The sequence below is a fragment of the Mytilus galloprovincialis genome, chromosome 6, assembly GCF_965363235.1.
Source record: "Mytilus galloprovincialis chromosome 6, xbMytGall1.hap1.1, whole genome shotgun sequence".
Lineage (NCBI taxonomy): Eukaryota > Metazoa > Mollusca > Bivalvia > Mytilida > Mytilidae > Mytilus > Mytilus galloprovincialis.
In genome coordinates this window covers 65,080,324-65,224,502 of record NC_134843.1, presented here as the reverse complement: position 1 = coordinate 65,224,502, position 144,179 = coordinate 65,080,324, and the positions used below count along the sequence as shown (strand labels likewise).

At 31.6% G+C, this 144,179-nt stretch overlaps 3 protein-coding genes and 2 long non-coding RNA genes across 8 annotated transcripts in view; 4 read left to right on the top strand and 1 right to left on the bottom strand.

The window, feature by feature from the left end:
• LOC143078263 (uncharacterized) overlaps window positions 1-1,695 on the top strand; it is an 8,125-nt gene extending 6,430 nt beyond the window's left edge. Inside the window, exon 4 of one of the 2 annotated variants that reach the window (XM_076253178.1) lies at window positions 158-1,695. In XM_076253178.1, coding sequence (XP_076109293.1) covers window positions 158-924 — 767 coding nt within the window. In that variant the 3' untranslated portion in view covers window positions 925-1,695. Of the gene's footprint in view, window positions 1-151 lie in introns of both variants that reach the window. The other variant, XM_076253177.1, reaches the window with a different exon arrangement.
• A 39,040-nt stretch (window positions 1,696-40,735) lies between these two features.
• On the bottom strand, window positions 40,736-57,308 carry LOC143080118 (uncharacterized). Of its 2 annotated transcripts, XR_012979628.1 has the most exons (6): window positions 57,164-57,308; window positions 49,752-49,875; window positions 45,864-46,788; window positions 44,575-44,754; window positions 43,450-43,721; window positions 40,736-41,399 (listed from the first exon to the last, which is right to left on the bottom strand). It is a non-coding gene; the product is annotated as an uncharacterized LOC143080118 (long non-coding RNA). The 2 variants fall into 2 exon arrangements; XR_012979629.1 differs by lacking the exon at window positions 49,752-49,875.
• Window positions 57,309-63,005: 5,697 nt separating this feature from the next.
• On the top strand, window positions 63,006-101,618 carry LOC143080117 (lysine--tRNA ligase-like). 2 transcript variants are annotated; one of them, XM_076255804.1, is made up of 16 exons: window positions 63,014-63,104; window positions 71,927-72,059; window positions 73,750-73,882; window positions 77,280-77,442; window positions 79,077-79,170; window positions 81,852-81,934; window positions 87,159-87,262; window positions 88,167-88,292; window positions 88,998-89,117; window positions 89,670-89,832; window positions 90,522-90,695; window positions 90,978-91,063; window positions 92,219-92,304; window positions 93,517-93,643; window positions 99,864-100,007; window positions 101,363-101,618. In XM_076255804.1, the coding sequence occupies exons 2-16, from the start codon at window positions 71,935-71,937 to the stop codon at window positions 101,441-101,443; spliced, it is 1,809 nt and encodes a 602-aa protein (XP_076111919.1). In that variant the 5' UTR covers window positions 63,014-63,104; window positions 71,927-71,934; the 3' UTR covers window positions 101,444-101,618. The 2 variants fall into 2 exon arrangements, with proteins under 2 accessions (XP_076111920.1, XP_076111919.1); XM_076255805.1 differs by lacking the exon at window positions 71,927-72,059 and having other exon boundaries at window positions 63,006-63,104.
• LOC143080116 (uncharacterized) lies at window positions 96,219-97,540 on the top strand. Its single transcript, XR_012979627.1, has 2 exons — window positions 96,219-96,745; window positions 97,212-97,540. It is a non-coding gene; the product is annotated as an uncharacterized LOC143080116 (long non-coding RNA).
• A 23,499-nt stretch (window positions 101,619-125,117) lies between the features above and the next one.
• On the top strand, window positions 125,118-139,394 carry LOC143080115 (beta-1,4-galactosyltransferase galt-1-like). Its single transcript, XM_076255803.1, has 2 exons — window positions 125,118-125,528; window positions 138,336-139,394. Exons 1-2 carry the CDS (start codon window positions 125,377-125,379, stop codon window positions 139,279-139,281), a joined length of 1,098 nt encoding a protein of 365 aa, XP_076111918.1. The 5' UTR covers window positions 125,118-125,376; the 3' UTR covers window positions 139,282-139,394.
• The last annotated feature ends 4,785 nt before the right edge of the window (window positions 139,395-144,179 follow it).

Here is a 144,179-nt window from a genome sequence, read left to right as displayed (position 1 = left end):
GGTTATACCCTTTTAAATATGTTGTTAAGCAATTCGTTTTATCTTAACCATAAATTCATTGTCCGATTTTAATTCTTTTCGACATATGACTGATCTATGCTTTCAAAAGCATTAATATAAAAGACAATATAATAACATATATTTCCTTTAGTTTTAGTCGATATCACCTCTGCTGCAAATACTGTAACAACAACGTTACCTGATTTGACAAGTCGATATACTGACTCAACGGTTACAACGTTACCTGATTTGAAAAGTCCAAATACTGACTCAACAGTTACAACGTTACCTGATTCGACAAGTCCAAATACTGACTCAACAGTTATAACGTTAACTGATTTGACAAGTTCAAATACTGACTCAACAGTTACAACGTTACCTGATTTGACGAGGTCGAATACTCACTCAACAGTTATAACGTTACCTGATTTGACAAGTTCAAATACTGACTCAGCAATTACAACGTTACTTGATTCGACAAGTCCAAATACTGACATAACAGTCACAACTTTATCTGATTCGACAAGTCCAAAAACGGACTCAACAACTACAACGTTACCTGATTCGACAAATCAACATGCTGACTCGACAATTAATTCGTGCAAATGCACATGCTCGAATGTTGGACAAAACAAATGGTGGTTTTTACAAAATTTCAACTTAACAATGCAAGAAATAAAGGTGATTATGCAGCCGGAATTAGAAGCGCTTGAAAAGGAACTCCGGGTAAAAAAGACAAATACGAACCGGTTGCTTCGTTCTAAAACTTCAGCTACAGATGACCGTATCAGCTCCACTACTATAGGTTACGCCGGAGCTATTTCCGTATGTGTGGTTCTTTTTGTCCCAGTTCTTCAAGATATTCTGAGATGTGGATATTGGATTTATTTCAAAACTAAAGTGAAGTGTTTAAAAAAGTCTTAGCAAATTACTTATTTGTAAAACTCTGGATAATACAGAATATAAGTTCCTCTAACTCTGTTCTCACTTAAAAGATGTACATGTACTTAGGCTTGTACAATAATTTCATCATAGATATCAAGATTGATAGTGTATATGCGAGACGCGTGTTTTGCCTGCAAAAGACTAATTAGTGACGTTAGAATAAAAAAATAAAAAAAAGTCAAAAGAAGTAAGAAGTTGAAGAGCACTTTGGATCCACTATTTTCTCACAGATAAGAACAGGATATATCACCCTAAATCACTATAAAACATCCCACCGGGCAAAAATAAATCAAATGCTTCGGCAGTGGAACCCCTAAAACATCACAATACTATCCCACGAGGTACCCCAACCATGAAGATCAAAGAGAAGTTATGTACCAAGTATCAAAAGAATTACAGATACGTAACATCAACACAGGTACCCTACTTTCAAGACTAGATCACGAAAGTTCAGACAAATTTAAATTGAAATTAGAAATAGTTGCAACTTCATAATGCAAACAATCGATCATACCGTGATTATCACGACGGCTGTCATATATTGAGTAGAATATGCTTGCTCTTCCAGAGCATTTGATATCAGAGGGTAACTATGGAATAGAAACCTGGTCACTAAAGGTCTTCTGCCGGACTTGCCAAAGATGGGCGTCCGTTTGGTTGTGCGGGATGTATCAAGTACGCAACCACGTCCTGTCAGAATGGGGATGTTAAATTTGATTCCCCATGTCGAGAGAGTGTCGCGCTCTCTTCACGTTAAGAACAATTGCAATAAGATTTGTAATGAAAAAGATATGAATCTGTTATAGGAAGACATTAACAGATCGATTCAATATAAACCTTTCGGACAAAATATAAACGAATGTCCCTCTGCAAACAAATGGCAAGCCAAAAAAAAAAAAAATAATTAACACAACATGCGTGCTCCACCTGCAATGCAGATTCTAAATAATCAACATAACCAAAAGTAGTTTATATACAGGACAGTACTATATAGACAATAACTGTTTAGTAACTTTAAATATCAGCTGTATTTGTACGAGGCTAGGAAACAAGGTGTTTGCGAACTTTTAGCGAGCTATTACACCTGTTTTGAGCCGAGTACAAATACAGCTGATATTTAAAGACACTAAACAGTTATTGTCTTTATCCTGCAATTAATTCTGTATATTATTTGTGTTTCAAAAGACACAAAAACACATGTTTTGCATTTATTTTTGATTTGAAATCCCTTGAGGCCGGTGTAGTAATACGATACAGTAATCACACATTCAGCTGAAGACGGGTTTGCAAAAAAAAGAATCTCGAAGGGTTAACAATAATACATCGCTAAAGGTGAATAATTTTCTATTTTAACATAACAACTAATTTCAACAGTAAAAACAAATAACAAAACATTGCCCAATTTGAAACAGGAGTGTACGAGTTGTCCTACGTTTCAGAGTTGACATTTACTGAAAAAGCATGCTGAAATTGACATGGTTGTTTTTGTTACACAATCATACACATTCAAGTCGATAGTTGTCATCGTAGAAAAGACTGCTGTTCATGTGTGTATGTTATCAGAACATTGGTGTGATTCTAATTGCTCTAAAGAAATGTTGAAAAACAAACAGAACGTATAAAAGAAATCGTTAATTCGCAATTGATACGTCATTGGAATGTGACGGTAACACACATTCTAAGGTCACGCAGGTTCATACAATACTCAGTCCGGCAGTAGGCGGAGCTTTTTAGCGATATCTGTATAGTATACAGATACAGCATAGCGATATCTTTAGGGCTGTATCTGCATAGTAGAGCACCCAATTGCAGGATAAATATATATATATCTAATGAATACTTAACCACAGTAAAATTTATGTATGCGAAAGTTTAAAAAATCTACTGAAAAAAAAACTTCTTCAGTTTCCTAGCTCATAATTAATTTGTTTACACATTAATGTTATCAAGTCATTAAACATTATTTGCCTCTTATAGTATGAGACAAATACCGACTGTTTGCTTGTATCAACTTACACAAATACAATTTTGATTTAAGCCTGAACATTGTGACATTGTTTTAATTACAGGTGTCGATCTTTTATTTTGTCACAACTTTCTTTTGAGATGAAGATAACCATTATGTTACATGCTTCTGATTTTTTTTTTTACATGTACCTGTACTTAAGGAGTATGGTGGAGTCAAGCATTATATAAAGCCAAAATATAAATTTATATATTGTCGACATAATGTTGGGGTAGAAGTCATTCAAACTAGAAGGCAAAAAAAATTCGTCTAGTTAAAAAAAAAACCATACCAATTTTATTACAGATACAAACACTATTCATAAATTTTATTAAATGGTAACGATTGTTTGAACCAATAATTTTGTATAAATAATAAGTTTGGATGAATAATAAATTTGGATGAATAATAAGTTTTGATGAATAATAAATTTGGAGGAATAATAAGTTTCGATGAATAATAAGTTTCGATGAATAATAAGTTTCGATGAATAATAAATTTGGATGAATTATAAGTTTGGATGAATATTAAGTTTGTATGAATAATAAGTTTGTATGCATGATAAGTTTGTATGAATCGTAACTAACAACAGCTACGTTAAAATTTGGATGTGATGTTCCTTTTCGAAAGAATATTTTCAGGTAAAACTTCAAACCTTGTATCTATAAAATAGATTGGTGAATGTTTTAAGTCATTCTTCTTTGTTTTATGTTTGTTTTTTCCTGGACCAAAAGGAGCAAGTGAACTTTTCTCATCACTTGGTGTCCGTCGTCGCCGTTCGTTAACTTGTACAAAAATCTTCTCTGAAACAACTAAACCAAGTTCATTATAGATAGAAATAACTGTATACAGCAAGAATTTTCAGTAAAGTAAGAATTTCAGTAAAGATCTATTAACAAGTCACCTGCACCGAAAGAGAGAATTTTGTCATGAATTCGATTTTTGTCTTTAATGTTGAAGTGTGTCCTTTGTTAAATATGGACTGCAGCAAATAAATCAAGGTAAGCGACATAAGCTATTTAGAGCCTCTCGTTTGTTAAAATTAAATCCAATAACTCGGAAAATGTAAAATGTAAAATTTTATAAAATTCGAAAGGGAAGATACATTTTTTTGGTGTTTTTTACATATATACATATAGACAATTCACCGAAGTTTCATGTAAATTGGTAACAGCGTTTTTGAGTTATTTTCCGACATGCTGAGGACGGACGGACAACGGTAAACCATAATACGTCCCGTATAAAACATCCATGGTTCACCACGAACATATGTATTTACAGTGACAACAAAAGTACAATAAAATGAACTTGATAATATTATAATTCTCCTCACTATGTTCTAAAGACCTTTTTTAATAAGGATCCAACGATTTCTTATTTAATATTAGAAAGTTGTTGTAGAACGTTTCCCGAACAATTTTTTTTTTTTGCATTAAATTATAAAAGGTGAATTTTGATAAATGCAGTAATATGGTGTTTTGTTTTATTGAGAATATATATTTTCATTCTTTAAATTGCATTTATAAACTAGAAAACACATTTTTTAAAGTCAAGAATATATGATTTCTTATTAAAATTTTAGTTAAAAAACCAGGACAATTTGTTAAAAAAACCCGGACTGTTTTGACAGTTGCTCTAAAAAAAAGCCTTGATAATATTCAAAACTGATTTGTTTGGTTAGTTGCAGGTAAATTGTGCTTCTTTGTTGCTCAAAATAGGTAAAATAACCGGACACCATACCTACCTTGAAATAGGACAAATACGGTAATTTAAAAAAAGCGAGGGTTTGTATACCATGTGTGTGGCTGTTCTATTATACCCATTGCTAGATGAAGGAATAATACATCTACTAAATATTAAGCTCACATGAAGCATATTAGAATAACCGCTAGAAAAAATGTGATTGATTCTTTCAACATTTGCCATTTTAATTTTCCTTTTTTCTCGTAAGCTTTCTTCAAATTCACTGTTGACATTTTGTAACCAATGAGCCGCCATGTTGGCTTGTTGAAATCAGTAAATGTGCGAATAATGCAATGTACAGATATAATAGAAAAAGGTGAACACCTACCTTCAAACTTTATTTTGATGCAACATTTAGTCGAGTTTAGAAGGTAACCACAAAAGAAAACATTCAGTTTCGGCGTTTTCATTCGTATGACGGAAAAATGTACAAATTCAAAAGAAATTAAGATCCACGAAAAACCATTCATTTTTTGACGTCAAATTGAATTTCGCGTGATTTTATTTTTTTCATTTTGTACATTTTTTCCGATCTCTAATGCATTACTTATTTTGGTTATGCATTAGAATAAGAACAAATGTTCTGTACAGGTTTTTCAATTGTAATTTTTAAAACAGCGAAATCGACATAGCTTTTGTACATAGGTCACGATACATGTGGATTTACGTTTGAGGTATATTTTAACAGCCATTATTATGTACATCTCTTAGTCTGTGCTTATAGAAAAGAAGATGTGGTATGATTGCCAATGAGACAACTATCCACAAAAGACCAAATTGACACAGACATTAACAACTATAGGTCACCGTAAGGCCTTCAACAATGAGCATGGATATTTCGAGAATTTTATAACGGTGTTGTTTAAAAAGAGAAAAAAACACCTCATACTACAGTATTACATAAAATCTGTTCTAAAAAAAAAGTGTGGATGTGTTTCTGATGGATTCGTAGGAGACAGGAATCATTTAGAAGTTGTTGCATTATTGTTATCGAATAAATTCGGGGTTAAGTCTTAAAGATAACCGAGGTACAATGGTTTTTTTTTTAAATATGACTGAAGTAATTCGATAGATTTAAAAAATAAAAAAATCGAAATTCAAATGGTCAAATATAAACCTTCTCCTTTCATTCGAAAATAAGGGGCTATTTCATGAAGGAGTTGGTAGGCCTCTCTGTTCCTATTGTTCCAAAAGATCGTATGATTAAAATATTAATTATCTGATTATGTAAGTTTAAGAATCATTTACAAGGCCAGTTTCAATATAAAATAAGATTCAAACTTACAAATTTCTGCTGATTGAATTGAATGTAAAGTATTGTGTTCTAGTGCACTCGAATACACATTTATTGATCTATGATTTTTTAAACCATGTATTGTCAAATTCATAACATTTCGTTGTTTAATTGTCCGTTGAAAATCTCATTACCTATATTTTCTTTTTATCGTTAATTCGGTTATTTCTATTCATGCTGCGAACACATATTGATTCTTTTAAAACGGATGTACTGATATTGATATACAACACAGCCTTTTGTTTATACATGTTATATTGACATAGGTTGTACAAAACATACAACCTTATATACAAGTAAAAGGTTTGGAAGTGATCCTAATTGGTATTTTAAGATAATACTTGAAATTAAAAGGCAGGACATCCGATAATAGATATAAACATCTTTTTAGCGAATGACTTTAGAATAAATCAATAAATCTAAATTCTATAAGCAGCCACTGAAATAGATGTTTGGAATCAAGATAGTAGCAAATAACATTGGCAAAGTAGGTGTCGTGAAAATCCTGAAACAATATACTATTTTACATTTCCAGGGAAGAGATTATGATTTCAACATTAAATAACTAATTTTGAAGTAAAAATGAACATCAGGATACTATGTGTTTTGATAACGTGGATACATATACGTAGTGGATCAAGTTATATCAGTATGTATTCTTTATAATTAAAACCAAAAGATAAGCTTGGCATGAAAACAATTTACTAAATAAAGGAGTATAATATTTTCATGCATTAATAGGGGTGATTTTGTTGAGATTTACTAACCAAACACATATTTTACTGACATGGTTTAATTTATAACAATTCTAATCGAGAAAAAAAAACACAACCAAGAAAGTAGGAAATGTTTTCAGAGTTTCAACTTTTTCGGGAAAAAGTATTTCGTTATTGTTTTTAATTCTCGGTTGATCATAACATAATTTATTTCTGCAGATAGATGTTCATCTTAATTTTTTGACGGTATAATTGTTGCCGATAAAGATAAATCCAGGAAATGTATTCTTGTATGTTCTTTCCCCAATCTACAATGTATTCGCCATTTTTCTGCGGTGCTTTTTTTTTATGAACACTGCATTTGCATGTCTCTTATGTAGTATTGTCATTTTGCTTAGTTTCTTTTGTTACCTATTCTGACAGCAGACCCGGACTTCTTTTATACTTATCGTTATTGTGCGTATTGCTATGTGTCAAATTATTCTACATTGGCTAGTGGTATTGGGGGAGGATTGAAATATCAAAAAACAAGTTTTATCCCGCCATATGTTTACGCCTGTCATGAGCCTCTAGTCTTTGTTTGTCTTGTATATTTTTTTATAAAGTTCATTTTTATGGTTTGGATTAAAGAGTGATGTCCATTTTCACTGAACTAGTACACAATTTTGTTTAGGGTCCATCTGAGGACCTCTTGAGGGTGCTGGATTTTCTCACTGCTTTGAAGACCCATTAGTGGCCTTCAAATTGTGTCTGCTCTTTGATCGGGTTGTTGTCTCTTTCCCATATTCCCCATTTCTATTCTCAATTTTATTTGACGACTTCCAGCATATAATTATTTTGAACTTTTATTGAAAATAACAATAAAAAACATCTTATGTTTTGACAACATTATCACTGGAAAGAAAATCAACACAGTATTTTTTTATGATATTTACCCCACATCTCGTACTATTCTTACATACAAAATGAAAACATCAAGGAGACAGACGCTGTTTTCTAAAATGATTTATAAAACAGCAAAATTGGATAACATAGCCGTATTTGCATGCCTGTACTGAATAAAGGGCTATTGGTACGTTGGAGAACAAAGCACCAACCAGCAGAGGCATTGCGCTATGAACTAACTGAATTTAGTTTTGTTTTACACATAATTTTGGACAGTAATATTGTATGACAAATTTACAGTTCTACCTCATATTCAAAAACTGAAAACGGGTTGAATCCATTTTTTCCTTTCTTAATCTATTATCTTTGTTAAAGTTATATAATACCTTATATATGCATATAGATATTTATATAAACAACTAACATTAAATACATTTATCATTACCGTCAATGAAAAAAAACACAAATACTCGAACCCCAATTAAAGTCCTTGAACAAATGGCACATCAAAAGTGCATAAAAACCAATTGAATAAAAAACAAATTGTATATTCCTTCATTAAAAATTGTGGAATTAACCTCGTTGTATAGCAAGATAAACCTCTGACTTGTATAAAAGATGGACGAAAGATACCAGAGGGACAGTCAAACAGTCGTATTAATTTCCTTTATAACAATGTGTGAGCGAAACAAAAAGATGAAATAGGTAGAAATGTCAAATAATTGGGTACAGCAGTCAATATTGAATTATTTTCATTATCATTATAAAAACCCTCGACTATTTCAATATTAAAAAAATGGCATGTAAACACTCTATAGATAAAGCAAATATACACAAATGAAAGACAAGAATGCAAACGTTCTCTGAGATCACACTGGTTCATTAACTTTTTGCTCAGACAATAGTGACGTTCTACATGTTCTATGAAGTCTCTTTTGACCACAAAGCTTCAAACGTTTCTTCGTATTTATACATCAGTGACTTTCAATCGTAAGGGTTGGGTGTTCCTGTTAAAACGAAAACAACAACTTATAAATTGTATGCATCCGAAGCACTTTTCGGGATTTGCCTGCAGCAGAACCGCTCAAAGCCGAATATTTGAAAGCCAACGATGTATGAGAACCTAAGTTGTTGAAAAGCAATATAACCAAAAAGCTCAAAACAAAACAGCCAAATCAATATAAGATCAATTTCGCCTTATGGATATGAGAAAATAAGTTTTAAAACGTTTCGAAATTAATTAACGTTTTTCAATAAAACGTTTGATGTTTAGTATTAATTTCATATCGAATTATCTTTTCGGATATTTTCAAATTCAAATCTAGTTGTGTTCCAATTTTTCGCTTACATGTACATGAATTCAACTCCACGCTGTCACTTTTTATACACACTATTTGGTTTTTATTTGTTATGAAATATCTATGTCAAACATGACCAAATATTTGAACGGTTGCCTTTATTTTGTATTTTTTATTACATATGGTGTATTCACAATCCCGTCGTATAGTTTTCAATGATGACTTCAACATATTCGAGGAAAACAACTTATCCCCAGATATTTGCCTGTCATAAGATACAACTATTCACCCATAAAAAACACATAAATCAAGTATAGATTTTTTATATGGTTCGGATTGCTCAAATGTATATTTTTTGTGCAGAGTTGTTTATCACCAGCACAGTAGTCAGCACTTCTGTGTTGACATGAATTATTATCAATTTGGTCCTAATCTTAAAAAAGCTGTTTACAACACTTTGAATTTTTTAATACTAATGCTTTTCTACCTAAGGAATATATATCCTTAGTTGGCAAAAATTTTCGAAATTGTTGGTTCTCAAGGCTCTTAAAATGCGTACTTTATTTGGCCTATTTAACATTTGTTTATTCAATCGCGTCATTGGTGAGTTTTCTGTAGACGAAACACGCGTCTGGCGCAAAAATAAAATTTCAATCCTGGTATCTATGATGAGTTTATTGGACTGTTAATATGCCATTTATATGTTTTTTTTTTACTTGGAAAGAATATTCTGGCTTCCTTTGACTTATAGTTTTTGATTACCTCCTCCCCTGATTTCTGCTTTAACTATACTAGTCAACAAAAGAAACGATACACGACTTTGAAATAACATTTATCAAAAAGTATTTCATATAAAACAAAATGAGATATACTATTTTAAAAAGCTTTCATTTGCAATGTATGCACATGTGATAATGAAAATCAAAACTTGTCGGAAAGTATCTAAATTCCGTGTAAATGATCAAAGGGTGCAAATTAGTTTTGCGGAAAGTTAAAAAAAAAAATCGACACATAATTTTCTAAGCACTAAATTAAATTTCTAATTTGTTTTAAAATATTCAATATGCTAATCAAGTTATGTTCATGATGTAACTAATGGGTTGAAATATTGATTTTTCAAAGTTTTGGTAAAAAACGTGTTTTTTGAAATCTCAAAAAATGCAAATTGTTTTTTTTTAATTTTCTTCTCAAATCAATGCTTTAGATATGAAACAGTAAATTTGGAACCTTTCGGGTTAGTTTTAAGATTGCTACCGCTTTTTGAATATCACTTTACACATACTGTCTATGGTAAATCAGTTGATATTGTATACATTTAAACGATTTCTCGTGAGACAGAAATTTGCTTTACAAATAAACGAAGAAACTGTATGATTTTTAAAAACAAATTGATGGCAAACACTGTCTTTACTTTTAAATGAGAGGTTGGCATCATTAGTTGGAACTTCTGTTTTTAAAATTGTCGTTTTTTTGTAAATTTTGTAAAAAAAAAAAAATCGCGAAAAAACTTAACAAAAGCAAAATTTTTTTTTTTAACGGATTTATATTTCCATAATGATTAAGTATTTCTACCTTCAATATTGGTCCAATGAACGGAAAACTTTATCTTTAATTTGAAAAAAAAGTCTTGTATCGTTTCTTTTGTTGACTAGTATATTTGAATTACTTATACCAAAATTTAGCATTGTACGATCACAAAAAATCGAATGTTGAAAATCTAAATGATTAGTACGGTGAAGAAATATGGGCGATCTCTTCAATAAAACCATATTGTAAGTTTACCTTTATGGTCATGCAACAAATGCAAGCGAAAACATCAATAACTCAAAAACTCGTAAACCTATTAACAACAATTAACTAAAGTAAAAAGTATATGAAAATATTGATTTTTTTAACAGACTATGTATATCTTGGTTGCTACACAGATGACGAAGACAGAATGTTAGATGTGAAGATAGACGATGGAAGTATGACTTTTGAGTTTTGCTACAAAAAATGTACAAAATATTCCCACTTTGGAATGCAGGTCAGTTACATTGAATAGCTTGATTGTGTCAAAATAGTTCACCTAATTAAATGTATATAATTCATAAAATCAGTGGTACGAACAAATAAACCATTTATATATATTCATAGACTTTAAGAAACACAGAGTACTGTCAGACTGTCAGAGATTACAAAAAATGTTCAAATTATCTCCACTTTGGACTTCACTTTAGTTTTTGCTTGATAATGTTCAAGCAGTTCACCTCAATAAATGTATATCACTCAGAAAAAAATCAGTGGTACTGTTCTATAAACTATTTATTTATATTCTTAGACACTAAGTAACACAGATTAATTTGGATTCTTTTTTTTTTAATGTGTCTGATTGATTAAATAACGATATGAATAACATATGAATAATAATATTCAAGTAAGAATGTATCTCAAACTGTTCGTAAAAAAATTAAAATCCTAGGAAAAAACCCAACATTATTTAGTAAACTTATAAATATTAGTAACATAACAGATTTCAGAATAAGAACTTCCTTTTAGAAATTTGCTTTATTGATGATTTCGATGTTAAAACATTTAAGAATAGAAGAGAGTGTTTCTGTGGACACTCAACGGAGGATGCAACTATTTACCCACGAAGACCAGAAAATGAGTGTAACATGGCGTGTGCCGGGAATACAAGCCAGACTTGTGGAGGGTTTTGGAGGATTTCCGTCTATAGAAAGGGTATTTTTTTGTACTAGTATCTATTATTAAGTAACCTTACAAGGATAATGCAGTTCAAATATTGAGGGTTCTTATACATTTGGACTAATTCTAGTATAGTCATTTAAGGAAAAGGAAAATGGCCGAATTCAGAGCGAAAAATATATGTACACTTGTAAAAATTGTATCCTCTAAGATAAAGTTAAATATGTTAACTATTGCTGTTAAGTAGATGCATCAACCAATACAATGCAAAAACTGAATATACTTACAGAAATTTATCGAATACGACATTTACAATATGACATATGCAAATATATAGATGTAAGAAACTTCGGTATGAGCGCCAATAAGACAACTCTCCATTCAAGTCCTAATTTGTAAAAGTAAGTCATTATGCGTTTGTTCATGCACGAAAAACACAAATAATACATTGTTGCATTAAAGGCAACAAATGTTTATATAACAATGCAACATACTATTATGAAAGAGCTTGTTCGTGTATTGTTATGAATAACAGTTTTTGACCAAACTCGGTAAAAACCTATCTCAATTCAATTTAATTGATAAATTCAACAACTCTTATAGGCATCTTGGTGATATATTCGTTAAAATATCAAGAATTTTCTAAATATACTGCCGAAATTTGCACAAAGAAACCTACTGTCCTAATATTAACATAAAAAACTGTCCTTTCGTACACCATATAAATATTTCAATTTTACACCAGAAGCTACACACAGAGCAAAATGATGAGTTTTCTTTTCCTACATGTATTGTATATTTTTCTTCTTGGACACTGGTGTACCTTTTGCACTGTCAAACAGTGTATATACATCCTAATTCGCATATAATTGTTTACATCCACTCCATTTGAAATATGGTTGTTGTCTCATTGGCAATCATACCCAACTTCCTTATTTATATATTAACAAGATGGTGTATCCAAGTTTAGTTTGTCTTCTTTTGACAGAAAAAAAACTGCTAGAATATCTACACGTGAAATAAGAAAAATGTAGTATGATTGCCAAAAAGACAACGCTCCACAAAAGACTGAATGATACAGACGTCTACAACTATTGGTCAATATACAACCTTGAACCTCCACCATTTTGAAAGGAACCTTTCATATGTTATGATATAGTTTGTTGACTTGCATAGTTTGGATGTTTACTGTCATGGCTAATAGCCACTCCGATTTGAAAATTTTACAAAGCGTTATATGATCTGCATCATAATTAACCCACTGTATCATATTGGTGCTAGTATTTATTTGTATTATGTAAAACTGACCACACTGCATGATCTTATTGTAACTTGGCTATAAAAGAGTGGCGAAAGATACCAAAAGGACATTCAAACTCGGCAGTCGAAAATTAAAAAGGAACGCCATGGCAAAAAAAGAAAAAAAGACCCTGCAAAATATTAAACAACAGTTTTCAAATTACAGAGCAACACGAACCCCCAAAATCTTTGGGGTTGATTAAGTTTAACCATAAAAAGAGCGTGGTGCATTTTTGCACTTATCTGTCTTAATCAACCCCTGCATTTGGAATGCCAAACATAATAAGCTGAAACAAAATTTATGTACGCATTAAAAATATAAAATGGGATAGGAAATACTTTGGTTTTTCAGGGAGATGCACAGTTGTAACATAGGTAGTAAATCGCATCAATTTTCGAATAAATTAACTGTAATGATACTTACAAACCTCAACATTGTTCAGATGTATGTAATCATAGAGCATGGGAAATCGTCTTTTATATATTTCAAATATTGTAAGACAATTAGCACAACAAGAACTTATCGCTATTGTATCAACACAACTGCAATAGTTAGAACAACAAGTACTGTAACATCTGACGATTGTTTAGCACGTGACCACAAATCAATCAGTCAAGGAAACTGAAGCTAAAACATCCCTATTTGTGGACTTGCATTGGAGTTTGGTATTTTGTTATACTTTTAAAAAATGTAGTTTTACAAATCTATTTTTATCGAAGATATAACCTCAAGACCAGACTTCAAATATTCTCAACTCATTACAGAGATTTGGATTCAAAAACATAAATATATAATTAAAGGTATACTAACATATGTTTCCTTTTAGTTTTAGCAATGACCACCTCTGCTTCAAATACAGTTACAACATCGTTACCTGATTTTACAAGTTCAAATTCTGACCGAACAGTTACAGTGTTACCTGATTTGAAAAGTTCAAATACTTACTCAACCGTTAGAACGTTACCTGATTTGACAAGGTCAAATACTGATTCAACATTTACAACGTTACATGATTTGACAAGTTCAAATACTGACTCAACAAATAATTCGTGCAAATGCCAATGCTCAAATATTGGACAAAATAAATGGTTGTTTTTAAAAAATTTAAACCTAACAATGCAAGAAATAAAGGTGGTCATGCAGCCGGAATTAGAAGCGCTTGAAAAGGAACTCCGGGTAAAAAAGACAAATACTAGCCGGTTGCTACGTTCTAAAACTTCAGCTTCAGATGAGCGTATCAGCTCCACTACTATGGGTTACGCCGGAGTCATTTCCGTATGTGTGGTTCTTTTTGTCCCAGTTCTTCAAGATATTCTAAGATGTGTATATTGGATTTATTTTAAAACTAAAGCGAAATGTTTAAAAACGTTTTAGCAAATGTCTCATTTGTAAAACTCAGGATAACACAGAATATTAGTTCTTCTAACTCTGTTTTCATTTAAAAAGGATATACGTACGTAAGCCCGTATGATAAACTCATCATATATACCAGGATTGATATTGTGTATGCGAGACGCGCATTTCGCATGCAAAAGACTAATCAGTTACGTTCGAATAAAAAAGTAATAAAAAGCCAAATGAATTACAAAGTGAAAGAGTATTTTGGACCTACTATCTTCTCACAGATAAGCACAGGATATATTTCCCTAAGATACTATAAACGACGCATCGGGCAAAACTTTGAAGATCAAAGAGACGTTATGTACCACCAAGTAACATAAGAATTAGAGATACGCAACATCAACACAGGTACCCTACTTGCAAGACTTAATCACGAAAGTACAGACAAGTTTAAAAGGAAGTTAGAAATCGTTGTAACTTCATAATGCAAACAGTTGATGGGGAAAATTACACGAAGGAAGATTACATGATGCACCATTTACAACATTTGTGCCTTATGGGCTTAAGATTGAAAATTGAGTATCGTTGTCGTTTGTCATCTTTCATTTCCTACAATTTCCTTTATGAATTTAATCACATACCGTTAGAAATCTGGTAATTTGCATATTCACTAACACCAAAAAGGTTCAAACAGTCCAATTTTATATTATAATCTTTATGTTAATCAAGACTAAGGCAGCAACCATTTGATTTTCGGGGGGGGGGGGGGGGGGGCTATGGTTTTTTTTGGTAAAAAAAGTTTGTTTCCAGTTTTTGGAGAAAAAAATAATTTTGTTTTTGAAAAAAAATTCGTTTGTTTTACCCTCAGCTGCCACTATATGTAATGCTAAAATTGAAAGAAAAAAATTGTTTTCGACTTGTCGCGAAAAAATTTGTCCAGAAAAAAAAACCATGAGTTCATTCAAAGAATCAATAAGTTTCGATGAATAATAAGTTTGTATGAAGCGTAACTAACAACAGATACGTTAACATTTGGATGTGATGTTCCTTTTCAAAAGAATATTTTCAGGTAAAACTTCCAACCTTAATCTTGAAGGTCTTTCAAATATTTTATTGATGCTATTTGCATATTTAGTTGACACTTACAACTTACTCAATGAAGCCGATTGAACAGCTCGTAAAATATTGTCTTACGTGTTTGATAAAGTTAAACATTCACTGTGTCTAAACCACACCGGCAAAATTTGATCGGACTCGATGGTATCTAACATTCGGCACAATGACGGAATATTAATAGACAGAAGAAAGTTAGGTTTCTCCTTATTTTCTTAATTTTTTTTATGATATCAAAGAATATATATACATATACAACTATTTTCTATTGAGATATGCAATGTTTTCTACAACCGTTCTATATTAACGGAGAAATAAGTCAAAATGCATGTCAAAATGAAGAATTGGGTGAACCTTGCCTCGAAATTGTTTATTTTCTCGTTAAATTGTTCACATTGTACGGAAAGAAAGGAACCGGAAGATAGATACTGACATGGAGATTGCAAAACTAGTCATTATGAGCATCTCAATACTTCTATTTCTGTGTATGGAACGAAAGAAATGGGTCATGTCAAAATGGAAATGGCCGGTTTGTTACTTTATACAAATATAAGGACTTTGTTAGCTAAATCTACAAATTTTATTAGATATTATGATTTTTTATTGCAATAGATTAATATGCTACAGTTTATAGTATAGTTAAAAAACCGGATTACAAGAAGATAGTTGAAAATGTATAATGAACTCAATATAGCCCATCCATATAAGTTTGTTTCAAACCGGGTACTTTACTTCGTACAATCAAAACATTATGGTATTTAAAAATGGGGCGTGAAAAAAAAATGAATTCAACGTAAAATCCTTTTCACATGTCTTACAAATTAGCCGTAAAAGAGCCTGTCATCCTGATATCTATGATGAGTTTATTTCAACTTATCAATTGATAAAAGAAAACTTGTATTTTGACATCTAAATGTCTTTTTTGATTGAGTGCTGTTCTGTTACTGCCTCATTTACGCTTAAAGTTTTACTCAATTATTTTTATCAGAAGCATTAAAAAATTATCATTAAAGGTTTTTTTATAGTGATGGCAGTGTAACATGTTCTCTGTGTTATCTATGTTAAAACATCAAACAATGAATCTTGTATGAAAAGCACGAATAGCTCTATATACAAGATAAGGTTATAATAAAATATGTTCTGCTAATATCTTTTCACTCTTTCGGTTTTTTATATTGTGTTTTTTTTTGTCTTTTATTTGTCTTTTCATCGATTTTCATTTTTTAACAAGATGTTTATTGGATTGCTTTTAAACTTGTTAAATTTTATTGTCCTTTTGTAATTTGTTTTTTTAACATTCGGAAAAAAGAATGAACTGGGATTTTATGCGATGTCAATGGTACGAGTAATGCTTAATTGGGCCTTATAGTTGATCAAAACAAAAGTTTGAATGAATTTAGTTGACGCTCAGAAGCACACCAAAAGAATACATTACACATATTATGAATTTCGTATTAACAAATTTCTAATGACATAATGTTGTCATAGCGGAACTGTTTTGATATAGACACATCGAAATGATCGGTAAAGTAAAAATTCTAGGAATAGTTATAAGAAACAAAGTGGTTTAGGAGTTAGGTTTAAGATACCAAGTGATCCAGGAGTTAAATACAAGACAGGACATGGAAAATCGATAGTTAGTATTTTTTTTTAACTCAAATACCATTAATTAAAGTATAATTATCCAACAAACACCATAATAACAGTGACTGGGCAGAGATAACGACATTTTGTGTTAACGGTTCCTGCAAAGAAATTTCTACGCTTATGGTATATTGGTTTACCAATGGTCAAATTTTATTAGGAACAAATCAAGTAAAAATAAACCTACTGAATACAATAAAACTCAAAAGGTCAGAAACCGAATGTGTCTTAATAGTCAAGTGTTATGCATGCAACATCCGTCATGCGCATTCACACTCGATGAAAATGTCACATGTCACTATCGGGAATACGGCACCTTCAGTAAACGGCAACAGTTCATACAACAATTCTGGTATTTACCGGCATTTTAACAAAATATGTGTGAAAAGGGATGATGTCTATTGAAGCCATTGGCAAGCCCTATAAATAAAAACAAATGTCTCAGTCTTCAACGATTTCATTATTTTTTTTAGTTCTATTGATAAAACTAATATGGCGATGTTGTATTTACGTTTAAGATCAGATATATAGGTTGTGATATCGCCATGAGAAAATGTCTGAACCAAGTCAGGAATATGACAGTTGTTATCCATTCGTTTGATGTGTTTGATTTTTTGATTTTGCAATTTGATTAAGGACTTTCTATTTTGAATTTTAATTGGAGCTAGGTATTGTTGTGAATTTACCTTTTTCTTGACATAATCCATTTTGAAAATACTTTATAAAAAGATTTTATAGGAGCCAATAAATTGTCCAAGCAAATATGTAGCGAAATTAACCTATTTGAAAAATTGGAAAAATGCACTATATAATGTATATTTTGGTAACCAATCGCTTTTCTTGATTTACCTCTATCACTTGTTTTAAATCTGATGATGAATACATACTTAAGTTCTTAAGTAAATGACCAAAAGGGAATTATATATATTGTCAAAACCAATGATGTCATTGCTTGAGCGAGTCGGAATTTTATTTTCCTGATAATTTCTAAATTGTTGAACGAATGTAAAAGTGTGTTGAGATCATGTCAAAATCAATGCACTGCTAGCTAATGTGATGATACTTTCGATATAATAATCTATAGCATGTGGCAAAATACCTTTTTTTGGTAGGCATTGATTGGCATTTAAATTTAATTACAAAATCTCACCAAAGGCTATTTTTGTCAGTGTTAAAAAATTTTCAATTAAATTCTGTTGATGAATTTTCTTCTGGTTTTCTACCAGTTAATATTCCTCCAGCATTTGTCTAGTTGTTTCCAATTAAGAAATTTTCGTTCGCACTATGCTTTAACTGTGGAGGTCTTGTTTGGTGGTAAAAAAAAAGTGCCATAAAAGAGGCTTATTGTTTAAATTAAAATTGATAACAATTTGTTTCAAACTTACAGAATAATATACATTTGATTTAAAGTGTGGGCGTGATTGGTAAATTTCAGAGATATACTTGAAAACAGATAGCAAAAAAATACTGTTCATGAATATTTATATATTCATCACCGATTATTTGTATGAAATACCAATAAATCTGAAATCAAGTATTAGAGGCTACTTAAAATGTGTATAGTATTACTATTTTAGTATATATGGAAAAATTCTAACTAGGCACAGTGAAACATTATTATTGTACTTTTCAAATAGTGAGGAAATATATCAATTTAACGTCGAATCCCAAATAATTCATTTCAAAGTGAAAATGACAATCAGGATGATTTATTTGTGGATATATTGGCAACAGATAAGTTATTTATCAAGTGATCTCAGTATGTATTCTTTTCACATATACCATACAAAAACATTATTTATGACAAAAAACTAAAAACTTATTAAGTGATGTTGTTTACCATACATTTAAACAGTAAACTGTTAAAAGGTTCTCCGCAACATTGAAAAGCACTTTTATATGCCACATATATATATATATATATATATATATATATATCACATTGTTTTTACTGTATAATATGTCATTTTCATTCTGGTCAGTTTCTGAAACATCAGCAGTTGTTTCAACATATTCCTCGTTCACAATATCAATCTAACAAAAAAACGTTTGCTATAATGAAGTCCTTAGTGCTAGTGGTTCTGAAGGTGAACACGTGAAAAACAATTTTTTTCCTGCATCTCCTTTAGATCACATAAACCTTAAAAATAGAACTCTGCTTTTTGTAAGGCTTAAAGTGCGTCGTCGTGTAATAGTCAAATATGTGTTACTGACATTCAAACAAGGACTGTTGTAATTATAAAAAAAATCACTCAACAATTTTCTAAATTGGCTGAAAAAACTAAATAATATTGCGTTCTTATCGAATGTCCTTGGAAAGAATAGTGCTTATCAAACAAATTTTATTTCATTGTATTTCTATTTTAAGTTCAAAGGCTACTTACATCTAAATAAACAAACATCTATTTTCCGCATGGTTTGTTACTCGTGCTGTGTGGATGCAGTAGAATGTGTCCCCGTGCTTGTAGTGTATGCTCTTATATTTTTCAGTTATTGGTTGTTTGCCTGTGAGAGAGCTTTCACATGTTAATTACACTAGTAATTTTGGGGCCCTTTATAGCTTGTTGTTCGGTGTGAGCCAAGGCTCCGTGTTGAATGCCGTACATTGACTTATAATGGTTTACTTTTTTAAAATTGTATTTTGGATGGAGAGTTGTCTCATTGGCACTCACACCACATCTACCTATATCTATATAATTTCTTATTTCCACGTTTTGACATCACAATTATGTTATAAAATTGTATCGTTAAGACACCCTTAAAAATACATTTTTAGCTCACCTGCCCCAAAGGGCCAAGTGAGCTTTTCTCATCACTTGGCGTCCATCGTCCGTCGTCCGTCGTCGTCGTCGTCGTCGTCGTCGTCCGTCGTTAGCTTTTACAAAAATCTTCTCCTCTGAAACTACTGGGCCAAATTTTACCAAACTTGGCCACAATCATCATTGGGGTATCTAGTTTAACCCGGTCAACCAACCAAGATGGCCACCAGGGCTAAAAATAGAACATAGGGGTAAAATGCGGTTTTTGGCTTTAAACTCAAATACCAGAGCAAATCTGACGGGGTTAAATCGTTCATCAGGTCAAGATCTATCTGCCCTGAAATTTTCAGATGAATCGGACAACACGTTGTTGGGTTGCTGCCCCTGAATTGGTAATTTTATGGAAATTTTACTGTTTTTGGTTATTATCTTGAATATTATTATGGATAGAGAAAAACTGTAATCAGCAATAATGTTCAGCTAAATAAGATTTACAAATAAGTCAACATGACCGAAATGGTCAGTTGACCCCTTTAGGAGTTATTGCCCTTTATAGTCAATTTTTAACCATTTTTCTTAAATCTTAGTAATCTTTTACAAAAATCTTCTCCTCTGAAACTACTGGGCCAAATTAATCCAAACTTGTCCATAATCATCATGGGGGTATCTAGTTTGAAAAATGTGTCCGATGACCTGGCCATTTAACCAAGATGACCGCCATGGCTAAAAATAGAACATAGGGGTAAAATGCAGTTTTTGGCTTATAACTCAAAAACCAAAGCATTTAGAGCAAATCTGACGAGGGTAAAGTTGTTTGTTAGGTCAAGATCTATCTGCCCTTAAATTTTCAGTTGAATCGGATAACCCGTTGTTGGGTTGCTGCCCCTATATTGGTAATTTTAAGGAAATTTTGCTGTTTTTGGTTATTTTCTTGAATACTTTTATAGATCAGTAGATAGAGATAACCTGTAAAAAGTAATAATGTTCAGCAAAGTAAGATTTACAAATAAGTCAACATGACTGAAATGGTCAATTGACCCCCTAAGGTGTTAATGTCCTTTATAGTCAATTTTTAACAATTTTCATTGGGCCACGTTCATTATAGATAGAGATAATTGAAAGCAGCAAGAATGTTCAGTAAAGTAAGATGTACAAACACATCACCATCACCACAACACAATTTTGTCATGAATCCATCTGTTTCTTTTGTTTAATATTCACATATACCAAGGTGAGCGACACTGGCTCTTTAGAGCCTTTAGTTTTTTCATCCGGGGCTATTGAGATCACCCCAAATATTTTTTTGTATTTTCCTATTCTTTTTCTTGACCACGCAAGGCTTTTACGATGAGTTGTTTCTATGTGATAAGATTTGCGCTTTAAGATCTAGAAGAAATTTGAATTTATTCTGCGGAACTTTTAGATATATTGCGATCAAAAGACCATTGTCAGTACCAAGGCAGGTATTTGACAGTAGTTTTCATTCGAATTCGTTTGATTAAGGTTTTGAGATCTCTGCGTCTTTTCGTTTGTCCGCCTATCCCGCTTCAGGTTAAAAATGTTTGTCAAGGTGGTTTTTGATAATCTTGAAACTTGATTTGATCTCTCTCATTTTTATGATCCACTGCACATGGAAAATGATAGTGCGATTGGGGCATCCGTGTACTATGGATATATTATTGTTCATTTTGTTCTAGTGCATGTAGTGTGAGTCACAAGAAAAGTATTTAAATTAGCCATATTGTGTATTTATTTAATTTATTTATTAAACACGGGGTGCATTACAACAATAAGTTCTGTATTACGTATATATCAAATTGAAATTGGTAGGCAACAATCGTCAAATTTACTATTTTTTGTTTGTACATGAAAGTTATTTATTATTTTAATGAAGCCGACGTATCATGTGCAGTACTAGTAACATAGCAATGAAGAAAAAATGTCTATAATTACTCTACTTTGAAAAGTACAATATGAACAAATAACATTTATATGCACAGGTTAAGGAAATTGGAAATGTATCATTCAATTTTTCCAAATGTTATCTGCTGTGCTCGAGTCTTGGTCTGTTATTATTTTGTAAAGGTCAACGGATCGTCTCGGCTTGGTATTTTAAATCGTTCCGTGATTCTCTCGGGTAAAACGTCTTCCACAAACTTAATTTTCTGCTTTGTCAAACCACACAGGTATTTACAAATATGTCATTGTGATTGCTATAAACAAACTGATTGACTTAGAATTATTTAAAGAAAATCAATTTGATGCACAAGCGATGAAGGCGAAAAAATGTTACCGCTGTTCGAATCTTCTATATCGATTGAGATTAGACAACGCAAAGTGACAAAGAAAAACTGAGGGATTGAAATGAACTTCTAAAGGAGCCAAATCGAGTGCGTCAACAAAGTAGGCGTCTTCTGTCATGTGTATCCACACTCAGACGAAGTTTTACCATCTGGAATAGGTTACAATATGTATTATTAAGGATCAGATTTGAGCCGTTCTTCCTCGTAATTCTGTTTCAGCAGTCTTTGTGTTAGGAGCATATCCCGATAATGAAGTCTGCATAGTGAACACGTGCACTTGCTCAGCGTATTACATGACACATTTAAAGGATATATAACTTACAAGAGTATATGCTTATCAAAAACAATGCGATGTTGTATGATCACATGAAGTGGATATAAGTATTTATGAGCAACCGTATGCTTTTTTCACGCATGTAAATTTATCAAATGTACCAGGCTTATAATTTGATTCGCCGACGCGCGTTTCATCTACATTAAACCCAAGACTCATCAGTGACGCTATAAGCTTACTTCGTTGTATACCTCAGTCGTATAAAAAATTCGGATAATTCGTGGTTTTTCGAGAGTAAAGTTCTAATTTGCTCAAAGTAGTTTTAATTTTGATGAGTCGACCTCGGTTGAATCATATAAACTGCGAAGTTTTCTCGAAAAATTCTAAACTTAACATAACCTAACTCTGTTTCGAGAAGCAAGGAACAAGAAAATTTTGAAGGAAAACAAAACATTTGAAGTTTGAAATTATGACTAAAAATATTTCAAAATTTCAATAAGACAAGTACACACCCGTGATATCGCGGGTCCGTGACTGACTTAAAGTGTATAACTATGCCTAAGCCTTATTTTAGTAATTGGTATTGTCATCTGATAAAGTCATGTCGATTATGAGATACACAGGTTTTTTAGCTTTCAAATCTTTCTGTTTGAACCCATCGACCTGGAACTTATCAATTATTGGCAATATTAATTACGTGGAAAACAAAAGGGCCTGGAGCGGTGTAATTTTTAATCTACACCTTTGTACTATATTAGTTATATATAAAGTTGAATTCTTTAATTCGTGGTTTTTACGTGATGACGGCTGACAAATTGGACCTCGTAATTTTAGTATTATAGATGTGGATTCTAAAAATTCTAAGATCTACTTCAAAATCTTAAATAAAAATCGTGACACTTTGAAAATGAAGTTATGTTTTAATTTTGCATTAATATCCCATTTATTTTTACTCGGTGATCTACACTACTGTTGACTTTACTCAATTAAACGGTATTCCCCTTTTTTTTATTTAATTTTTTTTCTATTAAAATGGAAAACGTAAACACAATGTCCTTCTTTGGTCATGATCAATCTTACTTTAAAAAGTATCCCACTGATTCCCACAATAAATACACCAAAGAAAAAAACTTATTCCTTGAGTTAATAAGAGCAAAAGTTGCATATTCGTGGAAATTTCATTTCGTGTTTTTGGCAAAGTCTACATACATTCCTTCAGAAAATGTGTAATTAGTTGAATATCAAAATTCGTGGTTCCTCTGTACCCACGAAATCCATGAAAGTTGATATCCATTGAATATCAATGCATCCACAGTATATAAAACAGAATTCATACAGAACCTTATCACAGACAATGAAGAAACTCATCTGGCAAAGTTCTTTGATTTCACTTTCAGATATATTTATGATATCCTGACATTCAATTACGCACATTTCAATGAATGCTTACTTCTCATATATCCAAGTGAACTTTACGTAAGGATACTACTACAAGTAGAAGGTAGGCTTTTCTACCTCAGGCATAGATTACCTTAGCTGAATTTGGCAAAACTTTTCGGAAGTTTGGTCCTAAATGCTCTTCATACTTTATTTGGCCTTTTTAACTTTTTTGGATTCGAGCGTCACTGATGAGTCTTTTGTAGAAGAAACGCGCGTCTGGCGTATATATAAAATTTAGTCCTGGTATCTATGATGAGAATATTTATTCTAGATTTTTTCTATGCTATGTATTGATACATATGGACTATACGACAAACGTAAAACGTAAGCCATCCAAACAAACTCCGTAAAAAATGCTATACCATATGGACTCGGTATTTGTGTCAAAAGAATTTGCTCAACAGAAAAAATTACAAAACAAGAAGAGAAGAAATAAAAACGCACCTAAGAAAACGTGGATACAATAACTCGTCCACTGAAGTTCAATTGAAAAAAGTCGACAATTTAAACCGAGAAGATCTATTACAGTACAAACCGAAGAAAGAAAACAACAGGGTACCTTTAATAATTACTTTTTCCAAAGCGCTTCCAAATGTACATTTAATTCTACGAAAAAATCTTAAAATTCTCCATCAATCTGAAAGACTAAAGAAAATATTCCCCGATCCGCCTATCGTGGCATGTAAACGTGATAACAACATAAAAGACATCTTAGTGCACAAAAAGCATAATTTACTATTTTATAAACAAACTAATGGATGTGGACCATGTGGTAAACATTGTGCATTATGCTCACATATAAATGAAACCAAGGTATTTTGTGACAACACCGGCAAAGAATATACCATTCAGGGACAAATAAATTGCAAAACCGTAGGCGTGGTATATGCAATTAATTGTACAAAATGTGAAAAAGTTATATATGTAGGACAAACGGGTGATACACTATATCAACGAATGCTATTGAACTTTTCAAAAAAACGAACAAAGAAAACAGAAAATCCAGTAGCCAACCATTTCATTCAGAACAATCATTCAATGACAAATTTAAAAGTTACCGCCATAGAAAGAGTATTTGGGACAGAAACTTACAGAAAAACTAAAGAAGCCTTTTGGATAAAAAAAAATTAAAAATTTTAGAACCTGAAGGACTTAACACAATGTATGAACGATAATAAAAATATCTATTTCAAAAAAGCGAAAAACGCGGCAAATGAACGTCATATAAGTTATTATAACGTAATGTATCCAAGCAATGTAATTGTTGTTTCAATGTTGTAATTTATTCCAATGAAGAAGGCCGTAATGGCCGAAACGTATGGGAATTTGTGTTATAGTTTTTATTATATATATATATGTATATATATATATATATATATATATATATAAGTACGTCTGAGTCAGTGACAACCCTACAACAGATGTATCCATCGGATCGCCATCAATGATGGTGATACATGGCTGTGTACATAATGTATATACAACTCGTCTAAACATCAACCCAACAATGTTAGATCTGTAAATTTGCTTTCGCAAATTTTTGGTTCTTCCCTCGCCGGGATTCGAACCCATGCTACTGAGATATCGTGACACCAAATCGCCTGCACTGCAGCCGTCCCGCTAGACCACACGACCACCTGGGCTCTCAAAAAAAGAGCTTTCGCTGGCCGTGTGTTACCTTTCCACGTCAGTTTTAATCTAGCGGCGTACTGCAGTACATGATATATAAGGCATGAAGATGTTATTGTTACAGATCAGCTAAATTATCTATAGTAAAGGATCCTACAAATTAATGTAAGATACAGTCACAGAAAATAATTATATTTATAAGTACGTCTGAGTCAGTGACAACCCTACAACAGATCTATCCATCGGATCGCCATCAATGATGGTGATACATGGCTGTGTACATAATGTATATACAACTCGTCTAAACATCTAACATTGTTGGGTTGATGTTTAGACGAGTTGTATATACATTATGTACACAGCCATGTATCACCATCATTGATGGCGATCCGATGGATACATCTGTTGTAGGGTTGTCACTGACTCAGACGTACTTATAAATATAATTATTTTCTGTGACTGTATCTTACATTAATTTGTAGGATCCTTTACTATAGATAATTTAGCTGATCTGTAACAATAACATCTTCATGCCTTATATATCATATACTGCAGTACGCTGCTAGATTAAAACTGACGTGGAAAGGTAACACACGGCCAGCGAAAGCTCTTTTTTTGAGAGCCCAGGTGGGCGTGTGGTCTAGCGGGACGGCTGCAGTGCAGGCGATTTGGTGTCACGATATCTCAGTAGCATGGGTTCGAATCCCGGCGAGGGAAGAACCAAAAATTTGCGAAAGCAAATTTACAGATCTAACATTGTTGGGTTGATGTTTAGACGAGTTGTATATATATATATATATATATATATATATATATATAAAGCATGTGTACGAAATTTCTAGCAAGAAGCCTTATTCTAGGCACATCACGATTTTCTACCATAAGAATTTGCAGATAAACAGATGAAATCATACTATATTAATCTATAAAACAAAAATGGACACCTAGAATGTAAACATTTTTGTTTTAAACATGTGGAATAGCCAACAATGATCCGATAATAAACGATCAAACTCGCTTTTATTAAACAAAATATCCACAATAACTTACAAAACTAGAAACAAAAACAGGAAAACTAGAGAATAGGGACAACAAAAACAAGACAAGGATTCGAACCTGAACCGACAAGTTCTAACTCATTGTGCTTAACTATGAAACCTCGAGGCTACCAACTCATACCATATCATTGCCTATTATTGTATATATAAACGTACAATCCCTGTGTGTCCGTTGTACCGATGTTTATCATTATTCAGTTATATATATGAATCAGACATTTAAATCGTAACCTATTGGTAGCCGAGAGGTTTCGTCGATATGTTGATGTTCGAAACACGTAACGGTTTCGATTCCCAATAAAGGCATATAGAAATTACCAAAAAACAAAGGTAAGTTTTTAAAATAATTCCATTAGTGAACAGAAATCAGGAAATTGGCCAATTCAAACTTAATGAAATTAGACACACAAAGAAAACAATTGAATATAATTTGGTGAGTCCATTTCAGCGACGGATTTTGGAAGCGTTGATTCTAGAAAAAGAATCTATGGTAAATGAATAGGTTGACGTCACCACAATGGTTTAAATATTTATTATACTAGTAGTCCAAACGATTAATAAGATCGAACAAACGATTTCTCTTAATATACAAATGCTATAATTTTAATCTTACAAATATTTTTACAAACCACTTTAATTATCAAATCGTACAAATGTTTTTAAATTGTACCTTTTTTTTAATCAAATGATTTAATAAAAAAAGACAAACGATTACAAAACAAATTACATAACGAAATGAAACGAATATTCATCTTACCACAAAAACAAATGTGAACAAGGCAAAACTAGTAATTTCATTTTTTTCAAGAGCTGCCCATTTTGATTGCTATAATAACTGCAATCAGGTGAACAGTCTAAAGTTAGAATTTAAATAAAACTATATTAATTGCATAGTAACATGTTAGTTTATTGATTATTTTTGTAAAATAACAGGTTATGAATACATGGGTTGCTATAAAGATGACCCACAGCGAATGCTAGATGACATGATAGTAGATAGCCGTATGACTTTTGAGCTATGCTACGATAAATGTGTAAACTATTCCCACTTTGGACTTCAGGTAAGATTCTAACAGAAAAAAAAATCAACTTTTTAATTGAAGTTTAAACAGCAGACTGTCCATACCTGTATATTCAAACCAGGCTTCATTATTTGACATAAGTTTGAATAGTGATAAATGATCTGATCATACAAAAACACAGACTGTCACAACCTGTTGTTTTCGTAAAATGCAGTCTTAAGTATTTGAGACCTTGTAAATCGTTACAATTGGTATGGTCATACAGAAAAAAGACCAACGCTAAACAAATAGATGAATGTTCATTGGTACATAAGTTGTAAACAAAGGATACGTTTAAGTTTAAATTTACGCTTAGGGAAACTCCGCAAAAAAATTAAAAATTGATATTATGTCCCTTCTGTATAAAATGCTCAAATTCATAGATATTAAAGTTTTATTTTGCTAGATAAGAGAAAACGATCGATTTTAAACTTAGAGTATCAATTCAATGCGTGCCGTCATTTTGCCATCTTCTCCGATTAGAAAACCACGATATGTCTATGAACCACAAAGGACCAAAACGATAGTAACCTAATGTAGTCGTAATTGCGTGCCGATATCTTGTTAATCGTACGGTTGTTTTATCCGACTAACTAACTTGATCCGGAAAATGTAATTTTTTTTTTTAGATAACCATGGTCAGTCGGTTTTCAACTGTTTATATGGGAATTAGTTAAAAAGTCAAAGGTCAAAGTCATAAATGATCATAGATAAGTGTTCCGTGAAATCTATTTTCGAAAATCTAATTTGTTCATAATTCTTTTAATTTATGTGATAAACTTATTCAAATAAATTCGAACCTTCCCTTATCTGATCACCAGCATGGCTAAAGGTATTACTTCCAAAGGTATTGTGAGGTGACACGTTCAGGTATTCAAGTGATTTCCTGTCGGACTTGCAAGTTCATGCATCGTTTCAGTTCTGATGGTATTGATCCGTGTACACGACCGATAACTTGTAACTTTCCATTTTGAACTATCAGGTGTATATTATATACATTTCTGTCTTTCGTGTCCGATAGTGATATACTAGTCATTATACTAAACTCATACGCTTGTCTGATGTAAAGAATATTATTTATAAAAATCGAAGTAGTTCCCCAAAAATATTTGGTAAAATAAAGATCTATTTACACATTTTTTCCAAGGGTAAATTTGGGGAAATGTAAGTATAATTATACTCGTTGTCAATAGTGAAGGACAGTTTGAAACATACAAGAAATATTGATTTAACAAAAATGTACGCACTTGTCGACCACTCGTTTATACGTATGGATAGGAAGTGATCACTCGTTTATACGCCTGGATAGAAAGTTATGGAACTATAGATAGTCGCAATTTAGAATATATACATGTATACATTGAACTTATGAAAAAAAACATACATTTTCTTTAATTTGGGGTAAAAGTTTTGTAAATAGATTAGTCTATACGTATGCCAATAGTATGCTATCATCGGATGTCGATGGACTATTGTATACCAAAAGAAGAAGAGAACCAATTTGAATAAAATACAGGTCGATATCCAACTTGTTTTGGTTTATCGAAGTTGTGGACATAAAAAAAATCACAGATTTATATTTCAATAAGATTGTTCTCGAACAAAGGAAGAAATTCGTCATCGTCACAATTGTTGGGTATAATGTATATAATAATGTGAACATGGTTCTGAAAATACTTTATGTCAAATTTCCTTTTCCGACAAGCATGTAATATATATGCCACTGGGCGTACACTAATTACCCCTAAGGGATGTGAATATTTTCCAGGAAAACAATTGAGTATATATATATCAAAGTTTCAAATTAATTTCGGGATTTATTTTCTTTCTTGGTATTCAATAACAGAAAGAATAAACTGCTTGTACGCATTAGGGGTGTTCTTGCCAGGTAAAATTAACAGACTTATAGTTATTCAAAAATAGAGTAAGATGACATTAAATTGGTTCTGTCTTTTTTTTTAAAACATCGTTTGTAAAAAGATGTGTGTCTGAGTTAAACGACACAAGATCCCTGTCATACTAGTACGAGCTAGAGTATAGCATGTAAACATTCCTTCTCAATATAGTTGTATTGGAAATATTTTCATACAGATTGACAACACATGGTCAAATATGCATGTAATATTTGCCACATGACGCTCATAGTTCTTTCTACCATAATCATCTTATTATTTAATATTGCTTAAAACATCGATGGTGCACACCCAAACAAAATGAGAGTAATGTACCATCGGAGCTTCCCCGCGGTATATACTTGTGAAATATATAGACGAATAGACGAAATTCGGTATTGAAGTGAATCTACATCTCACAAACAGGATTTTTAAATAACGATTTTGAGTGATCACCTAACAAACCAATATAAACGTATGGCAAGATATAACCATGCAGGCATTTAGTTTTCGTCACACACAAATAATTATCACTCTCATAAACGTATATATGTATGCAGTTTCAAATATCAAGAACAGGCGGTCAATGTCCATAGATCGTTGTTAAGTCCGTTTACTGACTGTTTAGAGGCAGACATGTCATTTGTTCATTCTTGGAAGCCTTCATATTCCCTATCCGACGATGGGAACTCTTTCTGATAGTGTTGACTATAAAAGTTTGTATGGTGATTCTGTCGTTTATCTGTACAAGTGGTTGCACGTCCTCTTCTTTCCCCCAAAAAAAACAAACTAACGAAACGCTTCTAGTCTGCTTTCTATGGAGCTCATCCTCAATGGCGTTTAAACGCCAGGAAGCTTACATGTATACTAGTAAAGATTGATTCAGGCAAGAACAACGAAGTAGGGACTAACTATTCTAAAATCGTCAATAGAAGTTATACATACCTAAGCCGGATATGCCTTTTATTACAACTACTTTATTACTAATTTGGATTAATGATGGCTATCCTGTTCATTATTGAAAACATATTATCATAGAATTTAAAAACATTTTTTTTTTTAAATCCTCAAACAAAATAATGTATTGGCTTAGATTTATATTGTATGTATATCCGTTAATGAAATAAACGATAATTTGTATTCTTTTCAGAAATAGTTCGTGTATTAAATGATTGTCAAATGAATTCAATTATGTAAGAATGAAATGTTAAAAAGAAACTTTAAAAAATCATGCGTGTTTCATGTTGTATTTTTTTTAAATCAAAAACTTTAAAATTACTATTGTTAGCATTTAAACATCGCCAGATTTAAACACAAGTTAAGGAATTCCGGTAAAGTATATTAAATAGATGTACAATGGTATCTCCCTATCAAATTGGGAAATAAAACATTTATTTTTAATTAAAGTACTATTTTTTACTTCATATTTGAATCTTTACTTTAATTCACTGGGGTAAAGCTGATGACCGTAACTGCATTCACGGTCATCCCAAGATGTCGGATGAAAAATTAGGTCAGTTTCTGTATTGTCTGTTTAAGTGTTTCTATATCATTTTCTTTACAAATCATACATTGAAACGATGTAAATTTATACAGGAATCACTCGAAAATCACTAATTACTTCCGAGAAATGTGCATGAAACGGGAAATTCGATTTGAAAAAATCGTTAAGATGACCGTAAATCATAATCAAAATATTTTCAAGATGACCGTTACATAAAACAAGGATGACCGTGATTGGTAAAGACTGACTGTAATTTATATAGGACGACCGTAACTTTTATAGGATGACCATCAATTCTGAGAAATATCCGTATTGTATTCAAAGCTTTTTTGTTGAGTTTGTCGATCTCAATAGGGGCACGGTTAGCGGATATAAATATGTTTCATAAATTTCTTTTTTTAAACTATAATATAATTGGCCATATTTAGGATTTATAACAATGATAGTAAATTGCCTATTTCTCGTAAACAATGAAATATTTATTGATATCGACGTTAAATTTTTTTAACACAAATTGACAGCGATACGACGAAAATTTGAAGAAACATGAATGTGTCCCTAGTACACGGATGCCTCATCTACACTATCATTTTCGATGTTTAGTGGACTATGAAAATGGGATAAAACTGTAATTTGGCATTAGAATTAAAAAGATCATACTATAGGGAAAATGTGTACTAAGTTTCAATTTTATTTAACTTGAAGCTGGACAAACAAACAGACGAACGGACGAACGTACGCACAGACCAGAAAAACATAATGCCAATAAATGGAGCATTAAAAACATTAATAATACATACGAATATTTGGTAATCGAGCCCATGTGTATGGTTCCAGAGGAAGCAGATTAAAATCTTAAAATTTGTCTTGGTATATGCAGGCGGAAACACTTTTGAAATAGAACAAAAGAATCGAAGCTCTGTGTGTATCGAGAAAGCGATAAATGTTAACTGTAATGTTTGATATAGTTACAAAATTCTAAAAAGTTAATAGAAACAAATAAAACGACAATTTTCTTATTTTAAAAACACCATTTGCATAAGTTTTCAATGTTTCTATTACATAGTAATGCAAAACAATAAGATATCAAGTCGACGACATGGTTCTTATCGGGGCCTTTTATAGCTGACTATGCGGTATGGGCTTTGCTCATTGTTGAAGGCCTTACGGTTACCTATAATTGTTAATGTTTGTGTCATTTTGGTCTTTTCTGGATAGTTGTCTCATTGGCAATAATACCACATCTTCTTTTTTATATATAGTATCTATAAGTGGCATGTAGAAAATGCATAACCTCCGATTTTTTTTTATCACGGACGGAGAACATATCAATCTTATAGTTCAGAAATTTTCGTGTCTGCCCTTCCATTATGTGAATCAAGGAAAAATTCCCCAAAACAGGTAACGATTGTATCGAAAAGAGAAAAATCGAGTGCACCTTTTATGTTAGGGCATGTTTGGGTGTATATTTTGTCTTTAAAACGTACAAAGCAAGAGTATTTTATATAGCATCTCGCTTCAGATTCTATCGTTATTATATATCAAAGCTACAGGTTGACTTTATAACGTAAAAAAATGACAGTACGAAAAGATGAAATATATGGGTCAAGTGAGATACCTATCTAAAGAATCACAAAAACAGAGTAGGTGTGTTCGAATAGCTATTTTTTTTCTAAAAGTACTTGACGACAGTCTTTTAATTTGGATGATGAAAATGGATATCTTCGAAAAAAATATGATTTTCTTGTGTGTGATAACTAGGGTTTATAATCTTCAACCACTAAAATTGTTTAGTCTGCCCTTCCACGAAATATTTAATTAGAATTGTTTTAAATGCTTAAGAATTTTCAAAAATTCCATCTGACATCCGAACAGACAATATTTTTAAGTTGAATCAATGCAGACAAGATCATTAACTAATGCTCATTAGCTAGTAGATACATTTGTCTTTTAAAATATAACTGACATATAACGATCGATCGTAATGGTGCTATGTGGATAAATTTATCAGTTTTCAAGAGCAAAATTGGCAGAGCGTCATCCCTATAATGGCTTCCATTTCTACGATTGTGAGCATGAACTGGCGTAATGGGGAGATAATTTTGAAGAAGTAGAATCCTGACTGTATGAATAACATTTCTGTATACATTGTATATACAAATTGACAACGTTCCGCCTTGCGATACGCTTTTCGTACAATACTATTTTAAGGATCTACTTTGCTGGAGCTCACCTTCACTAGTTTATTCGAATGATATTTTCAAAATATTTCTGTTATTTTATTTGCACGACAAAATGAAAGACGATATAATATCAATGGGTGTACATGCATTTTTTTGGCATTTTTAAAAATGTGTATTTATTATATGTCATTAAAAGGAATCCCATAAACAAACAAAAATCTTATGTCGAGCAGTTGAACTGTGCACCGCATTTTTTTCATTATGCTTGTAAGGTGTCATTTCATCGCGCTTTTGTAGCATGTTTTCCATTCCTGTTCATTTGCATGTCTTTTGGCAAATTCATTTTAAAAATTAAACACTCTACTGTAAAAAAGATACATATGGTAATCTTTGCATTTGAAACACGTCTTATTTTCTTCTACCTATAGGATAAAACTCTCATATTAATATGTGTATACCAACACGAATAATCATTTGATACAAAAGCATAGTTATATAAATACGGATATTTCTTAGAATTGAGGGTCATCCTTTAAAAGTTACGGTCATTATTTACACATTACTATCATCTTAAAAGCAGTTACGGTCAGCCTTGTTATGAATCGCTGATTCTGTTACGGTCATCTCGATTGTGATTTACGGTCATCTTGGCGATTTTTTCAAATCGAATTTCCCGTTTCATGCACATTTCTCAAAAGTAATTAGTGATTTCCGAGTGATTCTATTATAAATTTACATCGTTTCAATGTATGATTTGTAAAGAAAATGATATAGAAACACTTTAACAGACAATACAGAAACTGACCTAATTTTCCATCCGACATCTTGGGATGACCGTGAATGCAGTTACGGTCATCAGCTTTACCCCAGTGTTAATTGCCTCAAAGAAAGTAATCAAAAATTTGTGTCAATTTGATTTTATACACTTTCGGAATCACGAATCTTAATTTTATTTCCAATTAATTTACTTAATTTAATCGTTGCATATTTATTCTCGTTGTGTATCAAATCTTAGTATATTAAATACGACGTACTCCTTCTACTTATCTTTTCCAAATAACAACACTCATACCTGTGTATGCTTGAATTCACACATGTGGCTAAAATTGCTCCAAGGTAGACGAATTGACCTCAAATCGAGAAATATACAACAACTTTAAAAAATAATAGACACACTCTGCTCACACATAATTTGCATTATAATTGTTATCAAAATAAAAACGGTAAATAAAACAAATAATTTCAGTTCAATATCAGTAACAATGTTCAACAGATATTTATGAAGAAATCTCAACAAAAATTTATGAAATTAATTCGAAAATATTTACATTTAGATAATTTCATATATGAAGCTTTACTCAATCAATACAACGGAATTTCGTCACCGCCTGCCATTTTTCGAAAATGCAAGTTAAGTGTTATATTAAGGTATATAGGAAATTCTTTCCGAGACAAGTACCTGTGCTCGGTTGAGAAAAAAAAAACAAATCCGGGTTACAAACTAAAACTGATGGAAACACATCAAATATAAGAGGAAAACTACATTCAGAATAGCCATAAAAAATAACAAATAACAAAAATACCGAACTCTGAGGAAATTCAAAACGAAAAGTCCCTCATCAAATGGCAAAATCAAATGCTCAAACACACCAAACGAATGGAAAACAATTGTAATGTTCCTGTAACTTGGTACAGGTATTTTATGTAGAAAATGGTGGGTTATACCTAGTTTTATAGCTAGATTAACTTCTCACATGTATGACAGTCGTATAAAATTCTATTATATTGACAACAATGTGTGAAAAAAAAACCAGACATAATAAGTTGAAATGTCAACAAATAGGGATACAATAGTCATCGTTCTGTTACCATCGTAATCACTATTAAAAAAACAGATATATAAACAAACAATTACCATGACACAATAACACGATGACGGGATGTATAAGTACAAAGCCACGTAACATCCAAGAAAGAAACACAAAAGGGCTCACAGACAAATCACATTAGCAAAAAACGAAAGACAAAAATACAGAAATTATCAAATAACAATATTTAGGAAGTGGTTTAAGTTGATAGGGTAAGGTATTTTGATATTTTGGTTTTTAGATTGTTAGGTCGTTATCAAGTTAATGTTTCGTGTACTTGAATATCAGAGCTACTTCTATTGATAAACAGTATTTTAAATAAACGGTCGAATAAAGGCACCAGTAGTATACCGCTGTTCAAACTCATAAATCCATGGACAAAAAACAAAATCGGGTAGCAAACTAAAACTGAGGAAAACTCATTAAATATAAGAGGAGAACAACGACACAACACTACAATGTAACACACACAGAAACGGACCAAGCATCAGACAAAATCCCACGAGAATAACAAATATAACATCAAACCCAAATACATGAATTTGGGATAGACAAGTATCGTGACACGTCTTATCGCAATGTGAATTTACACTAAAAAATAAGAGAAAACAAACGACGCAACGTTAAAATGTAACACACACAGAAACGAACTATAATATAACAATGGCCATATTCCTAACTTGGTACAGGACATTATTAAAGGAAAAAATGGTTGGTTGAACCTGGTTTTGTGGCATGCCAAACCTCACACTTTAATGGCTATATTAAATATAACATTGAAATGACAACATAATATTACAGGACTACAATACAAATAAATAGGAGAACGTTTTAGACAAAGAAACACATGATTAATGGATAACAAAAAACATCAGGTTTAAAATTCAATACGCCAAAAACGCGCCTTGTCCACACAAGACTCACCAGTGACGCCCAGATATAAAAGATCGAAAGTGAAGGAAAAAAAGGGTACAAAGTTGTACAGCACTGAAGATCAAAAGGTTGTGTCAAATACGGCTATGTTTTTATGCTTGGGATAAGAACATCCTTATTATTTAGAACAATTAATGCTATTGCAAACAGTAAATTTTATCAAATGAATATAACAGATATACATAATGAAACTGAAGTATTAACTCATTACAGAAAACAAACACGAATACAAAATGAAAATATCTATTTCAAACAGATACATATAATAAGATATAATGCACAATTAAATAAATGCGCAGTGTGAATGTTTACAAAAAGTAAAGGCAGACGCTATCATGAAATAGGTATAGTACATCATCTTATATATATATGTTAGCGGCAATAAGTGAAATTAGGCATTAAGCTTAAATCCTAGGCAATAAGCTTACGCCAAGGCATTAAGTTATCGCCTGATATTTTCAGGCATAAAGCTTATTTCCTGAAATCTGATGATGATTATTCATCCTATAATCGAACATAATTTTAGGCAATAAGTAAAATCTGGAATTTATGCATATTTGGTGATTTATTCTTGATATAAAGTCGTTTCTTAAATATATTTCTAATATTACATGTATAGTTGTACATTCATTTGACAGATCTTCAAATTTATAGTAAGTTTATTTAGTAATTTTAGCAGTTACAAAACAGAATTAACTCATACTTTTTCATGTTTGTGTGGTATCAAAAAATATTAAAAATATTTAAAAAAAAAATTGATTGTATCCAGCTCCTTCAAAACATATATTGATGTTACCGATTACATATTTAACATGTTTTATTCTAACTCTTTACAATTATTTTGTCAATTCTAATATAAAACGTAGTTATATATTTTTACTTAGGTGTGTTTTGTTTCAAAGAGTTTAAATGTAGTACTACAATTAAAATATCATAATTATTTATTACCTTAAATTTAAAACTAATAATTATTTTCTAATAATTAATCGTTTTTTAAATTAAAGTTGTTGATTAAATTTGAGACACTATTTCATTTTTTTAATTTGCTATTTTCTTTTACGACAATACGTATGACAGCGGTTATAACATCATAGCTAAGATAATCCTTAGACAGCTTCAATGTGCATGCTGAGACATGTCGTAAGCTGGACCTAACCTTATCATTATTTCTGTCCCTAAGAATATTTAAAAAGGAGCGATCTTAGAACAGTTTTGATAAACAGGCCCCAGTTCTCATAATGTTATTATGTAACAAATATATTTTTATTAATATGAATAAATGTCTTTTATTTACTCGCATTTATATTTTAGGTATTAAGCTTAATGCCTGCACACTTTTTTCAGGATTTAAGACTAATGCCTACAATCATTTAGGCAATAGGCTTACTGCCTAGGCGTTAGCTTATTGCCTAGGATTTAAGCTTAATGCCTAATTTCACTTATTGCCGCTAACATATATACCGTTATTGAAACTGAATAAATTTTAATAAAACGTACAAAATTAATAAATGTTTGTAAGCATCTCCAGATATGAAATGATTTCTATCCCTACTGAATAAGAATTAAAAGAATAAAAAACCTCTTTGAAAATAATTTTGAACGCATATTTTAGGCAACAGATGAGTGTTTCTGTGGAAACTCGAGTGAAGATCCAACTATTTACCCACGACGACCAGAAGCTGAGTGTAACATGGCGTGTAAGGGGAATACACGTCAGACTTGTGGAGGTTATTGGAGAATGTCTGTATATAGAAGGGGTAATTATATGTGTCTGTTTTGAACTTTCCCGATTCATAGAGTAAATGTTATCACTGTTATCTAGCAACTGGACTATTCTAGTTATTGTATACAATAACTCCTTAAAGGTACTATTTAAAACAATCAAAAGGCATTAAATCAGTACCAAGAAGAACGTTTGTATTAGTTTAACGTATAAAAAATGATGCGTTTAGCAAAAAACATGTAAGTTAGACGTCAAAAACAGCAGATTATAGAGTTAAATTCTCACAAAGCAACATCTAATGTAATTGCATGACTTTAATAAGGTTAGAAACCGTATACATCAATAGGGTAGGTTTCTCCTGATATATATGAATAATCCGCCATTCGAATCCACACTCAAATGTCAATCTAGAGTAAGACACAATAGTTAAAATTATATGTTCTGATATTTAAAACTTTGAAATTCAGTCGGTAGTGAGTCGAGACATAGACATATCGTGTCGGTCAATCAAATTGAGATGTCAACCGTAAACCTCAGTTAAGTATTGATGTAATTTGAAGTCGTTCTTCTTCGTTACTCTGTCTTTGTGGTTTTTGAGGAAGGAACATTCCTGCAAATGAAGTGTATATAGTTACATCATGCACTAGTTTGAAGTTTCATTTAATATTTCATGGTACACTAACATATTTTTTTTTCACTTTGTAGTGTTAGCAGACATCACGTCAACTGCAAATAAAGATACCACAACGTTACCTGATTCGACAAGTGTATATACTGGCTTATCAATTAATTCGTGCCAATGCCCATGCGTGGAAGTTGGACATAACAAATGGTTGTATTTAAAAAATGCTAACCTCAGCACGTTTGAAATCATGGAGCTCATGCAACCGGAATTAGAAGCGCTTCAAATGAAAATCCGAGTACGAAAGACAAACACTAACCGGTTTATACGTTCTAAAAGTTCGGCAGCAGATGACCGAACTAGTGCCGTTTATATTGGTTACATAGGAATAATCGTATCATGTGTGATTATTTTTGTCCCGGTTCCTGGATGTTCTAAGATGTGTACATTGGTTTTCTAAAAGACTGTTATTGTGTTTTGAATAAGTGTTGAAGGTAGGTGTATTTGATAGGCTCAGAATAAACCACTAACAATTAATTAATAAAGTTATCATATGAAACAGCAGATCACAGCAAGGCCTACAATTTGTAAAATTGGAACTTTCATATTTCTAGCTGTCATACTACCAGTATAGATGCTTAGCAAGACAAACTGTAATCATGGTCTTTGTGGTTTTGTATCTTTAATAAACTTAGAAGCGAAAATTCTAACTAACTCAGATGGACTTTATATGTAAATAAAGGCAACCATAGTATACCGCTGTTCGAAAGTCATTAATCCATTGAGAGAAAACATATTTGGGTTAAAAACTAAAACAACAAAATAACAGATACACAGAAGTGCAGATAGTTGTTTATATAGCTCTTCAACTATTTCGCCTCTTTTACATACTTTTTAAGTGGCAAATCAAGACGAGAACGTCGGAAGTATGACATTTGCAACGTATTGTTTCCATTTTTTACTTGAAACATCGCAACTAATTAATCTCTGGATTTTAAAGACATGGGTTAACGCATTCCGGGTGTATGAATATTTAGAATAGCATCTGTGGGGCACACACTTATTCTAAATGCTTTTATAGTTGCACATGTCGATATCGCTATTGGTTGACTATATTTTAACTAATTTCACTGTTTTGTTGCTGATATTATAACATTTATTACATAATCGATTAGAATTTTTTTAAGTTTTAATAAAAGCTCTGATGAAAAGTTGATCATAACACATTTGTATTTTTTCTTCTCTTATATCCCTTCTGATAATATTTCGTTTTGGTTTTTTTCAGACTTGTATTCAATCAAAAACGCCTTTCGAATGTTTGAGAATTACTATTTTTATAATAACGAGTATTTCATAATAAAGTCTAAAGTGAACAAAATGAAGTTATGTTGAAATATGCAAAATAAATGAACTTACCCCGCCGTATTTTTGCGCATGTCCAAATCAGGAGCCTCTAGTCTTTGTAAGTCTTGTGTGTGTTTTTTTTAAATTTCAATTCATGTATATGTTTTAAAGTTAAGTGTGACGTCCATTATCAGTGAACTAGAACACATTTTTTTGGGGGGCAGGTAAACCCCGCATCTTGGTGCGGGATTTTCTAGATTTTTTTTTATAACACTTCGTTCTACTTTCTGTTCTGTTCTCGAATTTGACATAAGCGGTCATTTCAGTATCAAAATCTATGAAAAAAAACGATTTTAATTTTGAAATTATAAACTTCCCTCATCTTAATCAGTTAAAATCGTTCATATAAATTAATTGAATCAATTGAAATAGACACTTTTAAGTTTAAAAAGTGTCCAAAATATTTCGTTAGATGAACTTGAAATTTGAGGCCGAAATCGGCCCTTACCGGACCTACTCCTTTTATGTATTGTTGTCTTTAAGTTTGCTGACAAGCTATGTCTATAAAAAGTCTCTTTGCCGTTTTGTTTTCGTTGTTGAAATAGTTGTTTTGTTTTTATAGACACAATGGGTAAAATGTCAAAAACCCGTGTACAGCAGTCAACATTGTGGTATATTCTAAATCACTATAATCACAGACAAATATTTAACAAAGAAACACAAAAAATAATATAGACAAGGCACATGAGCAAACATGAAAGACAAAAATACGAAAATCTACCATAGCACATTAACAAGATGTATAACTAAAGAGCCACGTCATATGTAACAAAGAGTCTGAAACACAAAAAGACATATAGACAAATTTCACTATAAAAAATGAAAGACAAGAATAAAAAATCTTTAGAAAAAAAAACAAAGAACTAAACGCATAATATGGTAAGTATATATATATATGCCTTTTATTATTCTAACATCCGAAAAATAGAACTACAGTGCTGTCATACACTTGCAATGAGAATGATTACTCTTACACCCGAATCATCACAGATGTTCAATTTTTTCTGTCGTTTTGTCGTTTGTTTTCTTTTTTGCCATGTTATATATTTTAGTTTTTCGTTTTTATCCTTCAATTTTCTTTCAGTTAAAATAATTTCAGTAAACACTATCTGAACTATTTTAATATTTTTTTATTTATCGTTTGTGGTATATATAACAAAGGCGGGGTTCCCAACCAACACAAAATAACCAAGACAAAGCGTTTGCGTTTTTTTCTCAACAAACATCTGTTAAATATCACATGCTGTATTCTGCATACAAACTTGTCTTTTTATAAAAAGATTTAAAAGGCATATATGGTTCAAAATGAATTTCTGATACTTTCCCACGTGACATATTATCCATCAAAAACTTCACAATGGCGTAAGGAATCCCGCTTTTTATCAAGTTGACTGGAAACTCGATTTCGTTTTCCTTAGATCCACATAAAAATGTCAAGAAATGGTTTTGAACTGGAATTCCATCCCCGTTTAGACACAAAATGCCACCAGATACTTGAATGCGAATTCTCTGTAGAGGTTTCACAAATAAGGTGTCAGTAACATAGATACATCTGTAACGTCTGTTTAAAATTGAATCTTCAAGTGTTTTGTTAAGTTCTGCTCTAACCACACATTGTGCAAACAATTGACCAAGGTCTCTTGAACCTTCCTTCGTACTTTTTGCAAACAATATAATTTTGCAGGGAATGCGACTTCCATAAAAAATGTCGAGTTCTGTCTTTAAAATATTAATATCTAAATGCTTGACAACTCGTACAACAGCTAAGGCAGCCCTGAAAGAATCGTGAAAAAATAGTGTGTAATATAATGCGGTAAACATGTCCTTTCCTTTAGTATTTTTTTTTAATATTGTGTCATTCTTACAAATATCTATATAGACTTAAAATCATGCCATTCAAAACAATATTGATCCATCATACTTATTTGAATAAAAAGTCAGAATTCTTTTTATCATTGTCTAGGGGACGATTTAGATAATCTGAATCAGCTCACAATTTCAGGATCTAGAGAAGTTTTGTTTGGGTGCTTTTAAAGTTTGTATAGATCGGCTCAGCAAGAGAGAATACTTTTAAGCTATGGTTATACTGTAACATACCAATCATAACATTTCGTATTCACTTTTTAAAATGTTTGCCAGACTGCTATCCATCAGAAAATAGCCAATTGAATATCAATGTAATAGTTGTTGAGGATATGAATAAACAACAATAATAAACAAAGTTATAAAAACATTGGACTATTTTATATCAACAGGAAACAGGATTTGAAATATTTCAACCAAAAAGGTATAATTATCAAGGACTATTGATAATCAATGAATCGGAAAAAGAAATACAAACGTTCATTTTAAAGTCAAATTATTTGATACACAACCTTAATAACCTTTAAAACACTTTTCGTTGAAATAAAAATAATAAGATTATAAATATTATATAGACGGGTGTAAACATTACTTTTGCGTAATGTCCCATTTTTTTCATGAGTTTTCAATACATGTTAATACAGAAGAGCAATCGCCGTTAAGCAGTAAATTAGTACATAATAGTTAGAAAAGGTACCAGGATTTTAATTTAGTACACCAGATGCGCGTTTCGTCTACATAAGACTCATCAGTGACGCTCATATCAAAATATTTATAAATCCAAACAAGTACAAAGTTGAAGAGCATTGAGGATCAAAATTTCCAATAAAATATACACAGTTGACCTACTTCAAAAGGCCTGCATTATGGGAGTGTCATACACCATTTTATAGATAATGAAACGCAGATGTACGAAATAACTTGTTTCATTTGGAAAATGAACGCAAAATTGGAATGTTTTTCAGGGACGAGTGTCTGTGACATATCCATATATACACATGTTACTGTATACAAGTCCGCTCAGAGCGGTGCAAAGGATTGATATATTATAATTTCTAACGAATAATGAGGACATATACCTCTTTCAAAACATATTTGCGATGCACACTGTTTCTGGTATAATTTGTAATAAGCAAGGAAAACATTAGACATGTACACCTCTGAGTGATTAAAAATTTATAGAATTTTATTTTTTTTATCTTACCTGAATTTTGAATTTAAATGAATATGATAAAGGCAATGGTGAAGAAAATGATATGGTTGTGTTCTTCTTTGTTTTGCTACGGGTATTTCAAATGAACTTTTTTTTTATCATTTTCGAATTTTTCATTCAAATTTTTTCGGGTATAAGTATGGAAAAAAAACACCGGTACACAATTAAACATTGTCCATACTTTCATTAATGATGAATACTAGTAACAACCAATCAGAATACATTTAACTTTAAAAACTAAAGGTTGCTGTTTATATTAGAAACATTTATAAAATGTTGTTGTTTTTTTTCATGCTAAATTGACCATGCTGTCAAATCTTTAAATTTGGGATTTTTCTCCGTTTTTTTTCTAGAATAAAAAGCATATTATTTCGACTTATTTGTTATACATGATTGAAAAAATACATTAAGAATTGTGAAAAAGAGGAATAGATTTGGAAAAAAAACCAATTAATGTGTACCCCTTACCCATTTCCTCAAAATTTTGGCTGGTGGCACTGACCGGAGTAGTTAAAGAATATTAAAACAATACTTAAAATTACTTATTCTAAATAAACAATTTCAACATAGTCTAGTTTGATTGTAATGTATTTCCAATTCATTGATATCTCCATGTGTATCACAAATTTTGGGAAATAATTCCCGAACGAGATTTCAACGATACTGAAACATCAGAAGAATTAAAAAAAAGTTTTAAACTCTTGTAACAATGTAACAATATAATAATCTACCATACAAAACAACTTACCCATCACATCCTTTTACCTCATACAATAGCTCGTCGTTAACTTTTTTGACAACCATTCTCATTAGAAATGGACGTTTATCTCTGAAGCCAATCAGGCGAGGCTCCACACCTGCTGTTCTCGAACTTTCTGGTAAATGGAAAGATATGTATATGGGTGTATTCAAAGAAGTCCTGGTAAATTTCATGAATATCTTGTCGCTGACTGCTATCAACAACTTTGGATCCCACTCAGGTAGAGATATTTTCACACTAGTAATTGCTGGTCGGAAAATCTGGAAAAAATAGTTTTTACTATTACCAGTGTTGGGTTTTTTTTACCAATAGAGAGCATTTAAAATCATAAACTCCAAATCGCAAAAAGCAATTATTGTGGGAGTTTCACATGTTTCATGAAAAATAAAATAATTACAAAAAAAATTTATTGTGAGAGTGACGCGGGATGACAGGATATTCAATCTGTGTAATGTGGAATGAATTTGGGACGAATTTCATTACATTTTTGATTTTTTTTTAATCTGAGTAAAAATATACCTTCTTTATATTTAATACATTGTTTTACAGTGATGTTCGCTCTGTCATCCAAATATTGAAACAGTTCTATCAGTTATATGATAATTTAGTGTCTCTTATTACTTACTTAATTATGCATATAGCATGTATAGTACATGTAAATTCACATGTTATTGTATATTTTTTCATATTTTCTTACTGTACAATTAATAAGTACTTGTTTGATTTGATGAATGCATTTGTTTTTCGCATACACAGGAGACATGTGCTTAATTTATGAAAAAAAGTGAAAACTGAAAACTTTGAGCTCGATATTGCTTTCATTGGATCGTTTCAGTTTAGCCAACAAATGTCAAAAAGTAGGTCAAACTTAATATTGTCTGTTTTCGCATTAGCTTATTTGAACTGTGATAATTAATTTATTGGAAATTAGCACAAAATATGACCGGTAAAATAAAAGTGAGAGCACCAGACACAAGAATGCATAAATGTCATTTGAACTTGCTGCCCTTTTAACAATGGTTTTACTTAAGAACAACAAATAACCCGAGAAGACACACATTAATTGCCATTTTCAGAATTAAATTATACAATGTAGCTTGATAAAAATGTTACCTGATAAGTTATATCCCTGTTCTGATTAACGTTGGTTGGGGGACACTGTATTACTAATTTATCATCAGTGCCTGTTTTTATAGTTGAACCGCATTGCTGTATCTTCTGAGATACTTGTTTTGGTTCTGATAGAATACAGAAACTGCTCATTTGGTAGCATGGAAATATGACAAAGTTGTCCTGCAATAAAACTGATCATAGTAAAGTTGTTAGATATGTGGTGTATTACATCGCAAAGTTATACACCTTTGAAAATGACCATGCTTAACTGGATACTTTTCGTTTGAAGCGTTATCTCGCCGAACACTGTTTTGTTCAATTTTAACAAAAGCGATATGGAGACTCCATATGAGAGTTATTGACCCTTTTATTTCACATGGAAAGTGATATAGACCTAGATTAGTTTGAGGTCCATATGCTATAAAAAAAAAAGGTATTTGAATACGATGTCAAACTTTAAGGTCATATTCTTAATTTTGACTGTTTCTCTTCTAACACTTTTAAAGAACAAGTTATAAATGTTTGTTTAATGTGATAAAAGTATGACACCTTTCCTGTGAAAACATCCAATGTAATGGGAGTTATTGTTCCTGGAATGTTTCAATTTAATGAAAATTGAGATTATCACATCAACAGGGTACTTGATAAAGACATAAGTCAAACTTTTAGACATATTACCGTGCAAAATAAGAAACGGAAGTGACCTTGAATTAACCGAAATAAGCTATTGTTGTACTTTTTTTCATGATGACAGTTCATTGTCACCAACCAAACATTCAAATAAAAAATTTGAAGACATTTGAGTGTATATCAATTCAATCTATGTATCGGTCCGAGTCATACAAGTTGTGAATAATTTTGAGTTGTAGGTTGATAGAGACTCCTGAAACCTAAAATGTGAATGAATATTTGAGATACATTAGCCCACACCGACCACCAACACCCGACAACTCCAAGAAAACCCAAATAAATATCAACAAACAACACTTTATTTATCTGGACATGGTACCATAAAAAAAATGTAGTTGGGATTAATTTAGTTTTACGATCACACAAACCTCTCTCTCTGTGATACTTCTAAACTGACACTTTTAGTGGTAAAAAGAAATAGTTCCCAAAGTTGGAAGAAATTTTACAAAACACGCCCTCCACCTCCCCACAAAAAATATTAAAAGGGAAAAGGACTTATAATCATCAGAATTCCTTCTAACTTAATTTGTCGCGTATTCTTTTCGGTATCTGTTGATATAGCTATCGAATGACAATTTTCAATAACTTATCGGAAATACCTTAAATTGTGCTTCTGCTTCTTTCCAAATGCTTTCATTGCCACTTCCCATACTGTAAGCTACATAGAAATTGGTTGACAAATTGGCAAGCACGTTATTTCCATAGACGCGTACTTTAAATATACTACTCTCTGTCATGGCTTGGCTGACAATAAAGATGTTGGATGTATTGTGTTCTCTTCCTTCTAGATTTTCCCTCGATATTATTTTGAAGATATCAGATGAAAACTTTTTATCATTATTGAAAAGATTTTTAAATGAATTCATATTTCTATCCTGCATATTCCACTTGATTGTTGTAAAACGACTTAACGCTTCGCCATATTGCAATAGCGTCGACAATTTGATATCATTACCCATATCCAATTCTGCTTTATGCATTATGTTATGGTTGTTGTTGCTAAAAGGAACAATACATTGCCTATCACGTTTATCTTGACAACTGGAATGTGAATTGTTCTCATTGCCCCAAGCGAATCTCCTGTTGTTCTTTTTATTGAAATATGTTGTTCGTTTCACTGGTCGAATACTTCCATATGATGAAGCAAAGTCTTGCAAGTTATCTTCTTCATTGGATGTGACTGATCCGGAGTCATTATGTTTGTTATAAACTGTAACAGTTGTTCTTTTCACCGGTATAGGTCTAATACTACCAAATGATGAGACAAAGTCTTGCAAGTTATTATCTACATCGGATTTGACTGATCCGGAGTCATTATGTTTGTTATAACCTGTAACAGTTGTTCTTTTTACCGGTCTAGGTCTAGTACTACCAAATGATGAGGCAAAGTCTTGCAAGTTATCATCTACATCGGATTTGACTGATTCGAAGTCATTCAGTTTATCATCATCTGAATCTGTACTTTCTGCACCGCTCTCCTCATTACTTGAAGCTATACTTTCATTAAGACTTATCGGAGAGACCCTAAAAAACATGATTATTCTAATACTCGTCAATAAAGGACCATAAAAAGCACAAGGATTTATTTCCCCAACCTTTTTGAAACATCTAATTAAATTCACTAGATTATATTAAGGCGGTACCTAACACAACCGGGAGATAACTCTGTAAAAATCAGCTAAACGTTTTATTACGATGTATTGTTAATGGAACTATTAAGCTTCTCAATGATCAAAATTAGTGTTTGTCAAACTGCTATATACCCAATGAATTTTTTGTGAAAAAGTAGTTGGTTCAAGTTTTTTTTAATTTTTTCGTCAAAAGGTCAAAGTTTTTTGAAAATTGAACGAGACCATTTAATATTAGTCAATATGTTCAAAATTCTAAGTACTAGACGTGTCATTTTCAAGGATCTAAGAGCAATGATCCAGGATTTTTTTTTTGTAAAAGCTTCAATGATGAGCATCTTTAGTATTATAGCTGAATCAACTATTCCCGACCGAATCCAAATCAAATTTCGAAAAACAAAACTTAAAAGAACTTATTGAATTTTCAATTTCATCAAAGGTATTTAAAACGATTATCAATTCCCAAATTTACAAATATTTGTTAAGATTTGATTTGATTAAAAAGTTTCAATCTTTGTTTAGACATAGTCATTCTTGTCAACCAGCTTTAATAAACATTATTCAAATTAGTATATGCGTCCAGGAAATTACACTTGAGTATCATATTTCTTGTTTTAGAACACAATAGATAACTATAAGATGTTTGCGACTGTCTTACTATATTTAACAATAGATGATAAATAATCTTGAATTTCTTATGTAAAACGACGTGGCACTTATTATGTAAAAAGGATATTTAATTCGCCGTTTAAATGAAGACCAATTCAACAATTACAGGCTCAACTACAACACAACACAAGATTTGCCAAATATGTCTGGTGATATTGTCAAAATCCACTTGATGCGTTTAAGCTTTTAATTTTGCAATTTGATAAGAGACTTTCCGTTTTAATTCGGTATTTTTGTGATTTTACATTTTCGTATATGCGGTTTGGTACGAGTGCTTCTTGTTATAAATTTATATGGTCGAATCATGTTTTTCATACGCGATAATAGCTATTTACAAATCTTTTTGTCCTATATTATAGAAACTATTTTTCAAGAAGATAAAATATGTTTCAGACATATTTCCTTTGCCAAATATTCCGCTTGCAAATAGCAAACTAAGCAAATTCTTTTTGAGTTCAAGGACTTGAATATTCGAAACGTTTATTATGCATGAGTAACGAATTAGAAATATGTTAAAAGATATATGTACAGATAATTTGTGTAGGTTTAAATACACAATCAGTTTGGCATCTTTAAATATGTTTAAATATGGCGACCCAATAAAAATACTACTAATACTACAACAATATTCATTTCGACTATTTTAAATACAATCCTCTTATATAAATTCATAAGAAATAAGAAAGAGTGAAGAATGAAAGACACAAAAATACAAAAAGAGAAAGAGAGGGAATATCTTTTAAGTGTCGAACTAAACTTCAATAAATAAAAATTTATGATTAAGCAGTAATCATAGAGATCATGAAATGTTGTTGCATTTGCAGTCAAATTATGCTACAAATTCAAATGAAAAATAATAGCATTTCGTTTTTGATGATGATGAAGAATACAAAAATATATTCAACACATATATAAACAGTACATTGAGACTAACACATAAGAATGCTTTACTTTAAAGATGAACAAGTAGCATCAAGTTGTCGTTTTGAGTTTTAGATATAAATTTTAAATAAATTAAATAATTTTAAAACGATGAGTTACCTAGGTATAAGTCGTGTAGTTTCATGAATGTGACCTACCGAATTAGACTATTTACCGGATTTGTAATCACATAAGCAACACGACGGGTGCCACATGTGGAGCAGGATCTGCTTACCCTTCCGGAGCACCTGAGATCACCCCTAGTTTTTGGTGGGGTTCGTGTTGTTTATTCTTTAGTTTTCTATGTTGTGTCATGTTTACTGTTGTTTTTCTGTTTGTCTTTTTCATTTTTAGCCATGGCGTTGTCAATTTGTTTTATATTTATAAGTTTGACTATCCCTTTGGTATCTTTCGTCCCTCTTTTATTTCTATGTCAAAGTGAAACCCAATTTTGAACTCTTTCCAGATATGTCAGATATATTTTGAAGATGCATTTTTTAGTCTTGCGGTGTGAAATCCAAATAACTTTGAAAATGGGGGATATAATTGTTTTTTCATCGGATTTCCAGTCAATACCGATGTTTGTCCGAGACTGATATCTTTCATGATTGTTTAAGATGTTTGAGATTATTAATTCCTTAAATGTTTAAGACAAGATGGTTTCACTTCACCACTTTAAATTGGGTGATGTATCTCCCTTATGCGTGTTATGTTTCGTTATCAGCTATTTTTGTCCTTTTTTACCTTATCAATCTTTGTATAGCGTTGTAGATATTCAAATTGACCCTGAACATCACTCAACAGACACCAACTATCGAATTAGTGCTGTTAAATTAGTATCGATGATATCAATGCATTACAAAAGCGTAAACGTATTAGTAAGATGTACTATTAAATATATTGTTAATATCTTCATCTACATGGAATGACTTCATCAATATAAACAAATATATTATAATTACGGACTATCTGTTTTCTGTGACCAGTTAGTCAATGCATATTTCATATAAGCTGTTTTGCAAGTCATCATTTTTACAATAAGAATTTCATGATGGTGTCTATAATCAAATGAGGTCACTTCTTTCCAGAGTAGAGCCATGGTTATATTTTCTTAATTTGTGTAATATGATATTCAATCTGATTGTTTGTTTAGATAGAAAACGTGACACTTTCTAGAGAAACAAGGAAACCATTGAAAGATAAATTAAATATTTAAAAGTCGATCAACTAAATTATTACTGGTTTAATTATGAAACAAATTTGCCAAACCTCTCAGGTGGTAATGTCTGAAGACTTCCAGTGTATAATACGGTACGTGTAGTTCTGGTAATAGTTCCTGCTGTCCGTTTCATTTTTCCCCATACACGTTAAGCATAATCACAAATATGTTTGCCTTAAACAGAAAACTAAGTAGAATACATGTATTCCTTTTCAGAAATAAGTCTGTGTCCCAATTATTCCACTTGTATATTAAAGTGTATTTATATGTTTATGAGCTGCAATATCTATCATCTAGCATTATTGAATAAATTAAGATTGTTTAACAAATATGTAAATTTAAATTCACAATCATTAACATCGTTTAGATATATGCATTTAAATCTGACGACTAATAAAACAAATTAGGTTACGATCCACAGGCTGTTGTATACGCTTTACTTTTAGTATAAATCTTTATATATTACTGATGTATATAAATATAAAAAAAAATCAGATGCAAGCTCCTTAGCAAGAAACATATATGATTATCACTATTTATACTGCACTCGTTCTATTTGAGCAGTCAAAATGCGTTGACTGTATATTTCTATGTCATATACAGTCACTGACCCACTGACTCGGCACAGCCTCGCATTTCTCCGTTTCTAAGCCTCATCCTTATATCGTTGATATGTCAAGTCAATGCACTATTATTGTCTATATACGACATCAAATGATGCTATGTAAATCAATTTGATATAAGATAAACAAAAAGACACACAAAATTGAAAATAAGTTATGTCTATTTGTACAAAAATATCCTAAATTCTATTACTAAACTTCAAGAAATCAACAGTAATGATAATATCAAGAATTACCAATCCTAGGGTAAAATAATTATGTTTAATTTGCAGTCGCATTATGCTTCGTATTTGAATATAGAATAATAACATTACATTATTGGTGATGGGCAGTTGTCAAAGAAAGCAAACAGATATGTTGTATGTGTACAGCAAGTAAGACATGGTAGATGAACGAGAGGAATGCAGTTTATCTAAGCACTTTGGAATACGGTGTATATCGATATGTTTCACCGTTGATGTTACTAGTACTTGAACATTAAGACTCCAGTTAAAATAAATCAAGAAAACCGGGAAACTCAAACACCTCAGATTATCATTCATTCCTGAGTTTTGTTCGAGACTGCATGGTAACTTTCATGATTTTGTCTGAGATTTGTAATTCGTTAGTCACGACGACCAGGAACTCTAGAACACCTTAAATTTCTTTTAATTACTGAGGTTTATCAGAGAGTGCATTGTAACTTACATGATTTCCACTCAGATTTTTCTCTTGTGTTAAACACCGACACACATAAGTCATGAACCTTGTGAGGGGTTTTCTTATGTCACATCTTATTATCTTTATATTTGTAAAATTTGGTGTTCATGCATGCAGATGTCTATCAGATTCAGTTTAATCTATTCACAACTTATATAGGCTTGGAACGATTCATTCTGTGTAGAAACCTGTCTTTTGTGATATCTTTTAGCTATTCGCGTTATTGGATGGGTATCCCGATAAAACCTACATTTACCTAATTTTCTTCTTTATGTCTAAAAATAAGGTCTGGAACTGAAGAGCGCGTAACCTCGAAATATCACACATCTAAATGAAAATTATCTATACTAGTATATTGGTTAAAACGGTCAAAGAGAAGGTTGTTTGCATTCTTACCGAGGATCTCCAGTTTATGCACAACGTGCTTCGTTTACTTGTTAATTCTGTTATTGACCGTGTTATCAAAGATCAATTTACACGAGTTGTTTTCCATCTGAGAGGGATATACATTTTTATTTACAACGAATAGCTACAGAAACTGAGAAAAGAGCATTCATACCTATCATTACGTTATCTGACAGTGATGTTTTCTTTAAAAAATCTTTTGGTTGCGTTTAATTTTTTGTTAAGCTAAAACTTTCTCCTATTATAAGACACTAGAACACACCCGCGAAATCGCGGGCATTCAGAGCGGAGTTAAAAGTATGTAAAGTGTTGTTAGAAGTTTTATACCTCCTCCTTCATTTCCAAAATTCCCAATTTTTGGTTTTCTATCAATTTCAATATGAACATACATTTAGTATGTTATGAACATTTAAGTAAGGAGCCTGTAGTTCAGTGGTTGTAGTTTGTTTGTGTGTTACATATTTGTTTTTCGTTCCTTTTTTTGTGCATAAATAAGGCCGCTAGTTTTCTCGTCTGAATTTTTTAAGCTGAGTATGCGGAATGGGCTTTGCTCGTTGTTGAAGGCCGTACGGTGACCTATAGTCGTAAATTTCTGTGTTATTTTGGTCTCTTGTGGAGAGTTGTCTCAACTTGGCAATCATACCACATCTTTTTTTTTGTTATCAATGAATTTTGTAAAATATTTAATGAATGGAGAATTTCAGAAAAAGTATCAAAAGTTCACATGAATAATTTTAGCGCTTATCTGTATATTACTATATAAATTAAGTGTATTTACTTTCAATTCTTAGTTTAGTAATCGATCCATGGTGGTCAATTGACAAAGTATACAGACTCTCTCCATTTAATAAACTCTGAACATAATTAAAATACACTTTATTCGTACTATTTGTTTGTTCAAAGTATACAGAAAAACGCAAACCGGAAGTATAATCTGACTTAAAATTTTGTCCAATGACGGGACAATATCCGGATGCCCTTTTTCTCGTTTTTCTCCCAAAATAACTCAATCTGAATAATCATATGAATGGATGACAAATGCGACTTTGCACTGTACATATAGGACACAGAGTCGTGTTGATTAATTTATTGTGGAAAGAAGAGAAGCGACACCAAAAATGAGGTCTTCTCGTTTAATAGTATAGATATATAGACATATTCTTGTTCAACGAATCATATAACTGAATTCATAAGATTTAAGGATCATTGCGGTATCAGTGTAGTTGATTTATATGTGTTCCAACGCATAACTATATTGAATATTTTACTTTACTACCACAAGAATGTTTCAATCAATCGAAACCCTTTAAAATATCGATTGCGATATTACATCAAATCACAGTATTTTTGTTTGTTAGTAATTTAATTTAATGGGTTTTTTTCAACACTATTACTTTTCAGTAACAATCATTTGACAATAGGTTCTCATTAAAAAGACAAAAACAAAAAATTGAGTGAGTCGTCAAAGATAATGAAACAACCACATTAAAAAATGTTGAAACCACATCGAGTAATAAAATAAAACATCAAGTAATGACGAAACTATATCATGTCAATACTATACCATATTGAGTTATATCAAAACATCATTACGTAATGTCAAAACCATATTATGTAAAGACGAAATATCATCAAGTAATAATTAAAACAGCATAACGTAATATCAGAGTTCCACAGAAGACAGCTTTGGTGTTCCATATTATCATGTTCTGCCAACTTAATAATGTCACAAATCAACAGTCGCTTCGTAAAGGTGTCTTTTTATGGACGAAACGCGCGTCTGTTGTAAAAATAAATTTTAATCCCGGTATCTATGATGAGTTTATTTGATTATGACTTATTCTTCTAATTTAATGACCGAGAGCAATATGAAATCAATATTGAATTCATAATTTTGTTGAACCAGTGAGAGATGTACGTCCTCCGGTGCGTCCTTTGTTGATACCTTATATGTTAAAAAAACATGAAGGAAGATGATTAATTAAGTAAGGAAGAGATGTACGTCAATGAACAACACTTCAAAGACAGGAGGGTGTTTGCACAATATGTCAAGCTCAAAATCGTACATAGTTCATAAAAGTTATAAATAAATTTCTATTGTTTTGTCAACTTCTCTTTCTCATTCTTTGAAATGCTTTACTGCAATTGGTTGAATTTGTATGCCAGCAAGGAAATACACTGTTGATTTGGACGACCAATTCCAGCATCTTAATAGCCTAAACATATATACATTACTTGCATAAATATCAGATTGCTGATTTACATAACTCGTATTTCTTGATATTGGCTTTATTTTACCCGTACTTTAATACGACAATTGTTATATATATGTAAGTGTAATCAATAACGTCATGTCGTGTTGTCATCCAAGCGGATCTACTTAACTAAGTGTTCCTTTATTCAATATGAACACTATGTACATGTACGATCATGTACGTGGTCTTCAATCATTAGACTCACTTCCTTTCAAAGTAAAAATCTTGACGATATTGTCTTCAAGTTGATGGTTGTGAAAATCAAAGTACATAGGCAGAAAAATGCAGTTGGTACGATATTGAAAAGCTTCTATTTTGTAGATAGAAGAAAGTGGCACCTTTATAGCAGAGATGATAGATTCGGTATTTCAAAAGCCGATCAGTTGATCTATAATAATTGCTGGTTTTATTATAATACAAATTTGCCAAACCTTTCAGGAAACAATTCCTCAAGCCTTCCTTTGAATAATATGGTACTAGTTTGTCTGGTAATAAATCCAGGTGTCCGTTTCATGTTTTCTTTGTACTTTGTACCAATTATATCTCTTGTATGTTAGAATGGGTTTAAATGCTTTATAAGTTCAAGTGCGTAAATATCTGCTATATATGTGTGATTATTGAATAAGAAACATAATAACAGAAGGGTAGGTTTCCATTCACAATCAATTTGACATCTTTTAGATATATTTAAATATGGCGACTAATAACAAAATAATCTTCAACACACCAGCCGTCGTCTCTGGTTTACTTTTACCTATATACCTTGATACTTGATAGTTTTATATGGTAAAATGCAGATGCAAGTCTATTTGCTAGAACCATATATATTTACCGCTATGTAAGACATAAACTTTGTTAATCAATCAGATATAAGATAAACAAGGTAAAGGGGATAGAAAGTAAGCAATGGATACAAAAACCTCATAAGTTAACGTATTGAACTTCAAGTCATCAACAGTAATGATGAACTTCTAGAATTAGCAATCATTAGGGTCACACAGTTGTGTCGCAGTGAAATGATGCTTCAAATTTGAATATTGAAAAACAACATTTCGTAATTGTTGATGACAAGTGGTCAAGGAAAATCTGCTTATATCTATGATTTTCAGACTGATAAAGAAGTAACATTAAGTTATAAGTATGAATTAAGGACATAGCAATAAATGAAAAATGTTCATAATAAAATTATGTTAGACCAAGGTTTAGTACTAATAGTTTATGTGCATGTCTAAGTGAGAACCCATTCATTTTAAAATCTCTCGAGATATGTCGAAGATTTTTTGCAGGTGGTGCAATTTTTAGTTTTGCGTTTACTTTTGTGAAATCTCAATACTTTTTTGGAATAGTTTTTTTTTATTAATATGTTATCACTGTATAGGGATAACCGGAAACATTAGAAATCCACCTCCAACACAAATTCAAGACAACATCTAGATTTCCAGTCATTACTGATATTTCTCCGACACTGATAACTGATATGATTAATCTCAGATTTCCAAGTCTTAAGTTGAGACGAGTTAAGATTGATGTTTGTCTGCGACAGATAAATAAAGGCAACAGTAGTATACCGCTGTTCGAAATTCATAAATCGATTGGAAAAAAAATTACAAACTAAAACGGAGAGAAACACATCAAATATAAGAGAACAACAAGACAACAGAAACGCTTAAATGCAACACACTGAGAAACGAACTATAATATAACAATGGCAACACTCCAGTCATTCAAAAGGTGCTACATATTGAACAAAATGGCGGCTTACTGAAAAAAAAATACTTCTGAGATCCAAGGTCTATATTTTAAAAACTATCCGATAAATTTTCTAAAATCCCTAAGAAAACAGCATTTTGCAATGACAAAAATGAGATTACATGAAAATGTATCTTCATTTAACTTGAACATATAGTTACGAAGAACACTTCGTAAATGTGAATTGACTTGCTATATTTCACGTGACATCAGCGACGGCACAGTTCTCTCTGCTGATGTGTATAGACATTGTTATAAGTGAACAGTCCCATTATTATAGACTGTCCCTGGTCATGTCATACAGAAAACAATACACCCAAGATTTCCAGTCGTTACGGAGCTTAAGTTTGTCTGTGACTGATAACTCTAATAATTTCGACCGAGATTTCCAATTTTTACACTCATGATGTCTGTGTATGATTATTTTTCTTGTTCGTTGAGTTTTATTTTTGATTTTATATACTTGTGGTTTCCTTATCTGTTTTGCGGTTATTTTTCAATTAAATTCTTTCACTTTAATTTTTATTGCTTGTTCGTACATTTTTATATAAACCTTTTGTAACTCCGCTTGTGGAGATTAAAGGGATATATTTTTTCGAACGAAATTTGTTTTAAACCCCGCCGCACATAAGTCATGAAACTGGTCAGTGGTTGTCTTATCAGGGGCGGATCCAGGAATTTTGAAAGGAGGGTTAGCGAAGGCTGTAAAGTTCGCCGAGCGAAGAGATGCGGAAAAAAATGTGGACCTATTTTTGACTAAAAAATATAAAATAAGTGTAGAACAGTTCCTGAAGTGGGGCATGTATATTTTATAGTTAAAGTGTAAGGTTTGGAAAGTTTTAATGCCGTATTCTCCCCATTAATTGTCTATTATAAAATGAGTGGATGGATCCAAAACTATGTACTAATATATTAGATGTAGGACTCAGTTTTCAGCAAAAATTGGACATGGAAAATTCTCGTTTGTTGTATGTTATATAGTTAGCATATCCTCATAGATTTCTTGTTGTAAACAAGATAAACGTTGGACTATTCAATGAAATTTACAATACGAACGACACGAGTTAAGAAAACAAACAAGCAATTTTTATCGAAATGTGTGTTTGAAATGTTTCACCCAAGAAGGGAAGTGAGGGGTTCCAAATCAACCAAAGACTACGAGTGAGTCTGAAATAACATCGAATTTATGAATGACGGTCGACAAATGGAGATATAAAGGCCACACCCAAGCAGGCAGGTTGCAGTCGGTCCTTGAAAAAAAGTATTCAATATATCAGTTGGGCGACAGAGACATTCCGGTCAGATTTACATAACTCGTATATCTTGATATTGGCTTAATTTTTCCCGTACTTTAATACGACAATTGTTATATATATGTAAGTGTAATCAATAACGTCATGTCGTGTTGTCATCCAAGCGGATCTACTTAACTAAGTGTTCCTTTATTCAATATGAACACTATGTACTTGTACGATCATGTACGTGGTCTTCAATCATGAGACTCACTTCTTTTCAAAGTAAAAATCTTGACGATATTGTCTTCAAGTTGATGGTTGTGAAAATCAAAGTACATAGGCAGAAAAATGCAGTTGGTACGATATTGAAAAGCTTCTATTTTGTAGATAGAAGAAAGTAGCACCTTTATAGCAGAAATGATAGATTCGGTATTTCAAAGCCGATCAGTTGATCTATAATAATTGCTGGTTTTATTATAATACAAATTTGCCAAACCTTTCAGGTGACAATTCCTCAAGCCTTCCTTTGAATAATATGGTACTAGTATGTCTGGTAATAAATCCAGGTGTCCGTTTCATGTTTTCCCAGACACATTCAGCATATTCATAGATATGTTTTGTCGTAAACAGAAACGAAAGTAAACATCTGATTAATACTTTGTACCAATTATATCTCTTGTATATTAGAATGGGTTTAAATGCTTTATAAGTTCAAGTGCGTAAATATCTGCTATATATGTGTGATTATTGAATAAGAAACATAATAACAGAAAGGTAGGTTTCAATTCACAATCAAATTGACATCTTTTAGATATATTTAAATATGGCGACTAATAACAAAATAATCTTCAACACACCAGCCGTCGTCTCTGGTTTACTTTTACCTATATACCTTGATACTTGATAGTTTTATATGGTAAAATGCAGATGCAAGTCTATTTGCTAGAACCATATATATTTACCGCTATATAAGACATCAACTATGTTAATCAATTAGATATAAGATAAACAAGATAAAGGGAATAGAAAGTAAGCAATGGATACAAAAACCTCATAAGTTAACGTATTGAACTTCAAGTCATCAACAGTAATGATGAACTTCTAGAATTAGCAATCATTAGGGTCACACAATTGTGTCGCAGTGAAATGATGCTTCAAATTTGAATATTGAAAAACAACATTTCGTAATTGTTGATGACAAGTGGTCAAGGAAAATCTGCTTATATCTATGATTTTCAGACTGATAAAGAAGTATCATTAAGTTATAGGTATGAATTAAGGACATAGCAATAAATGAAAAATGTTCATAATAAAATTATGTTAGACCAAGGTTTAGTACTAATAGTTTATGTGCATGTCTAAGTGAGAATCCATTCATTTTAAAATCTCTCGAGATATGTCGAAGATTTTTTTCAGGTGGTGCAATTTTTAGTTTTGCGTTTACTTTTGTGAAATCTCAATACTTTTTTTCCTGAAGTGGGGCATGCATATTTTATAGTTAAAATGTAAGGTTTGGAAAGTTTTAATGCCGTATTCTCCCCATTAATTGTCTATTATAAAATGAGTGGATGGATCCAAAGCTATGTACTAATATATTAGATGTAGGACTCAGTTTTCAGCAAAAATTGGACATGGAAAATTCTCGTTTGTTGTATGTTATATAGTTAGCATATCCTCATAGATTTCTTGTTGTAAACAAGATAAACGTTGGACTATTCAATGAAATTTACAATACGAAGGACACGAGTTAAGAAAGACAAACAAGCAATTTTTATCGAAATGTGTGTTTGAAATGTTTCACCCAAGAAGGGAAGTGAGGGGTTCCAAATCAACCAAAGACTACGAGTGAGTCTGAAATAACAACGAATTTATGAATGACGGTCGACAAATGGAGATATAAAGGCCACACCCAAGCAGGCATGTTGCAGTCGGTCCTTGAAAAAAAGTATTCAATATATCAGTTGGGCGACACAGACATTCCGGTCAGATATGGTATTCACATGCAAACCCCTGGCCCCAAAAAATATCGCCCGTTTTGTATTTATCATGTTAAAGGCAAAAATCAGGGTCATAATTTTTTTCTGTCAAATATCTCCGACTGCCCCCTGAGATCAAATGGTCCGTACCTAATACTAGTAGTTCAAATCAACATAGAGCTTACTGACTGAGGATCCTTATTCAGCTATGTTAATAATAAGCTGGGGCTTGTGGAGTTAAACATGTTTTTGTAGGTAAATAATATTGCTGTGGAACTTTTTTTCCCCTGAGAGTGTAATAGAGTATTAGTTTCTGTTTGGTGGAATTGTGAAATATGAGCCACTACGTTCTTGCTCGATCTTAGTCGCTTTTAAGATGTCATGTTTGTCATCCTCAGTCTAAGCAATGTGTTACTGTAATTTGAATTTCAAAATGACTTGAGTGACGGTTTTTTTCGACGCACTGGTCAACTCCACTTTAGCAAATCACATGACTTTAAGGGATTGGATAAATTTGATAAAAAGCCAAAATGAAGAACATGGTAATTGGAATTTTACCCATCCGACCAGTACTGCCTATGACGATATTTTTGAATTTGTTCATAACATTCATAACAAATTGTTAAAGGCAATAAAAATGTGATTAAAATAAACATGAAAAATAACAGATTTGAAAAAAGTGATGGGCAAAAAAAACCCGATAATCAAAATAGTGATTCATTCCTTGGATGTGTTTGAGCATTTGCATCTGTATGAATCGCAAGTGGTAGGGTGGGATAATTATAAATTGATAACATGAAATCAAACAACTCATTAGTACAGGAAAAAATTATGAGCTTGGCACAGCAAAGGGAAACACAAACTCTATTCTTCTAATTTGTTGATTGCAGATTGCTATATTCTGTATACAACAATGATGTGACAACAAAATATGAAATTTTACAAAACGGTTTGAATCATTTTGCCAACTTAAAACAACCTTCAGGACTGTCATTGATTCACACATACTTAAAAATGCAACTACCATACTTAACAGGATCACAGTTATGACACTAGTCACTGGGGTAAATATATGATCTCCGTAACTGCAGTTACGTATATCCAAAGATGGCGAACGATGTTTCTGGTCAATATGTCTTTTGTCAATTGTGTTATAATTCTGTATTATTCTTCGGTATTTCGTGTCTTTTATAATGTATTACAATATTTGAAACTGAAATACTAAGTGTTTAATTCATAGTTTAACCGATAAATGGAGAAAACAGCCATTTAAAATATCGTGATGATGTGGGTAACTGAAGTTAATAAATTTTTAATGATATACGTAACTGGAAGTATTGATATCCGTAACTGATTTTATTTTTAAATAATTCAATCATGTTTGAAATGAAATAAATGTCTCCGGTTATTAAAAGTGTAATAAATATGAATCAGAAATGATCCTCGAAGTTAGAAGTCTTAAATTATTATGGAAAAATTTGATCAGGCTTCCAATTCTTAATTTCTATATTGTCAGCAGCATGCATGCATAGTGAGCTAAAGGATTTGATAGCTTATTATAGATGAAATATAAGTAAAATTGAGAACGGACAGTACTTAAGCAAATGAAAAAAAAATCTCAAAAAACACCAAACGAATTGATAACAACTGTCATATTCTTAATTTGGCACAGGCATTTCCTTAAGTAGAAAATGGTAGAGTATTAGCTGGTTGTATAACTAGCTAAGCCCCTAACTTGTATGATAGTCACATAGGATTCCATTATATTCACAATAATACAAAGCAAACAAACATGATAGGTCAGAAATCAAAATTTGGGGAACGATGCATCTAAGTCAACATAATTTTAAAATTTATCACACGATTAACAACTATTTCAACAGAGAAACACAAAATGGCATATACACACGTTAAAGATAGAGTTCATAAAACAAATTTGAGTGCAAGAGTACAAATTGACCATAGCACCGTAGTACAATGGCTGTATGTATGAATACTGAGCCACCCCAAAAAATAATCAAACAGTACTATAGAGTTAAGGTTAACAATAAACATTTGGACAAAACAAAGTAGCACAAAATCACGTACATCAGATGATAAACAACAAGTACATTAACACCATATTTCAAGACCCCCAAGAGTGACTGCGGTTGGAAAAATTGTCTCCATTGGTCTACCTCCCTTTAAATTATAGCCATAGTGTTGTATCAGTTTTGCTGTCCGGGATGCACAAGTACGCATCCACTTCTGGTCAGAATGGGGACGTTAATTCAGATTCCACATGTTGAGAGAATTCCGTGCTCTTTGTAGCTAGGTTAATAACCCTTGTAAAAAATCTTTGAGGGGTCCATAAATGGCCAGTGGCAAAGACAGACTCCCGTCCCTATCCAATCTGCCATACCCGTGGTAGACCAAATTTCTTTTATCTTTAACCGGGACGGCCTCTGATGCAAGACTTACCTACTTTATCTATATTTTTTTCTCTTCCTGAACATATATTTAATATAAAGAAAATGTGGTACCACTGTAATTGAGACACAAGAGACTAACTGACACAGAAATTAATATTTTGGTCACCATACGACATTTAACATTGATCAATGCCCATACCGCATAGTATGCTATAAAATATAATTCAAACAAGTCAACTAATGGCCTAGGCCTTATTTAGGGGCCATTTTTTTTAAATAACGAAAAACACAGCAACAAATCACATCCAATGCATTGCAGTCTCCTGATTGGTGTCAGGCCTAGGCAAATACTGGATGTGGCGATGATAAACATGTTAACTGGCGTTTAATCCTCCACTGACTTGGACAGTGGTGTAACAGTACAACATAAGAGAAAACTAAAAAAAACAGTTGAAAAGGCTTAACTCATCAGGTAGATACAATTAAAAATAATTTGTACACAAAAAAAAAGTGAACATTGGAGGGTACTTGTACATCCCAAAAACAAAATCCCAAAATTAAACAGTCACTAAATTAAGATCTGGGAGTAGTCGCAAGTACTGAGAGCTATTTTAAAGCCATTTTTTTTTTAAATCATGCATCTAAGACTAATTTATGAGTTAATGCACATCCCGTATCCAAGGGATTAAGTGTGAAGAAATCTTAAACAGTCGATTTTTTTTCTAATGTTGTTAGAACATTGTGGACATATTATTTTTGATCCCGATGATTTCATATATTTAGCTTAGCCGTATTTGGCACAAGTTTTTGCAATTTTGGGTCCCTAATGCTCTTCAACTTTGTACTTGTTTCAAACGGCTTTTTAACTGTTTTGATATGAGCGTCACTGGTGAGTCTTATGAAGACAAAACGTGCGTCTGGCGTATTAAATAATAGTCCTGGTACCTTTGATAACTATTTTACACCACTAGGTCGATGCCATGGCATGCACTGCTGGTGGACGTTTCGTCCCCGACGGTATCACCAGCCCTGTAGTCAGCACTTCGGTGTTGACATGAATATCAGTTATATGTCATTTTAATAACTTTCCTGTGTACAAAATTTTGAATTTTTCGAAAAACTCAGGATTTTCTTATCCCAGAATTAGATTACATCAATCTAATTAAAACCCGATCTCTCATCGCACCCGTTTTTTGATATGCCGCGTGGTGAGATTACATTAGCCGTATTTGGCACAACTTTTTGGAATTTTGGGTCCTCAATGCTCTTCAACTTTGTTCTTGTTTTGGCCTTTTAACTGTTTTGATATTAGCGTCACTGATGGGTCTTATGAAGATGAAACGCGCGTCTGGCATATTGAATTATAATCCTAGTACATTTGATAACTATTTTGACGAATTTATGACAGATTTATTTCCGAAATAAATGATGGTCCGAACTATTTAATCGAGGATAATGAATGAAGCAGAAACAACAAAATTCAACAGTTACGAATATCCTTCTATAACCATTTATTACAGTTACGGATATCAGCCTTTACAGTTACCCATATCCTCGGGATTTTTTTAAATGATGATTTCTCCATTTAGCGGTTGAACTATGACAAGAAACGTTGTATGTAAGTTTCAAACTTAGCAATACTTTAGATAGGATACGAAATACCGAAGAATATTACAGAATTATAACACAATTGACAAAAGAAATATTGACCAGAAACATCGTCCGCCATCTTTGGATATACGTAACTGCAGTTACGGAGATCATATTTACCCCAGTGATTGTGTGATATCTTGGTAATAAGTTTAAAAATTAATTCCAAAACTGTTCCGCATTTTCTAGATAACAAACCGACTCGTCCGCAAATATGAAAAACGGACGTTGTTGTACATTTTTTTCTAAAACAAATATTGGTTACAAACTAATCAAGAAAAGAGAACTCATTACTTTACTTCCGGTTACCTCGACTTCATTGCCGGTTTTTGGCGCACGTGTAAAATTAGCTCTTTTGTTAATTATCTAGAAGAATGGGAGAAGAAAACTTAAGCAAAAAGTATGCTGAAGCCCCAAATGTGTTTCATATTAATGATATATCTCTATTCTGTAAAACCTCACCTTTTTCTTATGCAGAGCAGAACAATTCATGCGACGGGGGATTGCATCATCATTACACCAAAACAAGGATTTGTATAGAAAACACAAATCCTTGATCAAAAATGAATATAAAGATACAATATAAAACAGAAATGAACACGAATTATATCAAATAAAGAGCAAAGAAATTGCATATCTGCTGATATCTAACGTGAAAACTTGTGTAAAACCTGAAAATTGATTGAGAAGACATTCATGAACACTCTTTTTTTTTATATGGTTGAATTCAGCTTAATTGTATTGACAATTATAAGTCTAATTTTACGAAATAAGTTATTTACACTCTATTAAAGGTTATGCCTTGTATGCAAGTTTCTTGTTAAACAAATTATACAATAGTCAATATGGAGGGATTGTTTAGTTAGAGATTTATACTTTATTGAAAATACTAGTCCGAGATTACTCTGACGTCCAACAGCTGTTTTGCCAGACAAGCTGGGGCTGTGGGACGTCCGAGCTCGTCTCATATCAAAAAGTGGATATTTGCCCACCCAAAATACATGCACTGCTTCTTCGCTTCTGGTGCTGACTGGCGGCCTTGGAATTATATAAATTGGGCATCAATCTTTTCATTTTTCTCTTCATTTATGTAAGTTTCACCTACCTGCCACTCTTTATTTTTTCATATTTTAACAGTTTTCATAGAGACCCATCGATTTCTGCATTTTGACTTTCATTTTCAAAGATTATCACGTGACCACGAGAAAACAAGTGATGATTTATGCAAATGACCATATTCTAACACCTCGTTCATTTAGAATGCAAGTAATCTAAATGTCCGAGAGCTTCCGATTGTTATAGTGGTTGGCACTAAATGCTTAATACCGATCTCCTGAAAAGGAGGTGAAAAATTGTGGTTGGTTACTAAATGTTAAATATCGATCTCCTATAAAGGAGGTGATATAAGTATGATTATTTGCATATTTGAGTCTCGAGGTTGCGAAATCCCTCGTAACTTGAAGTCCATTTGAAAATAAAGGAAAAATTGTCTGAACCGATGGGTCACTGAAATCTGTCTAAATATGAAAAAATAAAGAGTGGCAGGTACAGTACTTGCAACCTTAGGCGTTACTATTTCAGCGATCAGTCAGCGGTCATCGATCAGTCACCGATCAGTCAAGTTCGCGTCAAACTCACGTCAGCAATCCGTCAGACTTATAGTAAAAGTAATTGACTGATCGGACTGATCGGACGGATAGTACCGATCGACCTTGATGACGGATTGAACTTTAATACGTCACATGATAAACTAATACAAATTACGGAATCTTAGTTTCGTTTAATCTAATTAAAATGGCGACTCTTGAAAATCGAACGTTCAATTATACATTTTGTTTATTAATTATTTAGCAAAGTTTTATGAATTGAAATGAAAAGAAATGTATAGATAAACCCTAAATTAAAATATCAACATTAAAGAATGGTCTTTTTCGTTTTATTTAGGTTATATATTTTCAAAACCGGCGAGTTCTAAAACGGTGTCTACATCGCGGTTTTTATTTTATTATTTTCCAAACATTCTCGGGAAAAACAAAATGAAAGAATCAGTTATTGAAAAATGTAGTCTATTTTTTTTCAATATTTTAAATTTTTGTATCCTTATCATCATAAAATTCTTAAAAAAAACTTATCATTATCACGGACTTTCTATATTCTCGTCACAATCGAAGCATTTAAAATAACAAATTACAAAAATAACAGTTTTCTGCTGTATTTTTTTACAAGAAATAGAAATAATTTTAAACAATGCAAACAACATTACATTATATTTTTCTGATAGTCTTTTTTTAATAAAAAAAGATAACTACTCCTAAACAATAAAAAGTACATCATTACATCTCAATTCTAATTAGCAGACTTGTCTCAAAATGGTAAAATAACTGATTTCAAATAAAATAGTATCATCTTTAATAAAAAGAAGAATAATTTTGGTAATTCTAAACAATGCGAATAAAATTTTAGTATGATTTCTCTGACATTCCTTTAATTTTATGAACAAAAAAACTATTTCAAACTATAAAAATTACAAAATCCAATGGTGGTCAATAATTTTCAGTAAAACGAAGAAATATTTGCATTTTAGGCAACGTGTACAAAAATTTAATATCTTTTTCCTTAAAGTAAGCATGTTTTATGAGGAACAGCCAATCCTGATGTACAAAAAGTACTGAAATCATGTGACGTTATTATTTGTATCAAAATAAATCAATAATTACATTCTTATTCCACAAAAACAAAAGTTTAAGTATTTTAATTCTCATTATATCTCAATTCTGATTAGAAGACTTGTCTCAAGATGGTAAAAATAACTGATTTCAAATAAAATAGTATCATTTTTGATAAAAAGAAGAATAATTTTGATTATTTTAAACAATGCGAACAAAATTTTAGTATGATTTTTCTGATATTATTTTAATTTTAAGAAAAAAAACTATTCTCAACTATAAAAAGTACAAAAAACCAATGGCGGTCAATAATTTTCAGTAAAATGAAACAATATTTGCATTTTAGGAAACGCGTACAAAAATTTAATATCTTTTTCCTAAAAGTAAGCATATTTTATGAAGAATAGCCAATCTTGATGTACAAAAAGTACTGAAATCATATGACGGTTAATAATTTGTATCAAAATAAATCAATAACTACATTCTTATTCCACAAAAATAAAAGTTTATGTATTTTAATTCTCATTATATCTGAATTCTGATTAGAAGACTTGTCTCTAGATGGTAAAAATAACTGATTTCAAATAAAATAGTATCATTTTTAATAGAAAGAAGAATAATTTTGGTAATTTTAAACAATGCGAATAAAATTTTAGTATGATTTCTCTGCCATTCTTTTAATTTTATGAAAAAATACTATTCTAAACTATAAAAAGTACAAAAATCCAATGGCGGTCAATAATTTTCAGTAAAATGAAGAAATATTTGCATTTTAGGCAACGCGTACAAAAATTTAATATCTTTTTCCTTAAAGTAAAATTATTTTATGAAGAACAGCCAATCATTATGTACAAAAAGTACTGAAATCATATGACAGTTAATAATATGCATCAAAATAAATCAATAACTACATTCTTATTCCACAAAAATAAAAGTTTAAGTATTTTAATTCTCATTATATCTGAATTCTGATTAGAAGACTTGTCTCAAGATGGTAAAAATAACTGATTTCAAATAAAATAGTATCATTTTTGATAAAAAGAAGAATAATTTTGATTATTTGAAACAATGCGAACAAAATTTTAGTAGGATTTTTCTGATATTCTTTTAATTTATGAAAAAAAAACTATTCTTAAATATAAAAAGTACAAAAATCCAATGGCGGTCAATAATTTTCATTAAAATGAAGAAATATTTGCATTTTAGGCAACACGTACAAAAATTTTATATCTTTTTCCTGAAAGTTAGATTATTCTATGAAGAACAGCCAATCATGATGTACAAAAAGTACTGAAATCATATGACAGTTAATAATATGCATCAAAATAAATCAATAACTACATTCTTATTCCACAAAAATAAAAGTTTAAGTATTTTAATTCTCACTATATCTCTATTCTGATAAGAAGACTTGTCTCTAGATAGTAAAATTAACTGATTTCAAATAAAATAGTATCATTTTTAATAAAAAGAAGAATAATTTTGGTTATTTATAACAATGCGAATAAAATTTTAGTATGATTTCTCTGCCATTCTTTTAATTTTATGAAAAAATACTATTCTAAACTATAAAAAGTACAAAAATCCAATGGCGGTCAATAATTTTCAGTAAAATGAAGAAATATTTGCATTTTAGGCAACGGGTACAAAAATTTAATATCTTTTTCCTTAAAGTAAAATTATTTTATGAAGAACAGCCAATCATTATGTACAAAAAGTACTGAAATCATATGACAGTTAATAATATGCATCAAAATAAATCAATAACTACATTCTTATTCCACAAAAATAAAAGTTTAAGTATTTTAATTCTCATTATATCTGAATTCTGATTAGAAGACTTGTCTCAAGATGGTAAAAATAACTGATTTCAAATAAAATAGTATCATTTTTGATAAAAAGAAGAATAATTTTGATTATTTTAAACAATGCGAACAAAATTTTAGTAGGATTTTTCTGATATTCTTTTAATTTATGAAAAAAAAACTATTCTTAAATATAAAAAGTACAAAAATCCAATGGGGGTCAATAATTTTCATTAAAATGAAGAAATATTTGCATTTTAGGCAACACGTACAAAAATTTTATATCTTTTTCCTGAAAGTTAGATTATTCTATGAAGAACAGCCAATCATGATGTACAAAAAGTACTGAAATCATATGACGGTTAATAATATGCATCAAAATAAATCAATAACTGCATTCTTATTCCACAAAAATAAAAGTTTAAGTATTTTAATTCTCACTACATCTCAAACTTGTCTCTAGATGGTAAAAATAACTGATTTCAAATGAAATAGTATCATTTTTAATAAAAAGAAGAATAATTTTGGTTATTTTAAACATTGCGAATAAAATTTCAGTATGATTTCTCTGCCATTCTTTTAATTTTATAAAAAAAACTATTCTAAACTATAAAAAGTACAAAAATCCAATGGCGGTCAATAATTTTCAGTAAAATGAAGAAATATTTGCATTTTAGGGATCGCATACAAAAATTTTATATCTTTTTCCTAAAAGTAAGCATATTTTATGAAGAACAGCCAATCTTGATGTACAAAAAGTACTGAAATCATATGACGGTTAATAATTTGTATCAAAATAAATCAATAACTACATTCGTATTCCACAAAAATAAAAGATTATGTATTTTAATTCTCATTATATCTGAATTCTGATTAGAAGACTTGTCTCAAGATGGTAAAAATAACTGATTGCAAATAAAATAGTACAATATTTGATAAAAAGAAGATTAATTTTGGTAAATCAAAACAATGGGAACAAACTTTTAATATCATTTCTTTGACATTCTTTAAATTTCATGAAAAAACAACCTATTCGAAACTATTAAAAGTTCAAAAATCCAATGGCGGTCAACAATAACCATTTTCGTAGAAATAAGTTCATGTTAACTGAGTCATATAATACAATTATGTATTATATGTCTCTGATGTTTATAATATTTAATACGAAAATATTAATCAACACAAACAATTTAACGCTCTAAGCATCTTATTCTGTTAAACTATTTTTACTTTTTTATTGCAACTAATTTTATTACAAATTATAACGTGTAAATTAAGGTGTCTTCGTAGAGGTCCACGTTCATCGATTGTAAACACTGTGGAGTTCGGTTTACATAAGAATTTTAAATATATACGTATCCGTCTGATCCGTGCATAAATTTAATTTACTGATCGATCGGTGACAGTTGTCAGGGTAACTCTCACATAGGTTATTTGACTTATCTGACGGATCCTATGGGTCACCGATCACCGATCACTCATTGATCAGTCAAACATCCGTCACCGATCATTCACCGATCAGTCAAGTTCACGTCAAACAGTAACGCCTAAGGTTGCAAGTACTGTACAAAATGTAGGTAAAACTTACATAAATGAAGAGATAAATGAAAAATGAACAGATTGATGCCCGATTTATATAATTCCAAGGCCGCCAGTCGGCACCAGAAGTGATGAAGCAGGGCATCTATTTTGGGTGGGCAAATATCCACTTTTTGATATGGGACGAGCTCTGACGTCCCACGGCCCCAGCTTGTCTGGCAAAACAGCCGTTGGACGTCAGATTAATCTCGGACTATAAAATTCCAACAGTTTATAGACTTGTGGTTCTTTTTTTATTGAAGTTTCATGATTTTAAACGATCAGTTAATAATTTAATTACAGATGAAACTTGTCTTCTGATTGGCTGAAAGTTTTAATTTTCTATCAGCTCATAGACATAATTTTGTCATGTGACCATGACCTGATCAATGTTTTTTCATGATTTACTCCAGCTTAAAAGGGAATTTATAATCAAATTATAAGAAATATCTAATATTTTTCAGGCTTATCAAAATAACCAATATAATGTGGTGCACACTTTAAAATAATGAGTTTCATGTATGCTGCTTATTCAGTGTCACTGTGGACCATTATTTTTATGTTATTTTTTCATAGACGAGAAAAAAGATAGTTGTCATATAATGACGTACATGTATAAGCTATATAATTGTAGTGTTTCCTGCAGCTTTTAAAAAGGGCAGGGTAATTGTAATTGTTAGCTCAGAGGGCACATTAAGCGCGATGGACAACAATTTTAGGGCACTTACTTAACATAAACAGGCAATTTCTATAAAATGGATTCATTTAAAACATACTAGTTTAATACTATAAAAAGGACATATACATCTGTAATCAATCATTAAAACAAATTGTTAAACAAGAAAAAGTGTTTAAAACATATATATATGAAATATTTAAAACAATAAACACAATTAAAAACAAAATCAGTTCTTTAAAACTGTTTAAAAACAAGAAAGAACTATGTCATATACATGTATATAAAAATATTGCTTTGGTCATATCAATTGTCATTGACAAATCCTCCTTTTTTTCCCTAAAAACAGGTTGACACATTCCCTGATATCCAGGGTCATTTTTAGTAACCAAAATTTATTAAATTACAAAAAAAAATAACTTTACAAATTAACCCCTTTCCCTCTACACCCTTTTCCAAATTAAATTAATATAGATACACCAAGTTTTACTACTTTCATGGCACTACCATATCAGCTGTTTATTTTAAATGTCTATAAATAGCCAGACATAGTTGTCTGTTACTTAGGTGTTTTCCCAAGTATTTTTCACGCCTAAAATGATCATGTGACATGTCTGTAAACAAAAGAAAACATTTGATCAAGGAATTAATTTATTTTTTGGATTATTCTGCTTTTTATAATTTAGTTTGGATTTTTATTCATTTCATTTAAGGTACAGTCAAGCATTTGTATTTAAAAAATAGTTTGCAACGAATTTTTACTTTTCAATTTGACAAATGTCTCATGATCGCCGTTCATTGGCTTGTTCAACCATGCAAACAATGTAAATTATGTAAATTAGAAATCTATCAGCTGTCAAAAAAATTTATCTAAGCATCACATTGATGTTTTATCATTAATCTTCTAGGCAAAACGATGTTTCTGGGACTTGGGGGATACAATCAGGACGCGTGATTAGTATGTATTCACTATTCAATTGATTACGAAATCGATTACAAAATGGCGACCTAGTGAACTTTTGTTTACGTTTGAAGGGAAATAACTCGAGCGGTATTCATAAAATATGTCTTTCAGTACCGGTTGTTAATTACGACGATAAAGGCATGGCGTCAGGAATTTCGACAAAATTAGGGCAGGGCGCCAATTTTTTTCCCAAAAAATGGCAGGGCGTCGAGAAATCATGGCAGGGCCCCATTACACGCCAAAACCACCTGTAGGAAACACTAAATTGATAATTTTTTTATTAAAGAAGTTACATGTTTCTACAGAATATATTCCCAACTTTGTCATGTTTGTACAAAAATGTCTATGATCCAATGGTTTTATTGGTCTCTCAATTTTAAAAAGTTTTGACTGTCTCTTTGGTACACCAATATTCTGTGTCTTATTTGAAAAATTATATATTTTCTATGACCTACCAAACTGAATTTCTACTACATGTACATGTATTTACAAATGTGTTGCATCATCTCTTTTTGTATGACAAAATGTATGATGCAATGCTGAGAAAATTTTCTTACTTCATGTATAAAAACTAAAGATAAACTGACCCCAATTATATTGTTTTGATAAGCTCACATTGAAATAAAGTAAATGGCTTCTTGTACCTTTAGTTTGTCCAAAAAGTAAGTTTTATAGAGTTTACAATGAATTTGAAAAATCAGAAATATGTAAAAATTGTAAATTTATTTGCATGGTTAATTTAATGAAAAATAAAGTTCATGAAAAATCTGTCTTCAGTTTAGTCATTGATTTGAAAAAGAAAAAAAATCTTAATCTGACAGCAACAAATAATCCAAAGCAGCTACATTTTCTGATAATTATACTTTGTTGAAAAATTCATGTCAGACAGAAAAGTAATTCAATGTTAAATGAGGGTGGTAAAAGGGGGTACTTGCTTGGAAAAAACGTGAAATAAGACAAAATTTCTGTCATGAATGTTGCACGAAAAATCAATACTGTGATGTGAACCTGTTGTGACTTTAAAAGTCACTGTCTTCTTGTTTATATTAACTCTCTGTTTTACTTTATATTCCCGATTTAGTATAAATATTTATGATGTAATTGGTTTATGGCTTTTAAAAAAGTATTTCTTGACGATCCAAGCTAAGTGTTAGAATTTTATTTGAAAATACCGAGCACGCAAAATAAGCATTTGAAAATCAAGATGCATGTAAAATAAAATAAGTAGAACACTTTGAACGAGGCAGCTGTCTTGCACGTCTGAACGTCAAATAAAAACAGTGATCACATTGCACAAAAATAACCCTTTACGCCCCACTTAAATAGGACACCATTAACTTTGATTTTATTCATTTCTTTTTAACAAACAATTTTTAAGGTTACAAATTTCACTCAAAATTGAAAATAATATTCCTGATTAAACTTGCTTTTTTCAAAGAGCACTTTGTAACGAAATCAATTATGAATATGTTTACAGAAGTAATATGTTTGTATTTTCCTAAAATTGCACTCCAGTCTATAATTTTTTTTAAGCATTTAAAATGTTTAGCTCTGCATTGAGAAAAAGTTGTTTTTGGCTTGTCCAATGTTCTAAAAGGCTAGGCGGACAAAGATATGGTTTTCTATTACCAACAAGAACCACATGTCTAACATATGCTCAATGCAGGTAATTGACAAAACTTAAGTGCCAATATATAATACAATGTAAAAATGAGAATGAAAATGGCGAATATGTCAAAGTAGTCTGATTTTAGATCTTGACACAACTTTATTGCCCAATATATGATACATACTACATTGTACATGTCATGTATGATTAACTGCCAAAACTCAGTTTTACTTTCTTTTCTGGTAATTACAATGTATATTATATATCAGCCAATGAATTTTAATCCTGTAATATATTTTTAGATGAAACCGTAGGATCCAGAAAGGTCTTTAACTTTTGTAAGCACAGCTTGGTCATGGGATCTATATTTTAATCAGATTTAAACCAATACCATTCTGCACCAAAAACTTCAACTTTATTCAACAATATTATGTCATTTTTCTTATTGGTCCAAAAAAAGTTTTGCAAAAACTTACTAGTCCGAATGAAATTTTGCTAGTCTGTGACATCAGACTAGTGGCTAACCCCTGCAGACTGCAATACTTGATTAAGATTTGTTGAGGGCTGTTCCATAAAAACATATATGGGACACAGCTAAGGCACTATGAAGTCTACTATGGTGGGTTCCTAGCGCAGTCAAACTGTGATTAAAATTCTAAATTTGCCTCTAAAGGGTTTCCATTTAATGTAATGGCATCCTATATATAGCTACATGTACATATGTAGCTGGGTTTCATGTATGATGGAACAGTCCCAAGCAACATCACAATTACCATTTCAAGATGGTACTAGTAACTAAGATAAAGTTATATGAAACGAGTAAGTGGTTAAAAATAATGTTTATCCAATTCTTGAACCAATGCATGCATATATCATAAACTTAGTACTCTGTGCACGATTTTATCATTTTTTACGCTCAGGTCACTATGCATACGGAAAATATGTTGGTGAATTGCTTCCTGGAAGCAAGCTTAGTTCACTTTTTCTAAATGTGGACAAATTAAAGAATTTTCCTCAGAAAAGAGTATATGTACACACAAATGTACATAAGTTGTATAATGAAAACTATCCATTAAGTAATAAAAAAACATATGCATATTTTTTTTTAATTTTAGGTTTCATATGACTTAAAAAAAAGAAATGCTTGGCCTGCAAAAATTTTACTTTTACTTGAGTTCTAGTCTTCATGGTGAAAAAAAGCTGGTAGAGATAGTTTTAATTTTGAAAGGAGAAAATTATTACACTGCATGTTCAAAACCCCATTAACACATTTTTATTCTTAATGCATGTCATAAATGCCACTGGAACATAAGCAGCCATCAATTAATCTAATAATAGTTGTTTTAAGGTGGTACCTTACACTACAGGGAGATAACTCTGTAAAGTCAGCTAAGCGTTTTAATTATGTTGTGTTGTAAAGCTTCTCAATGATCAAAATTGGGGTTTGTCAAATTGCTATATAACCAGTGTATTTTTTCTGACAAAACAGTTGGTTCAAAAAGATTTATTTTTTTATATTTTTATTAAAGTCTCAAAGTAAATACTTTGACAAAATTTTATAAAAGTTAAACGAGCCAAATTAATTTAAGTGAAAGTGTTGGGTACCACCTTAAGTCCCTCTCATGTCTGATGAATTTAATGTATTTGTTTAACTTTATAGATAGAAATTCTGCCAATCTTGTAAATGCTTATAAATGCAAATATATTACAGGGACAAAATGTTCAATGCATATTTTTGTATTTTCAGTGAACTTAAAAGACGGATGAAAGCCGAGAAAAAAGCTAAAGAAAAAGCTGAAAAGGGAACTCAAAACACACCACAAGTTCAGGAATCGGAGAAAGCTGTGAAACCAAAAGATGATGAAGAAATTGACGCAAATGTGTGTATTAAAGGGAAAATTCACGATTTTTTACTTATGGTTTAAATATGTTCATTATGACATAATATATATATTCACAAAGTTTTATCGCTATATGTGCAGTAATAAAGGAGAAATTCAATAATTAATGAAAAAATATCAACTACTTCCTGTAGGTCGTGACGTTTTCTCCTGATTTTTGCATGCCGGGATTTAAAATACAATCATTAAAAGTCTTGGTTTTTAATCATATTTTAACGTAATCGTAAGCGCGCCGATGACTTATGCTTTATCTAATAACCATCCGATAATAAGAAGATAAAACGCACAGACGTTCAATTGTACTCATTCGTGAGATAAATTATCTATGTTAAACGTATATATTCGAATTATTTTTGTAGACAACACAAAAAGTTAAAAATTTATTTTTAATAAATGCATTTTCGGACTGATAAGGTGAACAAATTAAAGTACAATAATCTGTCAAGACAATATGTTGGTGTACTATTATTGACCTTTTACTATCTCTGCTATGACTAGGTTTATACGATGTGTGTATTCACGGTTCTGTGGCAATACTTGTAGATGGCTTGTTGAAAGGTAAATTGTTATTTGCACTTCGGTATTTAACCACGCCTCTAGGGCACACCTTGCCAGGTGTGACTGTCTATTCGGATCAGTGAGAGCATTTAATACACACATTAAAAATACATATTCAAGTTGGTGACAAATAAAAATTGGTCGCCGTGGAATTATTTAATTATATTTGGTGCTATTATTTATTTGAATTCAAATAAGTTAATTTACTAAGAAATACACAATTTTCGGTTAAAGACGGGAAACTTAATTCATATGTCAGAATGAAATGATATACAAGTCTTGTCCTTGATTTATGTCTCATAAAAAAGGGGGACTTAGAAATTAGAAATAGCTTTACTAAATGATTTTTATTTGTCTTTATTAGGCGAAAAAATGTACGAGAACACTTACATTTAGACTTTTGAAAGCCATGTATTAATTAATATATGAAACTATCTGAAGATAACTCTACCGAAGCGGAATATAATATGTACGAATAAAGAAAAAATACTTTTGTATTGGAATGGAATCGAAAAATTACGAATAGATATTCTTTTCAAGTGTGAAAAACGTCGACCAAATTTATTCATAATCGGGAACGTCCTTATTAAAATCTGAGACTACTATAATAATCGTCGTCTCCCATCGTATATATATACTTAAATAACTATTTGACCAACGATGTTTAAAATTAAAGACAACGAATTTAATGTTATCTTTCCCTATTTTTGAATGTTATTATAAGTCTGTTCAACTTGCAAGAATACCCCTAAAGTGGACAAATATCCGACAATCAGTTTATTCTTTAAATTGCTGTCATTGAATATTAAGAAAGAAAATAAATCCCGAAATTGATACTCAATAGTTTTCCTAGAAAATATTCACATCCCTTGGGGATTATTAGTGTACGTCCAGTTGCATATATTTTACATGAATGTTGGAACAATTGTGATGATGACGAATTTCGTCCTTTATTCGAGAACAATCTAATGGATATATAAATCTGTGAGTTTACTATATTCTTAACTTCGATGAACCAAAGCAAGTTATAAATTGACCTGTATTTAAATCAAATTGTTTCTTTTTTTTCTTCTTCTTCTTTTGGTATACAATAGTCTATCGAATTCGTTGATTACATACTGTTGGCATACGTGGACTAGTCTATTTACAAAACTTTTACCACAATTTACACAAAATGTATGTTTCTTTCTTATGTTCAATGTATACATGTATACATATTTTAAATTGCGCTACTGACTATAGTTCCGTAACTTTCTACCCAGGCGTATGTATACACGAATCGTCGACAAGTGCGCACATTTTTTTAAATCAATAATTCTGGTATGTTCCAATCTGTCCTAAACTATTGACAACGAGTATATATTACATTTTCCCAAATTAACCCTTGGAAAAATATGTAAATAGATTTGTATTTCTTCAATTTTTTTTTTTTGTATTATTTTTTTTTTATAAATAATATTATTTACACCAGAAATGTTATTTATAAACAAGCGTATGAGTTCAGTAATGACTAGTATATTATATCACTTTCGGACACGCAAGACAAAAATGTATATTATACATGCACCTGATAGTTCAAAATGGAAAGTTATAAGTAACGGTCGTGTACACTGATCAATACCTACAGAAGTGAAACGATGCATGAACTTGCAAGCCCGCCGGACAGGAAATCGATTGAATACCTGGACGTGTCACCTTACACCCCTTCCAATACCTTTGGGAGTAATACCTTTAGCCATGCTGGTGATCCGATGAGGGAAGATCCGAATTTATTTAAATAAAGTTTATTACTTGAAAGAATTATGAACGAATTAGATTTTCGAAAACAATTTCCACGGAACACTTATTTATGATTTGAACTTTGACTTTTTAACTAATTACAATATTAACAGTTTAAAAATAACACACTATATGGTTATTTAAAAATATAAGACCATTTTTCGTATCAAGTTAGTCAGTCAGATAAAACAACCGTACGATTGACAAGATATCGACACGCAATTACGACTACATCGTTTACTGTAGTTTTGTTCCTTTGTGGTTTATAGACATATCGGGATTTTTCATCGGAGAAGGTAACAAGATGGCGGAGAGCAGAGAACTGATACTCAAAATTTAAAATCGATGGTGATCTCTTATTTAGCGAAATAAAACTTTAATATCTATAAATTTGAGCATTTTTATACAGAATGGACATAATATCAATTTTTGATTTTTTTGCGAAGTTTCCCTTTAATAATTAATTTAACTGTGTTTTGATATTATAGACAAAAACAATTATAATTTATTAGAATAGCATGTCTATATGAATATACCTTATACACCTTCAATGATTACAGTAATAACCACTAGATCTTGATTGAAAAGACTGGGTAGAAAATCATGAGACAATATTCCAAATATTTATACCAAATTTAGGCAAAGAATTATTGATGTACATGTAGAACATGTATAATATCGAAATGCAAAACCTACAAAACTTTTTGTAACATCTCTAAAGCTGTCATGCTGTCCTCCAAAGCTTAACAGTTGAACTTTTAGCAATTTATAAAGACTGACTTTGCCAGGTTTTTTTTTAGGATCCAGATACATCACATGTTCTGACACAACTTGACAAGCAAAATGATCTGAATTTTTCTCAAATACAAGTTCTTATTTATACATTTCTTAGAACAGAAATGAAATCATCAGTAAATTTAGATGATTTCATATCAAAGATTACAAACCTCTTTGGCATATTCCACATTCTGAGTAAAAAGTTGTTGTTGTCCTTTAGTTTTTACAAAATGGAAATAAAGATAACATTGTTTTTTTACAGGAATACTTCAAGCTCAGGTCAAAGTCTATTGCACAGCTTAAAGAAAAGGGACAAAACCCCTATCCACACAAATTTCATGTACAGATGTCTCTGTCCACATTTATTGACACTTATGACAGTACACCTATAGGAGAAACTAAAGAGGAGGAAGTCACTGTGGCAGGTTTGTCTATTGTCGAAATACTTTTTTTTTCTAAAACAAGCACAGGCCATGCAATAAACATTTTCTGGTTCTCCATGTTCTCAGACACTTAATAATTGTGAAGAAGTCAGGGTATTTAAATTTTGTTGTGTATTGACCAGTATTTTTTAAACAGATATCAAAGGGTGGTAAAAATAAAAAAAAAAACACACAAGAAAAGTATAAGCCACATGGTTGCTTTAAATAGGGAAAAGTCCAATAACTAGTCCACAAAACATTTCAAAATACTGAATTCTGATACAGCATCCTCAATACCCTCTTCTGTATGCTCAGGTCAAAAAAATCAAAACCCTAAAACTGCTTCGACAGAAAAGCCAAAACTGTCAATATTTAACTTTAATAGAAAGAGACATTGGGCACATGTCAATGAGATCCAAATCTAACAACAGACATTGACAACAAAAACATTAAAATATCCCATGATAGCTAGCTCATATTAACCAAAAAAATATGAAGACGAGCGTTTCTATGATCAATATTGGCAGATGTTACAGTATTGTGTTCTGTCTCCTTTCATGATAAAAAAATATATATGTCATTACATGAAAAAAAAAAAATATATATATTTTCTGAAAATTTATTATCAGTATGGCATAATTCTTCAAAAAAGGAGAAAATAATGTAAGAGATTTTTGAATGGTTGCCAAGGAAACAGGGAAACCCACATTTTCTCCCTTTGCACCCTGGTCCAAAATTTCATTAATTTTGGGTTAAAACCTTTAATCTGCAATAAAACCAAAATAAATTCTGAAAGGTAAAGGGTCTAGGAAGATATTCAGCATCTTACACATTACTATTTCTAATATATAAGTGGAAAAAATTTATGTTTACAGCTTTTACATTAATGCTAGCAAGACAAATCTTTGTTTGACTTGCTTGCTTTGCTTGTATCAATGTTTGCTCAAGCATGGCAATTAAGATAGGCGGGGCTTGTGATGTTTTAAAATTTAGTGTGACTGTCCTTAACTTCAAACATAACCGTCCAATAAAATTTAAGTATGACGTATACAAGCTGAAGCCCCGCCTATCTTAATTGCCATGCTTGAGCAAACATTGATACAAGCAAAGCAAGCAAGCCAAACAAAGATTTGTCTTGCTAGCATTAATGTATTAGCTGTAAGATGAATTTCAACATGATTTCTGGTACAACCACTTAACAATTTGTACATTTAGTCTTGACAGCTGTCAAATTCATTTATAAACTTCTGATAGTTTCAAAAGACATCACTTTTGCTTTATTTGATAATAGGTCATGTAAGAGTCTGATGTTTGTTCTACCGATGATACTTAAGTCCATTTGTTTTATCTTTTGAGTATATCTGAAAGTTCCCATAGTATTTCCATTTCAATCAGTTGTGTCATCTGTCAGTTGAACAATCATGATAGCATGGAAATATTTTCATTTGGTTTACCATTTTATATTTTGACATTATTTTTTTCTAATATGCAAGTTTACTGCATGATGTAAAAACTGGAGTTTCCCAAATGTGTTAGAGTTATTGCTCTTAGACCTATTTGAAAAGATTAGATTTGATCATTTCCTTTTACTTGTACATAAAATGCAATTCAAAATCATTGTTATTAATATTTTACAGGAAGAGTACATGCAAAAAGATTGTCCAGTTCGAAACTGATATTTTATGACTTGAGAGCAGAAGGGGTCAAAATCCAGGTCATGTCAAATAAAAAGTAAGTAACTCTTAAAGTCTTACAGTACAAGTAAAATGAGAGATAGTCCTGATAGTGTTGAAAAATACATAATATTACAAACATGATTTTGGTGAAGACCAAAATATAATTGGAAGTCCATATATTTTTAGCTCACCTGGCCCGAAGGGCCAAGTGAGCTTTTCTCATCACTTGGCGTCCGTCGTCAGTCGTCCGTCGTCCGGCGTCGTTAACCTTTACAAAAATCTTCTCCTCTGAAACTACTGGGCCAAATTTAACCAAACTTGGCCACAATCATCATTGGGGTATCTAGTTTAAAAAATGTGTCCGATGACCCGGTCAATCAACCAAGATGGCCGCCACAGCTAAAAATAGAACATAGGGGTAAAATGCAGTTTTTGGCTTATAACTCAAAAACCAAAGCATTAAGAGCAAAACTGACGTGGGTAAAATTGTTCATCAGGTCAAGATCTATCTGCCCTGAAATTTTCAGATGAATCGGACAACCCGTTGTTGGGTTGCTGCCCCTGAATTGCTAATTTTAAGGCAATTTTGCTGTTTTTGGTTATTATCTTGAATATTATTATAGATAGAGATAAACTGTAAACAGCAATAATGTTCAGCAAAGTAAGATTTACAAATAAGTTAACATGACCGAAATGGTCAGTTGACCCCTTTAGGAGTTATTGCCCTTTATAGTCAATTTTTAACCATTTTTCGTAAATCTTAGTAATCTTTTACAAAAATCTTCTCCTCTGAAACTACTGGGCCAAATTAAACCAAACTTGGCCACAATCATTATTTGGGTATCTAGTTTAAAAAATGTGTGGCCTGACCCGGCCAACCAACCAAGATGGCCGCCACAGCTAAAAATAGAACATAGGGGTAAAATGCAGTTTTTTGCTTATAACTCAAAAACCAAAACATTTAAAGCAAATCTGACATTGGGGTAAAATTGTTTATCAGGTCAAGATCTATCTGCCCTGAAATTTTCAGATAAATCGGACAACCTGTTGTTGGGTTGCTGCCCCTGAATTGATAATTTTAAGGAAATTTTGCTGTTTTGGGGTATTATCTTGAATATTATTATAGATAGAGATAAACTGTAAAAAGCAATAAATGTCAGCAAAGTAAGATTAACAAATAAGTCAACGTGACCGAAATGGTTAGTTGACCCCTTTAGGAGTTATTGCCCTTTATAGTCAATTTTTAACCATTTTTCGTATATCTTAGTAATCCTTTACAAAAATCTTCTCCTCTGAAACTACGTGGCCAAGTTAATTGTAGATAGAAATAATTGTAAGCAGCAAGAATGTCCAGTAAAGTAAGATGTACAAACACATCACCATCACACAATTTTGTCATGAATCCATCTGCGTCCTGTGTTTAATATTCACATAGACCAAGGTGAGCGACACAGGCTCTTTAGAGCCTCTAGTTATGTTCAAATTTTATTTACAAACTCTCTAAAGTTTATTCTTGAAGTAAACCAACTTAAAAGATATCCACATGAGATGTGGATACGACGTATGCATTTCTATTCATATTTTTATGCCCCACCTACGATAGTAGAGGGGCATTATGTTTTCTGGTCTGTGCGTTCATTCGTCCGTCTGTCCCGTTTCAAGTTAAAAGTTTTTGGTCAAGGTAGCTTTTGATGAAGTTGTAGTCCAATTGACTTCAAACTTAGTACACATCTTCCCTATGATATGATCTTTTTAATTTTAATGCTAAATTAGAGTTTTTACCCCAATTTCACGGTTCATTGAACATAAAAAATGATAGTCTTCACGTTCTAAATGCCAAAACCAACGAGTTAATGACCATCCGAACGTCTCTATTGTTATCGTTCTATGACCACCGGAATGTCTCTCTTGTTATCATTGAAAAGAAACGATTCATTCTGACTTTTTAAAATAGGCAACCAATCAGTGACCTGAATTCATGTGAACTATATTTAGCCCAAGGTAAACACTGACTTTTCCTCCTTGTTTATCGTTACCCGACTTTGCGACAATATGTCTCTCGGCTGCCTGTAAACATTTGAAAAAGATATTTTTTTCTTTTTGAATTATATTTTTGTCAGTGAAGTAGACAGCACTTGAAGCCACCCTAAACGGCGGAAATCTGCTGTCTACTGGCTACTTTGGAAAGCCCTGCACTGGTAAATGTTTTTTCATACATTGTCTAACATGTTTTTTATTATGCCCCACCTATGATAGTAGAGGGGCATTATGTTTTCTGGTCTGTACCTCCGTTCGTCCGTCCGTCCGTCCGTCTGTGCCTCCGTTTGTCCGTCCGGTTAAAGTTTTTGGTCGAGGTAGTTTTTGATGAAGCTGAAGTCCAATCAACTTAAAACTTAATACACATGTTCCCCATGATATGATCTTTCTAATTTTAATGCCAAATTATAGTTTTGACCCCAATTTCATGGTCCACTGAACATAGAAAATGATAGTGCAAAGTTCAGGTAAATAAAGTTTTTGGTCAAGGTAGTTTTTGATGAAGTTAAAGTTACATCAACTTGAAACTTAGTACACATGTTCCCTATGATATGATCTTTCTAATTTTAATTCCAAATTAAAATTTTGACCCCAATTTCACGGTCCACTGAACATAGAAAATGATAGTGGGAGTGGGGCATCCATGTACTATGGACACATTCTTGTTTATCATGTTTATGTTATGTTTTGTCCTTTTAGATTTTTTGAACCAGAAGATTCTTTTGATGAAATAAATGACAATATAAAACGAGGGGACATTATTGGTGTTGTAGGCAAACCAGGTAAATTGTTTCACTTGATTATCAGAATTCACAAAACTTATTTTTTTATTTGACAGTATGCCTTCGTTTGCTTGTCTTAAAAAAATGTATAGGTACAGCAGTTTTAAAAGGGGTTACTACTTATTATACTGCAAAACTTATGAAGTCTAAAAATGAAAAGAAAAAACAAAAATATGATCTGAAGCCTATTCGTTGCTTTGCACCACTAGCTATCCCGATGGGTCACGGCACCCTTGAAATATCTGGCTTTTAAATTATCATTATTGATGAATATAATAGTAAAACCATAGATATAATGATTTGACTAACAACAAAATGTAACAGCAGGGCACCACTAGTTTTTTTTTGTTCGTCCTTAATGTTCTGTATGATAAATATTTAGATAAGAAGATGTTTTATGAATATGGGTCGTCCATCAGCCTTCAACAATGAGCAAAATCAACAACATTCATAAGTAACATGCATATCAAGCTATAAGTGGATCTGTTATGACAAATGTTAAAACTTAAGGGCATACGATACAGTAGAGATCCCTCGTTGATTTTTTCTTAAAATTTTGATAGAAGGTCAATTTTAATGTGTACTTTTAAAATATGCAAAGAAAAAAGTACCTTCATGACTTACCTTTTGAGATAATTTGGTTCGAAATTTGCATATTTGGAAGAAAATCCCTGAAATTTCATAAATTATGACTTTTAAAGAAAGTAACAATACTTTTGAACGAAAAGTCATAACTTAACCGGGTTTTTTGTAAAATATTCCCTTGATCCATGGCATCAACATGTTGAAACAAGTTTAAGGTTAAATCAAATCATCATGTTCCGGATTTAGAATGCTATATCCGAAATAAAGAAATTGACCATATTTTTGCGTCTTTTCGGAAGTGCAGAAAAAATTTGATTGTTGATTTTTTTCTGAAATTTTGGCGGAGTGTTCTTGAAACAGTACTTGCTTGATTGCAAAAGAAAAAAAATGGGGTCCATGTGCTTGTTTTTTCAATAATAGCCATATACCTTAATTTTTTACGACGTCTGTCAGTATGGCGCTAAATTACGTTAGATTAAGTTTTAATCGCAACAACGTGGTGTAATCATTCCCGCCGTACACGAGTTCGCTGTCAAGTATATGCAGGTGTTTTTCAAAGCGTTGATACTTATCATAAAAATTTATAAGATGGTTAATCATAAAATGGAAAAACATTTGTGTTAAACATTTACGAAACGAAATTTGGACAGGAACCTTTTCATGATAAAAAAAAAGACTATAATAAAGGATTCTAGCAGATTGCTTTGTCAGATGTACGGCAAAAAAGAAAATCTGATAGAAGTATAAAGGTGCATCGCCGTCCGACATTAGTTCTAAATTGCTTCATGTATACTGTAAGAGGAATCAGACAACATTATTGACATGTGAACCAACTATAAATTAAGTGAGGCGATACCATAAATTGACAACAGTATAACCTTCAACAATGACAAAACCGATACCGTATCGTCAACTTTAAGGGCATACGATACAGTTTTGATTCCGTATTTACAGTTTGATGAAAATTTCTATATAGGCTATTTTTTGCCTGATTAAATCAAATATGTAATAAAAAATATACCTTCATGTGCTACTTTTTGAGTTAAATAAGGTCGAAATTTTGTATATTTGCTCAAAATTCGGATTTGTGGCCGTATTTTCTCTTTCGAAAGAAAGCCATAACTTTTTTGTTTTAAAAGATAAACACAAATTGTTTTTTGTTAAATAATTTGTAATTTCTGTATCTTATAAGTATCATAAAAATTTATGCACTTTTTTATTCAGAAATAACACATATTTATCAAATGGTCATGAATTGAGAAAAAAACGTCATTTTTTGCTTTTTATTTATCAAAATTAAAAAAAATGCACTATTTACAGTTTTATAAAATTTGGTCCACATAATCTCCATGCAAAATGAAACCAAATGTCATTTTAAAAAATAGGGGTCCATGCACTCGTTTTCAAATTAAATCAGTTTGAATGATAAAAATCAGTCGAAAAATGCATCTTTTCCCGATATGTCACAGTTTGACGTCGCGAAAATAACATTTTACGTTAGCAACGTCATTACCTCCCCTGTAACTGTATCGTATGCCCTTAAAAGGTCCCGACGTACTTTGATTTTTTTTTTAACATTCAAAAGATAATCATCTTTCAAATTTGAATTATAAGCAGTACTTCTTGTTTTATAATAAGAGCTGTTTCGTGCAATTTAACTCATGCCATTATTGCCTCAATCGACCGAAAATGAAGTTGTAATATAATATTTCATAGGAAGTACAGCAGCCGGTATAAGAGAATAATATTGAACGATGTCTTTATCAATAGATAAGTTACATAACCTTTTTTACGGCGTATACAGAGAAGACTAGACCAACATTGTTACTTAACCATATTTTTGACGTACTAATATCACAAGTTACCAGGGTTGTGTTGAATATCGTAGCTACTGCGTAGTGCTACGTAGATTTTGACTATTGAACGTGTAGCTATAGACTAGCTGCTACATAGATATTGCATTTGTTGTTCAGTGAGTTGAAAGTGTAGACATTGGTTAACTGTAGCGTTATCGATTCAAAAATAAACCAAGGAATAAGCCAGCATACTTATAAGCGGTTTTAATACTCATGAGTTACCCTTTTCATCTTTTTTTTTCTCTTTAAAGAACTCGTCTTCAACCAGTTTAGTAACGACATTAAGATTTTTTTGATTTTTTTGTTATTTTGATTTGTATTCGGAACACTTTTTTTTACCGTCACCGCTATGGTAAAAGCTGCACGTGCTGCAGATTGGATACACTGTATTTAGTGTGACGGTAGATCATTTGAAACTCGAAACTCGAATATTGATAATGTAAAATACATAATTGAAAAAAAATGACACTTCTAAAGTTTGGTCGTCGTTTTAAAAGTGAGGCATGTGCCTCAGTTGCCTCCATTACGCTACGGCCCTGCTGAACGAGTAAACCCCATACCACATACATGTAGTAAGCTATGAAAGCGGCCCCTACATGGCAAATGCAAAACAACTCAAACGGGAAACTTACGGCCTGATTTAAGTACAAAACAATAAACAAAATACAAATATGATGAACAATACCAAAAGACGCCATTTAATTACAAGCCGTTTTAACAGCATGTACATGTACGGGCGTTTTTCTTGTTTTGGTCTATAACATCCAGTTTCATATACAAAAAGAATACAACCAATTAAACAAACTAACGTGTGACAATTCTGCATCTATTGGTACTATTTTGCTTAAATTCAAACCAAAAACGACACCAATATATTTTTTTGAAATCTTTTTAACGGACTATTATTGACAGTTTTTCTACATACACATACAATATTATATGTTTTTAAAATATCAATTAGAATCGGCAAGTCCAGAACAGGATGAGACACTCTCTTTATTTATTATTTTATTTACGAATAGGGGTGTTATACGACTTTGTCCACCAATGAGAGTCTCGCACATGAAGTCGGTTTTGTTATTTCATTGATAGTCTGTTAAATTTGGCCTTACAATGACAATTCTCCGAGGCTGCCAAATGCTTAACAAGAAAAAAGAAAAAAAGACACAAACTTAACTATTTTGATTCTGATGTTTTTCAATTCAAGATAGTATTATTTACTTCGAATTCATTATCAATAAATTAAAATAACTGTTCTCGTTATGAAAAATATTGCACAGCTGTACAACATGCCGTAGTAATAACTTTTGTGTATGGATTTCAACACCTGACCCGTTTCGGCCACCCTACGCGATATAGATTTTGTTAATTTTTTCTCATTAATCACGGGTTCATACCTTTTTTTATTTCTTTAAGTTTCATTAAAATAACATTTGGATGTCATAAATGTGAAATTAAATATTTGCCGCTGGACGTTAAGCAGCTACCAATACTCATAATTAGCTATTGCAGGTCGTTTTGTTCCGAATTGTGTTATTGGTAAAATGTTTTTCAGCATGTTACAGTTTAAGCAACGAATAGTAAGATAGACCCCGATTCCTTGCAATTTTTCTTTCTCTACGTTGAGCAGATTCCGCTGGGCCGTGCAGTTTTGACAGTTATTTAGTACCAGACTAAAAAGCTCCACAATTCTTCTTCCGTCTTTCCATGTTATACTGTCAATACTCTCTTCTGTGTCTATCACTATTTCTTCAATTTCGTTATGCAAAATTGTATTTGATTTATTTTTGTTCATCTCAAGTATTTCCTTTAATCTCACTGCTTTTCGGCGGATTTCTCCGTCTTTTAGTAATGGCAACTTTTTTAGCAGGTACTTTTTTTAAATTCGCGAAACCGAAATTAATGACGTCAGTGAATATTCCACGAAATATGACTTCTTTTAAAGCGACGTCACGAAATGTTAACGTTCTTATTAGAAACATTGCGAAATTACAACGTTCTGGGTACCAAAGTCGCGAAAACAACACGAACAGTTTTGAAAACGTTATTATCTGCCCCTGCTACTGTATCATATTCCCTTAATTGCAACAGAAAACAAACAGTCTGATTCATGTACAAAACAAAAAAAAAACATTTTATACCTGTCAGTGAAAAGTAAAATCACAAAAATACTGAACTGAGAGGAAAATCAATTTCGGAAAGTCCATAATCACATGGCAAAATCAAATAACAAAACACATCAAAAACCAATGGACAAGAACTGTCATATTCCTGACTTGGTACAGGCATTTTCAAATGTAGAATATGGTGGATTAAACCTGGTTTTATAGCGCTAACCCTCTCACTTTGATGACAGTCTCATCAAATTCCATTATATTTACATTGATGCGTTAACTAAACAGACATAATAAATAAAATAGTCAAATTATTGGTACATCAGTCATCATCGTATAACAATTTTAAAAGGAACAATTTAACAGAACACAAGAACATCTATCTACATACACATTCATTGATTTGTGTGTCTGACTTCAAAAAATTTGATACATCACATATATTTCAATGTGCATACAAACAATTTTAGTATACAGGGTTAAAAAATCAAAGGTATGTAAGAATAAATTTCAGAAATAGTCCGAGATTTAAAATAGTGAAATGATAACAAAAAATTTGATATTTCAACAAACACTTGTTGTTCACCATGAAGTTTGTATGAAAGCTTGCAAGAAAAATAAAATAATTATGAATAGAATATAGGTCTATCAATGGTTGCTATTTTGTAGGTAAAACAAAAAGAGGAGAGCTGAGTATTATACCAAAGACAATAACATTATTATCTCCATGTTTACATCAACTGCCACATTTACATTATGGTCTTAAAAACCAGGTAAGGACATTAAAAAAAAGAGAGTCTTGTAGCAAAGGACATTTCTTTAGTTAAAAACCAATGAAAAATATGTTGACTCTGCAAACTGATAATTTTATAGAGAAAAAAACCTTTTTGACTCCAAGAGGAAAAACCATTGTAGGTGCATTTCAACAAATTTACAGAAGATTGACCTGTGGTTGAAAGATTTTCAAGAAATCTTGTTAAAATATAAAATTTAGTCAAAAATTATATGTTTGGAAACTATAGCTAGATGTGAAAAAATGCAGGATACTGCCATCTTTGCATGTACTTGACATAATTGTTCCTAAAATTTAATACATTTCATACTAAATGATTTTGAAAATCAAGTGCTGAATCTTAATACCCTAATAATAAAACAGAGAAATGACAGTAAATTCCGTAAAATGCCAATTTGAAAAAAAAAACACTATTTTACAATTAAAAGATGCTTGCATGGTATTGAAGGTATCTACATTTATCACTTATACCTTATTGTATAAGAAAAGCGAAGAGCCGTGGTGTAGTGGTAAGTGCATTGGACTACTAACACAAAGGGTCTTGGTTCAATCCCTCCTCCCTTAACACTATTTACGAGCATGCTCTTGATTAAAAAGATGATAGTCTGTCGGAAGGGAACGATAAATGGCTGACCCGTGTTAAGATAGAGCCATATCTCTTGCACTTAAAAGACACCCTTTTAGATGTCGAAAAAGAGCAGGCTAATGCCTCTACAAGGCAGCCCTCGCACCCTCAAACTGGAAAGGGATTGATATAAGTTACAATAACTTGTTTCCCAATCCAATATAAATAAATATGTTTAAACTTAGACAATAGTGTAATATACATTTGTCAGATTAATTGTTTCTTACTAATTTTGAAAATTTGTTCATTTGTTTTACAGGAAACAAGATACAGACAGAGATATTTAGACATGATTATAAATGAACCAGTCAGACAGAAATTTATAACCAGAGCTAAAATTATAAACTACATTAGAAAATTCTTTGATCAGCAGGGTTTCTTAGAGGTAAATCATTTTTAAAAAATAGAGAGTATTTATGTTGGAAAATTGAAAAAAAAAACATACCGAATGACAGTTGTAAAAAATTTCCACAACCATTTTATTCAAAAGAAGTGTACTGGTTAGTGATAATTCTTGAATACCATAAATAAGAAATAAAATTGATTCGTGAAATAGAATTGCTCTAAATATATATACACTTATATGTTAACCACAATTGAACAAAATTAAGCCCACAAAAATAGTACATGTTTCTGCAAACCCAACCTACTCTAATTTTAGTGCCAATGCCAACACTATTTATGCCATTTTGGAACAAGTAAGTCAGAATGATTCCCTAATAGAAACAAGCTAAAAAAAAACATTTGTCAAGTAAAATGATAAAGCCTGCCAATTACTCTTTTTTTCACATGTATTATTTGTTTTGGACTTACCACACACGGAAATCTAGGCCCATAACAACATCTATTAAGATTTAAATATATATATAATGAGGTCAATTAGTGAACAACAAATCTTTTTAAACAACAATAACAATATACTTTGAATATTTTAAAAACTTGCATTCACGTGTGAAACTGGAGATAAATATATACAAAATACAATCTCATACGATCATAGAAAGATATAAAACAACTTTGAAATGGAATATATTAATAATTACTATACTTTATAATGTTTTCTTTGTTAATCATTTGTCTGAATTTACAGGTAGAGACTCCATTAATGAACATGATCCCTGGTGGTGCTACAGCCAAACCTTTCATCACACATCACAATGATCTTAACATGGACTTATATATGAGAGTAGCACCAGAACTTTATCTCAAAGTAAGTAACCATCATTATAACAGTATTATTTCCCCTTAATCAGAGATTTATAATTTTAAGATATAGTTTGATTTTTTTAGCTTCATTCTTTTATAAGATATAATGTTTTCATAAAAAATGTAGTATAAATATGATTCAGTTGGAGTTGTTTTTCAATAGATATGAAATTAAAAGTTTCCAACAAAGGTGGTCCTAAACATCAGGACATTTAATTTTGTCTGCAGATTAAATTCTCACAAATTAAGAAACGATTATATTTATTTCCAAATGTTTGATGGTTACAATGAATTATTAAGTATAGATTTAATTATAATTTGTCAAATCTTTGATCAAAATAATCATTTAAAATAATTATCAGAGAAGTTGATAAAAGTTTATCTTTGTAATTTATCAAATTGCTATATTTATTAACTTGATGATTGTCTTGTAAAAATTACAATTTCTGAAAATTATAAAGAGAAAAGTTATTATCAAATGTAGATTATTTTCAAAATGAAATTTATCAATTTTGTTATACAGTTAAAATGAAACGTGTTTATTTATAATTGCCAGATGTTAGTGGTTGGAGGTATGGACCGTGTATATGAGATAGGGAGACAGTTTAGAAATGAAGGCATTGATTTAACACATAACCCTGAATTTACAACATGTGAATTTTATATGGCCTACGCAGACTACCAAGACCTTATGGTAATAACAGAGTCACTGGTGTCTGGTGAGTACAATATACACTGGGTCAACTTCAATAGAAATGCTTCATATACTATTCAGTACCCTGAAAATAGCACTGTTAACTCAGTTTAATGTACAAAAGGATTATGGAATTATGCAGCTTAGGGTTCATGTAATCTGACTGCAAGGATGTTTTGGAAAGATCAACCCCAGTTCAGAAATGAACAAAACTGAGTCTTAACAGATGGGACTGTGTATTTAGGCACAAGATTATACGGTGTAGATACATTTGTACAGGAAATAAAATGAAACAATTGTATATATATACTAATCAAAAGATAACTTTAAAAATACAACAAAATTATATACATGTACAAAAATATTTTACAGTTGAACCATTGATACTATATACAAAACAAACAATAAATGGTAACAGTCTTACTGAAGATGTCAAATCTATCAATCTTTGAAAGTGCATTTTATAAATTGAATATATCAGCTTTCCCAAAAAATATTGGAATTCGTGAGTTTTCATTACAAGTTGGCCATAACTTACATCACAAAATATATAGTAACTGATTATATGCTTTGTGATACAGTGAACATTTACCAAAGAGACAGAAGAAGTAACTAAAATATATGACATTTTGTACCAGAATATATATTCTCTTGTTTTATTGAAGAAATAGTGAAATCTGTATCATATACTTTGATAATAACATTTCATTATAGGTATGGTAAAGACATTGACTGGTGGTTATAAAGTACCGTATCATCCTGAGGGTCCAGATGGACCAGTTTGGGAAGTGGACTTTACACCACCATTCAGAAGGATTAAAATGATTCCAGAATTAGAGTCAAAATTGGGAGTTAAATTCCCAAATCCTACAGAATTTGGCAAAGAGGGTAGGTTTTGTTTAGTGAAAATAACAGGGTGGGTACATTATGTGTTGTCTTTTTGAAACTATCATCTTGAGTAAAAAATCTTATATCTATATATTTGGGAAATCATCAATTTTAATTTTTTGTTCTCAGAACCAAACCCTCATTATATATGCACGATTCAATGTCAATTCTACTGTGTTTGAAGTATATTAAAAGCACCAAGGTCAGATTATTTTTTGCCCTGTTGAATCCAAGAGCATGAGATGATGATGACATAAAAGAATTATTTCTCTTTATTTTCAGAAAGTAGAAAATTTATTGATGATCTATGTAAAAAGCATGGAGTAGAATGTACATCACCAAGAACAACAGCCAGGTTATTAGACAAAGTATGTACATGTATAGGCAATATAGGAAAGGTGCACTGACATAAGTGGTCTCTAAACACAATTATTCCAAATGGAGCTTTTGTTAGTAGAAGCCATATTAATTTATGTGTATCAGGGTGGAAAAATGTAAAAGCATAAAAGTATAGTATATATGCCAATACACATAATTAACAGCTCCTGGTGATGTTTCATAGCCAATCTTCATGTTCAACTCAAATAAGGGATCTGTATAAACATGATAAAACATTTTATCTGATCCTTAAATTCTACATGATTTTTCATCTATTAATCAGTTGCAGACCAAATATGCTTCTCTATGTAGTAACCCTTTTTGAAAGTGCCTTCTCTGGGTACCTTGTATGTTTTAATGGAACATCCAAAATTGCCAATGGATTTGAAATATTCATACGTTTATAAATTACTAATGGTCAAGATGACAATTCACAATTTTTGCAAACAATTATTATGGATAGTAATCATTTGGTTATACTGTTACCAGATGTTAATTTGTTTGAATATTATCAGCAAATTATCCTTTAAATTTTGCCATTTTCAAATAAAATTTTTTATTCTCAGACACAACAGGCTAGGGTATGCCAAAAACCCTTTTCTTTTATTGTCGGTAAAACATAAAGGAATTTGTAAAAAAAAAATGTTGTTAAAATATAAGCTCTATTATTAACTAAATTCATTAAATTTATGAACTATTCAAAGGGTGATAACTCTTAAAATATTTGGAAACATAAAGTTATTTCCTCTGTCTTATTGTTGTTTCATGTAAAAATGTAGTTTCATTTTCTCTGCCGGTGACCGATATTTACATGCATGTACTATATATAAAATGCATTTGTGATTGAGTCCTTGGTGACGAATTATGGGGAAGCAACAAAAAATGTTTTATTTTGGTAGAATGTATACGTAAGAGGCTTTACGTTTTTATTCATTATTTTTTTTGGAATGTTACACTTTAAATGCTTTATGAAGTTAAAACTTGTGGTGATATGTATATTTTTTTTAATATTTTTTGGACAGAATATATATATATCATGTAAGTTATCCAAAACTTATTTAATGGTGGATCAAGTTAAATGAGATTTTATGCCCAGTCCATTGTCATTAACTGTTCATATATTGTTTCCATGTTATTTTTTCTAGTTAGTTGGTGAATATATAGAAGAGGAATGTATAAGTCCAGCCTTTATTACAGAACATCCACATATTATGAGTCCATTAGCTAAATGGTAGGTATTTTGTTTACACTATCTCTTATGTAAGAAATATCTAAAACTTACCATTGACTTCAGTTAGGAAGCTGTCAATTCTGTCATTGTGAATATTACCCTAAATCATAGCAATTGGCAGAGGTGTGATGGTGACAACATTCAATTCTGGATTTTGGGGTTGATAAGATCAAACAGTACATTATCAATTACATAAATAGAAAGATGTAAAATGCTGACAATATTTAAAGGAACCTATTTTTCCTTCTTTTGTTAAATGAAAAAAACATTGTAAAGGGGATGATGAGTTTATAACCGTAAGAATTTTATTAAGCTTCAAAAATGTTCTGCATATTATGTCTGTATTACTTACTACAGAAGTTGTTAAAATTAATAAGAATTTATGTTGATGATTAATAGGTGTCCCAGTTTGATTTACCACATCTCAGTATATTGATGGATTATGACCCGATTTAAACTTTCAGCTAAAAACAATTATTTATATATGAGGAAGTGTGATGTTCAGGATTGTTATATAAAATTGAGAATGGAAATGGGGAATGTGTCAAAGTGACAACAACCCGACCATAGAGCAGACAACAACCGAAGGCCACCAATGGGTCTTCAATGTAGTGAGAAACTCCCGCACCCATAGGCATCCTGCAGCTGGCCCCTTAAAAAAATATGTATACTAGTACAGAGATAATGGACTTCATACTAAACTCCGAATTATACACAAGAAACTAAAATTAAAAATCATACAAGACTAACAAAGGCCATATATATGATTGTTACATATGTTTTAAAAGTATTCAAAAATACTTCATACTTGTAAACCATAAAAAGAAGATATTTTGCTATGTGTATGGCAAGCTAAGATTTAAAATCTGCTAAGTAAGAACAAACTATTGATTCATTATCATTTCATGGATACCAAGTTTTGTGGATTTGATGGGTTCAAAATTTAAACAACAAATTTTCAACAAAGTACAACTTTTTTAAAGGCGTGTATGCAGACATTTGTATAACAACAAAATCAAAGATCTACGAAAAATACAATTTTGAATACAGAAAAAACAACCAAATCCGCATCTTTACAAGCAAAAAAGTTTAGGATCTTTATACTTTGCATAGGTGACATAGGAATAGTAACATATAAAAAAAATGTATAAAAACTTAACATGATGTATTTTGCTTAATTTTAATATTTCACAATTAATATTTTTTTTTAAGGCATAGAACAACACCAGGTTTAACAGAAAGACTTGAAATGTTTGTTTGTAAAAAGGAGATTATAAATGCCTACACAGAGTTAAATGATCCTGTAGTCCAGAGAGAGAGATTTGCACAGCAAGCTAAAGTTAGTTCTAAATTTGTACAAGTTTACTGGTTTCATCATTATTTTGATTTCTGTCATTCAAAAACACTTGCCATTTTACAATTAAGCGTCTTGTCTAAGATAAATCCATACAAAGTCATCCAGAACCAAGATTACATGATCATCTTCATATTTTGTTACAAGGAAGGTCTAGTCATGTAATGATATTAGAAAAGAACAAAAAAATCAAAAAGTTCAAGGATTTACCTTATGAGGGGCTTTTACTAAAAATGGAATTTCTATCAAGATCAAAGGTTAAAAACATTTTATGTTTGATAAAATGGGGGCCTTTGATATCCATTAAATGAATATTGTGTAGCCATTCTAGGCCTAAATTAAAATATTGTTTGTTTGCCCTTTTCCGACCCTATGTTTTGAAACAGGGTAGGTAGGTAGGTAAAATATTTTATTTTTTTCCCCAAAAAAAAAAATTGGCTCGGTATATTTTTTTTTATGGGTAGGCAGGTAGGTATAATATTTTATTTTATAGATACAAAATCTGCATAATGTAATTTTTGTCTGTTTTGCTTTTGCTATTAAGTTTCTGGGACTACGCTTCGAAAAAAAATATCATGTAGAATGTGAAGTTAATTCATATGCACTACTATTTTGTTTTCAAATATCAAAATATAGAGCTGTGCCGCATATTTTCAACGTTTATATATGCCTGGAACTTTGAAGAGTTTTAACTTGCACTAATATTCTGTACAACGTACCTTGTACGCTTACCTCTACCTAAAGGTGATCTGTAAGAGATAACTTTGTCCTGGTAAAATATGTCCGGGCAGACATACATTACTAGTAGAAAAAGTCCCTAGAGTGTTTAAATTTCCGTGTGTGCCTATGTTTCTAATAAAAATGCTACAAGACTTAAACTCAATTGTCACATATTTTACATCGCATTTATAAATGATCTGTATGGAAAACTTGGGCGATTTTACTGCCAAATATTCTTCACTTCACAGGCTTTTGTCACCTTTGGTTCATGTCAGATATAAATAATATAGCAATGCTGGTCGAAGGCATCGTTAACATAATCTTCCTGATCTACGGATCACAAAGGCCATCCCTACATAGAATACAACGTCCGTTTACACAAAATACTACAGTTTGTACACACGTTGATAATTTTTTATTAAACAAACTTTTTTGTAAATGAACCCTGCTCTTCAAGTATAAAGATACAGAGTTAACGTACGTCATATCATGATTTCAAAGCGTTCAACATCGATTTCAAACAAATGCTTTGAAACTCTAAATGCAAGTGTTCATGTCAAACGCTCATGTGATACCAAATGGACTAGACCTTTCACGATAAAGATAAAACCCGAGGATTCCGGTAAAAAAGTTTTGAGCGGGAAATACAAATAAAAGATTTTTGGTAGGAACGAAAAAATAAGATAAAATAAAATCTTGCTGATAAATACAAATAAAAGATTTTCAGGCGGAACGAATTTATAGGGTCGGTCGGTAAAGGGCAAACAAACAATATTTTAATTTAAGCCCTAGTATGATTTTATCAATAATATGAACCAATATGATACTAATGATTATGCTATTGTTGACCTCTCAAATTTTCCTTTGAAGTGCAGAAAGGTCAAATTTTGAAATTTTTGCAAAAATTCAGGATTTCAAAGTCTTCCCAGGAATAGTGAGGATATTTATTTCTTTTAATTTTGGTCTTTTAACTATTGTTATAGCTTTATTTCCAAAATTTAAAAAAAAATTGTCGTTGGCAAAAGAATTTGTCTCCATGAATTTTATTCATCTTTCAGTCAAAGTTATGGATTTTGGCGATTTTTATAAATTTTTCACTTGGTAACAGTAAATTATGAAACTGTTAAAAACATGCAGACAGATGTACTTCTACGCTAAATCTTGCATGCACATTTTTTGTATCAATTCGTGTTGTTTTCATTTTTATACGACCGCATCGTCCGAATACTTTTAGTTTTCGCACTCTAACTTTAGTAAAAGTGAATAGAAATCTATGAAATTTTAACACAAGGTTTATGACCACAAAAGCAGGCCCGTAGCCAGGAATTTCCAAAGGGGGGTTCGTTTGACTCACAAACTCGACTTTAACAGTCACAATTCGAACAGAACATCGACTTTAACAGTGCTTAATAGTTTTCAAGGGGGGGGGTTCGTCCGAACCCCCCGAACCCCCCCTGGCTACGGGTATGAAAAGTAAGGCTGGGATTTATTTTGGGAGTTTTGATCCCAACATTTTAGGAATTAGGGGCCAAAAAGGGCCCAAATAAGCATTTTCTTGGTTTTTGCACAATAACTTTAGTTTAAGTAAATAGAAATCAATGAAATTTAAACACAAGGTTTATGACCACAAAAGGAAGGTTCGTATTGATTTTGGGAGTTGAGGTCCCAACAGTTTAGGAATTAGGGGCCAAAAAGGGGCCCAAATAAGCATTTTTCTTGGTTTTCGCACCATAACTTTAGTATAAGTAAATGGAAATATATGAAATTTAAACACAAGGTTTATGACCATAAAAGGAAGGATGGTATTGATTTTGGGAGTTTTGGTCCCATCAGTTTACAGACCTGATTTTCTTCCGTTTTTTAGCGGAATTCCGCTTTCCGCTCGACTTTTTTCCGATTTCTTGCTTTGAATTCCGTTTTTTTATTTATCACGGCAAAACCGGATATTTTTCCGCTCTTCTCCGAATCCGATAAAAATTATATAAAAAAACTTCCAAAAGCGGAAATAAGCTCATTTTTGATTGGCCATAGCTATGTTTTAATAAAAGGACGAACGTGATTGGTCGAGATTTCAAAGTCAAGATGAAAGATGGTTTCCCGTGTTGTACTTCAGAGGGACTCGTACAATTTGGAAGTTGACAAAGGTGTCAAAAACTTGGAAATGGGATTGGGTTGAACGTTCGCTTTATGGCAACCCAGTAGGCCAGTTTATTAGGAAAATTAACTCAAGAGGAATTGCCAGATGTGAGTTATGTCAAAAAGACATCAATTACGCTGGAAGAGGCTGGAAAAGTTTGGAGCAACACTTAACCAAAAAACTTCACCTGGACAATTTGAAAATGAGAAAAACAAACCACAGCCTGTCTGGTACGTTGAAATTTCTTTATTTATTTGTCTAAATGTTCTGTATCTATCTTTTAAGCAATGAGGTATGTTCTTTTAGGATAAGGAGAACTGTCCTACTCTCTTTGCTTTTCTTTCTTTGACCAAACTTTAAGGCCTGGGAAATTGGGGATAGGGGGGGTATAAATTCTTAATTTCTAGGGGCTACTATGCCCAAATTTTTTGTAGGTCTGGACTTAGTTTTTTTCTGCAAATATTTCTTCAAATGATGTACAAGTCAAAGGGATGAACACCAACACACAGGTTGGGAACAATCCCTAAAGAGGGATATCCCTTAAATGTCCCAACCTGACAAAAGCAATCATTACCACTTAATCTACAATATAAAAACATTTTAATGCTGTAGTCAGACATTTTTTCAAAATGCATCTCAAGTCTCTTTTAACTAGATTGACTTGTTGTTGTAATACTTAACTTGTTTTATTTTTAGGTACATGCAAAGATAGATCCTCACCTGTGTAAAAATATGAAAACTGCTTGTAAGCAGTACAAGGAAGAACTGCTCAAAAAGAAATTAATCAATGAGGAAAAAAAAGCAAACTTACAAATCAAATCGCAGGAAAAAACAGTTTCCAAGAGAGAAGCAAAAGAATTGATTGAAAAAGCAGCCAAAAAAGCAAGATTAGGACACATTACCTCAGCTTCTCAAAAGACAAAAGGACACTAGTGACAATGAAATCAATGAATTATGGAAATGAAATTGCCATTATATATTATTTATACACCATAAATGTTTACCCTTATTAAATATTAATTATTTCCTTTTCTTATTTATTATCAGAAGTTGTCAGCAATTGAGAAAGTATGTTTTTTCTCTTCTTAAAATCTAAAAATGATAGAAGTTATATCATATTGAACATTTTTTTGAAAAATGGGGAAAAATCTTATATAAAAACAATGTTTTTTAAAACTAAATTTAAGTGCCAGGAATAGCCCAGATTGCATAATTTTGCACCATTTATCCCAAAATTTTCTGGGGGCCTTGAGCGGCCCCCAGACCCCCGGCCGTGAAGGCCACCTCGCTGCGCGAGGTGGTTTGGGTCGCTTCGCGACCCAGTCTGTTTCAATATAATTATATTTCAGCTTTTTTATTCTTACATCAAAATCAAGTCTGAGTTTAGGAATAAGGGGCCCAAAGGGTCCAAAATTAAACTTTGTTTGATTTAATCAAAAATTGAATAATTGGGGTTCTTTGATATGCCGAATCTAACTGTGTATGTATATTCTTAATTTTTGGTCCCATTTTAATTGGGCTACATTAAGGTCCAAAGGGTCCAAAATCAAACTTGACAAAAATTGAATCCTTGGGGTTCTTTGATATGCTGAATCTAAAAATGTACTTAGATTTTTTATTATTGGCCCAGTTTTCAAGTTGGTCCAAATCGGGGTCCAAAATTAAATCAAAAATTGAATAAATGGGGTTCTTTGATATGCCGAATCTAACTGTGTATGTAGATTCTTAATTTTTAGCCCTGTTTTCAAATTGGTATACATTAAAGTCCAAAGGGTCCAAAATTAAACTTAGTTTGATTTTAACAAAAATTGAATTCTTGGGGTTCTTTGATATGCTGAATCCAAACATGTACCTAGATTTTTGATTATGGGCCCAGTTTTCAAGTTGGTCCAAATCAGGATCCAAAATTATTATATTAAGTATTGTGCAATAGCAAGAAATTTTCAATTGCACAGTACTCAGCAATAACAAGAAATCTTCAATTGCACAGTATTGTGCAATAGCAAGACATTTTCAATTGCACAGTATTGCGCAATAGCAAGAAATCTTCAATTGCACAGTATTGTGCAATAGCAAGTATTTTCAATTGCACAGTATTGCGCAATAGCAAGAAATATCTAATTGCACAAGTTCAATTGGAGTTATCTTTCTTTGTCCAGAATAGTAGTTGAATCAACTTAAATCATTGTTTTATACAATATACAATGTATATTCACTTTTATTACCAACTGATAAATTAAAACAATCTTTACCTTTCAGTGATAACAAGCACTTTTTTTACATTTTAATATTTTATGATGTATTTAAATGAGTAATTATTGTTGCAAACTCCATTAGAAATTTGAATTGAGATCGGTTTTGGAATAAAGGAAAAGGGGATATGAAAAAAAAATTGAGAGGGGGGGGGGGGGTTGGGTTCAATTTTTCTCATTTGAAATTTCATAAATAAAAAGAAAATTTCTTCAGACATTTTTTTGAGAGGATTAATATTCAACAGCATAGTGAATTGCTCAAAGGCAAAACAAAAATTTTAAGTTTATTAGACCACATTCATTCTGTGTCAGAAACCTATGCTGTGTCAACTATTTAATCACAATCCAAATTTATTCTGTCCCAAAAGTTGCTGATACAAACTAAGCAAATGCTATCAATTTCCTACACTTTCGCTAATATATACTATATACTAAAGATTTTTATGCATTACATAATAAATGCACGGATTTGTTTGAGCATGAGGAAAAATGATGCAATATTGCTTTGATTCCATTGGCTATACAAGAATGATGCAGTAGCGCTTTGATTCCATTGGCTAGACAAGAAGAACACGGAAGTGCACAATTATTAAAACAAAAATAAAAAAATTAATCCATAGAAATATGTAAGCAACATATGCAACCACCACAGAAAAGTACATATATGTAAAAATGTACTTTCAGTTAAAAAAAAAACCAAATAAACATGTTAAGTAACATTTAACATTGATCAAGATTGTATAATAAGTTAGTTAAAAATGGTATTCGAGATTGTATTGTGTATTGAAAGAAAAAAGTGTTAAACAAATATAACTAAACAGTTAGAATGCACATTGTTAAAACACAAATGCCAACTAGTATGAGATAAGAACCGGTATTTTCCTGTTATAAATTTTCAATATCTTTAAACTACACTAAATAATTACTTTCATTTCAATTTTACTGTAAGGATGATAAATTGATAAGCTGGTACTCCTTTGTTTTCTGATTTAATCTAAAGTGAATTTTCTGTGTTTTTTTCTGTGCATGTTGCTCTGCATAAGTTTGCATCCATCATACAAAATTGATAGTTAATATATATATAAATATATTTCAGGATAAAGCAGCTGGAGATGACGAAGCTATGTTTGTAGATGAGAATTTCTGTACTTCTCTAGAATATGGTCTGCCCCCAACAGCTGGATGGGGTCTAGGGGTTGACAGATTGGCTATGTTCCTTACAGATTCAAACAATATAAAGGTAAAACATTTATGTTTATAACTGGAAATTTTCTGATGTACTTATAAGTATTACTTTAAAAATCATGTTTTGATTTATTTTTTATACACCCGTTTACGGGACGTATTATGGTATACCTTTGTCCGTCTGTCCGTCCGTCGTTAACATGTTGGACATAAACTCAAAAACGCTTTAACCAATTTGCATAAAACTTTGGTGAATTGTTTATATCTATTGACGTGAGCTCCCTTAAAGCTTTGTTTTTTATAAATTTTAGATTTTATGTTTCCGAGTTATGGGGTTTTATTCATTAAAAAAAGGGGAATTTTCCAGTTATCGGACAATAACTCAAGAATGCTTTCACCAACTTACAAGAAATTGTGGTGAATTGTTTATATCTAATTACATGAGCTCCCTTTCGATTTTTATAAATTTTAGATTTTACGTTTCTGAGTTACACGGTTTTATTCATAAAAAAAGGGGGATTTTCCAGTTTTCGGACAAAAACTCAAAAAGGCTTTCAGCAGTTCTTGTGAAACTTTGGTGAATTGTTTATATCTATTGATGTAAGCTCCCTTTAGAATTTTATAAATTTTACATTTTACATTTCTGAGTTGTGGGGTTTTATTCATTAAAAAAGGTTTTTTTTCCAGTTTTCGGACAATAACTAAAAAATGCTGTCAGCAGTTCTCATGAATCTTTGGTGAATTGTTTATAACTATTGATGTAAGCTCCCTTTTGATTTTTATAAATTTCTGATATGACATTGAGAATTAATTGATTTTTATTTGTTTATAGTCTGACAACAGATTTACTTAGTATTGTGCAACAGCACAGTGTATTGTACAGCAAGAAATCATTAATTGAATGTAAATTTAATTCATATAACTAATTTCAAGTTCTTTGACTTCATTTATTCAGAAACCTATAATATGTCAAATATTTAATTACAATCCAAATTCAGACCTGTATCAAGCTTGAATATTGTGTCCATTTTTGCCCCAACTGTTCAGGGTTGGACCTCTGAGGGTGTTATAATCCAGCTGCGCTCAGCAAAGCAGTTTATTTATCTATAGGCTAGTACTTTGAATGAGAGACATACTTGAATATTGTTATATGATTTCCAATTGAACTATAAACCTCAATTCATTCTGACAAATTCAATGGTCCCTATTTTATGGTTGAAGAAAGTGTTTTCTGAAGGTAACATTGGTTTAAAAGCACTATTTAAATCTGAAGTCTCTTTGTTTTGTGTTTTATTGTACCCTTGAAATCCAATAAATTAAAATGCCAATAAAAGAAATAAATCTACAGTTGTATTATATAGATTATTTTATGTTAGCAAAAATCAAAACGATGATATTTTGTCTTTTTAGGAAGTGTTATTATTCCCAGCCATGAAACCAGATGACCAGAAACCCCCAACCAAAGAAGGAGAAGAGGGAAATGAAAGCTAACGAAAAAACATTTATTAAGATCTTGTTATTTATTTATTATTTTTAAGAATCTTAATTGCATGAGAATTTTCTTATTATGTAAGATATTTTCATTAGGCCATTTGTTAATTAAAATCCTTATTTCAAGCAGGATTATATAAATGACACTTACAGTAAATCATTTGAAAATAGAAGATTATTTTTATGCAAGAACAACTCTGATATCTTGCACAAAAAACTGGCACTCATTGTTCAACATTGGAAACCAAACTTTTTGTTTAGTACATTAGGATCAATTAACATGATTAAGGGACTTAAAAAAACAAAAATATTACACTTTTTTGCAGTGTTGATAAAAATATATGTACAGTCCTTAATTACAACAAGAGTGCACACGCTGAAATGTCTCGCCTTCTATACTAATCATTGATATTATGTTGATAGTCCTAAGTATAAAGCTAAGCTTTATTACAACTGTCACATAAACTTAACATTAACCAAGATAACTAAACAAAGACCAATGAACCTTGAAAATGAGGTCAAGGTCAGATGAACCAAGCCAGGCAGACATGTACAGCTAACAATGCTTCTATACAACATATATAGTTGACCCATTACTTATAGTTTAAGAAAAATAGACCAAAACACAAAACCTTAACACTGTGCAATGAACCGTAAAAATGAGGTCACCGTCAAATAAAACCTGCGCAACTGATATAAAGATCATAAAATATTTCCATACACCAAATATAGTTGACCTATGGCATACAGTATTAGATAAAAAGACCGAAACTCAAAAACTTAACTTTGACCACTGAACCATGAAAATGAGGTCAACGTCACATGACATCTGCCCGCTAGATATGTACACCTTACAATCATTCCATACAACAAATATAGTAGACCTATTGCATATAGTATGAGAAAAATAGACCAAAACACAAAAATTTAACTATAACCACTGAACCATGAAAATGAGGTCAAGGTCAGATGACACCTGCCAGTTGGACATGTACACCTTACAGTCCTTCCATACACCGAATATACTAGCCCTATTGCTTATAGTATCTGAGATATGGACTTGACCACGAAAACTTAACCTTGTTCACTGATCCATGAAATGAGGTTGAGGTCAAGTGAAAACTGTCTGACAGACATGAGGACCTTGCAAGGTACGCACATATTAAATATAATTATCCTATTACTTATAATAAGAGAGAATTCAACATTACAAAAAATTTGAACTTTTTTTTCAAGTGGTCACTGAACCATGAAAATGAGGTCAAGGACATTGGACATGTGACTGACGGAAACTTCGTAACATGAAGCATCTATATACAAAGTATGAAGCATCCAGGTCTTCCACCTTCTAAAATATAAAGCTTTTAAGAAGTGAGCTAACACCGCCGCCGCCGCCGCCGCCGCCGCCGTAGCCGCCGCCGCCGGATCACTATCCCTATGTCGAGCTTTCTGCAACAAAAGTTGCAGGCTCGACAAAAACATTTAAATTTTTATTGAACAATGAAGCTTAGATGTCAAAGTAGAAATTTCTAGAATAACTAAACTTTTACATTTATGATTAAAGACACTGTCATTTTCCATGTAGGACAAAAATGGCATTTGCATCACATATCTTCCACCAATTCCTTTTACTTCAACATATTGTTTTGAAGAAAGAGAGGTTTTGGGAGCTTTTTGTTTAATCATTTTCATCAGTGTACTTATAGTTATATATGCATGTTTACTTGAAATATGGATTAGTTTAAAAGACATCAAATATTCTGAAGTTTGACAATTATATTGAATATGGGTTTTTGCTTGAAATTTCCTACATCAAGCTTTTTTGAAAGCTTTTTTTTTTTTATTTTATTATTGAAACCAGACCGAGAATACCTAGCTTGTAATGAAATCAGCTGAAATATGAAATAATTTTTTGTTAAATTTTGTGAACTAAATGCTATTTACTTAATTTAAGTTTATTATTATGTAGCAGTTTACTGTCACATTAAAAATAAGAGACTCTGCCATACAAATCAGTTTAATTGTATTTGGTCTGATAGCAACATAGACAGAAAATGTTCAAGTACTTAATCAATCTCAGTTTACTGTGAAGGATGATAACAACAGTTTGTATATTTAAATTGAAATTTATGAATGTATTTCTGTTTTATAAACATTGGTTGTTTGAGAGAAAAATAAAAGTGCTACATATTTATATGATAAATGCATTGTTTTTATGTTATATACAATTCTACAACTTAATTGTTAACCAACAATGGACCCATCAACATAGTGGAAGTTTAATATTTGAATTCCATCAATATTTGATACTAATCTTCATCTAAATAGGCGTTAATTAACTAGACCTAAATTTCACTTCCACTCCAAGAGAGGTAGTTATATCTCCTTGTCAGTTATTATCTAATGTTGCATCTAGCTCAGCTTCCATATTAAGGACACCATGGGTCATGATGGTCTTGTGGCAGTGTGATTGTCTTGAGGGAGATCAGTCGTAGGCCTGATCAACCCTAAAATTTAAAGCAAGATGCATTTAGGAGCAGGACAAAATATAAAAAAGGTGTGGTATGATTGCCAATGAGATTACTCTTCACAAGAGAACAAATGACACACAAGCTAACAACAGTAGGTCATCTTACAGACTTCAACAAAGCAAATCCCATATCGCACAGTAAGCATTAAAAGGCCCTGAACATGCTAAATGGCTAATGTAAAGCAATTCAAACTAGAAAACTAACGACCAAATAAATGTACGAAAAAATAAATGAAAAATAAATGTAACAGTAACAAACGGCAGCTCCTGACTTGGACAGGTAAGCAGCTGGGAGACAGAATGATGTTTCCCTGTAGTCTGTTATGCTGTTAACTAGCATGTTAAAAATCCAGCTCAACGTGTGAATCTTGTACAAAGCAGGCTTGTGTATGTATCTTGCACCATCAATTCTTGTCCATATGCATTAAGTTTGCTGTTGGTTGTTAACAGCCACCTATTATTTTTATGCAGAGCATATTTGACTTGGAACTATGAATTTTATATGAAAATTTTATTAAATTATCAAAATTAATATAGAAATTTTCAGTATAACCATTATGTATGACATTTCTATTTCACCTGACACATAGGGTCAAATGAGCTATACCTATCGGTTGGTGTGTGTTATCTATTTACTTTATTTTTAGCTCACCGGGCCCGAAGGGCCAAGTGAGCTTTTCCCATCACCCGGCGTCCGTCATCGTCGTCCTGTGTTAACTTTTACAAAAATCTTCTCCTCTGAAACTACTGGGCCAAATTAAACCAAACTTGGCCACAATCATCATTGGGGTATCTAGTTTAAAAAATGTGTCCAGTGACCCAGCCAACCAACCAAGATGGCCACCATGGCTAAAAATAGAACATAGGATAAAATGTAGATTTTGGCTTATAACTCTGAAACCAAAGCATTTAGAGCAAATCTGACATGGGGTAAAATTGTTTATCAGGTCAAGATCTATCTGCCCTGAAATTTTCAGATGAATCAGATAACTTGTTGGGTTCCTGCCCCTGAACTGGTAATTTTAAGGAAATTTTGCTGTTTTTGGTTATTGTCTGGAATATTATTATAGATAGAAATAATCTGTAAACAGCAATAATGTTCAGCAAAGTAAGATTTACAAATAAGTCAACATGACTGAAATGATCAATTGACCCCTAAGGAGTTATTGTCCTTTATAGTCAATTTTCAACAATTTTTATAAAATTTGTAAATTTTTACTAACATTTTCCACTGAAACTACTGGGCCAAGTTCATAAGTAAGATGTACAAACACATCACCATCACCAAAATACAATTTTGTCATGAATCCATCTGCTTCCTTTGTTTAATAGTCACATAGACCAAGGTGAACGACACAGGCTCTTTAGAGCCTCTAGTTTTTCTGAAAATACTGGGCCAATTGGAATCAGTTTTGGCCACAATCATCAGGTTAAAAACTGAACATGGAATCAAGTCCAAAGTTATTTTTTATATTGGACCAAATTTAATCATACTTGGCCACAATCATCAATGGGGTATCTAGTTTAAAATATGTGGGAGGTGACCCAGCCAACCAAAAAAAAAGGCCGCCATGGCTAAAAATAGAACATAGGGGTAAACTAGATTTTGGCTTACAACTCTGAAACCAAAGCATTAAGAGCAAATCGGATGGTTGTTAAATTTGTTTATTGAGTGAAGATCTATCTGCCCTTAAATTTTTAGATGAATCGGACAACTGGTTGTTTGGTTGCTGCCCCTGAATTGGTAATTTTTATGGAAATTTTGCCGTTTTTGGTAATTATCTTGAATATTATTATAGATAGAAATAAACTGTAAACAGCAATAATGTTCACCAAAGTAAGATTTACAAATAAGTCAACATGACCATAATGGTCAGTTGACCCCTTAAGGAGTTATAGCCCTTTACAGTCAATTTTTAACAATTTTCATAAATTAGGTAAATTTTAACAAAATATATTCCTCTGTAACCAATGGGTCAAGTTCATTATAGATAAAGATAATTGTAAGTACCAAGAATGTTCAGTAAAGTAAGATCTACAAACACATCATCATCACCAAAACACAATTTTGTCATTAATCCATCTGTGTCTTTGTTAAATATGCACATAGACCAAGGTTAGCGACACAGGCTCTTAAGAGCCTCTAGTTTTTTTCTTCAACATTTCTGTATGTTTAGAAAAATGTTACAAATAGGTCAACATAAACAAAATTGTAAGTGTACTCTTTGTAGGAATAATGCATTTAACAGATTTTTTGTGTGTTTTGAATAAAATCATTCAAGATAGAGAGAAATTTAACCGATAAAGAGAGAATCAAAGCTAAAGTTTTCACCTCAAATAGGAGTTTCAGCCCTTGAATTATGATTCTTACCATTTTATGTATTGACCAAAACTAGTGCAGAAAACTACTAGGAACATGTCAAGATAAACTACATAAAAAAAGATTTTAGAATTCTATCTTTAGCCATAGTTGAAGAGATATACTTAGATTCAGAATGGCAACACTGGCTCTTTTCACAAAAAATCTAAAGAGTAAAATGTAAGTCATACACATTTTATTATAACTTGTTATCGTAAGTGTTTTCTGATATCCGAGTCGATGGCTATCTAGATACTCCACAGTGTTGTTGCATTATGTAAACACATCAATTCTGCGCATGTAAAAAAAAATTATCCAGTGCTTAAAGGAGAAAAACAATAGTGGTATTACTCCTACGTACCCTTATCACAAAGACCTAGAATATTTTTTTACATTTGAGACATTTCAAGATGTCCACTCTTGATGTAGTTATTTATAGAAATTTTTATCAGTTAACTGATAAAAGATATAATAGTATTGCAGTTATTAAATGACAAAATTTATGATTAATGTAAGTACAAAGACATATTTATTCTATTTGTTCAAATTATTAGGGAAACATTTAAATTTGAAGAGATAGTATGAGGCACTAAAACTACATATTTTTTATACCCCCGCTTTGAAAAAGGGGGAGTATACTGTTTTACCTCTGTCTGTCTCTGTCTGTCCGTCCGTCCCATGAATATTTTCGTCGCATTTTTCTCAGGAACTACACTGCCAGGATTTCTGAAATTTGGTTTCAGGGTTTATATAAGTTCGCCATACCGTGTGATGCATTTTCAGATTCATCACTCGACAACTTCCTGTTTACCGAACACTTGTATCATTTTACACATGATGGCCAAGCAGTTGAAAATTTTCGTCGCATTTTTCTCAGGATTTCTGAAATTTGGTTTCAGGGTTTATATAAATCAGCTATACCGTGTGATGCGTTTTCAGATTCATCACTTGACAACTTCCTGTTTACCGAACACATATTTTAACACTATTGACATTATCCACTTGTGGCGGGGATATCATCAGTGAGCAGTATCTCACAGTTACAATTGTTATCTTTGTTATGGAAAAGACCTCCCTTTATAACTGAAAATAAGCAATCTGCTACAGTAACTCTAATGTACCGATTTGTACATGTATCATTAGTTTTAAGGTAGAAATGTATTTATCATTTTTAATAAATCTAGCCTTTGGAACCCACCTTTGCAAGTAATATCCATAGAGAAATCAGGTTATGAGAATATCGAGAAGAGGGGTTTCAATTCATACTGAAGGGATATTCAACTCATAAATCGACTGCTAACAAAAAACTACCAAAAGAAAAACAACATAGAAAACTAAAGACTTAGCAACACGAATCAAACAAAAACCCGGAGTGATCTTAATGCTTTTGAAGGATGAGCAGATCAACTTTACATTCAACACCCTTTTATAAGAAAACCCTTAAAATCAAGCAACATTGCATGGCCACTATTTAAAAACAAAACGAAGCACTTTTGTCACCCAACACCCCACCTCTTAAAGGAAACAAGAAATTTTATAAAACATCATTTCAAAATTCTCAAAAATCCTGAAAGCCTCTTTTTACTATCCTGGCCTAACTGGCACGTGTATTTTTTCCCGCATCACTTGGCATCTGTCGTCTTGCACAAGTCTATAAGTTAGTCCATTATATTTAAGTTCACCTTAAGGTAGGGCCATGTTAGCTATAACCATTACTTGGTGACCGTCGTCGTCGTAAACTTTTTCAAAGATCTTCTCTGAAACTGCTTATTATAATAACCCTTTTCAAGCAAACATGGAATGAAGTAGTTTATACACTTTTTTTTTTCATTTTGATCAATATACAAACATGGCTTAAAAGTAGATCAAAGGATTAAAATGCAGTTTTTGTGTGTTTCCTACAATATGGAAAGCAGTCAGAGAATAAGTGGCTGGCAAATATTTATTAGCAAATCAAGATCTATAAGTGATGTTATTTAGACGTATTTGACAACCTAATTTGGAGTCATTGCCCTTGAAATAATAATTTATAAGAAATTTGCCGGGTTTTTGGTTGTTATTCTTTACACTATTACGGGTAAAGAAAAATCTTAAACAACAAAAAAGTTCAGTAAAGTTATTTCTACATATATGTCTAAGAACAAAAAATTGATCCTTTATGACCTTTATAGGAGTTTTTGCCCTGAAAGATTATTTCTAACAAATTTTAAAGTATTGTTCAGAAACTATCATGATATAAAAACTTCGAACAGCAAAAATGTTAAGCAAAGAAAGACCTACAATAAGACAAATCCTATACGAGTTATTGGCGTTTTGTCCGTATACTAGTCTACTAGCATGGCTAGTATATGTCCAAAAATCTCAAATGACTCAGTATATGATCCGAAGTTATTGTCCTTGACTTTTATTTATTCTTTTATTAGTTCAACCTTATAGAATCTAAATACTTGTACTATGGTGTGGTGGCCAGCTACCCTACACGTCTATCTTGGGTCATTCACAGTATACAACCCGTTCACACGCACACTATCGTTTTGCGTTCACTAAAATTCCGTTTAATATGTCAGCCGTGAATCCTGGGTCAAGTCACTTGGGTAGGTACTAGTTTGACGTCTGAATTCAACTATTAACTTAGTATATGTGATGACACAAATGCGTATTTTTATCCAGAGTATCAGTGCCTATGCTTTCTATTTACAATTTCATATGACTTATAGTTATACGTCCTTGCTATTTCTTGCGCAAAAAATACCACGCTCATGCACAAATATTAATTTCAATCGCGAATGCGAAATTTTCGACACGGCAGTAAGAGCTTGACACGTGACTTTCAGCATTGCTTACGATAATCTGACTTCTAGTTGTTTCTCTTTTGTTTTCTTTTTCGAGTCACTGTCCTTTTATAAACTTTGACATTTTCGAAATGCCATGGGTTTTTCTACCCAAGGAATAGATTACTAAACTTCGTACTTTATTTGTCCTTTTTAACTATTTTTATTCGAGCGTCGCTGATGATTCTTTGTAGACTTAACTCGAGTCTGGCGTTTAACATGTTAATAATCCTGATATCTTTTTATATCTACATTTCTTTTAATATAAATTGCTTCTTTTGAGAGTATGTTCAGGTATTCATAAAACTTCTGAAAATAAGATGTTCTACAAAACCAAGTTTCCCTGTAGAATTTTTGGATTTATTTAAGTAAAATCAGGTAATCCTTAAAATGAGATGTTTTATATACCAAAATGAGTCTCTATATAAGAGGTCCAAATGAAGCTGGTGTGTTAATCTCACGAAAAATATGCGAAACCTTCTTTTAAGATGCATGCCACAAGTTTCACTTCACATGGAAAATGAACTTTAAATTTATCTATAATACATATTCCATAGTACAGACAACTTCATTAACGAGTTGAGAATATGAAGGCATCCATGTGACACGTTTAGAATTTCCTTATTATTTGACGTGAATAGAAAATCCTAGTTTGTCGTAATTTGAATTGTCGATTATACATGTGGTTGTTTTGTTGGTGTGTTTCGTTTTTGTTAACTCTATAGTCCGTCGGAAATCAATAACAGTATTTTACAATCCAAACAATTTAGGCCCGTTTTACTGAGATGATAGAGGTTCCGTACTGGAAAGTTATTGTAAATCAATACACGAGACTGGATACATGAACGTTCACATACTTTATTTTTCCATCTAACATATATACAAGCACAGTTCAAAAAGCATATTTACAAAACAGTAAGCATGGCAACATATATTAACCCGCCGCTGCTCGTAGATCGAGAGCGGGGCGAACCGGTGCGTCACATGGTTCTCTCTATTTCTTATCTCCTTTCGTTCTCCACGTAACCTTTATAAAACATGATCATAGAAACGTTTTGTCCAATGAAAATAGAAAAAGGTACTTATAAACAAATAGTTTCCAAACAATGAAACATTTTAAAAGCAGATTAAATTAAGACTTAGTGTTAATTGACATTATTCATTCTATATACAGTTTAGGTGTTGACAAATAAATTACATTGATGACCATTGTTGTCAAAAAGTATTCTCACGACATAATCTTAATCTTAATCCATAAATATTTCATAGTAACGCTAAAACGACTAATACATGTCTTTTATAAAATTATTGAAAAAAAGTTCAAAATCTTATTTTCTGAATAAAATGCACTTCTAGCGTAATAAAAATATTGAAACTGAATTACTCATAAGAAATATTGACTTTTGATACCAAACATGACTTAAAAAGAATCAAGTGCAAAACTTCACAATTTCATGCATTTCTACAACATGACACATGTAGGAAACAAAATATAAATATAAAATAGATAAAATAAATGCATCCGGATTATTAGTGCGTAAATCTATATTGCGATTGGTTTGTGCAATTTGCATTATACACCCGGTTTGTAGAAATAATACTATTGCAAATTCGTGCAATAGTATTATGAAAAAATGATGTACAATCACAAGTAATAAATGAAATAGTCGAGCTTTAAATGAATATTCAAATAGTAGCTGTATATACACTTTTCTATTCACAATTATCCAACATTCAACTGATTTGTGCAAGAATATAGACACTTTTAAACATTTTAGTAAAGGTAGTTCATCACTATCTTCTTCTATTCGCAGTCAACTAGATCTATTTCAATTCAAAAGCAAACACAAATTTAGCAACAATCTTTTGGTGACCTATCAGCGGTTTTTGGTTCACGTATTGCTTCTTTTTTTTTTTTTTAAAGAAAGCAACTTTTACTTTTAGATTATTTGTAACCCAATTGTGTAAGTTGAAAAGAGTAAGTTTCAAATAATTACTTGAATTCCCATATGTCTAACTGATTTCATTACTGATCGATTGCCTTGATTGCTATGTACATTATATATATGATTTAGGTTATGTGTACGCGTTCGTCTTGATCCATCTTGTATTGTTATGGTGAAGTATTATATACATCTGGGAACAGTATATATCTAATATGTATGTTCCTGTATACATGTGGGTGTTTCTGTCGTCCTATTCCCTTTAACCATATCTTTATAATCTATGAATCATTTTAAATTGAAATTGAATTTAGACGATCAGTCATACACATGTACCATTGATCATATTATACGGTATAGATGGATTGAAAATATTTTGCCTGATTATTTTAGCAGTTCAATTATTTACATTTTATATAATTATAAGTCAGTATTTAAAAAATTATCATTTAAATCAATGAAACAATTAACGATTTGTCAAGTTGTCATATCAAATTGATTAAAAGCACGATCAAGTTTAACAATGATACATTACGTAATCGAAACGGAAAAAAATAAGAATAAACTTGTTTTTTTTATTAATTTATCAAAAACTAACACGTTAACATTGCACAGACATGATTTTGTTTCGCGAAACAAAACTACAAATACTACATGAATAAGCCGGTGTAATATTAAATCGGATTAAAAAAAATCATTAAAAATAATTTTTATCCATTATAGAGAATGAATTATTAAGTTAATTTAAGTCGTATAAAACTTCTAATTAAAAAAAACCCAACATTGAACAAGTTTATTTTACATTGTCTTATCGGGGCCTTTTATAGCTGACTATGCGGTATGGGCTTTGCTCATTGTTGAAGGCCGTACGGTGACCTATAGTTGTTAATGTCTGTGTCATTTTGGTCTTTTGCGGATAGTTGTCTCATTGGCAATCATACCACATCTTCTTTTTTATATTATATACATTTTACTTGAAAGGCTAATATTAACTCAAAAAAAAAAGGGATAAGTTTTACTCTGAAGTTGAAGATCATTGAACATGATCTTTTTTTAAAAGAAATGATTTCTGTCATCAAAATCTGCATGAATGTACCGATATTGAATTATTGACTTGAAGTCCTCCCAGGCACTGATTCGCCGATATTTCCCCGTATGCATTGACCTTAACAACGAGACCTCTCGTTATAACTTCGGCAACCGCACAGCACATCTTCGACGGGAAACCTATGTTAAAAGAATGTAAACACGCGTGATCTTGGAAAGTAAATAGAAATTCCAGATTCTTATAAAAAAAAATAATACAGCAAATCATTTAACAACTAGTTAAATTAACAATATTTTCCACGTGCTCTGTTCTAGTTATTTATAAATGTCACGTTCCGGTAAACTTCGACGGTAAAAAAATGGAAAGTATATAAAAAGCTTGCGATCAACAACCACTGAATGAAATATTATTTGTCAATAATATGTTATAGAAGATGTAAAAAATTTATATAAAAAACATGCAAATCTTTAGTTTGGTATATTTCAATGCATTGGTTCAATATTTTCATTAACATTATGGTGCATCATAATAGACCCCCCCCATAATATGGCCGTATTTATACAACAAATTTACTCCTTGACAAACCTGTGCCCCTGGAGAAGTTTTAAGACATGACAGGAACTAGATAATTAAATTTCAAATCGATTTTATGGTGAAGAAAATTATAAACTTTTCTGGATTTGCTATTCATTCGTTATCATTCCTGAAAAGGGGCCAAAAAACTATGTTTGGAAACAGGTTTTAGAAACTCCTCTCCTATACTAAATGTTGTGAGTAGTGTTGATTTCTGAAAACAAGAGGCGAATTAAACTGTGTAACTGAGTGGACCGTATCAAATGTAACTCATGTATTTGTTTATTTTTCTATCTTCTGATGAATGGAAAAAAAAATGCAATCAAAAACTAGGTAAGTTTTGAATTTTCTGAAACAAAGACAACATACAACTTTTATATATGATTATTTAGGTCCTGCCATGTTTAAAACTTTTCCAGATGCCTTGATTTATCTGTTCCCATAGTGAAATGTATGGTGTAAAAACGGCCATATTTACTAAAGAATCAAGAAACTCGTTTAATAAGACTTTAATTAATCATAGTAATGACTTTAATTAATCATAGTAATGACTTTAATTAATCATAGTAATGACTTTAATTAATCATAGTAATGACTTTTAAAAGAGTTAAAACAATTTCCGATGTCACCAAGGCTTATTCAAGTTATTGTATTTATTTGTTTCATTGTATGAGTATCTCAATCAAGTCAACTTGTTCCGAATGTCATTGTTGTCAGAGAAGCTTAAGTTTCAATCGTAACTACTCGGCCATTCTCGCTATGCAGTACAATGACTTATTGCTGTGTGCAACCAGAAAGGCCTAAGTAGTTCCGATCGGCTAAAGTTTATAGAATTTTCAATTTATTGTACTCGAAATTCGAGGACATTTGACGAATATTGTTTTAGAGAACTTTAATTTCACTATGAAACGAAAGGAAAATCTGCATCACAAATAAGATTTGAGGAAGCAAACTGATACCCCCAAAAAATAGAAACACAAAATCTTAATGAATACGTGATCTTGTTAACCTTTTCCTTATGATTGAAATGATTTTATGCTTTTAATATGATTGGTTCATTCATTTATTGATTCATTGATTCACTGATTCACTGATTCATTGATTCACTGATTCATTGATTCACTGATTCATTAATTCACTGATTCGTGCATTTTTTTGATTGATTGATTGAGTGACTGATTGATTCATTCTTGCGTTCGTTTCGTTAGTTTCGTTCGTCCATTCGTTCATTGCACTAGGAAGAATTTGCTTGGAGACGATAAGATATTTGTACAATGAGGATCCTGTTACAATATTCGTTATCTTTACAATCTATTTCCTGAAAAAAAATAACATCACTGTTTCCTTGTTGATGTACACTTTTATGAATCAATGATTCATACATTTATATACTACTTAATGGACACACATACTAATATGTATATATAGAATGAAATTCAAAACAGTGTGGCTGTGGCCATTGATTGACACATTAAATTCATCCATTGACTAGGACAATTTACGTGAACGTTTGTCTGTAACGACCACTGTTCACGACATACCTGCGATAGACATTTAAACTGTGGGGTCACCAAAGGTTTCTTAACGCCTTTAATTATAAAATAATTCGAAAAATTAATCAGGAATAACCTTTATGTTTTGATTTATATAATTGATTTAAATCAAAACATCATGTTATTTCTGATTAATTTTTCGAATTACTATATTAAGGTGTTGAGAACCTTTGGTGACCCCATAGTTTAAGTGTCTTTAAAAAGTACATAGTGAACAGTGGTCGTTACATACAAACGTTCATCTAAATTGTCCCAGTCAATGGATGAATTTAATGTGTCAATCAATGGCCACAGCCACACTGTTTTGAATTTCATTATATATATATAAAGATAGACAGTTATTTATACAGAACTTCCTTTTCTTATACATTTATGCATGTCGTTTTGTACACTTTTCCCGGCTTATATATATATATATATAATTTAATTATTGTGCGCAGAACCGTTCTCATATACGACCCAGCGCCCTCGTATAAGAAAGATCTTTGTTTAATATCTAGATGTTTTATATAGAATATAGATATATACATAGAAATGGGAGAGAAAAAATTATTACTACCAAGTAAGTGTCAAACACCTATCTAGAATTTTCAAAGTGATAGATAATTAAATGTAATGTTGACATGAACTCAAAATATTTGCTATTGACATATTATTATTATGTATTTTTGTAATATAGATTTAAAATAATCAGTGTACAAAAAACCCTTGAAATATTGTTATAGTTTATTAGCTTACAAAGTAGTATGTTCAAATCATTAGTTCAAATGCTAATATCAAGGAACATTGTTGCATTTTATACTAAAGTACTGCATGTTTTACTTAGAATTTGTCTATTTTAATAATTAAGAATCAAAGTGCAACTGTAAACCACAATCTTGATAACAAAATAAATATCCGAAATTTAGAAACTTTACACTATATCACAGTTAAAATGACACTGATTCTCAATTTGTAATGTGTATAAATATTATATATATAAAATTATATTGGGGTAACAGTGCATAAAGGTATTAACATACATTTACCAAGTAAACTCACTTACTGTGAAGTCATTACAATTTTGCTTCAGATAAGCAGATAAGCGGTTATAATTGAGACTTGTGAAACAGGATGTCACTTTTTTAAACAACAACATTTAAGGGACGACATAAACAAATCAATGAAGGATAGAACATTTAATTTAAATAGTTTGGATGGGGGGGGGAAGCAAATTGCTGCAAGTTTTGTTTAATTGACATTATATATATCCTTATTTAAGTGAATAATTCGACCTCATTTGATCCGTATTCATGTGAACTTCAATTTTAACCACTTAACTAGAGATGGATAACGCATGAATTGTCCGTGTTAAGTTATTTAAAGGAAAAGACTGTCAATATTGAAATTGAAACAAAGGTAAATCATTTGATTGACTGATTCGATCCACAAAAAACGTTCTTATACAGGTAAAAAACGATATATTTTTTATCTATTATATGAAATAAGACCGACCTAGAAAAATCGCATTGCACGAGTTGCTTAATCTATTCAAATATTTATTTATGTTTATATCGCTTATATGGTGATCGGCGGTGTTCTCAGTTCAACTCGATAATTAATTAAATGGCATTAAGGTTTATGTACCCTTCTGTAGCCATTTTTGTACGAACTTTTCAAACTTCAATTGTATCCAAACTACAGATATTATGAATAATAGAGATAGGTCATTTTGTACATATTCCAAGGGGAAACTTGATGCAAAGCATTATTTTTTACTGTTCCATTGCATTTAATAGAAAAAGAGGACTTTGTGGCAAATAAATCAAGATTTTTATAGAAAATCCACAGCCTTTATCCTTGTACTCTCATATTTGGCAATTTGATGACTGATAGATATAGGATTATTGCATGCAGTGCTAGCATTTATTTTCCTTAAAACAAGTTTATAAATGTAGTTATTGGTTAAGACAAGTATAAATATGGCCAAAATCAAGTACACCTTTAAGGGTGCGCTCGACTTTAGTGACTCAGCACGAGGTGTTTTGGAATTTACAGGTTACTTAGAACTTTTTGTAAAAAATAAACACTAGCACATCATAGAAAATCAAGTGAGTAATTTATGTTTCAAATTTTATAACAAAAATCTCTGTATTAAAGGCTGTGGATTTTCTTTAAAAATCTTGATTTATTTGCCACAAAGTCCTCTTTTTCTATCAAATGCAATTAAACAGTAAAAAATAATGCTTTGCATCAAGTTACCCCTTGGAACATGTACTAAATGGCCTATCTCTATTATTTATTATATCTTTAGTTTTGATACAATTGAGGTTTAAAAAATTCGTACAAAAATGGCTACAGAAGGGTACATAAACCTTAAGACTAAAATACACACGAAACAAAGCAACATATTATCGAGCGCATGACCTCCCAATTGTTTATTTAAGACTTTCAATAGTGTGGTTAAATGTTTTAAACTGTTATAAATCAAATATGAAAATTTGAGTCAAATCGATGAACATGAACTTAGCTAGTGCCCCTTAAAAGTCTCATAAAACTTCAAATTTAAAAAAAAAATTGAACATGTTTTATATACTTATATTCTAAAAGATGTGAACGTGATTTTTTTTCTAAAACAACATCTTCATGTACCGATATTGAATTGTTGACTTCCCAGACACTATTTCGCCGATATTTTCCCCTCATACAGTGATCTTAACTTAGACTACGAGACCTCTAGTTATAACTTCGGAAAACGCACAGAACAAGTGTGAGGGGAAATCGTGATGAAAGCATATAACACAAGTGCTCTTAAAGGTAAATAGAAATAACAGAAATAGAAAGAACAAATTCAATACAACAAAACATCTTACAACTGATAATGACAAATAGGACTTAACACATGGAAAATATGAAAAACAAATGCACGGCCGACACTCGGCTAACCGAGAGATTGGTCGGTTAATCTATATTGAGTATGCGGCTATATCGGCGGTTGGTCTGTTAATCGGGTTGGCTAAAGTCTGTTAATCAGGTGTTATCAAGAAAATCATTGAAATTCAGCATGTTTCATTGTATAACTTTCTAAATATATTTTCATCATAAAAAGTATTCATGTCTAACAAAACAATTCATTGTACTGAATTTAGTGGTGTAATTATTATTTTTCTAGCTTCGATGTACGATCTATAAAATGAAAAGGCGGGTTACTCATCAATAAATTTATACACATTTTTACACGCATACAATGTACACAAAATGACACATTGGTTGAATTTACTTGCATTCAATATTTTGAACATCGAAAAAAGAAAGGCATTATGTTTGTTAACCATATTGATATCATTGTGTGGAAAAATCTACACGAAAATCTGTATTTTGGTGACATAAATCAATCTTTATTTAAAACCTGGTCTGTTAATGGGTCGGATGTATAAAACCCGGTCTGTTAATTGGACTGTTAAGAGTTATGAATGGCAATAAAAGTATAATTCTATTGCTATATGGGGTGTTATCGGATCAAATGAGTAGGCTCAAGACGAGCGGCTAAAATATACGAAAACAACACATGAGCAATGAAACATAACATATACGGAAACAACACATGAAATTGAAAATCGATAAAAATTGTTTTAAAAAGTATAATATTAAAGTTATATTAATTTCATCCAAGAATGATCGCATATATTATGTTGATTCTGTTTAATTGTCATGAATGACACAAATTTGTCATCTACATTGGTAACCAGTATATAAATCAGAGATAAAAGTCGTAATGTAACTAAACATCAGTAAGTAAAATATATTGGGGTGACAAAATATGAAAAATAAAGAAAGAATAATGAGTAAGATAAATGAAATGTAGAAAAAAATTACATAACAATTTAAAGAATACAATCCGGACCGTCATGGTATACACGAGAATCTGGATGGAAACGCAGAATATAGAATAATATATAAGAACAGTAGAGAGTGATACATTGCTAAAAACGAGAGAAAAATAATGCTTGTTTAAGTATACACATATGAAACACCGATGGCTGTTGAAACAGTAACGGATTGCGATGTACTTATATTGGTGACAAATTCTAGAAGTTGACTTTCGGACAACTATGGTGGCAGGTTAATGCCATTTTGCGTTTTAGCGTTTTCGACTTCGCGATTTCGCCTTTTCGCCCTATAGAATATGAAAGGCGAAATCGCGAAAACGCGAAATGGACTTCACCGGCCACCATAGACAACTGTACTTCTCATCTGCACTTATGTAGAAAGGAACTAAACGGAATAAAATGAATTGAAACTTAAAATAACCAAATGTAGCTGCATTCGCTCCTTTCCGTTTACTTCTTTAGAGTGGTTAGTAAACAACACATGATTAAGTAATAGAAGAAAGAACCAATTGGATGATGCTGACGAATTAGGGTTTAACGTCCAGTGACAAATATCATGTTCATATGTAAACGAGACCACGTTATATGTACCCTGTGTTGTATTAGAAAGACACTTTCAGTAGGAATTGAGAACGTGCTACTTCGAACAGACACAAAAATTAAGGCTGATTGAAAACGTCAATAAAAAATTCATGCATATTCCAGAGGCCAATCCATATCACGCTATTATGAAGTGACACACCCTTCTATAAAATGCAAAGAAAGTCAAAATAAAAATGCTCTTTCTATGATACTGTGGCACCGTATTGTCATTTTTGTTTACTCGGGAACATCTCATTCTTAAATTTTTCAAGGGGAAAATATAAAGGTAGCAAAAATATTGTCGTGGCTAAATAACTCTTAACTGACACAATTTCAATTGTCCAACCCATTAACAGACTTTATTCCCATAATTTTCACTAAAACGTGGTATTAATCACGTTATTTTACAATTATGCAATATTTACTAATGTCAATTTATTTTTTAGAACCACAGTACTATTTTTTTTTGTCCTTTAAATGATATCTAAATTTGTTTGTTTCTCCTTTTATTAAAAAAAATGCTATGCGTATAAGCATAAATACTACATACATGCGCGACGCCTTTTAGTTTTACTGAAAACTGCGCAGACTAAGAAATGTCATGTTTTACAAGTGCAAAATGTTCTATGATAGATATCATTTTGTCAGACACTTTTCTTTTTTTGATTTGGTTCTTATAACATGCCAAAAATCTGTATATTTAATAGAGTTTAACATTAAATTAAGCGTTTTACTCTTAACAGACGTATAAGCAACCCGATTAACAGACCAATCGCCCATATAGCCACATACTCAATATAGATTAACCGACCAATCTCTCGGTTAGCCGAGTGTCGGCCGTGAAATGGACTGGCTCTTTCAATTCACATGACTATCACGCTTTCCATGTGATCATTCTAGTGTGTATCCCCAGTCAAGCATGTTTGAGATAGTGTCACGGTTCTCGGATTGCAGTTTAACAACTTAAAATAAGCATTTATGAAAAATGTAGTGTCACTTACATTATAGTTATTATTATTATTATAGTTATAAAAATTGAAAATAAGGAAATATTTTAATGTTTAACCTGAAACTTGAATGACCTACACATTCACGTTTAACTTAGCAGAACAATCGCAACTGTGTTGATCTTCTGATGTTTAACGACCCGTAACTCGGTGACAATACTTTAACAATACTATATTAAGAAACGAAATAGGACTTGCATGTCATAGGAATTTAAATGTATAAACAATATACTAACTTGGATTATTGGTATTATGGATTACAACGAACATGGACGACAACGGTAATACCATTTCATTATTAAAGGTAAATGTTGTTAAACACACCCGACGTAACCAGTGTACATGTATAGGAATACTAATTGGGACACCATACGTTTCAGACCGAAAACTAGATCGAAACTGATTAATTAGATCTATTATACAGAGCAATTATGACACTATATACTCATGGAATCTAAACATATTATGTATTTATAATTTATAGGAATTGTGATGGAACTCTAAAATCAATACTAATACAACAATCAATCAATGCATGTTTAGACGAACTTTACCTGGCATTGTAGTACTATTGCGTGGATTGCAACATATATAAATATATCTATATTGAAAAAAGGAACTAATTCTTGGAAAAAACCTACCGATAATATTTTGGATTACCTAACTTTGTGTTTATTTGTGTTCTAGTTTATAGAAACCTTTTTGTACTTGAAGAATGTATTTAGATCGTCGAAAAGATTAAAACATGAAAAAATCCACATGGAGGTTGTTCGTGTGTGCCTTTTGCTTCTACTTCAGTTTTACATTTCTTTTATGGTCGACAGAACTTCATCAGAAAGATTTCTCAAACAAGCCACAAGTTCATAACGTAAAGCATGTGTTCAAGGTTGTAAAACCAAATAATTCTACGACAAATGAGAGCTTAATAGAAGTACCCGAACATTACTGGAGGAACGTAACAACAATTCCGCACAAAGCCTTTTATTATTCAGCATATGCACATGCATCGAATGTCATCAGATTGTTCGGGACAATTGAGAAAGGTCTGAAAGATGGTTTAGAGTGTTGTTTCTTTACAAACAGAGGAGATAGTGTTGCTGAAAGGAATATTGGAGCTCATTACACTGTGTTACCTGAACATAAAGGGCTAAGGTATATGTTTGTTATACTTTTTTTTTGTATTGCTTACAAATTCAGACGTTTGTGTTTTGTTAAAGTTGCCTGTCCGCATAGAGTACACTAATTACTTTTAACTTGTATCATGATTTTATTTGGTGCTAAACTAAGTTTGTATTACAACCTTGTACGTAGCTCTTTGAAAAGGGGTGTGTAAACTAGCTTTCGTTCTCTAAATTTGCATCTGCACAAATATCCACGTTCTTTCTAGTAATACTGAAAAAAATATATAAACGTAAGTAATATTGAAACTTTTAATGTGGCGGGGCATCCTCTTTTATTTATTATTCAGATCTAGACTTATAACACAACACTTTATATATAATATATTTATTTCTCAACAGACCAAATTAAATTGGTATAGAGATACACACAATGAATATTTTATAATGTATATGTACAGACATAAAATTTTTATACATAAACTAAATGACATGCAAGTACATGAGCTACCCAGGAGAGCCTACATGCATGCATATTGACTAGTTATATAAATTTGCACCATAACAGATCACATCAATTCATTAAGTTTTAATAACTGGGAGGGACGAGAGGAATTAGTAAGTAAGTAAGTAAGTAAGTAAATTATTTATTATAGTGACATATGTAAATTATTTACAGATTATAAACATATAATATATTATAAATATTAATACACCCAGCCCATTGGACCTATAAGTCACCTCAAATAAAATTAAATAATTATAAACGAATTATATCACGTTCTAATCTTTTGTTGACGTTAGTAAATTTCAAAAATATTTAGACATAAAAATATTTGTAAACAAAAATTTAAGCTTTGATCCACATTCGACAAAAAAATTGCCGTTGAAGCTAAATTGTATACCTAAGTAAGTAAGTAAGTAACTTAGATTATTTATTATAGTGACTTGTAATTACAGTTAAGTGTGTCAATTAACATAGTTTAACATAATATATACATATACACCCGACCCAATGGGTCTTTAAGTCACCTAAATATTAAATATTAAAGTTCATATCTGATTTGTCGAATTAACTAGCAAACTAACAAACCGATATATTTCGGGGATGGCAAATTTTAAATATTGAACTCTAGATCTGTTTCGTATATCGGTCGACATGCTCACAATTGAAAAGTCAAGTGTTTACCACAACCCTCATTGACTTGATTACACAAACTTTCGGTTCTATTTATTTAAAGTTTTCCGTATTATTAACTTACTTAAGTAGTGTCACTATTATACATAACACGGAAGATTTGTGCATTCATTAGAAATAAAAGAACTAGTATACATACATATTTCAAATACTAATATTTTTTTTGAATAGTATGTTATTTTTTTTAATTTTTCAATACATTTTCAACTCAAGACAGTTACACTATCGAAAACTTCTTATGGAATATTCAATCAGTGTTCAGTCAGGCTGAGGGGCGCACGGGCGGATCCAGCGTAGTGTCACTATTATACATAACACGGAAGATTTGTGCATTCATTAGAAATAAAAGAACTAGTATACATACATATTTCAAATACTAATATTTTTTTTGAATAGTATGTTATTTTTTTTTAATTTTTCAATACATTTTCAACTCAAGACAGTTACACTATCGAAAACTTCTTATGGAATATTCAATCAGTGTTCAGTCAGGCTGAGGGGCGCACGGGCGGATCCAGCCATTTTAAAAAGGGGGTTCTCAACACAGGATAAAGGGGGGGGGGTCCAACTACATGTCCCCATTCAAAAGCATTGATCGGCCAAAAAAAGGAGGATTCCAACTCTTGGAATCCCCCCCCCCCCCTAATCCAAGACATTGTCTAATGACTAAATAACGTGAACATTTTAAGATAATGATCAGCTTGTTGGCAAACTTACAATGGTTAGTTAATAAATCAAAACACGTAAAATAACACGACAGGATGGTATAATTATATAACTAGCAAATACAAAATATAAACCCGACTATGTTTAAGCTCTTGTGGGTTATGAGAGGTCGAAATTAGAACCAAGAGCCAATACATCAAGCAGAAATAATACGATCAAGAGCAATAAGACCCATACATTCAACACAGACTTTTAGTGTGATGTCATGTGCTTTGGGAGGGTAAGACGACCTTGAGGGGGTTTTATCGACTGCTTAAATTGTGTTGCTGTGGCGACAGGCCCCAGGCCCCGGCCCCGGCCGTTTCATATACGTAGTCATCTTTATGCATAAAACGTGTGATAAATGTTTCCATAGTCAAAATATTTTTCAGTGTCCTTTAAAAAATGCATCATAATTTAGTATTTGTCGTCTGCTAAAAAAAGATATGATCCAAAATTGAACCAAAAAAGAAAAAGTAAAATCTTCGTGGTATATAGGCGAAATTGCTTTAACTGTTAAATAATATAAGATCATATAGGTATCATACACTAACATACAGTACCAGTTTATAGTTTATGTCAAACCGGATTTTGTACACCAGGATGAACCCATTATGGTAACAATACAATTTGTAAATACTTGAGGTGTGCAAAAAATCTTTTTCATTCATTCTACTTATCTGTGTTGTGTATTTTATCAGTTAAAATATAATGGTATGATTACAAAGTACATGCAGTAAAAAATTGATTATATAATATACAGTTATCTCTAGATGTCTCGAACTCGGTTGACTCGAAATTACACCAAACACATGATTTGTTCAATTTTATTAGATCTTGAATTTTTTACTAAAATTTCAATAACAGCTTTATATGAAATATTTTGTTGTCATAAAAGACATACAATGTAGCTGTTCATTTCCTCGTCCTTTTGGTCTTCGTTAGATTTTTAGTTGCCTCGTTTGAAATCGGCTAAAATTGACACAAAATGCGACTTAAGCAGATGCAGCATCATAGGAGTATGTTATAAGGCCTCGTGTTAGTTTCCTAAATTCAACAATCAAATTTATTATAACTCCGACTTACTAATTTGTTCAGCAATTAAAAAGACATTAGACTGTCAACCATCGGTATATATCTATATATTTTTGAAATTTCCATTCAAATTTCTTGTGTTTTCTGCAAAATGAAAAATTGTCGAACAGCCTTATATTAAGGTCTTCGATGTGATTATCTATACTATTAAACGAGAAGACCTCATTTTGTGTGTCGTTTCTCTTCCTTCCACAACAAATTAATCATCATGCCTCTGTGTTCTTAGGTAACGTGCATCGTCGCATTTGTCATCCATTCTTATGATTACTCAGATTGAGTTATTTTGGGAGAAAAACGACAAAATAGGTGTCCGGATTTTGTTTCCGTTATCAGACTGACTTTTAGTCATAGATAAGAATCATCTCTTTATAGGGAAAACGGTAGTATTTAATTTTCCCAGCATTAGGTTGGCCTTTTGTGTACCCAAGGCAGGTGAAGGAAGTCAAATTAGGAGCGCTGTGATTGGATGTAAGGGTACAATATATTTTTTATTTATCTATGAATAACTGCAGTGTGTATATTTACAACATAAATTTTGAAACCTATAGAAATATTTTCTAGAGAATTATTTGAAAAGACTTGCAAAATTTCACAAATTTGGTGCAAAATTACGGTGGGCATGGATAACATAAACAAGCTCCGTTGGAAGTTGGTCATGATACTATTTGGCTTTAATTTTTAAAACACAATAATAAAGTACTAACACAACATATTTAACTGTTTTATCCAGGTTTCTATCTTAAAAAGTTGTAAATTTAGAAAATGTTAATATTGTCGCCTATGGCAGAATAAATAGTACCGTTTTCCCTTTATGCATTTCAAATCAGTCCAACTAAAAGCTTCCCGTCAAAAAGTGAAATGAGAAAAAAGAATTTGAAGAAATTTTCACGCTGTCTTTATAAAAATCGTTACTTTTAAAAATTAACATGCAATGACAGATCATGTAAATTAATATTCAAGAAGCTTACAAATTATTGATAACTTGTTTCTTGTCTACCGGAAAGTTTTACGTGTAACTTATTTACAAGTTATAGGATATTTAGTAAAAACATATTATGATAAAAAGATGAATTTTGTTTTAAACAGTTGAGAGTCAAGGCTTTGTAATCCGCATACACTACTTATCCACGTCCTAATTCATTCCTTAACGTACATGTAAACAACGTGACTGTAAAATGACGACATGAGGGAGAGAAAGAAGTTTACATTGCTCTTCATCTCAGTTTATTTTGTTGGTTTGTTTAGAATATGGAAAACAATACATAATGTGCATGAAAAGGGTGGTGACACTTTAGGAAATTCATCCAGATCTCGTGTTCATATCGATGCAATTAGTCAATCTGTACACGTTTCGTCACAAATACATGAAACAAGACTAATTTCACACACGAGATTACAAGATTCACACATTCATTTTAAAACTGACGAAACATCGAGATATGCAGAAGAAACTAATTTGCAATATTGGAGATCGGTTGATAATACTAATGTGAAATTTTATTATTATTCTGCCTATGGCGATATGACGAGTTTTAAAGTACATATAGTCGGATCTTTAAGTACTTCCATTAAGGAACACATAAACTGTTGTATCTACACTTCTAAATCACCAGTGTCAAACTTTACTAAAGTAAGGGCAGAATATTCATTTATACCCGAAGGTAGAAGTCTAAGGTACGTCGAATATAATAGTAGTTTTAAATAATTGGAAATGTTATACATATAGTTTTCTTTAAATACAAATGTATTATAATATAGAGTACGTGTGTCTGACTGTTAATAGCAATTCATACTATTTAACAACAGTTTTATGGTTTGTTCAGTTTTTACAATACAAATTTGACTTACTGCATGCACCTATAGATGTTCTTCGTAATATAGAAATAAGACAGTGGCGGATCCAAAGGGGGGGGGGGGGTCCGGGGGTTGGAACCCCTTTTTTTTTGGTCGATCAATGCATTTGAATGGGAGCATAAAGTTGGACCCCCCCTTTACTCTGGGTTGGGACCCCCCTTTTTAAAATGGCTGGATCCGCCACTGTAAGAAGATGTGGTATGATTGCCACTATCAACGAGACATTTCTACACAAGAGACGGTCAAATTGCATAGAAAATAACAACTGTACATACGGCCTTCAACAATGAGTAAAACACATACTGCATAGTCGGCTAAAAAAAATTAAGGTCCGCAATGACTAATGTATAACAATTCATGTACAAATCAATAAAAGAAAAAAAAAACAAATAGACTATAATATACAGCAACAAGGGATATCCATTGGATTAAAGGCTTCTACTGACTTGGGACCATGTTTTAAATGTATTTTTATGCCCCACCTACCATAGTAGAGGGGCATTATGTTTTCTGGTCTGTGCTTCCGTTCGTCCGTCTGTGCGTCCGTTCAGGTTAAAGTTTTTGATCAAGGTAGTTTTTGATGAAGCTGAAGTCCAATCAACTAGAAACTTAGTACGCTTGTTGCTTATGATATGATCTTTCTAATTTTAAAGCCAAATTAGACTTTTGATCCCAATTTCACGGTCCACTGAACATAGAAAATGAAAGTGGGAGTTTCAGGTTAAAGTTTTTTGTCAAGGTAGTTTTTGATGAAATGGAAGTCCAAGCAACTTGAAACTTAGTACATATGTTCCCTATAGTCTTTCTAATTTTAATGCCAAATTAGATTATTACCCAATTTCACGGTCCATGGAACATGGAAAAGGATAGTGCGAGTGGAGCATCCGTGTACTTTGGACACATTCTTGTTTAAGAAGAAAAACAGCAGTTGTTTTAAGAAAATGTTATGAATTGCCAGCGACGTTCATTTTTGTATTCATTTACGTAAATTAGCATGACAATTTTTCGCTGATACCCCTTCGGAATTCTCTCTGTTTGAAGTTGATCTTTTCATCCTTAATGTTATTATCTTTCAGTATACAAATGTAACTCTAGATCTATAGTATACTTGCTCATATAGTAAATTTGTCATTTTAATTACTTTTAGATTTAAGATATTTCTTTATTATTAAAGATTTAATTAAAGATACAAATGCTATAAACCAGAAACTTCTTTGTAATCTTTTTATAGACGTTATATATATTAATTGTTGATGCATTTTTTTTTATTACCTGAAGATAACCATCCTACCAACTTTTGTCCTAATCTTTTGTGTATTTCGCAATAAAACATGTTTTAAAAATCCACACGATCGGTCTATTTTTTTCTGATAGTTGATGTTACTACAACAATTGACAGAACAATAAGTTAGGGGTTAGGGTTGTCGCGATATGCAGGTTGTAGATACAATGTATAAAAGAAAAAGTAAAGTATTGTGCGTAAGAGTTGGGCGTACATATTTTCTTTAAGATGTTTCATTTTCTAACCCATATTATCTTGTACTATGGTATTATCTACTAAATTTAATTATTTGTAAGGTCATTTCCTGGTATACCAGGTTTAGATAGAGGAAATGAATGCGGATCTTTAATATTATAATGTTATTAAATTGATGATCGTGTACAAGTTATATTGGGTCGAGGTTAGATGTATTGGCTTTGGGGGTAGCTAATGGCCTATATAGCGGATCGAGACCCTATACGACTGTTCGAGGGGGTAAACAGGATAGATTTTAAAGATTATAAAATATTCAGCTGTTGCATGTATAAATTTTCTGACTTTTCCTTCTTCCTTCTCGTCTCTCTTTTAAGTGCCAATCATCTGTCTTCGATGCAGCTTTTGAGTTCTTTTTTACAACCTATTCATGATTATTGTATTGAACATATCTACAAAATAAACAAAGACTTGTGAAAATTAAAGAAATCAACATGAAATACTTTAAATTGAAAAAAGTTAAAGTAAACATTTAAAAAAAAGTATTCCGCCATGTAACAATTTATGTTATGTTTGAACAAGCAGTATAGTAAAAACGGAACAACAGTGTATAAAGGAATATTACTTAAATTATTACTTTATTAAAGCGTTTTCTGTGCGTAATACATATAATGTGTTCAGAATGTCAGTGTGGAAATAAGATCTTATTACATTTTGTTCTTTTTATGTCGTTATTTGATGTATATATATATATAATGTGTTTAGAATGTCAGTGTGGAAATAAGATCTTATTACATTTTGTTCTTTTTATGTCGGACTCGTTATTTGATGTATGTTATAGATACACATCCGTTAGGGCGTTTGCCCGATATGGTGTTTTAATTAACACCCAGATATTATGGATAATGCAAAAGGATGGAGGGGGTCTTTCAGCAATATTATTCTATTTTATGGTTAAGCAGAGTAGATGACTGAGCACTATCCATTTACACTTAATGACGCCTTGTTGTAAATAGAAATACCAAGTCATAATCATAATTATATTTGACACATTAATCCAGACAATATGTATTATAACCTATATGAAATAGTAAAACATAAAAGTGTACAAATCTTGATATTGAGGCCATAAAAAAGAATAGGTTTGTTTGCCAAAACCCTACCTACCCAAAAAAAAAACTGCCTACTCAAATTCTTTTATTGTCCTGATTTGAAGAAGTTTTTTTTAATCAGATAGGCATGAAGACTAATACACATCCGATACGTAAATTTCTTTAAAAAAAAAAAAAAAAAAAATGCCTACCTACCTACCCACTGTCTCAACCTTGGGTAGGGTTTGGGCAAACCAAAATATTTTTAATTGTGGCCTGATTGATTGTGTATGGAAAAGGTAATATCTTTGGTTAGCTTGCTTTTTAGCTGTAAAGTGAAGTCATTACTATGTAAGGTATACTACCAGCCTTTCAAAGTAGTCTTGTCCTACAGACAGATAGATCGGTAAGCAAGCAAACTAGCCAAAGTTATTACCTTTAGCTACATACTCATTGAAATCGGCTGTAAATTAACTAAATAAATACAGGACATGTAGTTTATGTGACATGTTTAAAGTGGGTGTCGGTGTTTGACAGTATTCGCACCATCTCCATTTGGAACATTGGCAATATCATAGCCTGGGACCCTGATATTATGTTCGACACTGACTTTTAAAAGAGGAGTGTGATTTAGGATCCAATACAACATTTCCACATGTTCCAATTTAATCAATAGAGAAAAGACTCAACCACTTAACCATGTGAAATACAATATTTAACAAACTCTCGATAGTTCCTCAATTTTAAATTTTATATATGCTTGATAAACCTAGCATTTTAAAGTTTTAAAATTTAACTATCTCGAGTGGATAATCCATATTTTATGGAAGAACTCCTCGAGATACCACTGATAAAAATAGGAGAAATCGATTTGTAGTGTTACTTTTTTTTATTAGCATTCTTTGGTAAACTATTCATGTATCTATTATTTAATATTTATAAATATTTTATACTCAGGTTTCAAGTGGATTGATTTATAAGAGTTTCGCAAGCATGTTATCATAATTAAACTTGCTATAAATAATATACAAGAATTTTTTATTTTTTTTTTATATAAATGCATGTTCAATATAAATTTGGTGATTTTATATAAAGTGAACAAAAAATGTAAAACCCTTAGTTTTTGTGCGTTTAAAGTAAACATGTATGTTCAGAGTAAAATATGGCATATTGGTGTACATTGGTAGAAATCTCTTATTTACATTGGAAAATCTGGGCTTTATGATAATGCAGTGAAGACTATTTGGGTTCAACACAGGATCCTGTCCTCGCGCACATATGACGAAAACATGTCAGAAGATTTAGAACGTTGACCCGACGAAGAACTTACGATTTAACATATTTTATTATTTTAAAGCACGAATAAATTAATCTTATGCCATTTCAATTTTGTTTACAATGAAAAACATGTTTTTTTGAAGAAAAAAATAAAACTGCTCGATAGCTGGTCCAACGTATAAAGAGACATTTAAGGCATCTCACCTTTTAACATACCACTTGTAGGCAGTAAACGGTCCAATATTTATGTAATATGTTATACTCGTGTTGCTTTATGGCAAAGGTTGTCGATATTTCCATGAAGCAAAACTATATACTGTATATATTAAAAGTGAAATAATTGGCCACAAAGGAGTTTGCTCACAAAGAACAAAAATTGACCTAACTTGATTTTGCTGTTTTGTAATCTGTCCAAACTACTACAAATTTTACGATCTTACATTAATTGACTAGGATTGTCAATTGTCCTACCGAAGGTCGATGGTTCGATCTCCGGGGAATCCAGCATCATCCACCAATAAAGATAAACATAATCAATCTGAAAGTACAATTTCTACTAACAAAAAACACGAATTATTTCAGGTACAAGTATGTGGGTAAGATGAGCTTTCATTCGAATATATGATTCTTGCAGTTGAGCGCAAGAGATCGAATGAAAAACTATTAATTTTCTTATTTTCCTTGTCATTTTAATTTGTATTTGTATTTCCGAAGAATGACCTCTTGTAACACATTGTAAACGTGTCTGAGTGTTTTCTTAAAAAATCTTGAAAAATCTTGAAGAAATAAAACTATTATTTTTAAAAAGAGCTGTATTGGATCATGATCACGACAGGTATATATTTGGGGACTAAATCTTGAAAAATCTTGAAGAAATAAAACTATTATTTTTAAAAAGAGCTGTATTGAATCATGATCACGACAAGTATATATTTGGGGACTTATAGATAAAAATGCCAATTATAAACCAAAGACAAAGGATTGAAACTTGAAGCCATTTACAAAGTTGACTGAACATTTTATGTTGACTTTTTGTTACAATTTAACGGGTTATTGTTTTTCATAGGGATAATCTGAGTATTCTAAAGATTAAATTTGATATGATCTATCCAATTAAACTGATATTTAAGATCACAATTTAATAGATTTATTTAACAAAGTGTTAGCAGTTTAATTTTAATATCAACGCATACAATTTTGATATAAAAAAAAAATGCGGACCAAATTTTCGTGTATTTTCTGGCAACCAGTATCACATAACTCAGTTCACATTGGAATGGATCAAATTTTAAGAAATTATAAAGTATCAAACGTTTAAACAATTCAGTTCATATTCTAATGGATCGAATCATAATGTCAAAAGTGAAACGCTGCAGCCACGTTCAAATCATTATGATGATGACGTTGTTTGTGTTGTATCTGTTTGGCTTTGGATATATCTATAATGGCTATTTCTTCAAGGACTGTTGTTCTTTAGACATTTTTTTTTAGAAGTTCTGGATATGCTGACAGGAGATTAGATAAATGGCGCGAGTTTGTTACACGTGATACATACATGTATTCCGTTCACGTGATCGAAAACGTGGCCCGATTCGTAATATGTGATTTATTAGTGAACCGGAAACCAGTTGCATATTGCTGTTACTTTGATTCTAACGATACTTTATTGTTAAACGATAGTGAATTTCAAGTGCAATATTTCAGAATACCGGAATTCAGGTTAAACTAACGGCAAGTATGGTACATCTGCCTGTGTCGATAACACCCATCCCCTAACCTTTGAATGTCCACAATAGTTGTAAAAAATAATGATGTCAATTTTTACATCGGATGACCGTGAGGGCATTCCGGTGTATTGCTGTCACATAGATTTCCATTACGTAACTTTCGTGTTGGGATTGTAACCGATCTATAAACATGATAAATACGCATATCCTACCGTAGTCTAAAATCGTTCATCTTGTCAGTTCGTTAGGTATTTGTGTTTGAACTTAACACACGGGGAAACTCCGCATTGACGTCACTACGCTACTTCCGGCGTAGAAAAACAATGTAGAATACGTTTTTTCTGCACTTTTGAATAAAAAAACATTTCTGAAGGTAAGTTTTCATTGTTGTTCTCAATTATTGCTAAAAAATGCCAAATTTCTAATGCCCGTTTCAATCCCGACTTCCGAATGTCTAAAAACATTCTAGAACTTCACAAAATCCCACTTCCGGCCTCCATTGCTTTGTGTACATTCCATTCAGCGTCATCAATCTTGTGGCAGGCAATACAGGTCAAGCAAATCGTATTTTTAGGAATTTTAAAATGACATGCTCCTTACGTCTTTCGCGATTTTCCCGCGAAAAAAGCCCAACCAAAATGAAAGGAAAACTAATTGAAAAAACGATGCCCATGCCATAATTTTGAACAGGAATATAGAGTAGGTTAATGAAAATAATTTACGTTTATTTTTCATAGAATTTTCTTTTTATTCATTATAAAAAGATCGATATTCTGACCATCATGACTGTAGATAAATATTCATACAGAATTCCATTGATGTCAAAAGGGATGGCAAAAAAAGAGTTTTCCTGTTGAATAAAACCCAAAATTATTGCAAACTATTTTGAAGCAATATCCCACAAAGAAATAACGTAATTGCCGTAGACTGGAAAATCCCCTAATTGACAGTAGAACAATTTGATTGGGTAGAACGAATTGACATCACGTGATTTTGACGCCATTGAAATTTAAATGTAAACAAACAAGGTCAGAAAGTTCAGTATGGGACAGCATCGTACATTTAGTTACTGACAAATAATTATGAGTTACCAAGCTTGACAATGCATGGTAATAAAAAATGAAAGCTAAGTGTACAGAAAAAATAAGAAAAAAATAGCCTTAGGATAACGACTTATCATTACACCTGGATACATTATGGAATCCAAAATAACATTCCTTATTGCTTGTTACAAATTAATTTTTTTCAATGGATACTCATAAAAATATTTTTTTAAAACATAAATTAATAATATGAACATTTTTGTCGTTAGAAATATAGGCCTATATATAAGTAAAACATCTTTAATAGCTATGCATACGTACAGAAAAAGTGTGAAAAATATGCGGAAGAATATCTCAAGAACGTTTGCAATCTCCCATACATAGTTATCGGTCTTTGCTCTCTCTCAAGGACAGATAAATCTGCATGGGACATTGAACGTTTTCCAGGAAAATATCAATGCCTACTCAAATCCAATCTATTAGAAAAATCGAAATATTACAGAAGAATGTCCACCATGTATTTTCACTGCACCATTGTTAATATACTAGAATCCAAATTAATCGGAATTTACAAATATGTTGGTGAGGTGACCTTACGATGTAAACACATTTTAGTAAATATATTACATGTGAAACTAGGATTGTTGCCAATTGAGCAAGAGATGTAATTAAAAAAGCTAAATTAATTCTATTTTTACTGTGAAGCTGTTTTAATTATTTTTGACGATTATTTTTTTTTGCCCCCAGAACGTACAAAACATAATGAATTAAGGTTTTGCTACGAGTTTCGATTGTTTCATTCCCAGGACCATTTAATATATATGGGCTTGAATAATGTATAACTCATAAAAAAAAACCGTCAAATACCAAAGTCAATGATTAAAATTTAAAACCATTTACAAAGTTGGCTGAACTATTTATTACAATTTAACAGGTTTTTCATAGTGATAACCTGATTATGCGCATTAAATTTGATATCATTTATCCAATTTTGTCAATTCTAGGAGCCGATTTGGTTAAAGAGTATTTGGATAAATAGTCCGTAAAAGAAATGTTGTATGTTCTATGGTCGGGTTGTTGTTTCTTTGACACATTCCCCATGTCCATTCTCAATTTTATTACCTTTCGACCAGTATTAAAGTGTTAAACGTATTTTACTAAAATGTACACGTTGACTTTACATGACTGATTGATTATTCAGTTACAGATGTAATATCTTTTTTATACAAATAATTCAAATATATTCCAAATTTCAAATATGATGTGGTGTGGTTTAGCGCTTTACGTTAGAATTGAGTCTCTATCTATTGTCTACAAACAGTTTGAAACTTACTAGTTTAAGCAATAACCAATCAATATATATCTTAGATTGCTTGGTGACCGTAGACGCGGGGGCATAGATTTATGTTCGTGAGTTCACTATAAAACTGAGAATGGAAATGGGGATTGTGTCAAAGAGACATTAACCCGACACAAGAGCAGAAAACAATCAAAGCCACAAATAGGTCTTCAACACAACGACAAAATTCCGCACCCGGAGGCGGTCTTCAACTGCCCCCAGAGCCATTATGTATAAAAGTTCAGCACAAATGGACGTCACACTAAACTTTGAAACATATAAATGAAACGATTAAAAAAACCATTCTAGAATTAAAAACCAATTGTTCAATTGAAGGTCTTTCCACATCAAAGTTATTAAAAAGAAACTAGTTCCGGTTTACTCAATTTTAAAATTGGCATCCAATTATAAGTTTCCTTGTACTGATAGGATAAATAAATGGTTTCTATCTATTTTTGAGTGAAATAAGGGAGATAATGTGCTACTTCCGGTGAAGTTAATGTCACTTCCGGTCTCATATGAAAGCTTCTTTCACACTGATTCCAAAACTATATAGTTTCTATATACTTTTGTATGTAGAACGGGAGATAATTGGCCACTTCCGGTTTATGGAAAGTCATTTCTAGTCTTGAGTGATAAGTTTATGTATCTATATTACAAAAGATATGGATTCCAAGTACTTTTATAAGAAAAAAGTGCCAAAATAGCTACTTCCGGTTTTCTCAAGGTTACTTTCGGTTGTCATTTTTCAAGGTCATATGTCACCTTACCTTTTGTTAAATGCAAAAACAAGTGAAAGTTACAATTTAGAACTTGACCTTGACCTTTGACCTTCACCTTTGACCTTGACCTCATTTCCTAAGTTAGGACCTAGGGACCGCAAATAAAAACATTCCAGGGTTATACAGTTAACGGTTTATGAGTTTAAAATACATACCAACAAATTTATTTGGTAAAGGTAGATAACTCCTATAAAATTTCATCGAATCGCTTCGATCCACATAAGTCAAAAATTTCTGAGGATGTAAGGAACAATTTCTAAAAAGAATTTTGTCGATATCTTTTTTTTTGTAATTACGAAGGAGATGCACACATTTGATAACTCTTACAAAGAAAATTGTTCGTCTTAGCAGGGTGAAATTTAAAAGCACATAAACTACGATACAATATAAGAAATGTTTAAGCGACATATTGTGAAACTAAAATTTTAAAAATGTGGCGGATTTTTTTTAATAATAATCAGAAGAAATACAATAGGTCTTTCCACAGAAAAGTGGAAAGACCTAATAAGAAAGTCCCGAGTTTCTGACTTAGAACAGGCGCAATACCCTATATCACTAGCCAATGTGGAATTAGTAAACACCGTGAGCAATCCACACAGTAGAACTAAATTTAAAAGAAGTCTGAATCTGTCGTTGTACCAAATTATGCAACAGAAGGTATTACAAAGAAGCGAAATTGACCTTTCATTCACGATTTATATTGAACTGTACATTTATTTTCTTTCTGAAATTAAAATTAAAATGAAAACGCCTAAACACTAATTTCGAAAGACGTTACTTACAAATTAAAGTTACACTTTAAGTGTACATCTAAATATAAAGTTATTTCACTTCAGGTGGTATACATATTACAGTTTGCTTATGTCAGACCAAGTTATTTATAATTTTAAGTGGTTTTTAATAGCTGTCCGAGATATTTATCTCAGTGTATTGTTTGATGATGATATTTTTTTGTTTTTTGTTTTGCTTTTTGTTGTTGCTTTGGGTATGGATTTGAGTTGTGATTGGCGATTGTAGACCCTTTTTGTGAATAAGAAAATATTCTTCGAAAAGGCCTATTAAAAATGCCTATGTTTCCTCTAACATGCTAAAAAATAGGGATAAGAAAGCAAATTATTATTACTTTTTAAAAGTTTTTGACTGGTTTAAAAAGGTGAGAGTTTGATTGCAATGTTGCTTGTTAAAAAAAAATAACAAAAAAATCTAGAAAGTAAGGATAGCAAAAACATAGTTATATTTTATAAGACGGAATGTAACTGTTAAGAGTGCAATTGCTAAAGGAAAGCATGTTATTATTGTACATGTATTTCATTTCTTATCAAAAAGAATATGACCAAAACTATTTGATAAAATGCAAAAATCAAAATGACCCCCTCTAAAAACAAAAAACAAAATCCCAACAAAACGGACAAGACCCTTGAAAAACACACACACCCTAAAAAAAGAATAAAAACAATGACACAATACAAAAAAAAAAAATCCCTGTATTGTCATTAGTTATCCCAATTTCTTATTCTTACAACTGAGATTTAATTGTAGCCTAGCAATTCGTTGGGAATTTCGTATAATACTATTATGTAAATATAAATAATGGTTCATTCATGTTAGCCGGTAAAGCAATTTACGCCATTAAATGTATTAATCTAAGTTTTATTACAACTTTTTAAAAAAACACAAAGGAATCGGTTCTGTTTGGTATATCATAAGTTACCTGTAGGTTAGGATCCAAGGTAAAATCATTCTATCCTGATGACGAGATCTAATGACATAGGGTTCAATCTGGGTGTATAAGGGGAAACTGGATCCCCATCATTTTTCTTTTAAGAAAAATGGTCATCGGAAACCCTGGTTAAAATAACTTTTCAAAAACAAGTTTCGTTTATAAGTCAATAATGAATAAGGCTTTAATATTTTTGCGGGGATATACCGAGTTTAAACCCAAATTGTTCCCCAAACATTCTTTGAATGTCGTGTTATTTGAAATCCTTTAATAATTGTACACAATAAGAAAATAGCCTAAATAAATATAAATATCAATATCTGTTTGTTTTTGGAACCTATATTGACAAATAATACAATAAGTATATATGTAAATTGATCTGGTTAGGGTTGAGAGAGTAAAGGTTCTTAACATCACCAATACTACATTGGCTTAATGTTTGCTTCAAGTTAAATTCGGAAATCATATTGATTACGTTTTCCTGATATATTAATGGATGTAAATATTCTGGAACAAAAATTCACAAACCTTATTCAAATCAAAAGGAATACAATGATGATTTAAAATTATTCTCAGTGATTGATTTTTCACCTGGAATATTTTTTCCTGAAATACTTAAGCATTTAATTTGCAGACGACATCATCTTAAATGGGCAGACGTCGCCTTAGAGCTTTATTTTACGGTCTAATTTTCTGTGGTGTTACTTTTTATTGTTGCTTTCTTGGATTTCTTCTTGTGAAAATACGAGAATTAAAACATAAAAATACTGCAACAAGTTTCGATTTCATTGATACTACAAAGGAAACATGGCGTCATCGTGGTGTTACCAGCAATAATCACGGTTGTAATAAGGTTTCAAATAACCCGTATGGATTATTGAATTTATTTACCACTATTTTCCTTAAACCGTTATGGCAGAATGTTAGTTTTTGCGATAAGACTTATGTATTTTCTGCGTTCTATCACAGTGAAGATCTAATAAGTATAATAACAACAACTACCCGTAAAAGTTTGTTAGATAGGAACGTGCAGTATCAATGCCGATTCTTCAATGAACTTTCTCCTAATGCTTTAAATACTTGTAATGAAACTATAGTAAAAAGGAAAGCAATGCCGGAAAACCGCGGGAAAAGGTTTGTCATATAAAAAAATAGAAATTGTAATTTACTTTAGTTTTCCACGAATGAGGTGTTTTCGTTGGTACAACATGTTTGTCCGACTATAACCGTAGTCGTCACGTGTAAAGCCATGCTCTTAAAGCTTTATTTGTTGCTTCTTACCCAGGTACATGACTTTTTTTAGAAATAGCTAAGGAGTAGACCGACTTGAAATGAAAATAAAACTACTCATCATGTCGATCATACTAGCTCAAAGCAAGATTAACGTCCAGAATGCATTATGATTCTATTTTATTGTTATTTGTTTATTAGTTATCTGCCCATTTAATTGGGTTGCTATGGGTATAGAAAATGTGATCAGGATTCCTCCTATTAAGCTTTAATTCCATGCAGAGGAGCAGGGCATTTGTTTGGCTATTTAGATAAATAAATGCGTTCTGTCAAGTCTGGCTGAATCGAAAATTTAAACTGATGACTTAAGGAAGCATATGTCAATTTCTCATCACTTTAAGAACTCTGCAACAATTCTATAAGAGATCCATAGGCGTCCTATAGTAATACGAAATTCGATTATTCCATCTTTTTTTTAACTTAACTCCAACCAATCAATCAACAAATTAATCAATCAATCGATCAATTAACAAATCAATCAATCAATCAATCTTCCATCATTGGCATCAGTATTGCTAGTGTACTGATAAAATGTTGAAAATGTTGATACCGAAGTGAATGTTGTATTCATGTAATAATAAGTGATGATTCTAACATTTAGACGTAGAGATAACCTCTTTTATCAAATCCAATGATATGTACAAATGTAGATATCTATTTAGACCATGTGCACTCCACATACATCTACTTTTGAATAATGTGCAACGAAATGTACAAAAAATTATGTACATTTATGACACTGCACGTAAAATCTACAATCTTAAATATAAAACTGTTACATGTACACATCTCTTTATATTTTAAATTATATACTTAATGATGCTTACAATTATACTTTAAGATAACAGAAAAATATCGTTTCCTATTTTTTTTCTTATTTCAGATACAGTGCTGCATTTTATACATGTCCTTTACCAAAGTCGACTCGTCCATACGCCGTATCATTGTCAACCGATCATTGTAAATCTCCGTCAAACATATTGCCAATAGTTTATCCTCAGCAACAGCAGAGAAAATTTACTGTCTGTGTTTCTCCCTTGAATTACCGCTACAGTAAAGCATACGAACTGGTGGAAATGATAGAATTCAATAGAATATTAGGGGCAGACTACTTTGTGTTCTACAATTATAGCACAGACTCTAATGTGGATAGGGTTCTAGAATATTATAAAGAACAAGGACTAGTGGAAGTTTTAAAATGGAATCTTCCAATGAAGGTTGACACGTGGCCAAAGAAAAAAGAGCCTGTAGAAATTCATTACTTTGCTCAACTTGCAGCTTTAAATGACTGTTTATATCGCAATATGTATCTCAGCAAATACGTTGTCTTTCAAGATTTGGATGAATTCATTATACCAAAGAAACACTTAACTTGGTCCGATATGATGGAAGCTCTTCCGAAAGGTTCCGGTGCTTATATATTCAGGTGTTTTTTCTTTCGAAAAGAATGGCCAGATACAACGAAAAACTTTGAAGGTAAAGACAAAGCTCAAAAATATAAAATGAACACTTTATTGAAGCAAAAGCGAGAATCGAAAGTACTTGGAAAAAGCCATCGATCGAAATATATTGTTGATCCGAAACAAATAGATACTGTCGGAATCCACAATATTTGGCGGTACCGGTCGGGTACTAAAGCCCATTTTGTTGATCCAGAATTCGCACGCATGCATCATTACAGGGATTGGTTAAATCCAAACGATGCTAACACAGGTGTTGAGGATAACAGGACTATGGTTTATAGAAATGAATTATTACAGAATACAGTACATGCATGGGAAATGTTAAAAGATGTGCCTTTAGGACCAATCAGTCATACTGATTCATGAGCTCATTTTTGCAATTTGTGTCAAAGGAGATTTGACACTCTAATTAATGCCAAACAACATTTAGTTTATTTGTTTTTATAAAAATGTTGAATATTATAAATATTGAATTTCAATAGATTTCATGTTTCATATTGCAATTTATAGAAGTTCAACGTTTATGGAAGTTATTTCATAAAAAAATGAGATGTGGTATTATGACCAATGAGACAACTATTCACCTTAGTTATAATGAAGTGATAGTTAACACGTATAAGCCACTGTACGACCTTCAACAATAAGAAATACCCATACCGTATGGTCTGCAATAGCATTTTTGCATATAGTTATCAGAACAAGTCATGAATTTGGTTCCAGTAGTATTTCTACTGCATTATGGGAGAAATGTAGGGGGATTAGTTCTCAAAAAGGAAAAAAAGTACACACAAAAAAAGACAGAAGATAACAAGGGGATTTCTAAAACTAATAAGTCGAGAGAAACGGACAACGTCATGGCAAAGAAAAAAAACCAAAAACGATGGACAACAAAAAGACTTAACAAGTTCACAAAACACTACTTAGCAGCACGAACGCCACGAAAAACTAGGAGTGTACTGAGATGCTGAAAAAATTATACAATAAAAAACACAACTGAGAAAAAGACAACACCATAGCACAGATAAAATCTTTAACTAACTTATGCACACAAACACTAGTCGTCAAAACACTACACTACTACTAAAGCTAAAGATTTAACAACACGAACCCAACAAAGGCCGGACAAGAAATGAGTTCCTGCGGAACGGTAAACATATGTATTCGTCGTGTAACTGTTAAAAGAAGAAAGCGAATTTATAAACCAGCAAATGAAGACCGAATTGTGGTTAGAACAGGTGGTACAATATCTGATCTTCAATGCCGTAACGGTTGATAAGATCATGATGGCATCCGTAAAACTTTCTAAAAGGTTACATTAACTTTACCATTAAGAATCATTGCTTTAATAGTTTTCTTTTAAGTACCAAACAACGTAACACAATTATTAAGAAGCATTTTCAAAAACAATTATTTTACATAATTTTTCATCAGTGAACCTTGGTAAAATTATAAGGAATTCTTTTTGACCTGGAAATCATTTTAAAAACAATTGTTTTCATCATCCAAGAGAATCCGAGGAACAGGGAATGAATCATAAATGGGAGGAGACGATGGAAAACATTTAAGAATATTTAGCTACGTATAAAGTGGATGATATGCTCGTCTACAAATCAATGTGAATGGACAATTAAGTGTTTACGGTATGAAATGAGGACAGAAAAATACAAGTTTAAGATAGAGGGCAATTTAGAACAGTTTCTAGTCTGGAAAGGGACACCCTTGATCATGTTTATAGATGAAAAGGAGAAATAAACAAATTAAAGACTTTTGTTGGATTTATGGTATTATAGGGCTTCGAAGAAGCTTTTCCAATATTTAAAATGGATAATTTGAATTAAAAATTATTTACTTCCTTGAGAAAAAATAAATACTAAGCACAGAGGGAACAGCTTCTCGCTATTTAGGCCAGTAAGGACACTGCGGTCACTATGTACGTAAATGTAATCGTTAGTTTTCTTTAAATGATCAAATCAGTGTGTAAATATTTATCAAAGCGAACTACTTCAGATATAAAAATATATGACTAGTTTGTTTTAAGATTGATCTCCTATAACTATGGAATCACTAACCTAAATATTTTCACAACTAAAGCTTACTATTATTTTGTTTGAATCAAATGCGATTCGTTCAGTGAAAGCAAACAAGAAATTGTCAAATTTTGGTCGACTCATAGTGTTGTTATAACATCGGGACAGCTAATTTGAAAATCTTCAAAATCAAGCTCTTCTTTTTGAAATCCACAAAGAATTAACAAATCATGCATTAGTTATCGTTGGACTGAATGAAAAATTGCGTTTTTTTAGTTTGGATTCACGATTAAAGTCCAATAACTCTGACACGACTTATTAAAAATTCGTCAAAATTGAAGGAGACATAAAATTTCATAATTAAATGAATACAAATTGATTTATCACCATACAAATTAAAATTTCCTGGCTTTTTACGAATAAAATCCAATTACTTTGTAAAAGCACTAACATAATTACTCATTAAGGAATACTTTACTTAATATTCATTTAAGCAAAAATATTCGATTTAATTAGTGTTATGGAAATTGCAAATTTGATAATTGATTAATATTATATTGCCCAGACTTCCTTAAACCTTATTCAATTCACACTGCTTTTTATTATTAATTGTACATGCTTATAAAAGCAATGTTTGCACCTGTCCTAAGTCGTGAATCTGATGTACAGTTGTTGTCGTTTGTTGATGTGGTTCATACGCGTTTCTCGTTATTTTATATAGATTAGACCGTTGGTTTTCACGTTTGAATGGTTTTACACTTGTAGTAATTTTTCGGGCCTTTTATAACTTGCTGTTCGGTGTGAGCCGGGGCTCCAAGTTGAAGGCCGTACCTTGACCTATGATGGTTTACTTTTATGAAGTGTTACTTGAATGGAGAGTTGTCTCATTGGCACTCATACCAAATCTTCCTATACATCATTATACTAACAATTACTGTGCCTATAGATGTTTCAATGGAAACTATGCTTTGAAGGGAAAAAAAAACCAGACATGTTGGCCGATTGTGTACAATTACATACAGAAGACAAAAACATTAGTATTGTAAAGATTTTGATAGTCACAACAAAGAAGCTCTTTGCACGTTCAGAACCTTGGCATCAACTCTTTGAGGGGTCCGTAGGTGGTCTGTTGCAAGGCAAAATCTCTGTCCCTATCCAATATACCCACATTTTCCAGTGGCAGTCCAAATTTCCAGGCGAGCATCATCCTCGATGGCCTCTTTAACAAGAACTAACTATTGTATTTTTTGTTAACTTATTCTCGCCCTGAACATGCAGGACATATTTGTCACTTGACGTTAAGCAACCAACAATCAATCAATCAATCTTTGAACGTTAACAGTGGTGTACCTTATTTATATGGTCATAGGTCAACATTATCTGATGCGTTGGGTCGTAATATCGTTGTCTCCCCTCCTTACAATAAAAATCACCCAAGGAATATCATAATGTTTAAATCTGTATATGCCTTATATCTTCAAAACAGGTTATCTCATACATCTGATCTTTATCAAACTTGGCATAATAGGTTCAGGTCACGTCAGATGGAACCTTAATCAAATTGAGGCAAATGATTGTGCAATGGAATGTAAACGTCTTTTTGAATTTCCTGCGCTTATGTGTAATCATTTAAATGGATGTATGGTTAATTTGTGTTCATTGTTGAATTCAACACGGAAGTGTCCATGTCTTTGTTATTTTATAGCTTAATTGGAATGCCGTCATATAGTTTTTTTAATGTGATTACATTCGAATGCATTATAGAATTTTTGTTTACGAGAAAAAAAATATGTTGTAAATGTATTCTCCTCTTAATTAAATTTATATAACAGATATACTTTCACAAACAATGATCAATGTTATTCACTAGTAAAATTAATGTAACAATTAACTACACGATGTGTTACGTTCAATGTGACATATTCCATTTACACTTCGAAAATAAAAGAAATCCTACATTATAATAGCTGTCTAGAAATGTATACAGTCACACACAAAAATAACAGACGCGACGGACTGAAAATACTGCAGTGGAGAGACTGCATTGGCGAGAGGTAAGAAAACAGATGAAGTTGTCTTATTCTTTGGCCTTTTAAAACATTCCTACCAAAAACATAAAAGGGCGCTTGTTTTGAAGGATTTAAAAACTGCGTGATACTGTTAACATGATCGGTTGGCAGTAGTAAATTTATTGAAAGTAATAGATAAAAAATTAATCATTAGTATGGCAAACATGCTTTCTTTCTATTGTTACTTATTGACCGACTTTTGGAATGTATGGTAACTTACGGTTAAATGTTTTTGAAAGGACCAATCACTCGCCGTTTTAAGTAGGGTAGTTGGTAGTTCCGAAGTATAAGTAGAAGGCATCATTTCTTTATCCCAGGAATTTGTTAGATATCGTAATAGATGCAATAGTTTTACTGTCTCTAACTCAATATTAATTTGAAAGTAGGCATTAAAAACGGCATGCAACAAAGGAAAAATATACTTCACCTTAATAAAGAAATGTTATCAAGATAGATTACTTCGGCGTATAATTGAGTAAACTTTGTATTCTATTATAGGGTATGCTTGTTGTATATTGTGTTGACGATAAAATTATTTTCCATGTGCATTTCATCGAAACTGCATATGGTACACGTTGGTCCTAAAATATTTATATACATTCAAAATGAAAGGCCCACTGATTTCAGTTCGAGAAATGTTGAGCTTGTAAGCTAGTCATCGAGTGTTATAGACGTGTTCCCTGTCGGTTATATCAAATTTTAAAGTTGTGTAACTGCTGTATCCTTTCATTTTAAAATAAAAGATGACAAAACTATGACCACTGAAATCGTACATTCATATATGATTTTCGTTCATTGTTTTGTCGTTGGTGTTCTCGAATGTATTGTTTCGCATTTGTCATGTTTGGAGCTTTTAATAACCAACTATACGTTTGGGTTTTTGGTAATTGCTGAAGGGCCTACAGAAACATATAGCTGCGTACATTCAAGTCAATCAGACAGGTGAATAGCTATCTCATCAAACCACATCCCATTTTTCTCTCTTTGTATTTATTGAGTGTCTTGTCGTAAAAAGTATTTGTTGATTTATTGTTTACAGCTTCTTACTTGACTATATTTCACGCAAAGGAGTATAATGATGATAAATTACTGTTTATGTAAATATTTTGAAGTAGAATACATATACTACTGTTCGATGAAAGTCACTTATGGAAGTTGCAAGAACTAT

Excerpts from the sequence above, each read along its gene's own strand:
- LOC143080117 (XM_076255804.1), top strand. The coding sequence starts at position 71,935 with ATGTTTAGCTCTGCATTGAGAAAAAGTTGTTTTTGGCTTGTCCAATGT. Across the intron at positions 81,935-87,158 it reads TGGTGTTGTAGGCAAACCAG|GTAAAACAAAAAGAGGAGAG; the intron begins GTAAATTGTTTC and ends GCTATTTTGTAG. Across the intron at positions 90,696-90,977 it reads TACAGAATTTGGCAAAGAGG|AAAGTAGAAAATTTATTGAT; the intron begins GTAGGTTTTGTT and ends CTTTATTTTCAG.
- LOC143080115 (XM_076255803.1), top strand. The coding sequence starts at position 125,377 with ATGACGAGTTTTAAAGTACATATAGTCGGATCTTTAAGTACTTCCATT. Across the intron at positions 125,529-138,335 it reads CCCGAAGGTAGAAGTCTAAG|ATACAGTGCTGCATTTTATA; the intron begins GTACGTCGAATA and ends TTCTTATTTCAG.